The following is a 143,208-nucleotide window of genomic DNA, read 5'->3' as shown; positions in this document are numbered from 1 at the left end:
TATCCGGAGGACCAAAGTAACGCGTGCGTCCTACCTGTCCAGGTGCGCGCGGCTGGGGGATGCGCCGTGCTCGTCTTCCCACTGTGAGGTAACGCCACTACACTTTCAATTTAAAAAAGGATATGGGTTGCAGACCATTTTCAGACACCAACTCCTGGGCCGGGTGGTTTGTTTCAGGTAGAAAAACACGACGGGTGCCAGGGACGGGTAAGGTAAAGGGTCCCCGCCGGCCGCCGACGTCTCCTCCGCGGCGGCCGCGCTCTCCCTGCCCCCGGGGGTGGCCGCGTCCGCCTCGCCGCGCTCCCCGCTGCCAGACAGGTCGTTGAGTCGGATAAAGGTCCTGGGGAGGGAAGAGGTGCCCTCTGCCTCCCTCGCCATTCGGTCCTCAGACGGATTTCCTCCATCTTCGGCCATCATTCACCCCCTGCAAGAGCGCGGGCGTCAGCCAGAGAAGCGCGCGGCGGAGAGGGACCTGTCCCCTGTCAATGAGTGTGTGTCCGGGCCATGTCCCCATGCGCCCGAGCTCAGCCTGAAGTGACATAGATGTGCTAAGCACTGCCAGTCCCCACCAACTCTTAATGTGCTTCTCACAGACGCCTGTCCTAGTGATTCGCTACATGTACAGGACGCTATTCTTACTGTATCAGTTCAGGGTAAAGTACCTCCATCAAGGAACTAGCAGCAGCAGCAGCAGCAGCAGCAGCAGCGGGATTCGAACAATGAACCTTCAGGTTGCGAGAGAACAGCTGAAAGCACTACACTGCCTGCTGCCACATATCGCCGCACTGATGAGCTGCAGCAGCATGCCTGTGAACTCATGATTTGCCTAAAAAAATTACTCGAGACATTTTTTTCCTTAATTATTATTTTATACATAATATTTTGCATCATCCACCAGCATCGCAAGGTCCGCTATACTGAGGACTGGACCGAACTCATGATTATTTTACGCCTATATACTAGTCCACACAATGATTTACCCGGAGTACACATACTACTCGCATTAATAATGTGAAAATGAATAGTTATTGGTACTCACACACTCATTCAAATCCGTTTTCTGGGGGGGAAAATTATACTAAAAAAATGTATGCTTAAAAGAAGACCGTTCGGAGATGGGGTGATTATTTGAATCGCTGTCGTTATTACATGAATTCTACTGGAAATATTTCAATATATTGCAAACTTTACGGATATCTTTTTTGCAGTAGTGGGCACGATGTCTGTCAGTCACAAGAACTGATCGTAAGAAGTGTACAGGAAAAAATATGAACATGACATGGGCACGTACGATGTGTATTGTCCTACCTGTTATTGTCGCCGTGGATGTTCCCAGATCGATCTCGGTCATCGCATGGTCAGCTTTCGTGACCGAGTGGAGAGTCCGCGCACGAAAAGTCGGAGTGCGCGCGCGGGCGCGATACTTCCAGGTGGCGGCTCAGACAGCGAGCGGCTCCGCGGGCATCGTCGTGCGAGGCGGGCGCGTGTCGAGAGCCGGGGTTTTTGTCAAGCGCTTTTCACTCCCATCGTTTTCAAGTGTCCGAATCGCTTGTAAGCCGGAAAAAAATCCTTTACTGAGGCCGGCGGAATCCCCGTACAAAACAAATGGCGTGTGCGCTCCGTCCTTCTTCTGCTGCACTTTAAAACAACAGCGACAAAGAATGGTCTTAAATATGAATAAATATTTTAAATAATCAGTCACAATTGAGTTTTCCTTCTTTGTCCTTCCACTCGCGCATCCAATTCCCCTTCTCAGTGTTCAGAACCAAGATGGCATTTCGATGTGTGGGCTGTCTATAAATTAAACAAATAATTGTTTTAAGTAATAATTGTTGTGCGGGAGCCAATCATCAGACATCCAGGGCTGGAGGGTTGATGTTGTAACAAATCAAACGTTTAGCTGTACAGCCACACAAGTGAGTTGGATGCTCGTTTGGGTGTCTCTAGGTGTGCTCAGCTTTTGTCGATTATTATGGAATTATTAAAGTCTTTCCAGAACCTCTCGGTGGACGAAGCTCACTGTGGCAAGAATCCTCTCATACGAACGGCTGCACAGCTGGATTGAGAATCAACTTCGTATCCCCGCCCCATTTACATCCCCTTTACCAATCAAAAGCCGCGCAAGTGCCGTTTCTTGTGCTGATTGGCTAAGACGAATGTCAGTCGCCATTCAGTAAGAGGCGGGTGAACAGCTGGAATCTTATTGTCAACTGTGAACCAATAAGGAGCTGGGAAAGACGGACCCCGCAGCGCGATTGGATAAAATGTTTATTATAAGGTTTGTTTTTTTTTTTTTTTTTTCTTTTTTTTTTTTTCAAAGGATGAAGCGAAAAACACCACCACATGTGCGGGTGACTGTAGTTGTGAGGGTCCATCAGTCTTTCGCTTTTTGAAGCCTATATTGTGTGGTAAGGGATTTGCAGGTTTTTTGCAAACCACATCTGCTACGATTACAGCACAGTATTTGAAAATCACGACATCTAAATTTCATGTTGTGCAAGTCTGCTCTAAAACGAGATAAGATTTGTGTACTTTTTTACAATCCTGATTTTTTACATTTTTATTCAAACATGTCAAACCAGTTATTTGTAAACATAAGTATACTTTTGCTTTTAAACATTTATATCAGTATGTTTGGCCCTCTGATTTCGGTTTGTTCCTAATTATATGATTCTGTAGTAATTAACCAAAGCAACCATTAAATTTATTATGATTTATTATTGTCCCTTTGTTAACATGGAAGTTCCATTTACTACTGATTTATCAAGTCAGAGCTGGACTAAATAACTGCGGTCAATTACAAAATGAATACAAATATGTAATGATCAGGTATTGAGTTCTTGTTTAAACCTTTGACAAATTCAATAAGAGGAAATAATACAAGGTCCTGCTGAAAATGGTTATGTAAATACGTGGGGGGAAATATTTAATCGTTGGCATTTTTTTGTGTTCCCAGAGGAAATGACAACAAATCAGTCAAAATTGTGTGAGGTCATAACCTGCATCAAGAAATTTGTTTTTTGGTGTTTATCCACATTTTTGATCGCAAAGAATGTAATGAATCAAAGCAGAACAACTGTGTAAACAACGGTTTAAATGTTTTTCCAATAAAAACATACGACAAAAATTATATGAGCATTGAAGAGAACAGTTTGGAAAATGGAGGCTTTTGTGTGCTTCTGTAAATTTTCTGTGCAGGGGTGTGTGTTTTTGTGGTGTGAGTGCGGCAGACGATGTACCAGGGTGGTATAGACAGAGAACTGGACAATCAGATCATCTACAGCATGGCTGAAATGATCAGTAGGTTACTCTTGGACTGCTTTGACGTAGCCACTAAAAAGTTGTGTGATCTTAAGGTCTTAAAGAAGCCTTTCATACCAGTCGGATCCAAATACTGATGTGATGCCTGCAAAGGTGGCCACCAGGGGAAGTTGTTTCTCTCCAAAGCCCTCTGTTATCTTGTGATCTCTTCTAGGCTCCTCTGGGGCAGTGAACACATCTAGATTGTTCAAGGAATGAGATCCGCTCCTGGGCACATCCGGTTTGAATTGCTGTTTGGCTGGTAAAAACTACCAGCATTAACAGCTGTTAATGAATGTGTGCTCTAAATTCTTGGGCAATTAGTAATTCTGTTGGTTCTTCCCTGCTTGGGGGCTAAATACCCAAAGTGAATCTTAAAGGAAGCTAGCCAAGTAAAATCACCAATACAACCCAGTATAGAAGATGAAACACTCTGGTTATCCATTTTTCCATATGGATGAAATTAATGATATATGAACAACCATACCAAAAAAATTGCTCATGAAAAGATGTGTCATATTGACACACAGCTAAAAATAAGTACTGCAACACATTCATTATATCTTCCATAGAAAAACCTGGTCCATTGCAGGGAAGCCAGACTTTTGCTGAACAAACCTGAAAACTACTAGGGGTAAAAAAGGGAAAGATTGAGTCTCTCAGATCAAGGACATTCAGCTTTACCACACTTGCACAAGATGCTGAGAAGTTGCAATCCTAGGTGCAGCTTTACCCTTCTCTCAGTACAATGATATTTCCCATTTATTCAGCACATTTTCAGTCTTCTCAAATCTCTCTTTATTTATGTGCCTCACAGAACTCATTGTCATAAGCCACCAATTTCTTTTCAGGAATCATTTTGCAACGTAAAGTGAAAAGTGGGGGACAGTTTTGGATCTCATGCCAACTGCTTGATTTTGAGTGATTTGAGGAGTGCTCTGAACCTTCACCTCAATAAAAAACACTTCATCAAACCTTTTGGATATTGGTGAAGTCATACCAAAATTGTAATGTTTTCCAGATATGAAGAAGACATTATCGAGTTTTCAGCTTTCCCACTTACCTTTTATTTAGAATTTGAACAAAAGGAAGGACAAGGGTTTTAATGTCTTTATTGTTTGTCAGGCCAATGTGGATAAATGACGCAATAAAACACAAGCTGAAATATGACTCAGATTTTCGCAGAGATGTGTGCGTACATCAGCCACAATCAAGTGAAATTACAGGCTGAAGGAGAGAACTGGAATGTTGTGTTTTGATGTAAACCGTGAGATCAGCAAATTACAGGGATGCGGCAAGAAAATGTGAGAATGAAACTGACTGGGATGTAACATTTGTTAAACATTTACCATGTGGTAACTTGCTTATATTTCAGAAACACATCAGCATTTCCTTATGGAATTAAATATTAATATTTGTCCTCATCCTAAGCACAAGATGCAGGCTGCTATTTTTGTTTAATTATTGAGTCAATACATCTATAAAAATTCAGCAGTTCTTAAACCCTACCGGCTGCTGCTGTGCCCAGAGTCCAAAGGACACAAGTGTGTAGGCTGAGTATTGTGCATGGCTGTGCAGAATATCTATATATTAATGATATATATTCATAGAGCACAGGTACATTATATAAGTAATTGAGGACACAGTCTTGTAACCAGAAAGTTGCTAATTCCAGGAGAGCCCCTGCTGCTGTACCCTTAAGCAAAGTGCTTAACTTCAGTAGCTGCTGTAAATTATCCAGCTGTTGCTTTAGGAAAATCAGCTTAGCAACAAGAAAAGTTGTTTTTAATGTCTATATGGAAGGGATTTAAAATATATATATATATATATATAAAGAAAACAAATATTAGAAAATGAGATTATTCTAATGAGCATACATCCCATGCAGAAACAGAGTGCTCAGGTTGAGAACTCTTTCTTCCTCAGATTTACTCATGTTTGTTTCATCTCTTGCGTCGCTCATCAAGCCCTTTCCTCATGACAAAAATAACAAAACAGAATGTATATGTACTGTCAGCCATCCTCACTCTCTCACTCCATCGCATATTCAAACTTACTTGCAGGTAGTGCCTGTGGCAGGAATCTTCAAAAAATCCATTTGATAAATCCTCTCATTAATGTTAAGCCTACCACCCTACCATGAATATTGTGATTTTCATCAAAGTGACCCATTTCTTTTCATAAGTTAAGTGTTACGAGGTACGGAACCGAAAGCCTAACGAATGGAGGAGTCAAAATAACTCTTGCTCCGTCTCTGTCTTATGCCTCAGTTTTAATTGAAAAAGATGGGATGCGGATTCCGATGAGCATTTTGCAGGCTCATTTGCCAGCTTTGGTCAGACTGCTAATTAGCTCCAGCAAAACTGCAACAGGGGTTTCACAAGCTGACATGCATTTCAGCTGATGGTATCTTGTACCAGCTTAAATATTTAGCAAAGCACATTCTGATGTACACAAGCGATTAAACAAGTCAAAATGGGACCAAACAGCACTGCAGCATCACTTCGTGAAAAGTAGAGGAGAGGATGGCATTTGCTTCAGGCAGCTGACTGACCCCAGTGAACGCTGCCCGTCCCCGTTACGATTCAAACATGGAACATTACAAGAAAAACAAGATTTATCTGTTCATATGATGCAGTGTTTGGCCTTTACTTTCTTCCCAGCTATGTAGAAGTGTTAAAACAAGGCTTCTCTGTAGAGTTTAGGTAACATGCAGACAACACTTGGTGGAAAAGGGAAAGGATTCATGTATCCAAGCAGTAAATGAAAAGCCCAAAAAGCTGGAACCGTTTCACAAACACGATGATGTACAGTCTAGCTGGTTCTCTTGTTTCCGTCTCATTCGAGACTTCCCTTGTTTTTGCAAGGCTCCCGTGCTGCCCGTCATCCTAGCAGCTGTCTCTCAGTAGCAGATGGGTAGGAACGATCCAGATGTTCCTTATCACCACTCCCAACCTTCCTGCCGGAACCTCTTTTTTTTTTTTTACATCTGATGCCTACATCATTCAGCACCCAGGAATCACACTGCCAGTTTATGCACAACATTGCTCATTTACATTTACATTTATTCACTTAGTAGACGCTTTTCTCCAAAACAACTTCCAATGAACTCTATGTAGTGCTATCAGCCCCCACACCTTGTTCACCAAGGTGACTTATACTGCTTGATGCACAACTTACGATGGGTCACTCCTCCATACATCAGTGGAACACACTCTCTCTGTGTCAAACTTGGCATCAAAGCTATTAAAATGACAAGAGGGTTGCTGATCAAGGATGTTATTAGCAAGGGTGACGTTAACTGTTTTGCCACAGTGAGGCTGATTCAACACAGAAAACCCAGTGGGAAAAAAATCAGCTCGCTAAGTTCAATGCTTGTCTCAAAGTCTAGAGTCTTGCCTCAGCTGAGATGACAGAAATTTGTTACGTTGAACTTCGGTTGGCATGGGGGCATGGTGGCACAGTGGCACAGCGAGTAGTGCTGCTGTTTCACAGTGCCTGGGTGGTGTGAGAGAATGTGGGTTCAATCACCACTCAGTCTGTGTTGAGTTTGCATGTTCTCCCTGTGTCTGTGTGACTTTCCTACCACAGTCCAAAGAGATGCTGTTCAGGTTCCCCCATAGTGTATGAATGACACAGAGAAAGTGTGTTTCACTGATGAATGGATGAGTGACCCATTGTAAGTAGTGCATCTAGCAGTGTAAGGTGTGGTGTGCAGGCTGATAACACTACATAGAGTTCATTGGAAGTTGTTTTGGAGAAAAGCATCTTCCAAGAGAATAAATGAATGGTAGGACAAATGCTGTTAAAAGACCTCAGGAATAGCATTGCAGACCGCAAGCTGAAATTAGATGGATCTTGTTGTTGCCGACGCTGCAATAAAGGAACACGGCATTGCAAATTTAACGTCTGACACTTATAGAAATATAATGAATACCTTTCTTTATATTTAGCCAACTTCAAGAATATTGTCCTTTGAATGATGAAGAAAAAAACGTATATACATTCAAACAACATATTTATATGAAGATCAAAAAGCCTCTTTAATCAGCCTTCCATAACTGAAGATACCCAACATGAGGATGAATTCTAACCTAAGACCTGTTTTTGCAGCAAGCAGTCGATTTTGTCACCATAATATTGCAGGTTGCCAGGTATATCATGTGCATCTGCGTCATGCCATGATTTAATGCTGGTTTTCTATGCTTTCCCTCATGGTTGCATATGTCCTCCATCTCAGAACTATTTTTTATTAATGCTGTCACAGTTTACTCTATAGAGGTTACTCTATATTCTTCTCTGCCATTTTTGATGCTTTACCCAGTCTACTGAAAAATAAAAATTTAAAAATTCTTTGTCTTTTTTGCTTCCTTCTCACACAGTCCCGAGGTCAAAGTTTACCTAAGAAACCCCAATTTCTAGCTTAAGGCAGTTTGTCTGATTTTACATCTAACTTTAACATCTGTTTAGCACCCCTCCACCTTGACTGGTACTACATTAATCCAGCAACTAACCACATCAGCCTGTGCCTAAGCATCATTGTCTGTGATCAACAGATGTTGCCATTTTGGGTTTTTCTTTTTTAAATTGCTGACATGCTGACACAACGAGTAGTGTTGCTGTCTTCCAGGGCCTGGGTGATGAGAGAGGTTGTGGGTTCAAGCCCTGCTCAGTCTGTGTAGAGTTTGCATGTTCTCCCTGTATGGCTGTATGGCTTTCCTCTGGGTGCTCTGGTTTCCTTCCACAGTCCAAAGACATGCTGTTCAGGTTCACCCATAGTGTGTGAGTGTCACAGAGAGAGTGTGTTCCACTGATGTATGGATGAGTGACCCATTGTAAGTAGTGTATCTAGCAGTGTAAGTCACCTTGATGAAAAAGGTGTGTGGGCTGGAAACACGGGGGGGGGGTGCGGTGGTGCAGTGGGTTGAACCGGGTCCTGCTCTCCAGTGGGTCTGGGGTTCAAATTCTGCTTGGGGTGCCTTGCGACGGACTGGCGTCTGGTCCTGGGTGTGTCCCTTTCCGCCCTGTGTTGCGGGGTTAGGCTCTGGTTCCCCGCGACCCTGTATGGGATGAGTGGTTCAGATTGCGTGTGTGTGTGTCTGGTAACACTACACAGAGTTCATTGGAAGTTTCTTTGGAGGAAAGCATCTCCTAAATAAATAAATATTCAATCTCAAACATGTACTTAAAGCCATTTGAACAACTACTTCCACAAACACAGAATGAAAGTTGATTAACTGAAATCAGAAAGCCCCTGTATCTATCGTGCTTTCACTTGTATAATATTGAAAAGATAAATCCTTTTGAATTAAAAACACATTATTAACTATTTATGAGTGCACATGATATATTATACCCCCACACTGGAACAAAAACTGTTTACATTTTAACCACTTGAAATCCTAAATTATTTACATTCAGAATAGTGCAGTTGTATAAAAATGTAAATAAGGAATAGAAAATAGTTGATCCATTGCTACAGTGGATCCAAAAATGTTTATTGGCCAGAAGTCAAAAGTTTTGAGTTATTAGTACCCAATGCCACCAATGATGCCATGTAAACTTAACAAAAATGTAAACATTTTAAGATTTTGTCATATATTGCTTAAAAAAGGGGGTACCAATGAACAGGAGTTTTCTGGACAAACACAAGTGTAGGTTTTTTTTTTTTTTTTTTTTTTGCTTTGAACACAAAAAACAAGATCTTGATGATAAGGTTACATTTGTGCTTAAGATTTCTTTTAAGCACACACATACACATCATCTGAAACTGCTAGTCCCATACAGGGTCACAGGGAGCCAAAGCCTAAGCTGGCAAAACAGGGTGAGAGGCTGGAGGGGCAGGGGACACACCCAGGACGGGACGCCAGTCTATCGCAAGACACCCCAAGCAGGACGCAAACCCCAGACCCACTGGAGAGCAGGACCCAGTGCAACCCATCGCACCGCTGCACCACCACATCCCCCCCCCACATCCTTTTAGCATTAAACCAACATTGTGTCATCCACCTGCACTCCATATCCCAGAAGCCCACAGCACAGACACAGACACTTGATCCAACATCTTGACCTTATTTAGGTTGGAGAACAAATGTCAGGAAGTTTGCTGTGGGGCTGTGTGACATGCAGACACTCAAGGGCTTTTACTATTGTTAGGCTGAATTCCTTAAGTCTTCGCAAACACAAACATCAGTTTCAGTATTCTGCTCCCTCTGAAAGAGTGGAGTGGTGGTGCAGTGGGTTTGGTTGGGTCCTGCTTGCGAGTGCATCTGGGATTTGAGCCTCAGTGGTCGTGCCTCGTGATGGACTGGTGTCCTGTCCTGGGTGTGTTCCCCCCCTCCCCTCCCTCCAGCCTTGCACCCTGTGTTGCTGGGTTAGGCTCTGGCTTGCTGTAACCCCACTTAGGACAGGCTTTTCTGCTAGTGTGTGTGTGTGCTCCTTCTGAACATTAGCAATAATAATAAAAGTTGGAGTGGTCCTCAGTTTTGTACTGAAGGACTGGGAACCTCAGAGCTGATTATACTCCTCTTCTCAGACTCTTGATATATGTAACTGACCCTAGACATTCCCTAGTAACTACATGTAGCAACTGTTGAGCACTGGATTTTTAGCTCGGGCAACAATTCTGGACAAACTATTACATTTTCTGCTGTATTTGGTGTTGTAAAATTGGTCTGAAACAAACAATGGCAATTTCCTCATGGGTGGAAATTTTCTGTCAGCTTTGTTGTGAAGCCGAAACACAGATTTCCAGTCCCACATGCGAACAGACCCTGACAGGTACATACTGAGTTTGGATATTGTGCCAGATTTTTGTTTTTTTTTTTTTTTTTAATCTGTTGCTGACAGAAACATTGCCATATAGGCCTACTTTACAGATTTTTGCACAGTTGAAAACCCTTGATTTGTTTCTGTTCAGCCAGTCTGTCATGACCCCTAGGAGGAATTCCCCCGCTGACCACCAGGGACCTTCTAACGGATTGATTTATAACGCATTCCAGCATCCCTGTTCCCACTCCGTCAATCAATCCTTTAGTTTCGCAGGTCTTTAAAAGAGAGGACTGTTGCTAGGTTGTGGACCATCACATAGTGCAATGAAATTGTCTGTCTTGTTGACTGACTGTTTAACAAGAGACCTTTCTCCATCACTCCTGTTCCCTGCCCTTCTCTGGTCCCGTGCTGTTACCTCTTAAGTCCTGATGTCTTCACTTCGTCTTGTTTTGCAAGCCTTCCCAGCTCCAAGTCTCCGCATCTTCAGAGAGCCAGGCTTCCATGCCTCCAGATATACAGCCACCACTTGCACTACTCACCTGCAAATAAACTCTGCACTTGAGTTCATCAATTTATTTATTTTTAACAAATATGGAGAATCCCAGTCTTCAATATGCACACCTTTGGCTTAGACTTGAAATCCTGATGGGGGGTCTAAAACAACAGCTAGGCTCAGTTGTCTTCTGTTTAGACTACTAGTAGCTGATCTGAAATCATCCTATGGTGAGAATATGTAAATATTTTCTGTGTAACGTTCCCCCCACATTGCTGCACAAAACAATGGCACTGAGTTATAGTGCAGTGTGAATGTATTTCAGATAATGACAATTGTTTATGATGTTTGTGCAACAATAGTTGTTTCTGGAGGAATAGATGCAGATTATCAGTTAAAGCTGGTGTCAGATGAGCATGTAATGGGATATTCCTTTTGAAACTCGGTGAAAGGAGGTAAAATCTCTGAATTTCTTTTGCTCTTCTCTGCTTCTGCGAATACGTTAATCCCCTTATTCTACATTATGGAATGCACGATGTTAGTAAAGGTTAAAGGCTTCAGCACGGCTTCCCATTCCTGTGGCCATTTTATATTGTGTTTGAAAAGTGTTTCTCCATTGTTGTCTAAGGAAAGTACTCTGAGTGTCTGAGTAATTAATGAGGTATTAAAGAGGTCACTGTCTGCAGATGATTCTAATAAGGAAACTTCTTTTTAACAGAGCATTGGACCTAAATAGATCTAAAAGCATCCTTCGGCCTGCATAGAGAAATACTTCATGAAGAATAAAATATGCCCACTTTGGCCAGGAATGTCCTCTGTTTGAACGGAGGCTCTATTTAAAGCTCTCCTATCTGTTTAAAAAGAAAGCAAACAATACAGAGGGACAATTAAACATCCCAGAAGCACTGGTCTCCTTCCAAGACAGTTTTTTTGTCCTGTTCTAGTCTGAAGTGGATAAGAACAGGCTGCTGCCAGCAACTGATCAGACCTGTTATGTTGGCCTACCTCACAGAGCTGTGGGTGTCAAAAAAAAAAATGCATGGAATGGAGGAACAGCGACATTTGGACTGCAACTAATAACCCTCTCCATCTTTTTTTTCATCGGGACTGGCAAATTGAACAACTTACTGTGTAATTAGATGTGATCCAGCGTTTAAAAAGTGTAAAAATGCAATAAAATGCTATTTTTCCCCATTACAATTTTAAGACTAATTATGTGTTAGTGGTGTTTCTTCCTCTTAACTGCCTATTTTATGCTATATGGGCCAGAAGACAAAAGAACTTACCGAACATGGCGTACAACATAGAGTAGTTTCTCTTTTTGTAGTACTGTTCTGCTTTGAGTCATGTGGCCTTTATAGCTGCTTTGAGCCATTCTATTGAATTCTACCCTATGGAAGTAATTACCTTATTGATTAGCTGACCACCAGCTGGAGTTACAGCATCCCTCTCCTATTAATTAAGCAATTACAATCAAGCAAATCTGTGATCTCTGTTTTTGTGTGGGTGCATCGCCCCCTCAAATTCCACATTTTTCCGTATTTTTTTAATTATGTATGACGTTACAATCAAGCCTCAGGGTATTCTCATTTCTCATATTGATGCTGAGCAGCAGTTCCAGGAAGTTTGGACTTCCTTTGGGCAATATTTCCCATTTCCGTTTGCATTCTCAATCTCATTCTTTCCTCGACCTTACACCTCTCGCCTGAGGTGAGTTAAATCCATGTCCAAAACAGAGATGGTGTTTGTTTTCACAAATTATTGGGAGTGATGGTGGTGGGGAGTGAGGCATAATGAGAACTTAAATTTTTTTTGCAAGGAACAATAAAGAGTTACAGTATAGTCAGAGTCCAATGGAAGTACAAAAGGCACAAAACTGAGATATTTGAGGTATGAAATTGATTCAGATCAGGTACTGAATCACATATTACTGTTACTCTCAGTGACGCAGCGAGCAGAGCTCATTGGACCTTCGTACTTGTTGCTGAAAGAAAAACCAGTCTGAATTCTTGCCTAATGATGGAACAATATGAGGAATGCAAAGGAAACAGGAGCATTGGGGGTGTCAAGCTATAGCAGACCCCAGATAACCATGTCCTGCTGGTGACATTTCGGCAAAGGGTGTCACATGCTGAGGGACAGTGTGCATCTTCTGGTGGGGAATGTCTGACCAATACCATGTTTTAGCACATCCAAAAGACTAACTGCAAATATTTTATAGACATCAAGAGCCACAAGGTCTTTAGCCAGCCAGTAACGTAGTCAAAATTTAGCGCAAGATTCCAAGTTGTCTGCTGGCTGAAACTGACTCTAAATTCCAACTGAACACTGTTTTGGTTTGCATGCAACACAGGAGGATGCAAATGTTGGCAATATGGTGACCAAATGGTTCCTCTGGAGGTCTTCAAATCTCCTTGGCCACTCAAGACCAGAGATACGGTTTATTGTGTGTCCCCAGTTGGCATTGCGTCTCGCCAGACATGATTTTGCATTTGCACTGACATGAGTCAAATTAGTAAAAATCCAATGAGCTGATCATTTAATAAATTGAGTTGGCTGTAACAAAAAACCGCATACACACAGGGGCCCAAGAAGACGGATGAATAGCACTAACACTGATAAATTAACAGTTTGATGAATAAATCAGTGCCCATGAGAATTTTACAAGTTTATTTATTTATCTAGTTAAGAAAAAAGCGCATCTGACAATGAATTATCTATTCTATTAAGTCCCTATATCCTTGCAAATGCAATCCATTTTGTAGGTGATAACTCTTATGAGACAGTATTTGTAAAGACAATTTTTTTTCAAATGGATTTAGTTCTTGTTTTTCATTTCTACTGTGATGGACCGGCATCCTCCTAAAGGTGTAACCTGACTAGCCTGGTGTCATAGTGTCAGTGATTTCGGATTAGGCTCTCGATCAGCATGACTGATGGAAAACCGGAAAACTATAGTGAGTGAATGATTTTTCATAATGGAAATTGGAGCTTCTTATGAATAGAATCCATCCACTGTTGTTAGAAGAGAGTGCTATACATGCACTTGGTAAACAGTTGAATGACTGCTCAAGAAGTAAAGACATTTTTGCCTGGCACCCAAGGAAATGTTGGAAAAACAAGAGAACACCATGTGCTTTGGGGAGGTGTTGAGATTTTCTTAAGATGCCAAGTAAGTGCAGCTTGAATCTGTAACAATCAGTTTACCACTTTTTCTCATCTGATACTAAATCTCAAGATAAATATTAAATTATGCTTGACAAGGACAAGTCCACACCAGTTAACCTTTTTAAATTATGACTATACCTCATGTACAATATCCTTAAGTTAAAAGATTGAACGCGATAGTCATTGCAATTACCAATCATTTTTATTATCATGTAATATTTTACCTAGTACATCTTATTTATCATGATGTTGGATGCGTTTATGGACCTTGCTAGCAATCTGCTATTCCAGTTGAAATTGATATATGCAGAAAAAAATACTCAACCCATAGATACAGCTTTGAAACTACACAGGAGAGAGTTCAGAAAGCTGAAAGACCTTACATTTACTGGACACGACAATGGACATACAGTATTAAGCTACTTACAGTTATTTTCCCATTTATACAGCTGGGAAATTTTACCGGCACAATTTAGGGAAAGTACCTTCCTTGCTCAACGGTACTGCAGCTGGAGGTGGGATTCAAACCTGCAACCTTTGAGTCCAATGGTAGCACCTTTAATCACTACAGTAAGTTTGTCGGCACTTGTCACAGGTCTGTACTGCGTCTACCCAAAAATACTAGTTTTGTTCTCCTAATGAGGAAGAAAAGGAGGCCAAATGTGTGGTCCAGTTTCAAGATTCCAGCAAACGTGTTGAACCCAACATCAAGTGATCACAAAATGTTGCGTCTTTAGGCTTTTGTTCAGTCTGTATGGTCTGATTGCTGTATTCTTGTATGTTCACTAAATAAATATAAGTGTTTGGAATCATTTGTCCCAAAACTGAATATTAATATACTGGGAAGGCCAAACTGCAATTCAAAAATAAAATTAAAAGCTTAGCTAGTGCTAAAAGAAACTCTTTAATTTGCGAGAATGCTTCATTTCAACAACAGCAATGTTTTATTATGCAGTGAACAACCCCCCACCACACACACACACACACACACACACACACACACACACACACACACACACACACACACACACACGCGCGCGCTGAGAACAAAATGAAAGATGGAACACTTCCTATGACTGATAGTGGACTGTGGATGTTGAAGAGAAGTGAGAAATTGTAGAAATGTAAAATTCAATAAAAGTAATATCCTCTGTGGCTGTGATCCTTGTCATTTGCCTAATGGCATGTTCTCTAATGAAGCATAATGCATTTTTTAGTCCATGCAGCAGCATAATTAATATTTAGCTATTATTGGGTTCCTCTGGCAGTGCTCAGGCAGTGTTGTTCGTTAATTACTGCTCTCTCTCTCTCTCTCTCTCTCTCTCTCTCTCTCTCTCTCACTCCCTCATTCGCACACATTACAGGTTAATACAGTGTGTTACTACAGAACTGACTGTGCTTATAACACATGGAGTGTACAGGAAAGTAGAGTTAAAGATGTGCCGTTTGAATTTATCTGCCTATTTGTCTTTCTGTCTGTCTCCCTCTATTTATGTATTTCTATCTTCTATCCATTTATTTTTAGTGTAACAATTATACTTTGAAGACCCAATGGTACAAAAAATGAAAGTCATTGTCACAGAAATTAAAGAGGAATTAAGAGGAAGGAAATTGCAATGGTATGACATTGTGGCCACACTAAGAGTAATCCAAAAAAAACAACAAACACAAGGACTGAAATAAAACTGAGTCAAATATTCAGAGGGCAGTAGTTAAAAATTTAAAACTGGAAGACCTAGTAAGTGATACTGTGTGGACATTTTATCCATAGACACACACACACACTTCCCTGTGATATTCAGAACGCAGCTCAGTTCAGGGAATGTGCTGCACGGCATAAGGCACAGAAGGTGTGACACTCAACGGAAGGAGTGCCACCAGTACGGCTCGCCTCCTCCTCCACCATCTCTTCTGACGCAGACGTAGTTGCCTCCTCCCAATGAGGGCAGAAAAAGCAGAGTTCTGCCCCATCCCCAGTGACAGCTTCTGCTTTCCTGACACGTGTACAGAAAACAGAGGACAAAAGACAACAGGGGGAAGTGCAAAGGAGCTTTTGAAACTAGCGGCCCTAACCCTGCAGTATTACCAATCATTGCTGACAATACTGAGAAAATATAGATAAAATATGTGTGATATGTCAATAATATTTATTTGTTACATGCTGTTTTGAGCTTGTAGGGGGTGCGGTGGTGCAGTGGGTTTGGCCAGGTCTTACTCTCTGGTGGTTTGGGTTTGAGGCCTGCTTGGGGTGTCTTGGGGTGGACTGGTGTCCCGTCCTGGGTGTCTCCCCTCCCCCTCCAGCCTTGTTCCCTGAGTTTTCGGGTTAGGCTCTGGTTCACCATGACCCTGCTTGGGACAAGCAGTTTTGGACTGTGTGTGTTTTGAGCTTTACTTGTTCCATATCTCAGTGATGCAGAATATCTGAACTTATGCATATCAGTGAACTGTTTCCGGTGTATATTTACTTTGCTTTTCATCTCATTAACAAGAAGATACATATTTAACTTTACTGACAATTAATTTTATTGCACGCTATTATTTTCGCCTGGGTTTAATATAGAGAGGCCAGGGCTTGTCTCGACACAAACTAATTGAATCCTCTCATAGCCAATCCAAGAACAGATAATGGTGTGTAGTAAATCCATTTCCAGTCTGGCGTGCAGGGTTTTGCTACTGGGAAAACAAAAGCCCAACGATTACATAGGTTATTCACAGCAGATCACTCAGATTTCTAAATAGGCACAGTATGCTATTCATACTCCTAATACATAATTTTTTTATGTAGTGATTTATGTATTTATTTAGCTGATGATTTTCTCCAAGGTGACTCATAATGTTAATCCACTTATAATTATTTACCCGTTTATGCAGCCTTTTTCTTTACTGAAACAGTTTAGAATAAGCTCCTTGCTCAAGGGATGGAGGCAGGATTCAAACATGAATCCTTCACGAAGAAAGCAGCTGCTCTAACCTCTACTCCACCTGCCGCTCTATAGCTAAGAAAACACTGATTTAATGTAAGAATTCGATAACGTGTCAGAATAAGTTCCCTGTCACGAGTCTTTCAGGACCCAGTTCGACCCATGTTTACAACGAGAATCCAAACCTCGCTGCACTCAAGTGGGACAAGAACGCCCTGCTTTCAGGGGAAGACGGAGAAAACCTGCGGAACACCCATGGAAGCAGAACGTGGACTTCATCCGTTTCAGCTGTGAGCTTCAGAAGAGGCAGCTGCTTCTCGTAAGTTACACTCACAGCAGGAGGGCAGAAGGACTGCTTTTGTCAAGGAGATTTCATATTACTGTCAAATAACATGTAGATTGAAAGTCCTCTTGAATGAATTCCCTGTCAAACTTTGCCACAATGGCTAAACAACTTCTGCAAGTTTTGATCATCTCAAAAGTAGAAGCATTGTCTGTTTTGATGAACAAATTACCATGGAGAAGCAGTACACAGTATGTTGCAGAAGAGTACAATGAAAGTTTAACAATAATGAACCAATTGCTATTTGCAGGCTGTAAAGAAATGGGAAAAAAAAAAAAAAACACTGTATAAAGTTACACTACTTTTACCATGCTCACAGTCTCTGGAAAAACAGTTATTTTCTAGCTCTGTTTCTTCAGGGGGGAAAAACCCAGAGAATACAGAAACTTGAGGAAAAATGTCTGCTTTAAACATTTTCTACAAATAATCTAATAGTTTTCAGTGGATGACTTAGAAAAGTCTGGCAAAAGGAGCAGCAACCACATCAGGGCAAGAGGAATGATACCTGAAACTGTGGAGCCCTGGGAGCCTCAGGACTCCTGGCCCTGTGAGGTATTAAAGAATCTGTGACATTCTATCGCCTGTCTGCCCCACACTCAGCTCACTTTTTCAAACCTCCTTTCCCTTACAGCGCACTGTGCGAGGAAGGTCTGGATTCTGCATTCTCTAAGGTAACAGCGATACAAATTCCTTGATGAAATGGCGAAAAATCAGGCAAACTGTTTAAAAATTTTTAATTAAAATCTTAATTTTAATTAATTAAAATTAAAAACAATTTAAAAGCTTAATTTTTTTATATTTAAAAAATCTGTTGCATATTACGTGTAAATACATACAGTTTTTCGACATTATATAATTGCTTAGCTTATAATACTGTACATAGAGCATTTGCCAAAAGAATTGGTGCTCATCTTGCTCAAGGGTACAACAACACGCACTTGTGGCCAGGGTTATATTGACAAGCCATTGTGTGACCCATTGCTTTGTTACGATGAGTCTGTGGACAGTGCACGCAGTGCAGGAGTGAAGGCTCATGCGGCATTCCTCATAAATGTGCATGTCTGCTTGGCATTATTCCTTGTTAATAGACGTTTTCCGCTTGTTACTGCGCCTCAGTCCCTCTCCAGTCCTCCCGATAATGCTTTTCTCTTCTTGTGCTCTGCACACTCCGAATCTGGGCTGGACCCAGTGAATTTGCGTGACTTTGCAGTACAGAAAGTGGGCCTGCGTCCATGTAAATTACTCCCTCCATTTCATCAAAGCACTTTGATAAAAATCACCAGGGATGAATGCAAATGGGAAGCAGATCAGATAGTGCAGGGTTGGGAGTGCTGGCACTGGTGCCGGCGGAGGGGTACTGGAAGTTTGTGGGGAAATGAGGCAGATGTGCTCCGAAAGGTGCAGTGATGCAATTATGGTCTAATGAAATAGCAAGTACTAAAATATAAGACCAGTGTGTGCATTGCTTAGAATATATTGCTCTTATTTTATTGATATGAGTTCCTGTTAACACAGTGGGGTCTTTTTTCTCAAGCAGAACTTATATGAAGAATGTGCTTCAAATATTACATCACATCATGTCCTGGGATTCAGATGACCGAGGTCCTCCTTTAACGGTTTTGGGATGTGCGAACGGAACATGGCCGTGCTGGCATTATTGCCCAGGACAATAGTACAGTAGGTACTGCACACACTTATGGAGTGTGTGAAGACATGAATCATTGCCATCATTTGGTACGCAGCGGTGCAGAGGATCCATCCAATACCATTTACCCACAGGCCTGTGCAGGACTTTCAAGAACAATAATATACTCTCTATTTGATCTGTCAGCTTTGATTTAACAGACACATGTATCTTCAGTTCTCCATCAGACAGAAAGACAAGTGTTGCAGCATCACAGTTCACACATGCATGTATTGATTCTGTCTCCGGGGGAGAGACAGCTACTGACTGCTGTTTTGTCTTTGTGAACAAAATCAAAAAAGAATTTGGTGCCTATAGGAAGTATTCAGACCCTCCCCTCCGATTTCTGCATATTCCATTGTTGCACGTTATAAAACTTGGAGGCATTTCATTTTGTCATTGTGAGCTACATAACAATTTTCTCGTCCAATGTGGGCAGCAAAACTGAATGAAATAACAGTATAAATCCGAAATGTCCTGAAAGTCACATGTTTCGGTACAACACTCCAACTAAATAACCACAGAATACAGAAGTTGTGTATAAGACGTCTATACGCAGAAGAAACAGCTACTATTAATTGGCATTAAATATGCTTCTTTCTATATGGTGCCAACGATAAATAGTGTATTTGAGAGGAAGGTACAGTTTTACTATGAAGAACTGTAGGCTTTCAAAACAACTTTTTGGGAAAGTGGAAAAATGTGGATCAAGGGAGAGAAATGAAAAGGTTTTGAAAGGCACTGATTTTAGTTGGAGCTCCGTCTTCACTGGGAGGTGGAAAGTGTAAAGCACTTTCCTTAGAGCGTGCAGTCTTCTAAAACTGAGCAGCCAAGAGGAAGGGCAGCTGGCCAGAAAATACAAGAAGAAGCCAACAACAAGTCTGAAAGACCTTTACAGCTCCCCTGTCGTGGTGAGACAAACTGTCCAAACTGTCCATGTGTCAACAGCAGGCCAAGAGCTCATATCAGGTACTAAAAAACAGGTTCACCTTCCAGCAGGACAAGGGCCCAGAGAAGACAAGTTAAACAAGGCTGTAGACGCTTAAAAACCAGAACCAGAATGGCTAGAGTGGCCAAGTCGAAGTTGAGATTTAAATGTGACTGAGAGTTTATGGGAAAATTTGAGGATTTCTGTGCACCAGTGACTCCCTTCCAATATGACAGAACTTGAACAATGCTGGCAAGAGAAATTAGTGAATATTACTCTATTCAAACATGCAAAGCTGGTGTAGACATATCCAAAAAGATTCACAGCCTCAGTTTCTGCCAAAACTGCTTCTAACAAATATTGACTTTTTGAAGGAGGTGAATACTTATCGAAGCAAGAAATGTGCTTTTTTTTTTCAAAATTTCATTACGTGCCGTTTCACAATAAAACATGCTTTTCAAAGTGTTTTGAAGACTGTAATTTGACAGAAAAAAAAAAGTTTAAATGCATCATTACAGAATACAGCACAAAAAAATATGAAAACAATCTCAGAGGAGCAAAACAATGGAAAGTATAGCTAAATGTGTTTGTTGCCTTGGATTTAAACTCTCCCTGTAAGACTCTTTGGTCAAAAGTATGAGCTAAATAAAGAATAATCCTCATAATTTGTTGTCAGGAGAGGAGTTTCAATGAAAACAGTTGGGTGTACAAGCTTCAAACAGGTCATGGAACAGCAAATTATTTACCATTAATGAATGGAAAAGCAAAACCCAATAAGACAGAATATCAAAAAGTAAATCATCAGAGAAAGACAAAGTCCACTGAGAAGACAACACCTAAATCATTACATATTTTTATTTATGTTCATTCTTCTATGAATCACGATGGTTCTATTTAAATGACAGATTGCCTCTTTCCTTGAAGTGGATGGATGAAAATAGTGAGAAATGTCATCACAATAAAACTATCAATTATGCTCATGTGAGCAGGGAACTTGCTCATATATTATCCGACACAGTTTGTGCACTAGGAAAAGAGAAAATGAAATAATACTCCGAAGATTCTGAAACTGAGCTAGCAATCAGGTGAGCCCTCTTTCAAGCATCGTTACTCCCTGACAGAGAAAAAGCAAACGAAAGAATAAAATAACATGTACATTTTACCTGTGCCCTGGGTGGCAATTTAAATTATTACTGATGCGGGCAGATAAGCACAAACATGCATGCAATTACATTAGGTCTCAACATGCATGGGTTTAAATCGACGCATAACATACAGTCTCTTGACAAGGAATTTAAATATGTATAATTAATTGAAGAGGAAAGGAGGAAAAGCAGCTACAGTTTGTTCAGGGGTGGTGAGTATGTGTGTATGTGTGGGTGGCCTATGAAGATGCCAGCTCTGAGCTGATATTTATCAAGTGTTAGCTGGGGCTACAGAAAGAAATCTGGCCCTGTAGGCTGTCTTGCACACAGCGCTGTGCAAGACCAGTCCCGAAGGAAAGCATTCAAGTGCTAAGTGGAGGATGTGGGTGCTGCCCTCCAGGGATGCGGAGGTTGTCCTTGAGGACATTGCGGCCAGACAGGAGAAGGAGTCGTGTGTGTTCTCCTATACTTTGTTGTTGATATTTTGGAGACAAGGCGAAGGATGACAGAGCAATTTCAATGAACAACCAGTAAAATGCTGTCAGGATCATTTTCTTCCCTTAAAATTAACTGATGAAAAGTACCACAGAATTTTTTCCTTTTAACCATTGCCTTCAAAACTGCCAAAAGCAGTTTCTATATATTTCTATGATCCAAACTTTCAGTCATGTCCTTGCATGTGAGTTCTTCTTTGTCAAATGAGTGACAGCTCATAAAATACATTACAACTTGGTGGACACGTTAGAAACACACTCCATAACTGTGATCCCTGAACAGCAAGACTGATTATGTGCCAATTTTTTGACTTCTACAGCCATCGATGAAAAGAATGTAGTAGAACCCATTCCTGCACGGAGCTGGTATATGACATAAATCATTCCAAAGCCCGAGAATATGTGACTACTCCTATTAATAGCATGACAAAATGCTATAGTCCGGTTTAGCAGAAGTTTGAGTCACTGAGACAGCGGGTTGATCTATGGCCGGGCCCACATCCCAGTCTGGGTTATTGATGGAGGCTGCACACATAGGCTTAAGGTGACATGATGGTGAGGTGGGCGAGGCAGCATTTGGGTCAGTGAACATCTGTGATCAGATGAAACATTGTCCAGCAAAGATCACCATGGTTGCATGCAGTTAATGAAAGTGCATTGCAACTGCTTTCTTATTTCCCACTGTGCTGTTGTATTTCATACCATACAGTGACTCTGAACTGGACACATGGCAGATGTTGCTTACTCTTGACATTTGTGCATAACAATTTTATTTATTTATTTATTCATTATTTCCTTATTATTTACATTTTTTTGATCAATTTGAAATTTCTCTTGTTTACATGTGGGCAGAAATGTCAACAAATGTCAGGCAAATGTCAAGGGCCAGTACTGCCGGCCTACACTTGTTCCCTCCGTGTGCCACCAGACTGTGTTTCTTCTTACTGTGTCATCTTCTCTATGGCCAAAAGCACAACACCAGGCCTGGCAGACGTGTGCCACAGACGTGCACAGCCAGACTGCGTTGTCCTCAGTTTCCATTTTCACAGTTTCATAATGGCTTCTGGAGTCCAATTTGTGCCGTACTGTAAATCTGCTAAAACAAAATATGCACTGAATATGTAAAATATATCCTTATTATTATAAGAAAAAATCAACTCCATGTCAAACAACAATGTCACTATTTAGAGGGTTCCCTTGCATTACACATGGTAACAAAAAACATCAAGTGTACAACATTCACCAAAACAATAGATTAATAAAGCAGAATCAAACATTTGCTTGGAACGATCACCCTTTCATTATTATAATGAATTCGCAGTATAGCTGCTGCCCAATTGTTCTTGAGCAAAAATATTGAGGATGCAATTACAGAGACCAAGACACAAGATAACAGCCAAATACCTGGATGGCGTATTTCAAAATATTAACGTCATTCCAAGAGTTGTAGCACGCTAGACAAAGATGTCAGCCAGCACAGTTAGTGTGATTGGCAGTATCTTCGAATAATTACCTGTTTATTTCTGCGTGTTTGTGTGTGGACTGCTATGTAAACATAGTGTGGAAGCGGTATATTTGGTACATATTCCATCAAGTTATCAGACCTCTGTTTTGCATATGAAGATAGCAAAGTGGGTTCTCTGCTGGGTGGTGTGTATGATGTAAAGTGTGTGTGGCCTTGTCGGCTCCTCCCTTCCGAAAAGTGGGCTAACGTGATAAACTAGTACCACAGTATCCCTCAGTAACCCCCAACTTTCAAGAGCTCAGCAATCTAGCATGCCGAATCTCTCCAGGAACATCTAATAAATCCTGACGTGGAATCATGGAGTGGCCTATCACTACACTCTTACAGTACACACACACACACACACACACACACTATCTGAAACCCAAAGTGGGGTCTCGGTGAACTGGAGCCTAACCCGGCAACGCAGGGCGCAAGGCCGAGGGGAGGGGACGCACCCAGGACAGGACGCCAGTCCGTCGCAGGGCACCCCAAGACTCGAACCCCAGACCTGCCAGAGAGCAGGCTCCACTCTTACAGTACCTTAGATTAATTTTTTTTCTTGTTTCTCCTGTTTTCCATTCGCCCATTCCCTTGTTTCCCTTACAGGGAAAACTGCTGTTTCTCTGAGCCGGTAAAGAGGATTCCCTTGCTTGCTTTGCCGATGCTTTTATCTGGAGTGACTTAAGTAACACACAATTTAATTTATTCATACAGCTCAATTTTTGATGAGCAGCTCCAGCAAGTACCTCGATAGTACAACAGCAGGTTTCCTCCTGGTATTTCAGTTGTAGACCTTTTGGTCACAGGTCCATGTCCTTACTTGACCCTGTAACGGGTTGCAGCCCGGAAGGAAAAGACATTAAAAGCTTTGCTTTCGACAGATGTTATTTGCTGTCTTCGAGGATCAGAGCTCAAGCTGAAGTATGTCTACTGTAAGTGGCTTCTGTAAGTTTGACAGGTTAGGGTTCCCCTGGAAAACAAGGTCAACCGATGTGTCGCACACCATTATAATAAATACAGAACATTGTTAATAAATTACACTAGAGACCATAGGGCATATGTCTTCTGTAGCATACCAGGATCTCCGTGCCATGGATTACATTGCAGAGGTCCTTTGTCTACTGGGAAGCCTTATCTGTCTTAAGTGCTTAACTGGAAGATTAACATACAAAACATTATTTCCATATTATTGACCCCGAGGAATCAAAATTACAAGTAGTCAGAACCGAAATGGTTCCCAAGGGTGAGAAAACAAAATTCATGTTCTTGCACTCCAAGGCATAGTGTGACTTGTTAAGTACCGTAAGACATATGGATATATTATACAGCAAAGCGAAAAACTTTAATATTTTAAAAACTATTTTCGCTTCTACACAAGGTATTCCTGCTCCTTTTAATGCATACAATAAAAAGCACCCCCTGTCCACCCACACTGGCCTTGGAGATCAAGGCTCAGCCTTGAGCAAATTCTTCTGCTGCTGAACGATTGCTCCCACAAAGCCCCCCAGAGAGGTCTCATCCATGCCCATAAAGCTACGTCTATGGGCATCTCCCACATTGGCAAGCCCACGGCCTGCCGCTCTCCTCCCTCTTCATAGCCCTGGGCAACCGGTTGACTGTCATCTTCTGGCTTTGCGTTTCTTGGTTTAAAGACCATGTGACCCGAACGTCACTGAAGAATCTGTGCGCCTGCCTGATAATCCCCCCTGTGACTGCATCTCCCAGCAAAGCCTCAGGCAGAGCAGGAAGTACCTGAAATTTTCACCCCTGCAAAAAAAAAAAAAAACAGTGCGTCATCTCCCTCCCTCACCACAAAGTGCCATAGAGAATGAAAAGAAAATTCAATGAGCCCTCTTAAAATCTTCGGAACACTGATTTTCATGTGACAGCTCATTGTACTTAACATTAAATAATGTGCCTCTTTCTCTCTAACTGCTTTAGCAAACTGAAGCCTGTCGCACTGAGGGTTTTCCTTACGCTTTATTACTAAAGAAGTGCTAACCTCGGGTACCTTAGAGATCTTATAATGTATCCCAGTGCAGAAACAACTGGACCAGGAGTTTTTCACGTTCTTTCTCTTGTTTTCCAAATTACTTATTACAGAGTAGTATATTAGCAAACTGGCTTTTCATTTTTTCTTTGCCTTTTCTTTATTTTCAGTACTGTGTGTGATATGTGTCTGTGCTTCTCGTCACCTTGTTGAGAAGAGCGTTATACAAAACTGAATTGACTTCCGTGCTACATAAATCTTGTCTTAATTGTGACACAATATCTCACAACAGACTGTTATAAACTTGTTGGTACCTTGAAACCTTGTATGTTTTCCCTTGTATTACTCTGCTCCTGTAAGATAGATAGATAGATATGACCAAGACAGCATGCAGCTACTTATTAATAGGATTGTAATAATTAATAGGATTAACTGTCATCTTCTGACTTTGCATTTCTTGGTACACCCCAACCAGACCCCTTTGCTCGTCTACTTCTGCTCGCTTGGTGGTCTCGCGCACGAAAGGTAAAGCACGGAGGTTCTCGGTTCTGGCTCCGTTGTGGTGGAACGACCTTCCCCTCTCACTCAGAACTGCTGAAACTCTGTCTACATTCAAGAGGGGTCTGAAAACTCACCTTTTCCAGACCCATTTTGCCCAAGATCTCTCCAGTTCATGTACGGTGTAAATGTTCATGCACTGTAACTTCACGAGCATCACCAGATAAGCCTTTATTCAGCTGCTACTCTGGCATTGTATGTGACTGTTTGTTAATCTTATAATTTAAAAAAAATAAAGAAATTTAAAAAAAAATTGGTAGGGGGGTATCAGGATTTGTCTATCCTGTGTTTTATGCACCTACGTGAACAATGAACATCGGTGCAGCAAGCGGTAGGGAACAAACTAGGTTTTCTTGAGTCACATGTCTGAAACTATGTCTCTTTCTCTTAATGTAATGCATAAATTGTACTTTTGCAGAGATGTACATCACTTTGGACAAAAGCGTCTGCTAAATGAATAAATGCAAATGTAAATGTAGTAGAGAAGCTTTGACTTAGTTCATCTGGTGAGCATTAAATGACCCATCGCTGGACCACATGATCTACAGACTTCCATTACAGAGAGCTGGTATGCTGAAACGTATCTTGGCCTGGACTTCACACTTTTGAGACTACACTTCTGAGAGTCCGTTCATTGCTGGTCGCTCTATTTTCCCCAAGTGCTGACAGTCCATTTTTGGATGTTTCTTTATAACAGCATTTCAGCTGCTATTGAAACCTTGTACCGGAACTGAACAGTGTTGCGACATCTATTCACTCTGTCCCCTTCAGATGTTGAGGGTTTTTACAAAACCAGTTACATATTCACAATGAAAGATGCACGTGCTTTGAATGGGCTGGCTGTATATCCTATGTACGTATTTCATTTTTTGCTAATTGGTGATTTATACCAAGTGTAACCTGAGAAACACAAATTGTGATTATTTCTAAAGCAATATAGCCTGAATAATGAGATTCCACAAATACTGAATAACTATTCTGAATTTCACTATAAATAAACAGCAGTGGCTTCTTCACTGGCCATCATTTGACCTGGATGACAAGTTGAGGTAACACCAGGTAGCCTCACATATAAGGGATCAGAAGCCCATAGCGCTGAAGATACATAACAAGTACAAATAAAGATATTTCCATCACTCTGCGTTTCCCTTTTTCACTCTTTATTTGCCAGCACCTTTCTTTGGAAAATTTTCCTGTGACTCAATTAAAGATCAATTGGACTGATGCAAGACCATCGGTTTCAGTCAGTCAGAAGAAGAGCAGCTCTCCTCTGCTTTCACCATGGGGAAAAGTCTGACATGAAGACACATGCGACCACTCCTTGCTCCCGGTTGTCATTCTCAGTGCAAACCACTCTCTCGTTCCCTGTCGATCTTAAACACTAAGCCAGCCTTCATGAGAGAAGGTTTTTACAGATCAAAACAGGTAATGACCTCAAATTCTAAGAGACTGTGGCCAAAAATGGCAAAAAAAGGCCCAATACAGCTATAAACAAGGTAGGCGCTATAAACAAGTTAGGGAAGCCTGGTTCTGCAGACCAGATTCAATCAGCCAGCATATATACTTGGGTGCTGTATAGAAGACAATAGGAAGTAAGCAGCTGGCACAGCGAGGTCTCGACAAGAGCAGATGTCACCAAAGCATCTGGCAACTCGAAAAAAGGTTAACAGTAAAGGGTCAAGGCCAGTGGCAAACCAATCATCCAATCACAACCACCCACTTATCGGGAGTCACCTGATAGCGTATACAGAGTTTATACTACCTTGCCTTTTCCACTTTCACCCCGCTTTTGATGCGCTGATGATGCCACCTCAACTGGTGGTGAAATGTCTCATGTCTCTCTCATCAGACTAATCCTCCACAACGACTAATGTTCTCCCTTACCTCTAATGGAAAGAACACACACACACACACACACATCTAAATGTGCTATTCAGATATAACACTTCATTTTTCTGTAACACATGAATATGAAAGTAAAGTTAAGAGAGAAGGTGGGGGTGTCACATCGATGGTCATGCGTGCCTTTAAGCTGGGCCCGTGTGACAAGGTAAGCGCAAGTTGACCCAACACTTTAAAGCTCAGCGCACGTGGCATCTGGAGGCGATAGGGTGTCTCGCATCACAACGCAGAATCAGATGCGAAAGCACCAGCAGTACAGTTGGTTCTCGTGCCACACTCAGCAAAATGTCACATCCATGGCGGTGGCCCGGCACACTGAAGTGAATGTAGTGCCACAGCGCAGCTTGTATTTGTGTTCCGCCTCCTTGACCTTCTACGCCCATGAATATGTATAGATAGGTCCCTCTCCCGTCCTTCCCAGCACACGAGGCAGAGAATACAAAAATCAGATCAATCGTGCTTCCAGCGAACACCGGAAACGCCCCAGCAGACTTACGTTTCCGCTTCGAACATCACTGGAAATAAACCAGCATACTGGCGCAATTAAACGCAGTTGTTTTGATTGTAAAAACTGCTGATAATAAATGATTAAAATATGGCTGTGGGCAGTAACAATTTTCTTATTTAAGGCAGGAAGTTGGCATGTTATTGCGAATCTCATGGTGGCAAATAATCGGATACTAGACACTGAGAAAGGAAATTATTATGGAAACTATTTTTTCCATTCAATGATTTTTTTTTTCTTTAATAGAAATTTAAACAGAAGTGCAGATAATATAACAGAATGGGAATGAATATATAGGTGTTGCTGTTTCTATCTGTCAACTTCCACTTCACTTATCAGAGAGTAATAGGGAAAGTCCAGGTATTTTTCAGCCTCCCCAAACCAGGCGATCAATAAATTTGAATCCATAACAACCCTACCGCGAATCCCGGCCCTCGCTGTGCCATGCAGGGCAGGTAGTCCACCAGTCATCTGCCAGTCAAACTCCACAGTGAAGAAAATTGATTTTTTCAGTCGTGAGCTCTCATAAATCTTCATGAGATGTTTGCAGATGTGAGGAGTGATGACGATTCCCTTTGGTCATTTAGAAACCCTTGCTTTGAAGGGGGATTGTGTAGCTTCTCCGTGCAGCCATTTTCAACATCGTTGCTAATTCTGATCTCAGTCTCAGCGAATAATAGGTAACCAGGTTATGGACATGTTTGGGTGTTTCCTGCATACCTTCTCCGATGCATGATGTCACAAAGGAAGGACTGTGATGAGGAGAAACATTTAACAGCCACAACACAGACCAATATTTAAATAAAGATGTGTCTAAGTTCTTTCTTTTGGTTACCCTTGGTGGTTATGAAATACCTGTTTTCTCTTCTTCCTCTCTCCTAGTTCCCTCTCCTCCCAGTCTGCTCTCATGGGTTCTTCCATTCTCTCAGTTTTATGCTGTTTTTTTCCCTCCTACCCTCACCTCATCCCCTCTGCCCACAATGCCTCCCTTTCCCCCAGCTGTTTCACGGCACATCTCTCTATCTCCCTCTTGCTTGTGGCTGGCATTTCCCCGGGTATCTGGGGCCTCCTGTGGTCTCATTAGCAGCCTGGCAGGATGAGGAAGAGGGCCTAGCAATACAGACACTCACTCACATGTGCACACACATACATATAACGTAATGATCTCTCTGGGCACCATTGTTCCATTGTCCCTCTGCCCAGCCATCCGAGAGGAAAAGAGACACAGGGGTATTATGGTGGAGAAGACTGAGAGTTGCCACCCCAATGCCAATGTCCGTCTATAAGCCTATTGTGCTATGCGTAGGCGTCCGCCACGCAGACCCTCGGTCGAGGACCGGCTCCAGCTCTGAAAAATCGGACCAGGTGCTGGTTCTTCTGGACAATGTGAACCTGGAGAGGGGATTACAAGGCTTAGCATTCATTCAAATCATATGATCAGAAGCTGTTTGGGTACCACGGGGTCCTTTGTCAACATGCTGTGTGCTTGTCAAAAAAAGCCAACAAGCCCCTCGGGTGGAGCGATCCTCAGAGCGCCCAGGTCGACGGCTCGAGCAAATTCTGGCCTCAGTACAGCTCAGCACATCCGATGGGTCTGGATCTGATGGGCACGACTCCTAACGGAAGAATTAAACGTGGTGAATGGTAGTCACCTTTCTGTGCCTGAAAATTTCAAAAACAATATTCAGAAAAGCAGCACTTAACCACACGTTGCTACATCATGCTAGAGAAGCGCACGCACACCATCTGAACCGCTTGTCCCATACGGGGTTGCGGGGAGCCAGAGCCTAACCTGGCAACACAGGGCGTGGGGGACACACCCAGGATGGGACGCCAGTCTGCCGCAAGGCACCCCAAACAGGACTCAAACCCCAGACCCACTGGAGAGCAGGACCGGGTTCATCCCACTGCGCTACCGCGCCCCCCTGCTAGAGAAGCATACTCAGATTATTATTCTCCGAGAAAATGTGATATAGCTTGGAGATTTTAAAAAAAAAAAAAAAAAACTGAGTTTTAAAAAACTTAAAAGCTCATCAACCTCTTGAAACAGCTGTATATCAAGCCAAACAGTATGTTCAGAAGGAACACGATGAAAGGCAAACGCTGCCATGCTGATAAAAACAGTTTACGACTATTTTCGCTCAACAAAGACCAGTGAAACTACGGGTGAAAGAGAAACCAAAGTTTAAATGATGAGCAGGTTCCAAAGTTAGGAAACGCCGATATTTCCGAATGCGAAAAAGCCAGCTAGCTAGGTAAAATTACGAAACACCCGTCAGCTGGGTAGTCACTTTAGTTGGTTTGGTGAACAGCTCGTTTGTGTTGGATGAACGTAGCACTGCTGGTGGATGATGTACAGGATATGTGCTCCTGGGCATTTAGCCACCATTCATGAGAAATGGTCATCGTAGTGCTACGGTATTTATGAGAAAATACAGATCTGCGTTTGGGAGGAGTTGGGAGGAGTTAAAGAAGCACCAAAACCCTAACGGCGCGTCCATTCCAGAGCTGACCCGGGACTAATGTCGCACCCCATTTATGTGGCTACCAGCAGTACCCCTTTTGGGTATCAAAGTGCCAGTGCTTCATGGACAGTTCTTTGACAGATTTCAAAGTGCTCTTATACTCCTTGGGATGTTGCGTGCATTTATCCGTTTAGTCTAGAGACCTGCGTGTCTGGCTATCAAACCTCACCCCGTGTGTGTGTGTGTGTGTGTACGTGTGTGTGGGGGGGAGGGGGGTGACAAGAGTGACTTTACAGAATGTGACAAGTAACAAGGAAAGTCAGGGAGCGACAGAACTAGAACAAACCCCTCTTCCTTTCCTCTACAAAAATACCTTCTCGCCAACACACGTTCGCAGAGAAACATGGCCCGCGGCGGGTCTGCCAGGAAGGGAGTTGGCAGCCGAGAGAAGCTTCTAAGAGCGGCAAATCTGTCTGGATCGTGCGGCTTTGCCGCTTTGCGTATGGCAGGGAGACGCGCGTCCCTCCTGCCGTCCGCGGGGATGCGGGGAGCACGGCTGCGGCCCAACCCCCAACCCTCCCCGAACACACTGCGTTTGCTTTCTTTTCATTCGCTTCCACAGCCATGAGCACAGCTCGTGCGCTGCTCCTGCCAGACGTGGCTGCCCTCGCTCTGACAGACCCCGCTGGAACCGCTCGCGGGATCAAAGGCGTGGGCTTAAGACAGTATAATACAGTGGTAAGCATGGGGAAATAAAGGGCACCCACATATTCGTGTCTTTACTGTGGTTTTTATTACAGCTCCATCCATATTGTGGAAGCCATGGCAGGGCAGGAAGGGGGGCATGCACAGGAATTTTCCCTAGAACAGCAGAATTACAACTAAAGATTTTACATCACCTCGAGGTGCGTCCATCAGATTAAGCAACAAAACGAGAGAGGACTGGCTGTCCCTTTGGAGACTGTGGAGTGTGCAGGCATGACAGCTTGCTGCACCGGACAGCTCTGTTTACTCGTGGGCAGCTGGGGGGGGGCTACGGCGGCTTTGACAATTGGGTCACTGGCATGGTGGCACAACATGTAGCGCTGCTGTCTCACAGCACCTGGGTGGTGCGAGAGGACGTGGGTTCGATCCCTGCTCAGTCTGTGTGGACTTTGCGTGTTCTCCTTCTGTCTGTGTGGGTTTCCTCTGGGTGCTCTGGTTTCCTCCCACAGTCCAAAAACATGCTGTTCAGGTTCATCCATAGTGTGTGAGTGACAGAGAGAGAGTGTGTTCCACTGATGTATGGATGAGTGACCCCTTGTAAGTAGTGTATCTAGCAGTGTAAGTTACCTTGTGTGTGGGCTGATAACACTACATAGAGTTCATTGGAAGCTTTGGAGAAAAGCATCTGCTAAGTAAATAAATGGAAATACTGGGAGCATGGAAGTGCTCTGAAGCAAAGGGAATTCCCTTACTCTTCTCACAGCAGGGCTCAGGTCCTCACACAGTACCTGGTGGCCCATTCACAGTGCTACAAGCAGCAGGGCTATGATGAGTCTCTCAAAGCTGCAATGACAGGTGGTGCCAGCGAGTTCCCCCTACTCTGGCACAGACAAGGCTGCCCAACCCTCATCCTCTTTGTTTGTTTTTCTGGACAGTGAGAAGAGAACATGCAAGGACACCACATTTCCAGTGCCACTGGGGTTTATGCGAGTGACAGCTCCCATGGGAGGAGGATCCACAGCATCAGGAGGTTAGCTGCGAAAGGAAGACGTCTAATCCTAATCCTATGCTGCAGTGCATCGAAAGGGCGGTCTAAGAAGGCGTTTCCTCGTCTGGGTGTCGAACCCTTCATGGAGTGAACTAGGCTCAAGTTTTATTTGCTGGGTAGACTGCATTTCTAAGAGGGGCAGCTGGCTGCTGCATAACCCCTTCTTCTGCACCTGTGGAGACTTGTGATTGAGAAGGGAGGCTCCTCACTCCAGCAGCAACCGACGCAACTCCTCAGGGCAGGTAACGGGGAGGGCGCAGGTGAAGTTCTGGCATACGTAGGCTGTCGCACTGCCCTCCAGCGGCCTCAGGGTGGCGAGGACAGGCAAGCGCTGGTATAAGAAGCCGTCTGTATCCCCATCCGCTAGCATCAAAACCTGAGAGAAGCGTATAGAGACGGCGAGGGGAGGAGAAAGAGAGGACAATCATAAAATGAAGACTGAGAGAAACTGAAGGGGAAGAGCAGCACAAAAAGGGTAAAGTCGTTGCATAACTGCGATGTTCACACACGGACAATATTCCAACTCACAAGCTCTTTGTTAAATTTACGGATATGTCAGCTAGATGAAAAATGCCACGGTACGTTTCGAAGAGCTCTGAACCCTAATTCCTTTCAGCGTCTGGAGTGTCTAATTAAATGAAAACCATAGAGCATCCAACAAAACACTTCAAGCAACTGATATCACTTATATGAAGTGCAAACACTCGCACAGACTTCTTAAAATCCAAACTGGTCAATGGCGGCCATTGACCAGAGAACTGTGCTCAGGAAAACTGGACGGTAATCTTCCTGCTCCCTGGCTCGTATTGATCTCCACTGGTCAAGAACCACCCCCTCATCCCCCAAACACTTCACAGAAGCAACGATATCAGGAAGGGCTCCAGCTGGGGGCGCCGGTCGATGGCATCTGTGGAACTCCTGTGGACTGGGCTGCTGCAGCAGCAAAGGAGAGGGCAAGGGCTATGCGCTGGGCTCTGCTCCTGTTGCGGGAGCTAAGGGAAAAATTAAAGTAAAATGCAATATGTAGGGCTTTCACCTGCCCACAATGCAGCAGCAGGGGGTTTCATCTGCAGTCCGGGGAGGAGGGGGTCAGTGGAGGCAGGGCTTGGAGAATCGTGACCAACTTCTGCACACGGTGCTGCCTGAAAGTCACCGGCTGGCATAGAAGAAGTGGGAGGGGAGGTGCGTGTCTCGGGGAAGGGGGGGGGGTCATTCGCAATTCCCTGTATTGGTCACGCAATGGAGTGGCCAAAGACGTTCCTACAGCAGCCATCCAGAAAGAGCATGTGCTTAGCACCACACGTTGACTCACGCACAAAGACGGCGACTCAGTGTAGCACACGCCTAGCGAAACAACGGCCAGGATTATTTCACTTTGTCGTCAAGGAGGTTCCACCTTCAGCGGGATTCTGCGACAGCTGGGAGCTCCCTTTAGTTACACATGCAGCAATCACTGCGGGTGTCACTGCCTTGGCTGACATTCCACGACAGTCAACGAAATAAAATGAAAGAGTCACGGCAGACAAAGCAAGTTCCAGGTTCTGCAGATTGAGGTAACTTCTTCCTCGGACCAGTGTAAGACTGTGATGAGAATTCCCTGTAGCGAATGTGCCCGCCTCCTTAGCTGACAGGGAGAATGACGTCATGTCATCTACCCAGTTCTTCGAAAGGGGGACTGGGGGGAGGTGCGGCTGGCGACTGAATAAAACCAGACAATTACGGCAGAGATATGGTTCAGCTTCCAAGCCCATGAAGGGGAAGCTGTGTAAGCTTCAGCATGCCTCACTTGCACTAAATGTCTCCATCAGCTTCCCTTGATATATGAATGCAGACACACTCTGTGGCAAGAAATATCTTGCATTTTAGATGTGGTCTGGCTAGGACTCAGAAAGGTTTCAGTAGGTTACTTGGCAGCCCAGCCATATTCTTCACTGTAAATGCAGTGCTAAGGAAACGAGTGGATTGCTGGCATGGAAAGTATTCCCAACAATCAATTTTGACCAATGGCACATGATTCAAGACAGTGTCCTCCCAGGCTGTCAGGTTTATATCAGTGGCTCAGGTCACACTCTGTCCCACCCCACCAGGCCCCCTGAGGGGCTTGTTACTGTCAGTGCAAATGTGCGGACCATGTAAGCATTACTTATTCATTTATCCACACTGAGTTTGCCATGGAATGGAATGTGAGGAATGGAGGAGGTGTCTTCCTCATCTGAAGTGAATACATCACTTCCTCTTGGCCCTTGATTGCAGGAATGTTAATGCACTGTTGCAAGGGTCTCAAGTGAAATATGGCAGCTGCCCGATTAGGAAGCAGCTTTGCTTCCTCTCATTTTCCATCTCACCTCCTCAAGAGTATTTTCCCTCATGACTCAGAGTCTGAAAGCCCTTTCTGTGGCCCGTGGAGTTTTTAATTGACTGTGGAAAAGCTTGGTGTTCTCTCAAGAGATGAGATGGAGCTCCACTCGGGACACAGCACGATGGCCTAGTTGTAGAGGTGGTGTGCGGATCTCCACTGAACTTTGTGTTGACCTCCAGGTTCCACAAGCACACAGACAGAAGAGATTTCAGAGAAATGAGACCTGGCCAGTTTCCAACAACTGACTGCACTAGCAGGCAAAAGAAACTCAGAACTCTCTACCCTACGCTGCTTGTACATACTCATTAAAAGCAGATACCAATCCATGGTATAACATTTCTCGAAAGGTCTTCCTACTACTTCAGCTGCCAGAACAAATGTACTGTAAGGGAAAGCTGCCTGGTGTCAACCTCAAGGTAACATTCAGCTCCAAGTCCAAGTTTAATAATCTGATGAGGTGTCAAAGGTAGCGGTACCTGAACATCATGAAGTGGGGCAATTGTGATGTGATTAGTCATGCCTTGTGAAAAGGAAGCTGGATTATGCAATCTTCGAGTGAGAACAGGGCTTTCATTTGGTCTATCATTTCTCCTGGGAAATAACATGACCGGTAGTTTTCAATAAACCCATGAAGAAAATGTTTTTCATGACGCAAAAGCAGTAACTCCTTCCTTTTTCCTGGCTCACAACAGCAAGCACTGTCTTTCAGACCAGTTGAATTCATGCAGATCTTCTAAATACTGGTGGTCCTAGCTCAAAAGCAAAAATCTGGAGCTCAGGCATTATTATACAGAGTTGAGTGCCATCACAGACAGATGGTCCTCAGTAAATACATCAATGATGAAAAACAGTGGAAGTAACGTGCGTGCATGGGTTCAATGAAAATAAATGAACCAAGACACACAATCCTTCAGAAGTGACAGATGCTGGTGTAAAGATGACACGCAAAGAGGCAACACTGCAGGACTTCATAACAACACTTCATGAGCTGTATTCCACATTCCAGGGAGGTGAGCGCTCAAGCACTCATACACTCAAAGAAAGGTTGAGACTTGGTTAAAACTAACAACCTGAAATCTGAGAGAGACGACAGTGGATACAAAGTAATCTCTGTGGTATGTACAGCACTTACTCTTATTAACTTTTCAAAAAGCATGCCAACCACGGTTCAGTCATTGTCATTTTGAGGCCACAGGTTGGACACAGACAGCTAAGACAGATAAGCAGTAACAGAGAAACAAATGTAAACACTTTCCTCATTTCACTTTTTATTTTATGCATTACCTGAAACATGTAGAATGGAACATGTTTCCTCTATATTATATGTTTATTTTATGAAGTCAGATATCTGACAAAGTTGCTCTGAACAGACGGACGTCAAACCAATCCTACATGTTTCAGGAAACACATAGTTCAGCGGTTCTTTGTCTTCTACTGTGAGTGCCTGGAACCTGGGAGACCACCAGCTCAGACAATGCTGTCTTTTAGAATCTTCTTGAACACATGACCATACCTCATACCCCAGGTTTGTCACAGCCATGCCCCTGGAAGGAACTGGCATGAAAGTATGGTATCATTTAAAAGTACTGTATTCACAGCTGTCATTTTATAGTTATGTTCGGAAACCATTTGTAATATTTTGACCGAAGAGAGACGATGCAAGTCAATCAATCAGTGTTGTGGAAAGGCAACCTAGGAGAAGTCTTAGTGTTATCCTCTAAAATGTAGAACTTATTTGCATATTTTCTTGTCTAAACATACGGAGATATAAATTACGACACAGGTACATTAATGAGGACAGCTGCTATTGCAGCTCTTATGTGATAATACTTATTACCATACTCATAAAACATTTCCTCTGAGAGCAGATACGGTTCTGATTAAAAGACCGATAAAGCTGATGCAAGACACAGCAGCCGACTTTCACATATGTATTCCCAATTCAGTGGGTTGCACAACGTCTTTTCTGTCCTATCACTGTATACACCCAACACCCACAAACTACCCTTCGCTCTCCTGTGGATTAAAAAAAAAATGTAAATGTACATTCACCAAATTGAACTGTACAAATATGCAAGCAAGAAAACAGGTAAAACTTCCAAAGTGTTCAAAGCTACACTATGTAATTTCGTTTTCTGAACCAGAGGTTTGCACTCTTAAGGTAAATCTTGCTGACAAAACTTGCAACCAAGTACGTAATCAGAAGTCAGAACTAAGAACTCTTTATTGCCAGTATACAGCATGTAATGGGTTGTTGTTCGGCACCCAACATGAAACACAATATAGCAATATAGAAGAGAGTGAAGGACAAGACGATAACTATACAAAACAGTCACGTGTAAGTCATAAGTAAACAACATGGTTGCAGACACAAGGAGTGGTGTAAATATAGAACAGTGCAGTCGACAGCAGTCTGGAAATGACTACAGTGTATAACGAGGAGTGCATTCAAGAGATTTGGAGCAAATACGGAGATATGGAGGACATGACGAGAAGTGGCTGGGGGGTGCACCTAGTTCATTTCATTGAAGGCATGGATGGTTACAGGAAAGAAGCAGTGGAAATGACGTGAAGTCCAAATAGTGATGAACTTGAACTGGCTCTGAGATGGCAGGTCTTTTATTGGTGGTAGCTGACAGCTAATGATCTCCTTAGCAGAGGAGACCACTTGCTGCGGCCTGGTGGAGAAGGTGGAGGCAGAGGGGAACCAGATGGTGATGGAGGTGGTCAAAACACTCCATCACACTATGATGGTCGTGTAAAAGTTTATCAGGATGCATTGTGAGATATGAAGCTTCCTGAGTTGGTTTCACTATTCATCAGATAGTCATCACCATTTTCAGAACATCGAGAGCCTAAGTAAGCATAAAGCTCAAAGTACAAGACTGCAACATGATCTTTAATTACAAATTGAATTAAATCAATTATTAGAGCCTGAAAAGGTTCTCCCTCATTTATCTTGATGCCATGAAAGACCCATGTGGGGTTTACAGGCTGCTTCCCAACACATTTCTCGATTTTCAATAAAATATTTGATTGGCCTTACCTCAGAGTATGTGTATTTGCTCAAAGGACAAATTGACCTTTTTATTTCAAAAGAAAACAAATCTATTCCCATGCATTGGGGAATAAATTGTGTTATCAGACAGGGGTGGAGATGGCTGGAAAACAAATGCTGAAAGGAAAAACCTCGAGAATATGCATAAGCAACGAGTTGAAAAGTGCAAATTACAACCTGACCCAGAGTCCTCTTACTTATGCAAAACAAATGGACCTGCTGCAGTATGCAAGCCCCTGCCTCCCTCCAATTAAAAAAAAAAAAAATTAAAAAAAAAAAACCCAAAATAATACACCAAACAAGTATCCAGGGGCATGGAAAGTACAGTTGTCCACAGTGACTGCATGTAACACTAGCATGATGAGAGAACACACAAAAAAGTGTTATGGGTCATGTGATGCTATATTATCGGGGTTATTTTGAGCATTGAATATTGTGAGTCTCAAAAAACTTTCAATGACTTAAATGCAAAAAGCCACAAAGGAAGTATATTTAAGCAAACAATTCACCAGTTCATATTGTCCAATAATGACAATTCATCTGAAATAACAGAGTCCTGAGGACTCTGTGATGTGCCTCAATGTCACATTTTAATAATAAAATTAGCAGGCCATCTCCCACAATGACAATGATGTAATTCACAGGGCTTATAGCGCCACCAGGATGTTGACATTGTTATCCGTTTTCTGTTCTGCTTCCATTCACCCAAAAGATCATTTATCAGAGCCCAAAGAAGAACCTGCTACAGTGGTTTACATCTCTGTCAAATGAACACCCACTTCTACTAGCAAAGGAAACATGGCTACCATTGTTGTTAACTGCCTTCCATTAGGGGGCGCGGTGGCGCAGTGGGTTGGACCGGGTTCTGCTCCCGGGTGGGTCTGGGGTTCAAGTCCCGCTTGGGGTGCCTTGCAGTGGACTGGCGTCCCGTCCTGGGTGTGTCCCCTCCGGCCTTGTGCCCTGTATTGCCGGGTAGGCTCCAGTTCCCCGCGACCCAGTATGGGACAAGCGGTTCCGAAAATGTGTGTGTGTGTGTGCGTCTTCCATTATAGGTTTTTTAAGAATATCTAGAAATGCTTGAACAGGTCTTGAAACATCCTGATTTGGACAGTGTAACTGGCAATCACTGCTATGGATTATTATAAACCATGCACACTAGGGTTGATCACTACCATGGTGGGCCAAAGATGCACTGCCCAGTCATGGTCACTACGTTAACACTGCACGCCATAGGTAACTGAAAAGCATGTCAATTTTAAATATTCTCAACAGTTAATCACTTTTTCCAGGGAGGAAAAGAGAGCTTTTAACAAACTTGAATTTTAAAGCCCAGTTGCTATTTACGTGAGCTAATCAGGTGTGGCGTACCGCAGGTGTCAGACACCCTTTTCAGGTGCAGCAGATAACAACACGGAGTTAATGGCGAGGTTGCAGCACTCAGAACAGACGCCAGATGGACATCCTCACAGGTCCAAGGTTTGTCATTATATAAGCCGCAGTGGAGGCGTGGACACTGATATTTTAACATCAGACAAGAACAAAGACAGATAACTGAGAGGCTGAAAGGAAGACAATAATGCAAACATTTCACTTTGCCATCTGCAGCTTGTAAGATAAACAGTGCTTCAATAATAATGTTCTATTACATAATCACAGTTCAGTTTATGCAGTGGTTGAAATTTGTTAATGGATTCTAATATTAATATTTCACTTATTCACTTTTGATAACTGTTTATCCGGGTCAGGGCTGCAGTAGTCCGGACACAAGGAAGCCGTGTACACACACTCACCCTTTCACACACTACCTACAATTTAGTGGCGCCAATTCACCTGTACTGCATGTCTTTGGACTGTGGGAGGGAACCGGAGCACCTAAAGGAAACCCATGCAGACGAAGGAAGAAAATGCGACTTCAGCATTCAGACTGAGCCAAATTCAAACCTACACCTGAACAACCCAAGTGCTGTGAACCACCATGTCAACCAAGATGGATATTTGATATGTGGAATCTATTTTTATGTCACATTTTCATATAAATCGAAATTCATCGCTTGCCTGCTCTGTCACGGTTTTAAACAAAGTAGCTGATCAGTCTGAAGTTTACCTTTAAACACACTATTAACTGTGGCACAAATGCAGTGGGCAACTGCTCTGTTGAAAAAAGGAAGCTGACAACTAGCTCCAAAGCGAACAAATGAATTCTACCAGAGATCAGGAACTGAATCAGTATAGAGCCTTAGTAGAACTGTAAAGTCCACTATTTACCATAGACAAGTGCACAACTAATTAGAAGGAAGTACAAGATGCTATTAGGGAACCAAAGGCAATCTCAGCCCCAAGCCCAAACGGAGGACCCTACAAAGTCTATAAGCATTGTCAAAAGCTGTTATATAGGCTCTGGTGGATCCTAAAGGTGGTCTGAAGAAGGAGTAGACCTGCATGGCAGCGAAGGTGTGTTGAAGGGATGTGAATTCTCAAACACTCTGCTCAGTGTAGCAAGCAAGTTGTTCTACAGCATTGTTACTCATCATTTAACAGCATCCCTCCTCAGGAACCCATATACTGACATAGAAAGGAGGAATTCTTGGGGTGTAAGGGTGCTTAGCACATACTAGTGTGGTAATGTAATTGTTTAGAGAATCTTGTTAAAGGGAGGAGGTCAGTTGTCACAAACACCTATGACCCAATTCCACAGAAGCTGGTGAAGACAGCATTAGAATGGTACCATGTCCCAAGATCAAAGACCTCATTGTGGATTCATACAGTGAGTCCATTTTGTAGGTCACACTGGGAGTAGAACATCCAACTGGTACAGGTAGGAGTATGGGAAAATTATAGGTTGCACTATCTCCCTGATCCTATTTTGGCAAAATTTGGGAAAAGTTTAGTGTAGGGTTAGTACACAGTAGGACTGCCCGAAACCAGCTTGGTAGTGGGTACAGTGTCTTCTTGATGAGCAAGTTTGGGCAATGTTTCATCATGGCAATACAAGGTCTTGGGAGATGATGAATGATGAGTGAATGGCCAGAATTCCAGGAATGCAGCAGCAGAAAACACGGATTTGGTGGAAGCAAACATATTGTAAAGTCTTGGGGCAGAGCTCTGGAAAGCAGGATCCCCATATTATGTCTTTCACCCAAGAAGTTTATGATGGGCTGCTTAGTCCATCCAACCTGTATAGCTGAGGAAAAGGTGTTCTCTAAAGCTTACAAGGAAGTTATCTTTTCAGAGCTTACAGTTGAACCTTGCCTTGGGAAGAACAGATTGAAGAGGCTAATGAAAGAAAGATGTTGAGGTACTAGGAACTGATGGAGTAGTGTCGCTCAAAAGGCTGGAGGACCAGGTGTGTGCCCATTAAAGCAGGTTGCAGGGGATTTGTAGGGAAGCCTATATATAGGGCCTGTAATATAATGGGTATCAGAGGCAGCCAGAGGACGAAGACCATGAGTTTTTACTGAGCCATAGGCTCAAGGTAGCACTACCTGAATACAGACCAGGGCCTGATCAACCCTGGCTGACCCACCTTGGTGAGGATGTGTGATGTTGGAAGACTGAATTAACTTTTGAAATATATTCAATAAAACATATTTTGCACTGACAAGAAATGTCAAAGAGGTTAAGACTCGTATTTGTGCAAGGAAAACAGGTACTGTATGTTTGCAAAACTGACATGTACAGTACATATCTAGATTTTATATGGGGCAGCAGGTAGATTAGTGGTTATTCATTACTTTATATTCAAAGGAGCTAGATTTGAATCCCACTCCATGCTGTAGTGTCTCTGAACTAGATATTTACATAGTATTTACTATACTATTTAGTATATAGTAAAAATTACCCAACTATATAATTAAGTAATAAATAAATAATTAAATAATTTTAAGCATATTAGTTCAAAAACCTTTGTAAGTCATTTTGGAGAAAAGCATCAGATGAATGAATACATATAATATTACGACAGGAACGTGATTTTAGAAGAGGCAGGTTCAGACAAGTCATGGAATAGCTGAAATATTGCTCCAGATTTTAGGATTAGCAGAATGCTAACAACTGGTGCAATGTGCTTTCAGATTAGTGCCAAAATTCACACTTGGTTTCCTTAGTTTCAGTTAAGAAGATGGAAGGATAAAATTCTGTTAGTTTAGCATTCCAATAAGAGGTAAATCCCTGAATCTGGCCTTCGACAGATGTTATCCGAATCAGCAAAAAGAGGTTATTTAGAACTTCTGTCAGCTGATCAAGTGGCCGCTTTAGAAACTGGGAATCAGTGTTTAAAATCAGACTAACAATTAATCCACATTGTTCACCTGATTCACCTAGAATGTAGTTAATACTTCCAAAACACAGTTTGAAAAAAGAATCCTTTGCAGCATCATAGTCTTTTGCCATTTACCATTGTTGCAAAAGCTTCAGGTAGGATAAATGCCTTCCAGGAGTGACACTTCATAAGATACCATTTTAAGCCTCTCAACAATTTAATTTCCATTTAAAATCTCGTATTTACTTTGATTTTACAATCACACAGTTAAATTAACATCAACTTTTTTAATCTTCTGGAAGACTAATTCTGTCAAAGAAATACAGCAATAATGACAAAACGAAATTCAGGAAACATGCAAGATAGCAGATAAGTGTCACAGCCCCAACCACCAGCCCGACTGACCGCACCTGCAGTTGATCAGGAGGCAAAGGATAAAGCGGCAGCTCGGACGTTCCTGCGTGTGGAATCTCGTTGGAGCAAACCGAAGCGCTCCATGATCACCCAGTGTTCCTTACCTTGCTCTTGTGTTTCTCCTGCCCGGCTACTTGACCTTCTGCTTCTGTCCTCCTAGTTGTTGCCTGTGCCTGTCCCTTGGAATGACGTCTGTAGATCGACTGATTCCCCCCCCCCCCGTCCCTGACCATTCACTTTCCTGCCCCTTCAAATAAAACAGCACTCGAGTCCATCTGTTGGAGTTCTGTGTACACCATGACAATAAGTACGTGGACTTGTAAACCAGTAGTTGAAGATTTATGTGCCAGATGGGCTGCGTTGAACCCTTTGAAAATGTGCTTTATCTGAACTGCTTCAGTAAAAATCTAGCTGAAGAAATGGGTAAAAATGCAAGATGTATACACAGCTCTGGGTAAAAACAACTATTTTTTTTTAATTACTCTTTCCAGTAGATGTACTATGATAGGAAGCACATGTGAAAGGCCACTCCAGACTGTGATCCTGGGTGAAGAAGCTCCATGGGGAATGATGAGCGAGGACTACTGTGAACACATTGGCCAAAGCTCCTCTAATCTCCAGCAGCATCTAGGGTTTCGTTACTACTGCTCTGAACTCCTGCTACTCAATCTCCCCCTGCCCTCTTCCTTTAGGTCTTTGGTGCTCTTCTCTAGTCCCAATGGTCTTGTTAGGGAATCGGACCTATTCATCTCCCCCGGTAATCAGTTTAAAGTTTAAAACTTACTATTCTCTGAAAGGGTGAGCTCTCTTCATCGGCTTAACTCTCCACAAAGCTTACAGGAACATCAGCACTCAAGGGCCCCTGCCTCACAATTCTTTAACACATATCTCCACAGTCATATAGTGTGGTTAATATCCCCTTTCATTCAATGCAATTACATCCAATACCCCATGTATGATCATGATTTTCAGCTACTTTATGTTTCAAACTGTATGGTGGGATCAGGTTTGGTTCATCTGGAATGGTTTCCTCAATAGTTAGCCTGAGAACAGTAACACATCAAGCTGGTCCTCTTGACTAGCTAAAGACTGAATATAAAGTCACATGCTAGATGAATTTCACTGAACTGCCACTACTGATGTAGATAATCATAGAACCTCACATTGTCTAGTTAACCATAGCCTTGAAAGTGAAGAACTAACTTCTATTATATTGAGTAGAACATATATAAATTAAATTTGTACCTGTCCTAAATTACAAGCTTTCCTCAAGAGAGTAACCATATGAATGTTGGATGCAGCTGACAAAGGAAGTTTATATGCAACACTGAAAAGCCAGAAGCAGAACCAAATAAATGAAGAAATGGCTGGTTCGTTTTTTGCTGAGGAGCCTAATCCAAACCCATCCCTGCATACACACTCAGGACTTTCTCCTTAACATTGTCAAAATTGTCTCTGCACAAATACTGCACATATATCTCCCCTACTAAAATACCTACAGGCATTATCCCAATGTGCCCCATCAGAAAGCACTCTACCAGCATTTTGATTAGTTTAAATCACAAACCATCCCATGTTTTTTTTTTTTTTTTTTTTTGCAGTTAGCATGGCTGTTGATCCCAGAGGTCACTGCTGACTGCTCCCAATAAGTTGTGGACTGTCATACCTTCCCATTCTTCTAAAGGGCATCTCACCTCGTTCTGCAGATTAGCAGTATCCCAGCCCAACTGTATGAGCAAGCACTGAGCAGAGATGAACAACAGAAAGGTTCTGTCTCCAATTATGGTACTTCACCTAGTTCACTTTAGTGCCAGTGATAGCGTTGAGCTAGATATCCTTAATAGTAGTTGTACAGTGCTTACTCCATTATGATTTACTACGTGAAATTAATGTAACTGGCACAGGAACAAACGAAGTGACGGTGAAAACACAGAAGTCGTTGACAACTTCTATCTCTTGGCATCAGTGATTAGCAGTCAAGAGAAATGCCAAAGACTAGCACTCAGAGGAGGTGCAATAAAAGATCTAAAAAAGGTCCTCAAAACTGCTGATGTAGCCACAGGAACAAGGGTTAGAATTTTTCAAGCAATGATAATTTGTACAATATTATGCAGATGTGAAAGATGGACACCGCAGAAAAAAAAAATACAAGAGACTCATTTGAATTGTGGCACTGGAGAGAAATTTAAGGATACTATGGATGGCCAGGAAAATAAAGAGATCTCTCTTGGCTCAAATCAAGCTAGAACTGTCATGGGACAAACAGATGATGAGACTACGGTTATTATACTTCGAACACTTCATGCAAAGACTAGATGAAAAAGCTGAATAGTAAAATGAACAGGACATCCAGAGGATGGGGGATCAATCAAAGTGACAACAGACACACCTCCCTTTAGGCTAAGGCCACAAATGGAAGAATGAACATACACCAGGTAATGTATTTATGTGGTCTCTGAGAGTCAACAACAGAATTTTAGGCTGTATATGTGCTATACTGTACAGCTTTAATGATGGACAATCTGGAAAGACTATTTAGAAACCAGATTTGGCAGTCATAGAAAGCTGCATGTTGTACTTCAAAAAAGAAGGCTGTTCGAAAAGGAGCTACTCAGAATTGCTTGAGTAAACACAAGTCTACTTAAGTCTGGGTAAAATAGTACAATTCTAATTCTCTGCTAGGCAACTCATAACAAGTAAGTTAAATATGCAACATATATACATTTTATGGATATTTCAAAACTAATGTCTGAGATGAGTAAAAAAAAACCTTCACATTTGGTTCACTGCACAGAAAAACACTAAGGGTTGGTGACACAATTTTAACAGTGATATCATATGAAGCAGTAATCAAGTATATGGATCACATGTGATTCTTTTCTGCTGAAGGCAGCACTGAAATTACACAAAGCAGCTCTGAGGGGTATAAACCCTGAAGTATATTGGGCCCCTCTGGATGGATAACCCCTGTGAACTCCACCATTCATTGCATGAAATGGAAAATATCACCCAACAATAAAAATGTTTACACACATAAGCCAATTTCACATTCTCCACAGTTAAACATAATTCCCAGGCTTTGCATGTCCGATCAGACCACAGCACGTGTGCAAATATATGTGAGAGTAACTGTGACTTTGTGTGTGCATGCATGGATCTGAATCACTTTTGATGTGCTGTATAAAAAGCAGAGGGTGACTACAAAACGCCCACATTGTACACACTCACAGCACAAGGAATCACACGCTGCTTAGGCTGCAGCTGGGCTACCCTGACTAAAAGAACCCCAAATCACTGAAACACTTGCAGCCAGTTACCATGGAGGCAGAATTGAGGGTGAGAGAGTGATGGGGATGCACAGGGGTACTGTTAGATGTGCCATCTCCACAACTATCAAGCCAAAATGACACAGTAGGTAGAAATTATGAATTTCAGTAGGGATCACTAATTAAAACACTAGTTATGTAGCTGAAAAATAGTGAGTTCTTTCATTGCAAGATGACACAGAAGGGAAAAATAGAAAGTCTGGAATAAAGTCAATAGAAAAGCAGTAAGCAACAGTAGTTAAAGACCTGGACCTGACACCCAAAGGTTGTAGGGTCATATCCTATAAAGGGAGTTGTTCTTATGTGCTTGGGAGACGTTCCTAAACAGTAATAGTTGTTGTTATGGAATAGTTATGGAAATGTCCATCCCTATAAATGACAAGGAAAATGGATTGTTGTATCATTATAAGTTGCCTTGGATAAAAATGTGTGCTTAGTAAATAAATAATGCAGGCCAATATTAGAGACTTTTTTTGTCTGTGAGCTTTAAGGGCTTAGTTTCAGAGCCTTCAATTATTTATGATGGACACACATACATATGAATGTATACAGAGTGTTCAGGTAGATACCTAAAGGCCAAATTGTGTTCCTCTCTCCCAATCTCCAAGAATAGATATTTACACTGGGGATTTCAGGCAGGGAAAACTTTATCATGGGTCCATCCCTGTAAAAATAAAGAATCATTTATTTTTCAGCAGGCAACCTGACTTTGTAATCATCACTCAGGCCTGGTTTACTTTTTTGGTCATGTCCGAGTCAATTAAGCAAACAATTTACCCAGATCCCATTCGAAGCTGAGTGGCAGACAAGCCTGGATAATCACAGGCCTCTGCTTCCTCATCGTATTCTGCCCTGATGAGATCCTCTGCTATTCATTTTACAACCTTTTAGTAGCTCACCACCAACATGCCTGCCTGCTCATTTCCCTGCTCTTGCCTTTGTCTATCTGAAGTCTGTGTTGATTTTGTGATGCCTCTCTGCCTATGATTACTGAATGGCCCTTCCGTGTACCCTAGCTGAAAGCACAAATTCAGAATTAAAATATTTTAAAACATTATATTTAACAATCTGTGAGGTTTAAACAAAGGGAGACACGCTAATTCAGCACCATGCATTATATTGTGGTTGTTCATTTTTTAGTTTGTTGGCTGACAGCAGCATAGAGCCAGAGTTGCTCAAACTGAATGAACTCACTGTACTCAATCAAATAATCAATCACAACACCCAATTAAAGATCTTAGCATTTTCTGCAGCCCCACCTTAAGGAAGCTCCTTTTGTTTCACGAAGAAAAATGCCTGCCTCCCATGAGGGATAGGTTTGTTACCGTCTATAATAATGCTAGAGTGTAATGGGCTCATTTTTCCTCCTCAGATACGTCACAGCTCTGTATGCAAGAGCCTTCATCATTTTACCCTAGGAGCCATAGTTTTTCCACCTCCTCCCTGTCTTCCACAGGTTTGGCTGATGCTGTTTGTGTGATCTGACATCACCATCATAGCCCAAAAGATGGTCACTCTCAAAGTGCACTGCATCTACAGAGAAAATAATCAGCCCAAACAATACACCTAAAGAATGTACCAGGGTCCCTCAAAAGTTTGTCTTGAAACCAGAGATCTGGACAAACATAAAAATACTTTGAGTATAAACAAGGACAAAAAAATCTACCAATTTGTCCCAGCTTGCTGTTACCAGTTTTGTTGCCAATTAGCATAAACATAATAAGAGAGAAAAGGCAACAGATACTGCCAAGATCCTGATACATGATTATGAATCCCAGAGTCCAAACAAAATGTACTGTTGAAGCATATAAAGCACTTTTCTTGAGTAAGTTAATTACTTCAGCAAGTATGTTGTCACACTCAAGAAATGCTTCTTCTAAACAAATAATAGAAGATAATTTATTTACATATTCTCAACAACAAAAGAAACCAAACCAGACCATGTAATGAGACTACAATGAATTCTTTATAATGTAAACATTATAAGATCTAAACTGTGACAAACTATAAAGACTTCTTAATTATTGCAGAAGCTGAGTCTTGGATGCCCAAAAGCAATATTTTCAATTAAAATATACAGTGTATATTGTGCTTTAGACCACACTCCATTTTTTTTTTTACTATCACAGGAGTTGTCTTCAGAGAGGCTGCTGGCCTAAATGAATGACAGACTATTTAAATTAATAATTAAATAAGTAAGTAAGTAAGTAAATAAATAAATAAATAAATAAATTTAACAAAACCAAAAAAAGGCCTTCAGTGAGTATAATGGACCCCATCTGAAAACATACTCTGGCCTGAGAGCAAAACGAAGAAATAATAAACTATAAAACATTCCATATACAGTTGCTTTGTTTAATTTGGACAATTAGCCAAGAGCTACAGAGCGCCAAGTATACTCAGGGTGACAAGCTGAGTGAGATAATCAAGCAGACATTTAGGCCTAAGCTTCGGGAGGAACATGGACACATGCCTCGCTTCCTGGTCATTAGGTGAACGAAGGGCAGCAGCGACAGGTTCCACAGACAGATTGCCACAGGAACTTAAAGGGTTCAACGCAAGGGCCAGACATTCACAAACACAGAATGAAAACAGGCTTCATCAACAGTCATTAGGCAGCATTTCCCCGCTTCGGCACTATCACAACAAATTGGACAAGGTAGGCATCAAAAGGCAGCACTGGGTTCTAATTTGTGTCAAAAGGCAAAATGTAATTCTGAGAAATACTCAGAGGCCTTCAGCAGCATTAACTGAGTTCATTAAAAATAATCTATTTCCAGGTATTAAGGGATTTAAAAATGTTTGGTTTTAAAATGAATGAAAATAAAATCTTAATTTCCACATTTGCTCTAAAAAGAGCTGAAAAGCTTATGATACACAATAGTGTGGCAATTCCGTAACGTTTGCTTGGAAATTAGGTTCAGTCTTATAAGCATATTCCCAAGGAAGCCATTTCAGCAGTGCTTTCTTAAGATATGGTGAGATGTGCATACTGAGAAGCAGCACTGACACGGGCGCTTTTATACATGACCAGCCACCTCCTCAGTTCAACCACAAGCTGCTCACTCTCTGTCTTGACATTGAGACGGATGAGAGCTGGCTATTAAGGAGGGGAGGAGCACACCTTGCAGCCCCCAACCCAGCCACTGACAGCGGTCTTCATTTATCAGCAACCACTGCACCACAGCGTAGCATGCGTTTCTCCCCAGGGATTTTGTCCATGCGGCTTCAATGTCAGAAGCTCTGGTCCATTCCCATGGGAAAACCCAAGCATACAGCTCACAAACAAGACACATGTAAGTGCGGCAGAAAGCGCCCGCTGGGATTCTGTGATGTCGTGTTACGCAACTAGCTCGCTGCATGACATTCTGTACGTGTTCCGGCTCTTCCACACCTGGAAAAAGGCATGTCTTGAGAAATGCCTTGAAAACCTAACAAGGAGATAAAATCTGTCCCAAAGCCATAACCTTTTGTCAGAAAATATGTTCTAAATTTTTAAGTAACGCTTCCTAAACTATGCACACATTGTTTACTGCGTAGCTACTTGTATACACTTTTAAGGGCTCAGATTTCAACTTGTAAACATTATTTACACAATGGTCATTAAGAACAATTGATAAAATTACTTTTTTTTTTTCAGGGGGGGGAACCCATTACTAAAATTATAAAAACTAAAAATTGGTTAGGCAAATGTATTACATGTAACTGTGACATGTCCAAAAATGCTATTATTTTCAGCCAAGTTTAAAGTGGAAGGTTATTTTATTCACTCAAATGCTGTTTTTTTTTTTTTTTTTTTTGACAGTTTTGATCATTTCTTTCTGGGGTGAAACAACTTTCAGTAAATAATGCTATTTTAAAATGATCACTTGACCTTTTCTTTCTCTATTTTCCATTAGTCGTCTTCTAATTAGAAATGTCCAAATGTTTCAAATCATTTAAAAACATTTGGGTGCTTACTAGGTTTCCATGCCACGCGGCAACTGGTATAAGATCAGGTCGGAAGGTGGAAATGATACAGGGACAAATTATTCTGTAGCACTGGATACCCCTAGAATATGTTTCATTAGTTTCTTAATCCTCTGTAGCCAAGACTTGTGACTGTGGCAGGTCTAATGTGTGGTTCGATCTACAAGGCTTTGTGGAGGGTTAATTAGAAGGGTGTACTTAACATTTTCATTGTTTTTATTAATCCATATTACAAAGCCCTATGAACACAGCTCTGCTGATTTTTATTATGTTGCAGCTTTAACTACAAGTTTTTGTCAGGAATCAGAGACTTCCATTTGCCATTCCAGTGCGTACATGCAATGTCGGAGCCCTGCAAACACACATTACGTGCTACCAACCACAGCCACAAAAACAATCCATGCAAAACCAAGAGATGAACTGCGTACTGTACAGTGTTTTCTTTTGGGTACGGTTATAACGCTCTGATTAACGAGCTATCAAATGTTACCACACTGCTCCCAGTAGGTGATACTAGAGTTGTAACAAAATGAGACATAAAATACAGCAGGCATGGCTAAAGGCTACCTGTGTGTCCCTCCCTCATCTTTACCAGCATAGAGGGTGTTCTTGGCCATCAGTTTGACTGTGAACCGGCTTGGCAACCCACACAGCTCTTCACTGCAGTTGGGTGTGCGAATTCTGTGACAGGCCTAATTCCGGCAGAGTCTTTGTTTCAGGGAAAACCCATATTGTTTCAGCTAAAGCTTTTCAATACCCTGTGCAGGCCTGGTAGGTTATTTTTGAAAGCATGTAATTGTTATAAATAAATGAAGCTGTGTAATGCAGGAACGTATTAGCATATTTATACTGTTGTAAAATTGTTTGTATAAATGCTCTATCTTGTGGTCTTTTTCTTTACAGTCTCAATGATACAATTATATCTTATTGTTCTCAAAAGGTTAAAAAAGTAAAAATAAATACAAAATATTCAGCAAATAAATGGCAGCCACTATGAGTAGACACTAAATATTTGACTGCGGGAAACCTTATGGACAATGGTACAAAACTGACTTTGGAGCATGCTGACGTTTACTTCTTAATCAGAACTTATAGGAAAGTTCTCCGCATTTTTGCATAAATATAAATTAAAATTAGGCTAATGGGCAAGAAAGAATATTCAGAAACTAATTCTTTTATTTTTCCCGTAAACATTACTAAACATTTTGTTTTGCCGAGAGTTTAATGATATGGGCAGGCAATCTAATTTGTCTAATTTGAAATGGCATTTTAATAAATGCCTCTCTATTTAATGAAATGTAATGTTACGCACACATTTCAAGTTGTGGGTTCTTGAAGAGAAGTGGTTTATGATGTTGCTTTTTGGGTATGGCTAATTAATTATAAAGTAACATCCGTCACTGCTGGCATCACGGAGTAGCTCCAATGGGTAGCCCTCACACAGGAAGCATATGGGAAGGCAACTCACCTTGTGGGGCAGGAACAAACCATTGACACAGGCAACCAGGGAAGCAGTGTCTTCTGCACTGGGTTGGCCACGGATAATGACCTGTTGGGGCAGGCGTGGAGCCGGGGGGGGGGTCAGAGCTGCTGCTGTGCACCAGTAATGAGGCAGTCTAGTGTCTGACCTGTTTGCCTGGCCTTTGCTCAACCTTCAGCTTGTTATTCCCTTTTCCTGGGCTTGCTTCTTTAGACATTCTCTCACAAGTCAGGCAGTGATAGACATGATTTCCATGTCAACTCACATGAACAAATATTACTTACACAGGCTATAAACTCTCAAAAAAAGAGGTCTAAAAATACTGGTGACAATGGAATTAATGGCATTATGATTCTCATCTGAGTGTTTCTCAAAATCTGTGTTTCTACACAAACTTGGACATACTGTAGATTTGAATGTTCAGCACAAGAGCTTAGGCAGTAACTGAGTTACACTGGACCTCAAGTTACATATATTGTTCTGGTATGTTACTTTATTTGTGTGCGTGTGAGTGTGAGTGTGTTTAAGAGTGAGTGTATGCAGCTCACCTGTTTGAGTGTATAGTGTTGTGCCATTAGGCTGCGGACCATTTCTGGCAGGGCGATGGGCACCTTAACCAGACGGTCAGAGAAGGCAGCCAAGAGCTGCTCAGAGCGCCGGGCCCACTCCTGCCGGCCAGTGTACTGGGACAGGCGCAGCAGGTTCATGGCGGAGACAGAGTTTGCACTGGGCTCTGCCCCATCCTGGTCTGAAAGGAAACAGACACTGCAGATCTGGAACATGTTACAATGCATAAACCATATGTGTAAACAACATTACCTCATACAAAACAAAAAAGTCCCCTCTAACTTGAAAACTCAAGCTTCTGGTCAGATGAAATCCTTGCACATTGGCTCCTCAACTTATGAACACAATTTGAACTGGGATGCTTGTTGAAGTGTTAACATCTTCATTCTATCATTTTTATTAACGTAAACCTACATTAAAATTGAAATTAATTAAAACTACTGAAAACATTCCTGGCAGTTTTTACAACTCCCAACCGAATTTAGATTGCTGGCTGATTTGTCACATAAGAATGTCCAGAGTTTTTTGGCTTCTGGCACCATTTAGCATCCCTTTATATATATATTATGTAACAATCAATAAAAGTTTAATGCAGATGTCTTGCAATTTATTTATGGATAAGGTTCTGTAAAAATCTTTGACATAGCTACACTAAAAACGCTTTACATTTCAACAAATGTACTGACTTTTGAACTACATTAAAATTAAAACTAATTTAAGACAACAGAATCTAAATGGGCTGTAAACTGCAGAAACAGGCAGATACAAGCTGTTCCCACACTCTTATCCTGTTACGGTACGTTGTACTGCCAACTAATGGCTGGATGCAGAAATGTAAGTGGCATTTCCTCCACAGCAGTGATACTTCAGAAACTTCAACGGGCAAATAATTCTAAGCACCTTAATACTATAAAGGCGTCAGCTAAATGAATACATGGAAATGTTTTCTTCCACCACCTTGAACTGCTCTTAAAACATAGCCCAGGTTTACTTTCTGTTTATAGTTAGACATTTTCCCTAGAGTACAAATCTGGTTACCCTTTAGAGGGGAGCAAGACTGCAGATAAAGCCACTTAAGGCTGTTAACTTACTGCACTTCACCTTGTCTGAACAGACCTGTTGTTTTCACCCTGTGACCTCATCTCACACAAGTACCCTTCAGCAGCAAGAACTGTGGAGGTTGCTGTGGCACTATAATATGAGTGAAATGAACACATTCGCAAAATAAAAGTTCTGGATTGTTACTTTCTTTGGACAAAAATACAAATAAACACACAACAAAATAATATCATATATGAAGACTTGCGTTGAGATGGCTGCACAGTGGTTAAAAGTCTAGATTTACATGACCAAACCCTTGGCATGTTTTCAGCCAAGTACCATAGCTGCTCTAATAAACATCTAACTGTGTAAAACTGCAAAGACTGCAAGTAACTCAGCATAAAAATGTCTACAAATAATTTACATTCAACAACGACAACAACAACAATAATAATAATAATAATAATAATAATAATAATATCTTTTGATTCATCCATTCATTTTCAGAACCATTTATCCTGCTTAAGGTTGTGGTGACAACAGTGACAACTTCCACAAACGCAGCAAAAATCTTTGTCTCCTCCTGGGTATTCCCCAAGTGCTCCCAGGTGAGTTAGGAAATTATTTCATTATTATTATTATTATTATTATTATTATTATATCCCCAATCAGTCTGTGTGGAGTTTGCATATTCTCCTCGTGTCAGCTTGGGTTTCCTTCTACAGTCCAAAGACATACAGTTCAGGTGTATTGGTGATGCAAACTTGCCTGAAGACTATTAATGGATGAGTGACTGTTTGTGTCTGGCTACTCTGCAATGGACTAGTGTCCCATACAGGGTGTACCTCCCCTCAGCTTTGCACCAAGTGCTTTTGCGACAGGCTACAGCACAACCCTGCTCAGGACAAGCAGTTATAGAAATTGAAAAGATTTTTATTATTATTTCCATATATTATTATTATTCACAATGGAGAGATTGCAGTAATAATACATAGAAACACAAATATTCACCCACAGAAGTCGGTGTGCTCAAGCAAGGAGATAATTTATTATTATTTTCATTGAAAGCCATTTAACAAATGTGAGAAGAAACGAGGTTAAGTGCTGCAGGGTTCTTGGCAGGGTGTAAAATTGAGACTGACATAGGGTTTGGGAGGTAATCTGTCTTCTGTTGTGACAGCAGCGGCAGGCCTACGCTCAGATACAGAAGTGGGTTGTTACAGTGAACTCTTGGTTCTTTTCCCCACAAGCAAACGTGGAACCAAGCCCTTCAGGATGTCTGAGGCTTGGTCATTTAATCCTCCCAAAACGCATATTTTTTTTCATAGATTCTTAAAAAAAAGTCAGCTCAAGTCCTGATGTGGCTTGACCCCTTTCAACATAGCATACTGCCGATGCAGGAGGTTATGAAGGGAAATTAAAATAATTATTTAGTAGGGGGGGCGCGGTGGCGCAGTGGGTTGGACTGGGTCCTGCTCTCCAGTGGGTCTGGGGTTCGAGTCCCGCTTGGGGTGCCTTGTGACGGACTGGCATCCCGTCCTGGGTGTGTCCCCTCCCCCTTTGGCCTTACGCCCTGTGTTGCCGGGTAGGCTCCAGTTCCCCGCAACCCCGTATGGGACAAACGGTTCATAAAATGTGTGTGTGTGTGTGTGTGTGTGTGTATTTAGTATAGGGAAATTCAAATATAACAGTGAATAATCCTGACTTCAATAACCCATTTCGGGTAAACACAGAACATAACCAAAGGGCAATGGTGAAAATTATATAAAGAGACATTTAACACTAAGACAGTGATGCTGCAAATGCCCAAAACTATCAAAAAAAGAGGTAAAGGAATCAAAGGCACTATAATCCTTTTAGGCCAAAGCTTTGCTCTGCACAGTAAGCAAATGATGAGCCAAGTTTGGCTTAATGGCTTGTTCCTGACATTGACTTTCTCATGCTCTTACATGGGAAATCTACCATTTGGCTGCAGTGAAAGGGGTGAATCCAATTTAAGAGGAACTCTCTATGCAGGAAACTATCTTCCAAAGTTAACTTTCCTAGATTAATTTATTTAGAATATAGACTTGTTGTTAATAAAGCTTTTCCTGGGATGAGGGAGGTGAGTAGGTACCCTAGAGTGACAAGTGATGAAGTGGCACTGGTTCCAGATCGCCCATATCAGCAACAGGAAGATCTGACACCGGTGCACTGAGAAAGGTGCTGAGTGTCAAGTGACAGTCAGAGATGCTCTTACCCAAACCATGACTCACATACCAGAGGCTTATTCTAAATAATTTTCCCAAGTCCTGATCATTAGTCCATCCACCAGTCTGCCCGTCTACAAAGCTGCCCATCTATAAATCCACCCACAACATCACCTGCCAATCCAGCCACTTACTAACAAATATACCCAACCACCAATTTACCAAGCTCCAGCAACAATTACACACCCTGCCCACTTCACACCCACCAGCCAATTGGAGCGCTCACCTTGCTTGAGGACCAGCAGCAGGGTTGGGTCTGTGGGATCGCTGCAGAAATAGCCTCCACCCTGACTGTCCCAGAAGAACTGGTCCTGCTTGAGCTGCAGCTCCTCAGCCCAGCTGAGCCAACGAGTGTCCAACGTGGCCTCATACAGGTCGAGCAAGCCACACACCACAAACGCGTAGTCGTCCAGGAAACCTGCGATGGGAGATGCACTGAGACATAGATAGAGAAAAAACAAAATAAGTGAGATCATTTACTATAATCACTATGAACAACAAAGTACTTTAGTGAAGGAATCAAAACGGTGAAAAAACCTGAAAGACACTCTAGCCCTTCACCAATGCAACAATTAATAAAAATTATATCAATTTGGCATGCAAAGTGAAAAAAACACATGGTGACAAAACCATTCACTGAATCCCAACATGACAGGATCCCATTGGCGCTGAATTCCTGAACCTGCGTTCACTGTGGCACCTCAAGCAGCTGAGGGCTGGTGGCCAGATGGCAGATATGGTTGCAGACAGGCCGGCGCTGGGAAGAACATGTGCGACGAGTTGACAGCTAGACTGACTGGAGTGCAGTGTGGCAGATTCGGTAAATACTCTCAAGCAAAGGAATAAGGTAGCAGGGTGTCTGGCCCTTGATGGCATTTGGTTACCTCGTATCACCAAGTGGCTGGGATCATTGTTTTGCTGACCTGTTGTTGAGATGTCCTACACAAATCCAAATATCATTCAGTCAGTGGGTTGCAGACGCAGGGTACTCAGACTCAAGAATGAACGCTCAGCCAGTGACCTCACACATTTTAGTGAGAGCGATGACAGCCGCAAATCACAACTATTCAAACGCAAGAGTGTTCATGTTGACAGCAAACTTCTACGAAATCTCAAAAAATCAGGACTGTAACAGCTGAAAAAAGTATGAAAAACAGCTGAAAAAGTATTTAAGATGAAAGAACAAGGCCTGTAGTAAGAACACTTGGACAATTTTGCTGCCAAAAAAGAAAAGATAATAACAGGACAAATTGAATAATTTTTTTGGTAAATAATCATATCCAGGGGGGCGCGGGGGCGCGGGGGCGCAGTGGGTTGGGCCGGGTCCTGCTCTTCAGTGGGTCTGCGGTTCGAGTCCCGCTTGGGGTGCCTTGCGACGGACTGGCGTCCCGTCCTGGGTGTGTCCCCTCCCTCTCCGGCCTTACGCCCTGTGTTACCGGGTAGACTCCGGTTCCCCGTGACCCCGTATGGGACAAGCGGTTCTGAAAATGTGTGTGTGTGTAATCATATCCAGTTAATTTTTACAGTCACTTTTACCCATTTAAAAATAGTTCTATTATGTTTCAATAATCAGTCCTGTTTTATCCTGTATCACAAACTGACCCAAAAAGGAACATTAAATTCCATTACAGTATATTTTAAGAATTTTAAAAGAGGACAGAAGATTATTATTAAAAATGTAAAACAGGACATGAAAGAAATTTCTAGGTTATTCAAATTTTAAAATACAAAGGGGTGTGTTTTTTGTTACAAAACTGTTTTTTTTTTTTTTTAAAGAAAAAAGGATACTTTGCCCACTTCTTTAACTAATCTATCAAAGTGACCTGGTTCATGCCTTATTTTAAACATGGGCAGGACAACATGGTACATCCTTTATAAAGAAACACTAAATACAAAATGAACTAGATCTCCTTCAATGGGAAGAATGGGACTCATACAGTAGAATTCAAATAATAATGTTGAGATTCATATTTATTGAAATAGTGATTTCAGATAAATAATGCTGAGATTGAATATGATTTTAGTGCTTTAATAATGCTGAGATTTTATATGGTATTATTAAGATGCAAGTTATTCACAATATGCCACATCTGTGCTGTATTTACATCTTTTTACTTGTCCCTTGTCTACGCCAACTAATTTACCACACCTTTAAAAAGTGAAAAAATCTATACATGACTATACATGATTCAAAGCAACTTTTTAAAATGACTTTATCAAGGCTTGCAATCACAGCAAGTGTTTTTTAAATAACAGACCCCATTAAAAACTGACCCTTAACACTTTACAAAACTGGTTTGATACTAAAATATTTATTTACATCAATTATCTTTACCATTAAACTTGTTTCTCAAACTCTACTGCTGTGAGCAAACCTAAAGAACTTCATAAGAAGGAAGTGCTTAATTCCTGGACATATTAGAACATATCCAGACTCAGCTTTTTTCCCCCTTTCAAGCATAGTCATCCTGCAAAGTTATCCTGCAAAGTTGGGCATGAAAAGCTGCAGCATCTCTCTAAATTCCCGTTTAAACTCAAAGTGTGACTGCAGGAAGACTAACACTTCAGCACTTCTGTCCTCCTTCATGCTCACTTCTTTGCAGCACTGCATGGTTTTATGATATTTACACATTTGTAAAAGTTTGCATTCTTGTTTTATTTGTTCCATTGTTTTTTTGCATACAAAACTCGTATATGGCTGTCACAGAACGACTGAAATATTCCATTACAGCTATACCACTTAACCATAGAAGCCCTGTGGCTCATGGCTAAATCCAGGCGCAATGCAGCATCTAATTTCTTCATTTGTTTTTATTGTTTGTTTGCCGATGTCTATGTAAACTATGGTAACTGTGTAGATATAGTGCCTCCAGAATGTTGTCATCCGTTTGTGTTACTGTTGAAAGGGCTGCGTCCATTGTCTGTAAGGTTGAGTCCATCCATCCCTTAGCTGCTTGTTCTCTTTGTTTTTATTTTACTTTTCCAAGCATTTCTACTCTTTGCATGATGTACACACACACACACACACACACACACATTTTCAGAACCGCTCATCCCATACGGGGTCACGGGGGAACCGGAGCCTACCCGGTAACACAGGGCGTAAGGCCAGAGGGGCAGGGGACACACCCAGGACGGGACGCCAGTCCGTCGCAAGGCACCCCAAGCGGGATTCGAACCCCAGACCCACCGGAGAGCAGGACTGCGGTCCAACCCACTGCGCCACCGCACCCCCTTGCATGATGTATTTAAAGCATAACTTCAGTGTCATTGTTTGTGCTTCTAACGAGAGGTCTGACTTCATTTGATCGATACCCATCTGTGTGTTTTCCTAGCACCACAGTTCATAGTAGTCCATGTTTTCCCATCTTGTTTATTAAAGTCCAGCTTTCACACCCAAATATAGTATATTTAAACAGAATTTCACTGACTGAACAATTCTAATCTTTATTCTGCTGACCACAAGAGCACATCTGAGGATCTTCTGCCGAACTTTCATTGCAGCTATGCCAAGTGTTAATCTTTGCCATGCCTTTTGACTGCTAGGTCCCTCATTGATGATTACTGGCCTCAGCCAGGAAAACAAACACTAAAGTTCGCTTCTTTTCCATGTGTTATGACTATAGTTTTCTTAAAATTTCATTACAGTTCCATTTTTTTCCCTATAATCACTTTTTATTAGGGTTTTAAAGTCTTCATCATCCTCTCACATTAGTATGGCACCATCCACATGTCAAGGAATATGGATGTTTCTTCATAAGGTTTCTTCCTTCACAACAGATGCTTATCAGTGATTCATTTAGCTTCTGACGTTAACACTTCTGACCACTGATAACTATTTTATATACAGCTATTAAAATGCCTATTTGTTTTGGCCAAAAGCCAAGAGCTTCAAAACAATACTATTAACAATAATAATGAGGAAATTAACCATGGGAAAAGGTTGCATTAAAGGGTCTCTTCCCTCCACACAGTCAGTTCTGCTACGTATTGCCATAGTGCATATTGGCTTATAGATCTTAAGCCCTTCCCAGGCACCAGCAGAAAACACAATAACTAAGCAGCTGATATACAGGACGCTCTTCCACAGCCACCCATTTCAGTCCTCCTTCAGCACCTCAGTAATCCAGCTCAGCATGGTACCACCTCTCTGTCCCACTCTCCATCAGTAATGCTGCCAATTACACTGACTTTCTTCTAACTCACCATGTTACATGTGTCAAATACATATGAGTGCAGGCTCAGGTGAAAGATGCTACTCTGATCCAGGACATTTTCCATACAATAGTTACCTAGGCAACAGTGATGCCTTATATGGGACAATGCATATCCCAAATGGTTAATGTGCAGGGTGGTCTCTCAACTAACCTGCCAACCCTGAGAGAATATGCTGGACAGTGTCTCCACAGGTCACCACTGATTGTACAGAGCCCTTCATCCAGGACAGAGCTGAACATTCTCCATTATGCTGGTCCACTCATTGCTAAATTTTAGTGACCGTACTTGATACTTGTCAGTTATATAGATCTTGCAATGCATTAAAACAACAGTTAGATATTTATGAAAATAAACTTTGTTTGTTTATGGTCTTGCATGTTTGTATTGCTTTACTGGGAGCATAATGGGAATGTGGCTGAATGGGAAATGTGAAATTTCAGAAGGGGGGTATAGGGGGACTGGGAGAGCAGAACAGCAATGCAATCAGCAGAAAACAGCAGACTTTCCTATAAATTAATCATCTTCAATCTGGCACTGTTCTGGCGCCTCGGAATTATTAAATTCTGAAAAGGGAATCCTCCAGCGGCAGATGGAAGCAAATTAAAAGCGCTCTGACACATTTCAGCTCTCTGAACACGCGGCCGACAGCGAGGCGGCCTTGGATCCTGTGAAGAAGTTTTTTTAAAGGAACGCTAGAAGCGAGAACTTCCTCTTTGTTCTCCCAGGGAGCGCGGAGTGGCGGGCGGGTGGAGTATGACAGAAAACCACAGAGAATTCTGCCTTTTCAGAGCATCTTGAATTCCCTTGGATTGTCATGAAGTGTCCACACCAGCTTCGATGGGCCATATTACAGATGGTGACAACGTGCAGAAGACCCCCAGAGCACGCAAGCTGCAGACATGCTGGTTTTTGTGCCCCTGCGTCCACACTTTTGGATGGGAAAAGGACAACCCAAGCATACACTGCTGCCAGGACATTCAGCCATCCCCCAGATGAGCATCACAGCAAGTAGTTCCTAAGATGAGATTAATGGACCTCCCCATACAAATGCAACGAGGAATGTGACACCTCATCAGTGGTTACATAACAGACATATTGAGGAACAATATTTCAACCAATGACAAATATCACTGATGAAACAGGGAGAAATGTACCTCATCCTGAAAATGACCAAATGGAAAAGGTTGAGAAATGTTGATGGACAATAATGTACATGGACTATTCCAGCAAGAAGGCAGACAAACTGTATTGATGAATGGGTTTCTGGGAATCCCTGCTGTCACTATTCTGGAATCTCCTCCCAGGGGAAGTGTGCTGAGCATGCAGTTCAGTATGAGCCCAATCTGTGCACCAAAGAACACTTTTAAACAGAGAGCACAAGCCAAGGAAGAAGGGCAAACTGTGTTCAGAGGTCTGGGGTCTGGGCTGGTGCTGAAACTTATGCTATTTCCCAGGACAAGGAAGCAAGGGGAAGAGGACTCACATCTGTTCTACCTCCATCTCGTCACCACGGTAGCAGGAGTGCAGAATCACTTGCTTGGCTTCGTCCCACAGGTGGTCCTGGAGGAACTTAGCAGCCTGTTCTGCTCGCTCCACCAGCGCCTGGTCCCCCAGCACGGCACCCACACGTGCAAACCCAGACAGCATCAGTCCTACGGACAGAAAAACTAGGTCAGCTACACCTTTGACCTACCCTAACACTCTTCACACAACAAGGGGCACACTGATGACTCGGTTTATTAAGCACATTGTTGAAAGAATTACATCAAGTCGTTTGCACCACGGCAGTAATTACAGAGAAGACGGAAACAAAAGTGGCATGCAAAGCACAGAGGTATTGGTCCTTACTTTTTGTATTTGAAGATCATATCTAGAAGCAGAGACAATATCAAAGTGCTTCAGTAAGGGACTAATCCCTAAGGAGGAGAACACCTCAAAAAAACAAAGGAAATCTCCATTTAAAAAAGCAACTTGTCAGTACTTTTGAAGGCACCTCACTTCATATCCCAGCCCTCATGACTGCACACACAATAAAAGTGTGTGCACTCCCTCATTACAACCCAAAGGCAAGAAGGACAACCCTGGAACCCCCGGGAGATCCAGAAGCTGCAGACGGTGGCTCTGCTCAAGTAGCAAAGACAGGACTTTTACCTTTGATGAATGGGCCGAATCAGCAGAAGAAACTTTGTGTGTTGAAACCCTGAACTGAAGTAAATTAGCAAAGTAATGGGGCTTGTCGGAGTAAGGAACACTTCAATTAAGGCACGTCTCAGTCTACCCTTAATTAAGAAATCAGTTCATTAATCAACTGCCCAGTGTGTGCTACTCAAATACTATTTAAGGCATAAGTCTCCTGATAGGCCTGAAAATTACACACGGCAACAAAAAGGAAAAAAATGGATCTGCTCCAAAATTTCTCATTTTAGTTCGGTACATGACAATATGAACAACATGATATTCCAAAATCATGGCTACAAAAGTTACTGCGTATAGGAAACGATTATTTATTTTGAGGTAAATTCTCCCTTTGCAATAACTCATGAAGCAATGGACCCTGTTTGAATGCTACAATCTAGGAAGGCAAGATTTCAGTTAATTTTGGATGGTCGGCTTGACACCCCTCACCATTCCAGGAGGAAATCATCTTTGTGTCCAGGTGAGGAGACGGCCGGCCCCGCCGGACCTCAGCCAGCCTCTCCCTGGCTGCAGCCAACTCCTCTTTGGTCTTTTCCACGCTTAAGCCGAAACGAGTAGCCGTCAGCTCTGCCGAGTAACGCACAATAAGCACATTCTGGCCCTGCAGCTCGCCATGAGGGTCCTGCCCAGGTACAGTTGGTGGGCGATAGACAGGATAACATCCAAGGGAGAGACAGGAAGATGAAAAGAGGTATAGTGACAGGCTGATGTTTTTCATAGGCCCCTTCTGTACACATAAAACACCTCCTGCTGTTATACAACTACAGATGAACACCACATGCATGTACAGTCTTCCAAACACATGAAAATAAATACATTTTTAAGACACCCAATGCGTGCAATGACAGGGGTGGGAAAATATTCAAATCCATAAGCTCCAACTCAAGAGTGAAACCTGCAGAGATACCATTCCATCCAATGTACTGACATTTGATTTTTTTCTTGCTGTTCAATACTATCCGTTGCTGTATTGCGCCAAGGGAACTGAGATCGGTTTTACATGTCTACTGAAGCAATGCAGGTTAAGCACCTTCCATTCAAAGGACAAAGCAGCGTCTTTCTGTGTTCTTGCATCTCATACCTTTTTTGCTGTGAGTCCTGTTCCAAAAAATTGCTATGCCACCTGCTGCCAGGTACTGAGTCTCTCCCTCTACTACCTTTCACTCCACCACACACCTGCTCAGGCTCCACATTTCCCTGCTCCTTGACGCCATAGTGGTGCATGAAGATGTCTGCTCGGGTGGCCCCCCCTGTGGCCCCCTCCACAGGCTCTGGCAGCAGGTCCCTGATCTCCCCGGCAGTCCACACACAAAAGGCCCCCTCCTTCTTCTCGGTGGATGCCATGGTGGGGAGGGAGTCTGCATCCTCTGCACTGTAGAAGCCCCCAGACTGTGGGGCAGAAGGGAGGAGGTAAGCAGCCCACCACTCTCCATGGCAACAGAGCACAGAGCCCCCATTACATATACGACAGAAAGTTAGAGCTGCTGGGCAACTTTAGACAAAATGGGGTCTGCAGAACACATGCATGCACATAAATAGCATTGGAGAAATATTACTCAGTGAATATCAAAAACAAATTAACTAGTTATATTATAGAAATTCTTTGTTGCATAATAACTCCATAAATCTTGGGAAAGACACTGATCTGAACGGAAATAACTTTATTAGCGTGTGCCGTTCAGTGTTGTTGACCCATTCATCACACAGGTAGCCATTCTGCCCTAATCGCACAAACGAGGGACATCATGACCTCGTTGGCCTAGTTCAGGAGATACTTCCCAACCCACACCCCATTACATATGAAAACTGGCACAGCTGTGTCAGCAAAGCATGTGAATAGGTGACTACAATGCAGAGGCAGGGGGTGTGTGGTGCAGATTGTTCACCTTGTCACTAAGGTCCCGCGAGACATACAGCAACACGTCCCGGGCCACGTCTGCAAAGAGCTGCTCCCCGGACACCTGTGTGGGACAAACACAGTGAATTGCTTGCACAGAGTACCCTCTCTCCTACATCACTAAGCCAGGTGCAAAAAGGCACAACTCCCCCCATAGCCATTTACGCTCTCTATACTCTGAAAAAAGGTTACCCCGCCCTAAAGCGGAAAATGCACAGAAGGGAATGCTATATACATCTTCTGGGCAGAGAAAGGACATCAAATCGGAAGTAGTCTAGCAATTAAAAACTTGGTTTGCTAACCTGTAAGTTACTGGTTCAAATGTGAGAAAGTAACTGCTAAAGTACCCTTGAGTAAGTACTAAATGCTAAACTGTTCCCATAACAGCTACTGCAAACTACCTTCTGAACAATGAGATAAAACCTTTGGCTCTGCAATATAACAACAGCAATAATAAGCAGGACATATACGCTGAGTTGCAATACAACAAGGGTGTGCAATGTGTACTGTGGTGTTAATGTGTGAGTGTGTTGGTATGACATTTTACGTTCACTGGAAATTTACTCCTTGCATTTTTTTCTGTTTTTGGTATTCATGTGTAATATGCCATTGGCTTTAATGGACATCTCTGCTGAAACAAATAAGAGACATCTAACAATAAAGTTATATCATTGTAAAAACCTACAACATGCACAAAAATGAGACAAGAAAATACTAAAAAAAAAAAAAAAAAAAATACAAATGAGGGCATGTGGGCCATGCAACATTAATAGCATGTGCAAGGACTGCTGACTGCTACATGTGACTGATGTGTGAAATATGCACATCTCAGCTCACCCCAGCATTCATTCCTCTGCACTACCGTGATTAAAAGTTTAAAGTGGGACATGGAACATTCTGCATCAACAGAAACAGGACAGGACACTATTACGGGTTTTCTGTGCACAAAGCAACCATAAGAGGTGTCAGGGGCCTATTTCCAGGTCTTGTGGAGCGGAAAACAGACGTCATGTATTTCTAAGCAGAGTCCAAAGAAGTGTGAAGTCGGATCCAATAAGCACATACCCTTGGGTATCTCGTTTTGTGGACTAAATGTTCAGTGCTGATTCTGGTAGTTCAATCACGATCTGGGAAATCTTACTTCATCAAATAGCCAAGATAACAAAGCATGCTACATTACATCTCATGTGATCATCTGCACTAATTTTCCTTCCCTGTTGGCGGGAGTTAAGAGATGAATTCAGAAGCATGATGACACCCTCTACAACTTTCCAAGTCTACAGTATTCAAACCAACTCAGCATCTGCTCAAACAGAGAAACATCTAAAATGGTGGTTTTCACCTCCAATAATCCATCACGGGATTTCATCTGGAGCAGTAATGCCAGGTTGCTACAGAACAGTCCCAGAACTTTGTGCCCACATTGTACCAACATCAACCTGTCTGAAGGGTGGTCAAAGAGCCTACTGACTACCATGTTAGCGCTTTTATTAATTTATTCATTAACTGTAGAGAGCTCAACATATTGCAATGCAAATAACTATAACTTCATGGTAAGCATGACTTTCTGAGTTCTGTGAATTCAAGGTAGCAGAGATTATAAAATCCGATTCTATATCTTAGGAGAACCAACCTGAGTGAGTGAAAAATTATATACATATTTTGTTCAAATTTATTGTCAATAGCAAACGCAATGAGGCAGATTTCCAAACAGCCACTTGTAAACACACACACAAACCTGGTAGGCGGTGATGTAGGCCACCGCCAGCTGTGCCTGATCATAGAGCATCTTTTCAAAGTGAGGCACGTGCCATGAGGAGTCCGTGGAGTAGCGGTGGAAACCCTGCGAGAGAACAATGAAGACGAAGCAAAGAACAAAAAGGGGGGGGGGGGGAGTGTACACGTGAGTATCTGGGGAAAAAAAACATTCAGCTCAAAATGTAGAAATAAAAGTTAAATGTAAGAAGTAGTGGAAGAAAATCAGAAAAAGACAGAGAAAAAAAATATATATATATATTGTTGAATGTTTGGAACAGGTAAGAAAGGTTGGCTGTGGGAGGAAACCAAAAGCCTTCAGTGTATAGATGATGAGAATGGCTGTGCTATGAAACGAAAGCGGCCCTTCTCTAAAAGATAAGTGAAAATATAAATCTTAGACCACGAGACTTTTGGGCGATAGCAGAATGGGCACTTCTGAGTAACCCTATTACCCTTTACTATATCTGCCTTTGCACAATTTGATCTAAGTAAAACATAAAAATACAAAATCCAGTGGGGAACATAGAAGGACTACAAATTCCTCTAAAAGGCCATCCATTTTTAAGCAAAACATTTTTGATAGATTGTGCTACCTGAGCCACATGGTCGTGGATGCCACCAAGCGCCATCATGCGCATGGTGTGCAGAGCCATTCGCAGGGCCTCCGCACCCTCCGACGTTGACCGGTTTGTAGCCCAGAATGATATGAGGAAGATCAGGTTCACTGAGGAGGACAATATGCAAATCAGCATCTGACATGAGTCATGGCACCATGGACTTCTCTCTATAGAGAATAAAGACCTTTCCCAAGCATTACAAAAAAAAGGGAAAAAAACTGTATGCTCTTCATATCCACAATATAACAGCATGTTACTGCTGAAGCCAAGAAGTATGGTAGTACAAAAAGTTTCAGAAGAACTGGAAAAGATGGTAATCAGTGGTATATTCAAAAATTTTAGACTCAATCTGCCATATAGTGCTGATCTTATTTAACTGACCATATCGATGTACTTAATGAAATACTTGGTGCAGCTTACCTGGTGTGGGGAATTTGGGAGCATCCCTGAAGCCTCCATACTCTTCTTCATAGGAATGTGCCAGCTGCTGGAAGCACCTGTGGGCAACTTCAGGGGCAAGTGGGGGACCAACCCCGGGGCTGGCTGCAATAGCGGTGCCCTTCTTCAGGGCCTCAATGACCCGCTGACCGCTGGACTCCAGGGATGCTCTATTATTCTGCCACTAAGAAATAGGTGGGGAACAGAGAGAGGTATGAAGAGACATTAAGTGCTGTATGGAAATGCATTCAAGACTAAATGAAACCACTGTAAATACAGACAGTACCAACTGCATATTTGTACTGCAAGGAACTACAGTATAATACAGCAGTTATTCTTTCTGCAGCACGAGCAGAAGAGAGGTGTACCTGCTCTATGATTCGCAACAGTATGGTTTTCAGCCCAGGTCTGTGTCCAGTGTCCCTTGGTGGGAAGTATGTACCCCCAATAAAAGGCTGAAGGTCAGGGGTCAGCCACACACTCATTGGCCAGCCTCCACCCCCACTTGTAGCCTGAAAAAAAGGTAAACAAAGGCACTTAGCATAAATAGCTTGATTTTAGTAACCACCTAACTAGACCTTTCATTTATGCCAAAAACATGTTTTTTTTTTTCCACAGGAATAAAGGCACTTATTGATTATTTATTAGGTAAATCATTTACTGACTTTGCTGACCAACAGCTTAATTCAGTCATAGGTCTTACAGTAGGTAAAACTGAATATTCCAAAAAACAACAAAAAGTCCTTTTGTGTTCTCCTCAAGCAACCAGTGACTTTAGGTGGAACATAAGACCAGCTGGAATAAAAATTTCCAGAACAAGCACTTGGAGACGTTCCTCTGAAACAATACATTCTACACACTGTGCTGGTGTCCTACACTGACTGGACTGTTTCCACAGATAAGGTAAATGAAGGCTTTTTTCTAGTTAAACAATTTAACAATGGATTCTGAGTGTCTGTTTCGACTCAGACTGTTAACTTTCAGTATAGAATTCCAAAAGATTTGATTTGATTCTTTTGGAATCAGTGTAATTTATATAGTGATACAATGTATTAACTCTGCAATTTGACAGCATTCTTGGGTCGTAACACAAGGGCACAGAGCACTCATGACACTCATGTCTTAGGCCGATGAAAACCTGCACAAAGGTCATATAGACTTTGTCCACATCCGGTCGCTCCTCCCTGTCCACTTTGATGCAAACAAAGTTGTCACTAAGGATCCTGCCAATTTCGATGTCTTCAAAAGACTCTCTCTCCATAACATGACACCAATGACAGGTGGAGTAGCCCACTATGACAGAGAAAACAGAACATGAAAATACAAGAACACATATATTGGGGAGCAAATTACAATATTATTGACCTTTATCGGACACCAATATGACTGACAGTGTTAAGCAATCAACGTGACAATATTTTTTCCCATTTATACAGCAGAGTTTTCTTACTCTATCAATTCAGGCTATTTGTCTTCATTAAGGGTACAACAATCGGCGTGGGATTCAAATAAGGGACCTCAAGATTACAAGGACATATCCATAACCACAATACCAGCTGCTGCTCCCAGTATTATACTGGGAAATACTAGAAAAATATATAGAGTGAATACAATAGTAAATTTAAAAATACCATTAAAATGTGTTACCTGCACAGCAGTACACTGGCTTTCATATAGATGTGCATCATGCCACAAAACAGAAATAATCACCTGACAGAAATATAGGCTTATCTTCTTTCTTTGCCTTGTTGAAAGCCTCCTGTCCCCATGGAAACCTGAGGGTCAGGATATATGAGAAAATCTTAATAATGTCTTAACACTAAGGAAGACAGGAGAGTGCAGGAGGTGCTCTCACCAGTCCACAGGGTTATGTGCATGCTGTAGCAGGTAAGGTGATCGCTCCATGCTCAAGCGGTTGGTGTTTTGGTGGGCAGATCCCGGAGGTCCATCCAGTCCCTGGCCCCCAGATGCCATGCTGAAAGTGGCTCTACAACTGGTCCTATCAATGCAAATAAATGAAATTTACTCATTTTAAAGTTTACTGAAATAGTGCCTGTTAGAGGACTACAGGACTGCATTTTAGTGTGCGCATATTTGTGTACAAAAAAAAACTGTATCTGCACTGTACCTACATGAAATGCAAACATATATGGTAATATGCATTTACCTTATTTTTCTACCTGTGGTTAACTACTACTTATTAACTAACAGACTAAAAATTAAGCAGCCAGTGCATATCACTCAAAAATTTAAATGGCATTTGCTTTTAATAATAATTACATTTATTCATTTGGCATATTTCCTCCAAAGAGATGTACAAGTCATAGTACACAAAAGTGCATTTCACCAACAGATGGTGAGACAGATACACAACTCTTACACCCAAGTCCAATACTGCTGTTTTTGTGTGTTTACACTACATGAATAGCTGTAAATACAATTCACAGGAAGATAACTAACTGAACAAAGTATGACAGCACAGTGGTGGCACGGTGGCACAGCGAGTAGCATTGCTGTCTCACAGAGCCTGTGTGGTGTGAGAGGACGTAGGTTTGATCCCAGCTCAGTCTGTATGGAGTCTGCATGTTCTCCCCGTGCCTGTGTGGGTTTCCTCAGGGTGTTCTGGTTTCCTCCCATTGACATGCTGTTCAGGTTTCCCCCATAGTGTGTGAGTGACAGAGAGAGTGTGTTTCACCGCTGTATGGATGAGTGACCCTTTGCAAGTAGTGTATCTAGCAGTGTAAGTCACCTTGGTAAATAAGGTGTGTGGGCTGATAACACTACATTGAGTTCATTGGAAGTCATTTTGGAGAAAAGTGACAGGTAAATGAATCAATAATGATGACTATCAAAATAATAGTACCATTCTCACCTCTGAAAATTTACATCCCAGTTTCCTTCTGGCTTTTTTCCACACTTGTTTATAATTGCTGGTAGTTGATAAAACAAATACGCAGCTGTTAATACTATTACCAGTCACTCACCAGCCATAACTATTTATCCTAAGACAGGGTTGCAGTGGTTCGGAGCCCATTCCAGAAGCGTAAGATGCTAGACACCCAGATAGGAGCCTAGTCCATTGCAAGGCAAACACACACTTGGGGCAATTTAGAGTCATAAATTCACCAGAAGCAGATCTCTCTGGGTGGAACCCATATTATTATCATCATTATTATTATTATTGTTGTTATTATTATTATTATTATTATTAATAATAATAATAATAATAATAATAATAATAATAATAAATAGCATAGGACTGATAGTAATAGAGAGTGTGTTCCACTGATGAGTGATCCATTGTAAGTAGGATACAGCAAGCACTGTAAATCTCTTTGGTGAATAAGGTGTAGGTTAATAACACTGCATAAACAAAGTTTGTTGGAAGTAACGTTGGAGAAAAGCATCTGTTAATGTATAAAAGGAAATGTAATGATAATAATAAAGGAAAAATACTGTAATTTTTGTATGTCTCTGCACTAAGTGTTTCGATTCCTCGTAAGAAGCAATCCGCTGGAAAGGTCACAATACAAAAATAAACGTTACTGAACCGCATCTTAAATTGCATAATGGAAAGTGCTTATGCACAGTAACAATGAATAACTGAAAGTACAAGAAGGGGGGGGAGTGTGTGATGAGCCGCCCATGGCAACCGACCGGAACTCGCGGCTTCCAGAAAGCCACGACACCGGAAGTAAAACAATAAAAACAAACATCCGCAGCGACTAATTTGACCACTTTTACCCCTGTCGGGGTAATTTTCTCCTTCCCACGAATGTCTCTGGCCACCTTTGTACGAACGTGTCCGCGTCCTTTTATGCAACAGCTTAATAAATTCATACAGCCCGCTGTGGACACTTGAAATTCCGACTTCAATCCAACACAGCCGAAGCGAAGTTAAGACACTTGAATTGGCCAGTCTGCATTCTGCCAGCTGCTAGCCCGCTACTCTACTCGCCGTCGCCGTAACCCGGCCCACGGAAAATAACGTTTCACTGCGAACGTAGCGTCTTAAAGATGGCTGTGAAGGCTGATATTTTAATTAAATCTTCAAGATGGCCTCTTTGAGGAGGACTCACACAAGCCCAGAATTAAACCATGGCTGCACTGACTAACGCACGACGATCTCCCCAGAAGTCCAAAAAAAGTACAAACTTGGTTAGTGCACTGAGTGTGTGCTGCCACTGCTGTGACTGTCAGTGTCACATGTCGATTCCCCTCTTTTCGCCGCAACGACTGCTATTTCATGCCAGGTCCCAGTTTGCAGTCAAGCCTGGTCGCTTCGCCAGGCAGGCTTAGTAGTAGTGTGAACGCATTAAACTTAAAGCCAGAGTGTCCCCGCCTTGACGAACACGTCGAACCGGCTTGAACGCGGCAGCTCCTGTGCGTACGCACGGGCTCCTCACACACACACACACACCGCTGTCACAAAACTGTTCGCAGACACGTCGGTCCGGCGTTCAGTCAATAAAGGTGTCACGCACGGTGAGGCGGTTCCCGAAGCAGCTTCACAAACATCATGTTTAACATGTTCTGACGCAGTGGAGGTCGAGCCCGCAGCGCCGCTCGCCGCGACCGTTACCTGAGAACGTCCTGGGGGGTCCCCGCCGCGCTCGCGCCTCTGCTCGTCCGCGGGTGGGGCGCGCGACGCGCGGATCGCAGGCTCCGCTGTGGACCCGGGGCGCAGAGCCGGGAAAGGAAGCGGATCCAGGGCACTCGGATCATGCTGCGCGCGCTGCCTGCCGCCTGCGTAACGCGCACTCGCGCGCGCGAGCCGTTACCACACGATGGTACTGTGGGGTGCAGTCACGCGCGCTTGCCTCAACTGGACAAAGTTGGGACATTTGGACACCGCAGACATTTCCAGTCGCTTTTATTTCCTGCCCCATTCGCCCAAGGCCCCTTACAGTGTTAAATAAACCCTTGCTTGTAAAATAATTATAATCGACCCTTAGTGCAGAGCAAGGTATTCTAATTCTTATCAATCAACTCGATTTGAACCAATAACTTTCACATTACAAAGGAATGGTCTCCAACGCAGTGCTGCCCTCCGCCTAGCTCAGTTTGCATTTTCAACCTCGTCGTGTGTCCACATTTCTGATATTTTATCAGCTGGGTGTATTAATTCTTCTCCGAGTCTTTATTGAGAAGGCACTGCTATATAACGACGCAAGAATAACAGCCGATTATGAAGACGGGAGCAGCCAGACGTATCATAGTTCTTTTTGACCCGTCTTTACGTTACAGAGTACAATCTGATTTTTACCGCAGCTGAATGGGACAGAATGCTGAATTTAAAATATTTCACCCATACATTCACTTATTGTTGTCATTTGCTGCGATGGCACAGTGAGTTTAGCCGGGTCCTGGTCTCTGGTGGGTCTGGGGTTCGAGTCCCGCTTGGGGTGTCTTGTGACGGACTGACATCCCATCCTGGTTGTGTCCCTTCCCCCTGGCCTTGCGCCCAGTGCTGCCAGGTTAGGCTTCAGCTTGTCGTGACCCCCCCCCCTTGGGACAAGCGGTTTCAGACAATGTGTGTGTGTAAGACGGCTGGTACCTTAGTAGTTACTGCTGTTGTTTTTTGACCCAGAGGTGGCAGGTTTGATTCCCAACTCCAGTTGAAGTGCCCTTCCTTGAACAAAGTACTTACCCTAAATTGCCTGGCTTTATAAATGGGTAAACCGTTATCAGCATCTTAACATCCTTTCCACCTGGTGCGTCAGACATCTCCGCACGCGTAGCTGCCTGCCTGTCGGACATCTCTTCGTGGATATATGATCGCCACCGCCAACTCAACCTCTCCAGAACAGAGATTCTTTACCTCCCAGCTGGTCTGTCCTCCTGTCATGACCTCTCGATCAAACTGGACAACTCACTCTTTTCGCCTAGCTCCTTTCTCTGCACTGGCTTCCTACAGCTGCCCGAATCAAATTCAAAACCCTGGTTACTGCATACAAACGCATCAATAGAACTGCTCCCAGCTACAAGACTTAATCAACCGCTACGCCCCAGCCAGGCCCCTTCGCTCATCTACTTCTGCTCCCTTGGTGGTCCCGCCCACGAAAGGCAAAGCTCGGAGGTTCTCGGTTCTGGGTCCGTTGTGGTGAAATGACCTTCCCCTGTCACTCAGAACTGCAGAAACTCTGTCTGTTTTCAAGAAGGGTCTGAAAACCCACCTTTTCCAGATCCACTTCGCCCAAGATCTCTTCAGACCATCTATGGAGTAACTGTTCACGCATCGTAACTCCAGAAGCATCCCCAGATACAACCTTTATTTCAGCCATTACTCTGGTATTGTACTGCTCATTTGTGTATCTTATAATACTTAATAAAAAGAAAAAATTTAAAAAAAAAATTGGTGTGGGTATCGGGATTTGTCTGTGTTTTATGCACCTATTTGAACGATGAACCTCGGTGCAACAAGCGGTTGGGAACAAATTAGGTTTGCTTGAGACTGTCGTGTCTGCGACTATGTCTCTTTCTCTCAATGTAATGCATAAATTGTACTTTTGCTGAGATGTACGTCGCATTGGACAAAAGCGTCTGCTAAATGATTAAATGTAAATATAAATGTAAACATTGTAAGATGCTTTTGATCAAAGTGTCAGTTAAATGAATAAATGTAATGACACCTGTGAAAATCCCCCCCGTTTTCAGGAAGCGCTTGTCCAGTACAGGGTCACAATGGTGCAAAGTGTAGGGTGTGAGACAGAACAGCAGTCCATCACAAGGCACACAGAGACACACACATGGAAAGGGCAATTTATAGTGACATATTAACCTGGAGCAAATATTTGTGAAGTATAAATGCAATAATGTTTTTGTTGTACCACTTTCGGGATATGAGAAGCAACTGAAAACAGCACACACTAAATGCACAGAGACCACATCGCAGTGCAGATCACATCCAAGATCTACACTATGATGTGGTGTGAAATAATATTTGCCCCTTTGGAAATTATATCTATTTCTGCCTTTTTTTGCATTCAATTTTATGATTTTGTCATTTGTAAGAGTTTATGAATGGAGCCTGGGCAGCACTGCTGCCTCCCAGCACTGTATTGTTCACGTGTGGGTTTCAACAGTCAGTGCGGAGTTTGCGTGATCCTTGTGTGTGTTTCTTCGGATGCTCTGGTTTCCTCCCACGGTCCAAAGACGTGCAGATTAGGTGAACTGGCAGTGCTAAATTGCCCATAGTGTGTGAGTATGTTCATGAGTGTGTGTGTTTGGCTACCTTGGGATGGACTGACGTCCAGTCTAGGGTGCACCCCCCTCTGCCTTGTACCCAGTGATTCCAGGATAGGCTCCAGACAAGATGGATGGAAAATATGATTTTATTATATGTAGTTTTCTATACCTCAGAAGAAATTATTTTCCCTAAAACTTGTACAATCTTTACTTATTTTCTTAGAAAGTACTACAGAGTGGGGGGGTGTGGTGGTACAGTGGGTTGGACCAGGTCCTACTTTCTGGTGGGTCTGGGGTTCAAGTCCTGGTTGGGGTGCCTTGCAGTGGACTAATGTCCCGTCCTGGGTGTGTCCTCTCCCCCTCTAGCCTTACGCCCTGTGTTGCCAGGTTAGGCTCCAGCTCCCTGTGACCCCCCATATGGGACAAGTGGTTGTGTGTGTGTGTGTGTACACACACTACAGAGTTGTTTCCATTAATATAACTAGGTATAGCAAAAGGATAATGAAATCATGTAACTTTCTCTCCACTGGTTTGGATGCTTAAATAAAATGGAAATTATTTTTTCAGCGAAGGGGGGTGCTGTGGTGCAGTGGGTTGGACCGGGTCCTGCTCTTCTGTGGGTCTGCGGTTCGAGTCCCGCTTGGGGTGCCTTGCGACGGACTGGCGTCCTGTCCTGGGTGTGTCCCCTCCCCCTCCGGCCTTATGCCCTGTGTTGCCGGGTAGGCTCCGGTTCCCTGTGACCCTGTATGGGACGTGTGTGTGTGTGTGTGTGTGTGTGTGTGTATTTTTTCAGCCTCTTTTGTAAGTCTGCTAAGTTTTTTATTTAAATATCAACACTGAGTGCAAAACTCACTTTGCATCATCATTCTCCAAGTGGACCAAGTAAGATTTCATGTTATTTTACCATTATTAATGTTTAATATTTTAAACATTACAATGAGTAAAGTGAATTAGATGTGACTGTATTGCGACCAGGAATGACAACAGATAACATGTTAGATTATTTATGATGCTTTATTGGTTTCACTGGTACATCCCAATACAGACATATGTTACATTTCAAATTTCAGCATGATTAGGCAGACTTGGCCAGACCCACCATGCGATTGGATCTGTCAAAGATAGAATAGTACTCTCTGATGAAGACGTCACCCAGGATCCACAGATTGGAGTCGCTGCCACTAAAACCAGTGCGGCAGCCATAATATGTAGACTGTAAAAACAGATCATTTAAAGGTAGTCATATGTTGACAGTAAAAATGAGACATTTAAACAGACAAGCAAAAATAAGTGCTTTTTTCCTCTTTGTTGATGAATAAGTTTGTCATACGCTGGTGATGTCCATGCTATAGGCTTCAATTAAATAAATTTGGCTAGGTAATCCATGGCATACGCAGGTTTGATCTAAATGGTAACGCTCACCTGACGGACGTAGGTAGAGGCTGGAATGGTGAAGGAGTATCCATTAATGTTGAAGCTGATGTCTGGCATGCTCTGGATGTTGTTACAGTTGACCACAGCCTGAGAAAATAAAAAGGATCCTTCAAGTTAAAAAAAGCTTCTGCCATGACAAGTAACAACATATGATACCACTGAGCCATTTACAATATTGTCATGTAAGTTGTATGACAAATTATTGTGTAGAAGAATTTTTACTGATCAGTTCTTAGGACCTGTCTTTCAAATTTAATTGCTCATGATAGAAATATGTAGACAAAAGTCCAGTGACTCAAGCAAATAGGTTTTTTCTTTGCATCTTGCCATGAGTGTGACACTTCCCAATTTCCATCTCTGACAACACTTAGTGTTTTATTACTAAATCAATGCATAATTCGACTTACATCTCCATTATTTACTGTGGCTCCGACCCACTGATTCATGTTGTTAATATCTGCAGCTGGGCCAACGAGAAGGGAAGTACCAGTGTCCACGATAGCCTGGCAACCGCCATTGCAAGCAATGACGTTTCCATTGATGGTAACACTGAAAGGGAAACCGCAGTTAGATCGAAGCCGTGCAAAAACATAGCTGTTGTCATAGCTATCATTATATTATGTAGCTATCATTATCACTTTATGATCATAGCTTCCAGTAGGATGGATGCAGTTCTAGTGGCATTTTAATCCATGTACTTTTCTTACGTTTGTCAGCTCATGAAGAATGTCACTAATCAGAGCTGTGATCACTTCTTTCTGAACAAGTACACCTATTTCCAAATGAAAATATTTGTAACAGGTGAAATTAAGGGGCGAATATACAGTACAGACTTCTTAGAGGCTATTGTGATTCGTATGGCGTGGTGGTGTTTGAAGAAGGAAGGGATCCGTGTAGTTGAAGGCAGAAATGGGTGGGGGGAGTGGAATACACATGCCTCTCCATGGTGATTTGCCAGTAGGTCTCAGAGGACAGGGGAATCCAGGCAATCTGCCCAGTGTAATAAGAGGAGTCAATTCCACCCAAGGTCAGCATACTGCCACTCTGGGAATTGCTTGGGAAGGAAGATAAACAAATATTGATATGCTGTCCTATTTCATGTCCACATGGCAATTATTGAACGTTAACACTGGAGACCTTTGCCTTCTGGATAAAGAGCTATCAGATTTTCTCGGCATTATATTATTATGCATTTGTACCCTGCTAATTCAAGGTTAAATTCAACTACTTTCTGTTATTAGATGTTTAGATCTCGCTGTTGACTGGAATAGTGTGGCTTACCACTTGGCCATAGTCTGAAATCAAAAGTATTTACCTGGTCAGGTAGACTGAGAACAAATCTTGAGACAACAGACCCTCTGCTATCATGTTGTCAAAGACGGGGGTGGCACCAGAGCTAGAGATGCTGGCAAAAGCCAGACCCAGAATGCCATCAGCAACCATATGGGCCATGAAAGGGGCCTCAGTCTGGCTCAACCCAAACATCTGGTTGGTGTCAACGATACTAGCAACCTGGGAGGAAGTGCACCATTAGCGTACAATGCAGGGCTCGTTGCTCCTTTAAATCGCCCGCTCTAAAATCTGATTCAGCCGTACTGACATGATATTCAAAATGTACATTTAATGTGAATGGACGGTTCAGGTAAATTGCCTAGTATTATCATCATTACACTGAGCACCTTTTATGAAGTACATGGTCATGAGGATGCTGCAGAACAACTGATTACTGACTCTTAAAACTTTCATCACTTTTTAAAATCACATACTGTAAAAAAGTAAGTGTTTATTTCACTGTAGAATTATCGCATAGGATAAAGATTTTATCGGCCAAATGTTTTCACTCCCGGGTTCTCACCCGAACGGTGTCGTATGCCAGGGAGCCGGTCATGCTGCCAGTTCCGTACTGGATGGAGAGGCTTTTCCCTGCCCACTTGAAGGTGGAGGACTGTCTAGGGTCGAACTTCTGGTGGTTCTCTGAAAATCAGTAGCGTACGAAGAAGTCATTTTCATTTAATGTGCGTTTTACGTAGAGCTGTGTGCGCCTTGTCCCCCACAACAGTAAGACTCACTACAGGTACATATTCACGAAGAGCACACATTATCACAGCAACGAAACACTTTTTGCCTCCTGGATGGTAATCTGCCATACGTACGGCACGCCTGGCTGGAGCAGTAGACAGAAGGTACCCACAGATTGGAGGACCCAGTGTCAAAGATGACTTTGAAAGACTGGGGAGGAGTGCCGATGGAAATGACGCCGTAGTAGGACAGCTGCATGATGGGAGAGAAAAAATGTGGTCACTATTCAACCTGAGTGTATATATAGGAGTTGTTCTGCATTGAGGTCCGCAATGGATATTTACTAAAAGTCTCTTGACATACTAGTTTTGGTGGCAACTAAGCTGTAATGGTACTAGTTGGAATTTTAAAATGCCATATTTTCCTTGTTGCAACCAGGTTTTAGTGTAACACTGGGTGTTTTCAATCGTTTTCCAGTGAGTTGTCATGAGAATAATGCACACACACACACACACACACACACACACACACACACACACACACACGCAGCTTGTCTCAAGCAGGGTCGAGGCGAGCCAGAACCTAACCCAGCAACACAAGGGCAGAAGGCTGGAGGGGGAGGGGACACACCCAGGATGGGACGCCAGTCCATCACAAGGCACCCTAACCAGGATTCGCCCTCCAGAGCCCAACAGAGAGCAGGCCCTGACCAAACCATCTGCGCCACTGCACCCCTCATGACAATAATGTGTTTTGTGAAATCCATGTAAAACCAAGAATTTTGAATTGAATTCAGTGTAATGTCTCAGATACCACTGGTTATGCCTTTTGAATGATATGTTATTCATACATTTCTGAAATACTAGCGAAATGGAGAGTTTGACAGTAGTGTGTTTAGGCTCACATCGGCATCATTGGTCATGGGCTCGTCGGCAGCAGCAAAGCTGGAATCAAACTTGGCCATGGGGTTGTAGGGGTATTTTTGCCTGAAGTCCTCCCACAGGCCTTTCTCCTCCATAGTCTCCCTGACAGTCTTGCCCTTGATCAGAGGGACCCTGAGATGCACAGATTAAACAGCAGGTCACACAGGTCTGCGAAAGGTTGATGGGGTAATCCAGAGTTAGCAATCACAACAGAGGAAATTAAAACCAGTGCCTTTGACTTTGCCAAGAGTTCAGCATAAATGGCTTTGAATATATTTATGACAGTGTTCATCAGTGGGATCCAAGTGAGAAGACTACGGCTGTGGGTTTGCCTGTTTCAGAATTGATGGTACATGTTTTTAATGTGCTGTTCACTTTTTAAAATGTCTGTGTGGAGTTTGCATGTTCTCCCCATGTCTGCGTGGGTTTCCTCCGGGTGCTCTGGTTTCCTCCCACAATCCAAAGACATGCTGTTCAGGTTCACCCCTAGTGTGTGAGTGACAGAGAGAGTGTGTTCCACTGATGTATGGATGAGTGACCCATGTAAGTAGTGTATCTAGCAGTGTAAGTTACCTTGGTGAATAAGGTGTGTGGGCTGAAAACACTACATAGTATCCATTGTAAGTCAGTTTGGAGAAAAGCATTTGCTAAGTAAATAAATGTAAGTTTAAATGTAAATGTAAAAAGTCAGTATGCAATTAGCAGTGCTGCAGTAACATGAAAAATATATTTAATTACAAAATTGTGCAAACCCACCTCCGCCCCCCCCCACAAAATAATTTTATTATTTAATGAATGGAATAAAAATGGATGAAACCAGCTGCGTAACAACTTGCCAGGTACTAGCACTCCTTGTTATCCCATTAAGTGCACCTCCGTCGTGCATAGTCCGTTTTCGTGTGTGTGTAGTCTGTGTACCTTCTGCTCTTATTTGTGATGTTTAGTGTTCTGGGAGAAACCGTGTAAGATTGTGTAAAGAGTCTTGATCCCGATTTTGATTTATTACGATCTGTACATTAAGTATGTATAGCTACTCTCGAACACTGTGCTTGTTGGTGTTTTGGAAAGTAATCAGAGGTTCACCTACTTGTGCTGGCACTCGGACAGTGCCACCATGGCAAGGAGGACGACGGCCCACTTCATCCTGTCTGCTTTGCTCGTCTCACGGCCGCTTCTTTTCGGTGGTTGAAGGAAAGCATGCAGCTGTAACAGGACGGGGCCCTTTTATACAGATGGACCACCAGCTCTACCCCCTCTTTTTTATCTTGGAGATAAGGAAACACATGGAAACTTAAAGATATGTGTCGATAAGTAATGGAATAATAATGACACGTACTTTTCAACAATGTCATTGAGATAATTCAACCGAACTTGCAGTGGCTTTTGAGGAAGAAAGCGAGTGAATGCTTCACTTTTTTAATTAACCGCTCGGTTGGGTTAAATCAGGTATATCTGAGGTCCTCGTAAAATGGAAAATTAGACAAACTCCCGTTCGCATCAGATTTAATTTCGCCGTCCTGCTGTAGAGGCAGCCAACTTTCATGACAGCATTTTAACAGCAGTGTGTTTCCTTCAATATGTAGGCAGCTGCGAAACAAGTTTTTAAAGTCTGAGACAGGCCCCTCAAGATATTCAGAGTTATTTATGAATTTTCGTTTTATCTCGGTATCCTACCGGCGTTGGCTTACGTGATTACATGAAAGTATTTTCATGGATTTTGGATACTGTATTTAAAAACATATCAGAAGAAACAGGGCTTAACATGGATCTTTGCAGTACCGTCATTGTACCAAGCTAAGGAACAGTAAAGCCTAGCATTGCTGTTTTTATTTTTTTAAATTAGACCCGGACCCCAGTGATTCGCTGTAACAATATTGCCACTCTGTTAGGTAGTGAAAAGAGGACAATCAGCTGCCAGGACTGACACTTACCATATGGTCAGTAGATTGATACCATAGAGTCCTTTATTTTTAATTAAGAATTGTAATATGTAATAATTATATGCAATTTGCTTTAATAATCCTGAGTGAAAAATGGCCAATAATATCTGCAATCTTCAGTGAACACTGGAAATGTTTTATTCATCACATCTCTTTTTATCAAACGTTATGAATCATACAAGCTCTCATATAAAGTTTTCTGCTAGTGACAGCCTGCTTTTTTATTCTGCGGTGCTGTGGTCCCATACTCACAGTTTTTAATTTATTTTTTATTTCATCATACATTTCTAAATTTGCACGTCATTGGACATTTCCCTGTAAAGTATGTATGCCTACATGTTCTTTTGTTATTGCTCGATAAAAACATTTTATCAGGCCACAGCTAATCTTAATTGTCCGTTCAAACGTTAACATTAAACGTACCTGTTTGTTTGCTAAAACAACTGAGTCCTTGTTATCAGGGTTAACTTTGCTTTAGCTTTATCTTAAATGAATTAAAACTTTGCAGAAGTTCCTTCAAGTGGCGGTCAGAAGGTTCGTTCCACACTCTTTCACCGACCGCACATTTGTTTATGTACGGAAACATGCAAGTAGCACTAAATATTTCAGTGAACGCAGAGATCGGAAGTATATCAGAGACTGGATCACATTAAAATTAAAATATCAATTTAAGACAGCATTTTGACAGCTGTTTAAATTACTTTAAAACCGTAGTCTTTTTTTTTTTTCAGGATTCAACTTTTATTCTCCACTCAGAGGATAAATTATTTTGGAGCTGAACACAGATGACTTTACACAAATACTAGTTTTTGAATATTGTAAAATTGTCGCTTAGCTGAAGAAATGAAACTCGTTAAGCAAAAAACTGAGAATGAAAATGTCAGCTTTTTTATTGAGAAAATATGTTTAGGAAGTGTGCTACATTGTAATACATGTGAAAAGAAAGGCACCGACTAAAGTATAAACATTGTCTACACGTACTCTGATCTTACGTATTCAACTTGGTGAAATAACTTCAAGTTTTGTCCCACATTTTCAAATGTTCACAATTTCACAAGCTTCTCACGCATTCTAGAAATTTTAAAAAGTTTAGGAGGATTAGATTTTTCACCTTTTTCTCGTTAATTCCTAGCATTAGTGAAAAGTCCCTTCTACAACCGTACACAACCTGAACTGTATAAAGCAATTATTTTCTGTATTTTTTTTTTTTTTGTTTTGTTTATGGTCAACTATTTTATTAATGAAAGCTACATTTTGAACAAGTGTTTGGTTACTTTAAGCGCAGGCATCAAATTATGCGGCGGTCACACTGATGTTGGTTTTGGCACCGTTTTCCACCACTGCCAGGCCGAGGCAAAACAACGGTGCCTGTCTGGGATTTCCCTTTGTCTTGCTCGCAAAGTCGCTGGCAGTTGCCATGGAAACTTCGCCTGTACGTTCAGTCCTTCCCCGTCTCCCCCTCGGGATGCCAGGCTCTCCTCTTCACGGGGACGTGCTCGCAGACCGGCCTCCTATTGCCCTCCTCGCTCCTGGGACGCGCCCGCGGGCTGCTGCCAGTGGCCTGGGCAGTTCTCTGGGCTACGTCTGCCGAGTGGGAGGTGCTTGAGTGCCAGGCTCGGCGCACCGGGACCGGTCCGACCCCGGCGTCTGTGCCGGAGACCCTGCGTACCGGCCCGTTGCTGCTCTCCGGGGCACTGTTCACTGCTTTTACGAGATGTGGGTACTGCCAAGGGAAAGGCACCTCCAGTGGGGAAGTGGGTGTGCGAGGGAGGGCTGGAACACGAGCAAAGGAGCATGGGAGAGGAGATTTTCGAACTGAGGAAGACCGAGGGGGGAAGGCTTGCGGAGATGCTGATGGTAACGATCTCCTCCACGCATCGCTCACTCTGACTCCCTGCTGCCGCTGTCTTTGGGAAATCCTGATTTGTGCCCTCAGCAACTCCTGCTCCAGGTGGCACAGGTTATCTGTCACCTGGTTCACCCGATCAAACTGCGACAGTAGGGCATTGACAGCGGGAAGCAGTCGGTCAAGGTAGGACTGAATGTCGTAGTTCTCAGACAAGCCCGAGTCCTCAGATCCCAGAGATGTCGCGGAAGCCAGCCTAAGACTGGACGGGCTGTGGTCCTCTGAGAACCCGGAGAACTCGGAGCCCTGGGAGGACCTGGATGGTGGGGACACCATCCCCTCAAATTTTACTTTGTGTCTGAACTGGAAACAAAGGACAGGAAGAATCAGAAGAAAACTTCAATACCGCAATAGGGGTCATCAAAAATATATAAATCTATAGAAGAGAACATCAGATAGATTTAGTACCTCTTTAGTCTTACTGAGACCCATCCAGAGCTTGAGTCTCTTAATGAAGAACTCCACCATCTGGTAATCTTGGGTCTCAATAGTGGGCCAGTACATCTCTGCCTGTACTGTCCTGTAGGAGTGCAGCAGCACAGCCCCGCAGAGCCGGCCCAGCAGCCAGAGGCTTGCACCCAGCAGAGAAAGCCAATATAGCACCCCCAGCACTGGGTGGCGCTCACAGAGCTGCCTCATGCCTCCTCGCCCACGCAGAGCTGACATCAGGGTGAGGAAGACTTGGCCTGCTGTCCTGAAACCCCCCACTGAGCTGGAGAACAGCTGAAAGAGACCAGACAGAAGGGCCCGTTTTAGTCGCTTCTGTTGAAGGCAACTAGGACAGATTAACATCTCATACTGAGACACTATATACATACAAAATAAACAGCTGCATATTTAAGATTGTGCTGAAAATGGACAGATTTATTAGGCAAAAGGCAAAAAATTTGTTTTGACATTTAACTAATGGAACGTAAAAATGACAGGATCAAACGCAAGGAAGAGTGACTCTTCCAGATGGCTTCCGCTCCTTCTGGCGCCTAAGCTTCAGTGCCTCCCTACCAGGCAGCCGATGTGTGTGAAGAACAACAAGAGGAGCACCAGGAGAACGGCAGCCCAGCACAAGTCTCTCCAGGTCGCCTGCAGGACCCGGCCAAACACGACCCAGCGGCGCACAAACCGCAGCGCACCCGCCATCTGAAATGAGAGTCAGTGCAGACAGTCACTACTATTGCTGCCTATGATGCTGACATGGGGTTTTGTGGCATACAAATGATGCACCAGCCTGGCGGTTCGGGACTCTGAGGTTCCCCAACAGTACACCAGGACTCAATGATTCCTTTTCCGCTCAGGAGATGGTACAAGACTTTAGGAATGAAGAACGTAGATCATTCCCTGAAGGCTGCTGATGTAAGCTTAACCTGATGGGGTTTTTTTTTTAAAGCAGAGCTGTGTCAAAGGATAAATCACAGTGTTTATGATCATAGTTTAGAGGCAAAAGTCCTCATTTCCTCTAACAGCTATAACCCGAATAACAGTTTTATAGCAAATGGTGGGATGTGTGCAAGTGTTTACAGTGGCTACCATGGCCATGCACTACTTTACCTTCAGAATCAACAGTGTGAGCAGCAGGGCAGAGAGCTGAGCGCTCGCCTGGCCCAGCAGGGCAGAGCTGCGGAAGCTGACGAAGGTCTGCGGCGCAGAGCGGAGGCGGGATAGACTGGAGGACGTTGCAGACAAGAAGGAGAGTCGTAGCGCCGCGCTTGCCAGGGACAGCAGGGACACTAGGAGATGGAGGGAGCACCAGCCTTGTCCCTGACCCCTGACCACCGCCCAGAGCTCACTGCCCAAGAAGGACAGAGCAAAACACAGCAGGAGCACCTGGGGGTAGGAGACAGGCCCAAAACGTGCTCTTCTGAGCATCAGCCAGCCAGTATTTGTACCCATCATGGGCTAAACACTCAGCCACAGCCCAGATGTTTCCTGGTCCTTACCAGCAGGGCCACCTGTAAGTCGGGGCCTGAGGAGGACGGTGGAACAAGAAAAGGATGGACTGAGATGGAGGGCTTGGTGTCCATCCACGAACACTCGAGTACCACGGTAACGGAGATGAAGACAGAGGTTTCTCTGTGGTACTGTGTGAACTCTACAGACAATGACCGAGTCCTTGGAAAAAATAAGCATTTCTCAGTCAAACTGTGTATATATATTAATGTAAAAATATGGTAAATTCATTACATATACCTTTTAATTTGAAACTTGGTAGTCATCCTTTGTTGATCTTTGTGAAATACATAAGATACATTTAAAAAAAAACTCAAACACACACACACACGCACACAAACCACTTGTCCCAAGCGGAGGTCATGGCAAACCAGAGCTTAAGCTGGCAACACAGGGCGGAGGGCTGGAGGGGGAGGGGACACACCCAGGATGGGATGCCAGTCCATCACAAGACACCCCAAGCGGGATTCAAACCCCAGACCTACCAGCGAGCAGGACCCAGGCAAACCCGCTGCGCCACCACACCCCCATAGCACAAACATGTAGGTTAAAATACACGAGAAAATGAAAAAAAGGAGAAAAAAAAAAAAAATGCACGGTCACCTTTGTTTTTATTGTGTTACGTTTCTTCATTTGGCCGACACTTTTGTCCAAGACGACTTAAAGGTTATTTATAGCACTTGTAATTGCAATGTTAATTTATCTAGCTGGGTTTTTCTTACTCTCTGTTCGGGGTAAGTACCTTAATGAGGGCTACTACAGCAGGAGGTAGGATTCATACCCTGGTCCTTCATTTGCAAGGCAATGGGTCTAACTACTACCCACCTGCACCGGAATAGCGTGACTTACGTGGCGGAGAGCCAGTGTGCCGACTGCGCGTCGGTCAGGATCTGGCGTGTGGCATCACTGCTGTTCCCCAGATCCACAATGTCCTCTGATCCACCCTCATTCCTACAAAACCACGGTGGCCACACCCTGCACCACGGACGACACGGAGTCAGGACTCAGGGGGAATGTTAGCATCCAGCGGTGTAGAAGAAGAAAGAGTCGGGCAGAATGTGGCAAGTTCTAGTCTTGTTTACAAGGACCTGAACTGATCCAGAAAATGTACCTGCTGAATTGGGTGCCAAGTTACGTAACTTAACATTAAACTGTCTGCTAAGCAAATACATAATGCATGGAGCTCGGTGGGGAATTCGTACGCTCCTTTTATCTCGGGCGAAGCCACAGGAAATCGCAAAACCCTTCAGCCAGAGGTTTCTCACCAGGAAAGGAGGCGGTGTTTAGAGCTGGTGTAAAGGGCTGAAGCACTCGGGTGCACAGGTGGGGTTTGTGAGGAAGCAGAGACGGGCGGCATTAGCGAGGCGCTGCGAGATCCTCCGTAGGGCCCGGCCTCAGCACAGCAGCCTAGGCACGCAGACGAGATGATCGGATGGTGAAATATGAAATACTCAAGTGAGCTCGAACCCGTTGTGCAATGCCCCTCGCAGGGAGTGCAATAATGCCTCTTAGCAGCAACCTTTAGTCGGGAAAATGGAGACAAATGATTGCAGGCCTTACTGTCCTGAGACTGTATTCTCTGTAGCCGTGGCAACCCCACAAGGCAGAGCATGGGGCTCTGGTGGAGGTGCGGTACAAGAGTCCTGTCCATCCACTGCCAGACCTCAGTCCACCTGTGCGCAACGAGAGAGAAAAATCAATTTTGTCACTTTTCTCTGATTAGTTTAAAGGACCACTTTGGCTAAAGGGCATCTTGTCAAATAAACAGGGAGCGATGGAACGTATAGAACTGCTGAGCAAGGATGCCCTGTACCGCACATGTGTCCCTTTGCTTTAGGATAATGAGTATAACAGAGGAGGTGAAGGGATTCAACACTGGCTCATACGTCCTAAGGTAATGCACAAATTGTATTTTCTACGAGATTTACGTACGTCGCTTTGGAGAAAAGCGTCTGCTAAATGAGCAGATGTAAATATGTGGGTGAGATACAGGTGTTAGAAATAGACATTGCGTTTAAGAATGCTATTGGTGGAATAGTGCGGCAAACAAGTTCTGTACCGTGGCTATGAACTTTTGTCACGAAGCGTGCGGGTGACTTGCAAAGTATAAAAGCACGAGAGAAAGTGCTGTTTTCAGACCTCTCTGTAGGCTCCTGCGCGTGTGCAGACGGAGTCTCCGGCATTGTGAAACAAAGCTGTCTGAGTGTTACTCTCTCCCTCCGCTGTGACTCTTTGATTTTGCAGTTAGAACACCACACACCCATCCACACACACACAAACACACAGAACCATCCCGAACAAAACCGCACTTCACCTATGTCTGATGTCACGTTTACAGTCAAAGTGGCGCAATCAGTGTCTTGGACTAGAAGGAAGAGTCCAGGTGGAAGCGGAAGAGTTACCCTGCCAGACTTCTGAGGCTTTGGGTCCCGGGCGAAGCTGAAAGCAGAGAGCGCGTGACAGCAGAGCGCAACAGCCTGACCTGAGTGTCCTGGACAGTGTTCTGGTAGTTTACCAGCAGAATAGCCAACAGGAAGAGCATGTGCACCATGCAGCTCTGGTCATGGAAAAGGACAAGAGAAGGATGGATCACTGAAACTTTTGCAAAGTTAAAAAAGACTTTACCTTGAGCTACGTTATTAGAAACTGCTCTCTTAAGAAATTCAAACTTATTTATATCGTGAGAGCGTGTGACATATATCCATATCTTGTGCAGATGAGGGGCTGAAGGTAGCACAGTAGTTAAGGACACAGACTTGTAACATGAAGAGTTCCAGTTCAGGTAGTTAAACGGAGCTGCTAAAGAGAAATACCCTACTGTTCAAATGGGATTAAAAAAAAAAAACAACCATTCTCTACAGACAAAAGCAACAGTTGAATATGAGTTCTCATACTGTTGGCTCTACCTTCATCAGTGACTTCAAGGCCCGGACCTTGTGGGCTTCCTCCTTGGCATGAAGTAGGCCATATCCACATGGGGGGCGCACTTTGTCCCCTTGCTCCAAAGGCCCTCTCTTCACCGCTGGCTCCTGGCTCAGCCGTTCCTCCACCTCTGGATCCACTGGCCTCACAACTGCAGCCAGGAAGAGTGCCTGGACACACACCTTGCAAGATAACACCATCGTTTCAGGCAACGCATTGTCACAGCAAGCTTGACAAATACACGGTTACAGTGCTAAGACAGCTTGTGTTGGAACGGGGAGATCATATGTTTGGTATTAGTGTCAGTCATCCAAAACATTACATGACACTCCATTTTATTCACCGTTATCCAGAAAGACGTATGGTAAACGCACATACGGAAGCAGCAGAAAAACAATGTATTTAGTCCTTCAACAACCGACATCAGTGAAACCACACTGAGTCTTGGCAATGACATAGGATTTTAGTTATTAGCCCTTGTGCTAGAGTTACCAAAAAAGCGATCAAGGGTTGTAACTTTTAATGGAAGGGTTTAGTCTTAGTTTTCATCAGATCGTGGCATTGATTCTACAGCTAGGGGCTGTGAACTCATTCTGCTACTGGGAAGGGACACTGGGCACCTTGAGAGGCTCCAGGAGCAAAGCGGAGGTCAGGAAAGCTGAGACAGCTGAGATGAGCCACATTAGCAGGATGGAATTAGAGAAACTGCTGCCATAAAGTGTTATGAGGGCCAGGCAGCCCCCCAGCACGAGCCCAGCCAGCAGGTATGTCACCATTAGCATCCAGGGTGGGAATCGCCAGCTGGGGGCACTGCGGGCAACACCTGATAGAGGGTGGGGAAAGCATTTATCAGTTAGGTCCTCATCGCAACATTCACAACACTCAAGAACTATCAACCATCACTCAAAAAGTTATTCCGCATAGTGTACCAGGCTTTAAATAAATCATACTAGTCAATGGGAATGAGTTAACAGGGAAGTGATGGGTAAGCAGCTCACCAATGCGCGTAACAGAGGCGGACCCCACAGAGTCCGGGGATGGGCTGGGCAGGAAGGTGCTGGCTGTGCTGAACATGGAGAGGGAAGAGACCGGCCTGTGGAGCCTGGACCCATACGGAGGTCTGTCCTGGTCAGGTTCCGACAAGCCGCTGCAGGAGCTCCATCGCCTGGGAAAAGCCGAAGCATTACATCCCTCTCTAGGCTGAGGATACCGAAAGTGTACTTGCTTTTTACGTGGGAGATTCGGTGTAAGTACATTTCTCAAGGGTTTGACATTGTCCACCTTCCCCCCCAAGGGACTTGGTCACTGGTCTGCTGCCCCTGTGACTATCCTATATGACATGTTGGACATGCTTTAGACTGCTTTTTAAGGATGATCATACATTACTCACTGTTCTGATTACTCAAATTACTCACATGCATCTTATAAGAAAGGAGCTTTTGGCGAAGAAGTGGTCTAGTAAAAATATGTGGGACAGTTATACTAACAAATTACTCTTTAAGTGAAAACAGAGGGGGCTGCGGTGGTGCAGTGGGTTTGACTGGGTCCTGCTCTCCGGTGGGTCTGGGGCTCGAGTCCCGCTTGGGGTGCCTTGCGACGGACTGGCGTCCCGTCCTGAGTGTGTCCCCTCCCCCTCCAGCCTTACGCCCTGTGTTGCCGGGTTAGGCTCTAGCTCCCTGCGACCCCGCATGAGACAAGCGGTTTCAGGTGGTGCATGTGAAAACAGGAAAATTTTCAAAAAAATGTAATTCTGCTTGGTCAGTGTCCAGGTAAGACTGCTCAGTGCACATTGTCTTGGTTTGAATTTGGACGTGTCGAAGGCAGCCGGATCTGCTGAGGCTGCCAGGTGCGGTGCGGTTTTCAACCCACTATGAACCAGTGTGGACAGCAGTAAATGGAGTATGAACCATAGAATCGCTGATCTAACAGTAGCGTTGTTCACTCACGTGTCGGACAGCACAGTCCTGCAGGGGGAGCGGCGGCTACTGTCCGACGTCACTCTGTCTGAAGGTGTGCTGCTGCTCAGCTCTGGAGCTACAGACTCGATCGGATCCTCCTCTGGGTTTAAAGGAAAGAAAGCTCATCGCCTGCCTCATTGGCCAAGCACTGGCGACGCCTAACAGCAACACATGGTAGTTAAGTGAGGTTGTTTTCTCCTCTTGTTCCCAGTGATTCAATGAGAGTCAGCCCTTTCACTTTATTTGAAACAAGCAGCTATACTAGCGTCCTGCGATGGCAGAGTGGACGCAGCCGCGCTGGTGAGCCACCTCTGTGTCGAACCTCACCGAAGAGTGTGAGATGGTTCTCCCATAGGCTGTGTGCGAAAGCTTGGTCAGATTGGACCTGTCCTGAGAAGCCAGCTGGGGAGCCCAGGTACAGCTGCAGCTGGGCCTTCTTCCTCTTCAGCAATCGTGTCTGAGCCAGGGGTGGGGCCGCCAGCAGCTCTGGGACGTCGAAGATACTGTCGGAGGACATCCACAAGTCCGTTCTGCAGCGGAAACAGTTCGTCGGTGAGATAGAGATGAAGATCTGTACGGTATATGAGAAACATAGCTGTGATTGCGATTTACAGAGCAATTGGACATTATCTGAGCCATAAAACTGACACAAGTATGATTAAAACAAACATCAGTACATGGTCAGTCTAGTAATATTGGGCCGGTGTCAGGAAAGCGATTACCAATTTTTTCATCTTCTGTTTATATGAAAGCAGTTCCGTACAAAGTTGAACAAGTTTGTACCTTTTCGTCTGTTTAATTACCTTTCATTCCTCTGTTCTGCGGTATTCCAACAGGCGTATTCTACATTCTTACTTTCCAGTGACTCCTGAGATAAAGGAGACATATTTTGTAGGCGGGGGGCGTGGTGGTGCAGTGGGTTGGACCGGGTCCTGCTCTTCCGTGGGTCTGGGGTTCGAGTCCCGCTTGGGGTGCCTTGCGATGGACTGGCGTCCCGTCCTGGGTGTGTCCCCTCCCCCTCCGGCCTTACGCCCTGTGTTGCCGGGTAGGCTCCGGTTCCCCGTGACCCCGTATGGGACAAGCAGTTCTGAAAATGTGTGTGTGTGTGTGTATTTTGTAGGCATGAAACGATAAAACACACTTTAACTGTAATATTTTCACATGATGTGGAAAATCTGGAAGAGGTAAGGTGATATTTCCAGGGCATTGCTCATATGCGGCATCCCAGGTGCGGAGAGGGACAAGACTGACTAGAGCCGCTCACTTACTGTGGACGGGAATCCTGCATCCGAAACGGAGTCCAGTCCTCTGGGCAAGGACAGGAAGGAGGAGCTAGTCATCTTCAGGTGGTCCAGGTGCACATCCATCTCAACGGTGTGACACACGGGACTTGGTGGTGCCGACTCCTCGACCGTTACCTGGGAAACAGTCCCGGTGGTGGTAATCAAGCCATGTGCGCTTTATCCATATGAAAGAAGGAAACGTTTGCGCCGCGTTATCGTGTCGATTGCGCGTCTTGATATGTTGCCAGCAAACTCCCTGTAAAAACAATACACTGAACCTGATAGTGGTGTGTTAACGGTGTGGCTTTTGACGGGAGGTCGAGAAGGGAAAAGGTCAGTTTGCCGAGCACCTTGCTGCACGTGTTCCGAAACAGGAAGCAGAACAGCTGCTGAAGGGGAAATATCAGGACGGCCACCGTCATGCCAGTCGCCAGAGCTTCTGCGTTCACCAGCAGCCGGGCTGAAACGGGACCGCTGCCACACAGAGAGAGACAGGCAGACTACTAAAAATCCGTACATCCAATTTCAGTAACCGCTTGTCCTGACCAGGGTCGCGGTGAGCCGGAGCCTATCCCGGAATCATTGGACGTAAGGCTTCCATATCAGCCTTAGAGATTTTCTCTTTCATTGCAATCTTACTTTTCCACACTTTTTAAAATGATACAACATTAATTGATCTTGTGTGTGCTATTTTGCTTCATGAGCATCACAGAAGCACAGCAGGCAGCACTGGTCCCTCACAGCTGCTGGGCTGTGATTTAAGACATCAACTTTGAATGTTCTACTTGTATTTGCATGGGTTTCCTCTGGGTGGTCTGATTTCCTCCCACGGTTTTCTGGGTGAACTTGTAATTTTAAATTTCCCTTAGCATAAGTGAGTTAGTGAATGAGGGTGTTTGTTGCCTGCTACCGAGTGATGGACTGGTGCCAGGGGTAGCAGGTAATGTAATTGAGACAATGGAAGGTATAGTGATTTAAGCTGCCGACTTGCAGTCAAAGAACCAAGATTGATTCCTCCGGTAAAAAAATGACCAAGCAACATGAATAGGTGAACAGTTATAAGTATCTTGAAACTCTCACACACACACACACCCTGCTTGTCCCATACGGGATCGCGGGGAGCCAGAGCCTAACCCAGCAACACAGGGCGTGGGGCTGGAGGGGGAGGGGACACACCCAGGACGGGACACCAGTGCTTCGTAAGGCACCCCAAGTGGGACTTGAACCCCAGACTCACCGGAGAGCAGGACCTGCTCCAACCCGCTCCAACCCACTGCGCCACTGCACCCCCCTCCTATCTTAAAACATTAATTCATTTTTGGAAAAAAAGTGTCCGCTAGAAGAATACATGTAAAAGTCCTGTCCAGGGTGTTCCCTGCCTCACACTCTATGCTTCCAAGATAGGGACTAGACTACCCCGACCCTGCTTTGGATGAGCAGGTATTGATAATGGATGGAAAATATTTCACTTTCATTTGTTTGATGCCCAGCTAATCTTGTTAGAACATTTTGAGCAACAGCGCTGCCAAGTGCAGCATACAGAACTGAATGGTAAAAGGTGAATTGGACCGAACTGAATAGAAATGAACTGAAAAGACCTCTTATCTAGCGATTTCCATGAGGGTACCTGCTGGCTGTGCTCCCGACAGCACCGTACCAGACGGCAGACGCAGCCAGGTAGAGGTGCAGTACGAGTGCGCAACACGTCACCCTCTGAGTGCGCGTGAAGCCACTGTGGGCCGGGCGCTCCCACAGCGACACCCAAATATGCCGTTCAAACATCCCATGAGTCAACTGAGCTCGCAGGATCCGTCGGAATTGCCGCAGGTCCTGTGGGCCTACGGGAAAAGGAAGGGAATGAAGACACACGTACGCTCACATACTGTACGTACACAAGTCCATATAAACGTACATCAGGAATATGAGAACAGTTGTACTTACAGGATGCTAGTACCTCCTTCTCCACCATGCCGTCGTTCTTCTCGTTCTCCACAGACAGCCAGTCCTCCACGAGGAAAAAGAACATGTTGTCCGTCTGCAGGTCCCACACAACCACATGCTGCAGGTACCAGGATGGGTCCAGTCCTGCAATGAAGAACCACATGCACAAGGTATAATTCTACACCGAAATCAATCCTTCTCGGAGAAAGAGTAGGGGTCAGACACGGCAGAAAATAACTATGCACGTTTATTCAGTATTACTCTGTTTTAAAGAACTCTATTGGAGTTTGATTCACAGAAGTCCGCTTTTGAATAGCGAAGTGTTGACTTACTTATCATGCCATTTTGTTCAAAACGGACTACACATTTCATACTCAAAATCTGGCCCCAATAGCCGTGTTTCACAGCTGTCAAGAGTACAATTTCAAACCATATCCGTAATATTTCAGCCACAAATGTGTCTTCTAATCCACTACGCTACTTGCTCGCGCTGTATCACTTTGCTCTAGTGCTGTATGTCAGACTGAGCAAAAACCCTCTCCATTAAAACCCGAATACAGCGCCCCCCCCCGAACAGCTGCAGATGTTAGAAGTACGCATGAAAAATGTAACAGGTAGAGTGCTTCAAAAATTCCACTGAAAGGGCACCTGTATTGTCGTGCCAAATGCGAATCTTCCAGATCTCCCCGAGGTTGGCGTCGGTCTCCAGCTGAAAGTCGTCCAGACCGTTCCTCTGAAAGGCTCCATCCTGCCGCAGGTGGCGCGAGCCACTCCGATTCAGGCCGTAGAGGCTTAGACCCACGTGGGCTGTGGTGCCTGAAGAGGAGCTCATTAATCACACAGAGTGTGTGTCTGCCATGACAAAAGTTATTTTTCGGCTTACCAGATGTTTGGGTATTGGCTTGAGCAGCTAGGAGTAACTGCCATGTTCGGAGTAGATTCTCACCCGATCCCTTGACCCAGCCAGTCTTGACCAAAACTCTATATTGGTAGCGACCCGGGTGTCCGCAGAGCGGGACGCAGCTCAGTCGAGCGCCGTCCAGGTGGTCCAGTTTGTGAGCGATCAGAGCGATGAGCAGGTGTAGCAGCAGGAGAAACCCGCACACAAGTCCTACAGCCACATTCCTGGACGGCTTAGCTGGCTGTTGCACAAAAAAAAATTCATCTTTATCAGCCAACTTGCACTAACTGCAGCTTTTACACACACACACACACATTTTCTGAACCGCTTGTCCCATACGGGGTCACGGGAACCGGAGCCTACCCGGTAACACAGGGCGTAAGGCCGGAGGGGGAGGGGACACACCCAGGACGGGACGCCAGTCCGCCGCAAGGCACCCCACGTGGGACTCGAACCCCGGACCCACCCGAGAGCAAGACGCGGTCGAACCCACTGCGTCACCGCACCCCCACTCAGCTTTTACACATTTGAGTCAATTAGAATGTGGGGTACGGTGATGTAAAAGTGGCAGAGCGAAGTCAGTGTAGAAGAGCCATTCGGTCACTCTCTATACCACTGTGTTATGGCCACATCATCACAATCTATAGCTGAGGGAGTCAAACCAAGCACCCAGGTTGTCTGAGTAACCGAAGGCAAAGGTGTAGATGGGGGGCACACCGTGGGGACCCACCGGCGGGAGCAGCACGACGGCGTCCGGGTGAACGAAGATGCTGGCCCCGAACGCGGTGAGGTGCCGGGTGAGGCAGTGTGCCTCACGACGGCTGCTTCCGCTCAGTGGCCGGAGCCCCTCGCTGCTCCAGCGCCGCTCTGCCGTGCTGAAGTAGCGGCACAGGGAGCCGAACACACGCACGGAGAGCTGAGCGGAGCGCCCATTCAGGGAGCTGTTGAGGCTCACATAGAGCTCCTGTCCAGAGCGGTTCCGCCTAGAAACACACGGAGAAGCACGCACCACTGAGCAGGTCAACACATCATCATCATACGTCGTTACAGCTCTGCAGCAGCATTAAAGTGTGAAAAAATCATTGTGATGCCATGTGTGTAAAGCTTGATCCCTTTGAAACGTTTGTAATCTCCAGTATGGCACACTGGCTAAGGGTCTCCTCTGATGGACTTACAGTGGGGTGAGGAAGATGGTTTCCTCCAGCGCCGGAGAGGCAGTGCTGAGCAAGATGGGCAGCTCATGCTTGTAGGCATGCTGGGAGTGAGAGGGGAATGGTTGCGTGCCCACCACGATGGTCACCTGGCCACTGACCTCGAAACCACTCCCTGCTCAATGACGCATAGACGCAAAGGTTTTAGTGAAAAATGACGGGAATAAAAGATCTTTTATTGCTTGTGTTTATGAAAAGAACACATTTTTACAAAGTGAACGCAAGACCACTTGTGTTACCTGGAAGCAGACTGAAATTAAAGGCGATGAAGAGACCGCCATCGGGCTCTGTCTCCACAGCTCTCACGGAAAAGTTGAGGGATCCTTCAGGTTGAAGCACGAGGTCCAGAGTAGTGGCCTCCTTGCTCAGCTGGTCTCGCCCTCGAGCGGGGAGACGGTTCTGCAGCAAAACATGGATGGCCTGGTCCGGAGGGAGGTTCTCGACAGGAATAGGCCTTCCCTGAGGTGTGAGGAACTCCATGGCGGCCAGCGTGGTGGAGATGGGCGGCTGGACATCCGACAAGAGGGCACCACCGCTATCGAGGTCCACGAGGATCTGCACCACCTCTTCCCTCTCGGCCCGCAGTCGGTCGCCCAGACTCGGCGGGACGTAGAAGGGGCACGTGTCCGAGGGCTCGGAACACAGGAGGCCTGCCGGGTCGCTGCGCCTGCCCGTGGCGCTGATCCGTGGACCACGCAGGGCCAGAGCCTCCTCGCCTCGCATCCGAGAGCGCATAAGTGAACGCATCAGCTCCCCCACCTGACTGTAGGCGGTCACTGCGGTATCCGTGGCGACTGGGAGCTCAGATCGATTGTGCTGTACAGAGGTGGTCGAGGGCTCTACGCCCAGAGCTATCATGCTGCCTGAAAACAAGAATGTTCTTTCAGTCTGCTTTGCTCAGGCTTGCGGTTTTTTTTACATATGGTTTCACAGCTTTTTACCTTAAAATCATCAAGAAGCATAAAACAGGATGGTCTCCAGGGAAGAAAAAAAACAGCCTAGTTAGTAACACACTGCTTTATTTTGGGTGAGAGACTGGGTAAATAATTTATTAATTTGCGGTAAACGATTATTAATCTGTCAAAATTATAATGGACTCTCTGCAGATGGATAGATTTACCGTTTCAAATTTTCATAATTGTTACCCTTTCATTTAATTTTGTTCATTTCATAGACATGCTTTGTTCTAAAATGACATACAAAACAGGTGCTTAGTCACTAGATATTTTTAAAAAGTACAAACTTTAAATGTTAAAGACTCCTCAGGACTCTGGATGCAGTAAGTCCAAATTCAAAGAAAATCTGTAACTTTACCCTAAACTTGTACACCAGGTAGAATAAAAATCAAGTACTTTTAGGGTTAATTTGTGTGAAGACTGCAACGGTTTGGCCTCTACCCAGCACTTGTAGAATACTCCCGCCAGCCTCGATGGGTGTAATCTCGCCCGGTTCAGCCTGCTCCCCAATCACGGTGATCATCTTCGCCGTAGCTTCCAGAACCTTCTCCTGACAACCTTCACATGCCAGCTTACTCGGATAGGGCTGCAGAAAGTGTAGTAAAGGGTTCGCGGCCTAGCTAGCCAATAAGAAGCCATTTCAACAAAACAGAAACCCTTTATTCAGAGTAACTTGCACAGCTGACCGTTTTCCACGTCACTGATTTTTGCAGCTGGACATAAAATGCCGGAGCAATTCAGATTATGCGCCACAGTCAAATATCAGTAGATTCCTATCTGAAGCTGGAACCGGTCACTTTCCAAATGCAAGTAGGGGTGTTGCTAAGAATTCTGGTCTTTCTGAAAGATTATTGCCCCTCCCCCAGATGTGGGTCCCTAAATTGTGATGGCTTTAATGCAAGTCATGTTCTTTAACCACGTACAACCTGCTGAGCTGCATGTACTGTGGATAGTAACAGTATTTTATTCCAGTTCTAAAGATGCCATTACAGCGGGCTTTAGGCCGTCTGTCCCCAATAATTTTTCCTGCTTTTTATCAGGTAAGATTATCAATTTCCTCTGGCGGGAGTCTCGGGAGCCTGCGCTAGCATGCTTGCATTAGCGCAATCATGCCTCTAGGTGCCGCAGCAACTCACGCTGCACCGTGCCAGAGCGGAGCTGATCCGTGCGGCATCCTGCAGCGATGACACAGGCAGTGAGGCCAGCGTCTCTGTCATATTCCTGAGAATGGCCATCCTGTTCTCTTGGTCCTGCTCGCTGATATCTTCCACCTGTGGAGTCACGGGAGCACAAGGTTCGAGTTTGACGGACCTGTCGATGAACGGAGACGATAAGCAGACGGCAAGAAGAGACCCACCTGGCTGAGCTGGCTGCTTAGAGCAATGGAGTAGGATATGACTTCCTGGGGCTTTCCTTGCTGAATGAGAGTCCAAAGCTCTGACTGACTCTTGTTCCTCAACCAACCAGTAGTCATGTGCTCTGCTTTGGGTTGAAGGATGGTCAATGTCCTATAAAGGTAAAATAAGAATGAGTAAAAAGCATAAGCATGAAATGACCAATGAAGGTTTAATGTTTCCTCTGTCATAAACTGCAAGTTGCATTCCGCTACAACTACTTCACCTGTTCAGTGCAGTGACAGTGGAACCCAGGTTGTCTTCTAACTGCACCAGTACGGTAATGACAGACCGAATGCTTCTGTGGACAGAGTGGCCCAGAGGGACAAAAGTCCCATGGTTTTGTTGGGTGCCCCTGTACAAGGTGTGGCGATTACAAGACCGCCTGTATTCCTCGCACACCTCCACCTTCAAGGCATAAATCAACTGGGCTGCGTCACCATCATCATCCTTCCACCCTATCAGTGCGAAACAGGGGAATAATTGTCAGTGGAACCTTATGAGATTGTCAGAGCAGACTTAGAGACTCATTAGGGAAAGATGCCATGTTACCTGAGCAATTGTAAATCACCATGGTCTCCAGGAGATGAACGGCTGCTTCTGGAGTTAACGTGCACACCCCCCCATGGGGAGGGCGGTTGGGTAGCAGAGTGAGGCTGGCTGAACCGCAGATGCCAAGGCCACGTTCAGACACATTGAGAGTGAAGGTGTAGCTGAGCTCACCCAGCAGAATGCCTGGTCTTACCACCAGGTCTGGAGAGATGTCCCCTGTGGTGGTTGTGACCTCACTGAGCTTCAACACATCGCCGTTCCAGCTCTTAGCTGACCACTTGTACTACAGCCATAACATACAACACGCAAGATGAACAAAAATCAAAAGCAGTTTAAAGGCGTAACATGAAAAGTATCTTAAAAAATCAACCGTGGTATGCAAGCATTTCACTTAAAATATGCAACCATGGCAGAATGAGTCGCATAAGGTACGTGACAAAGTCCAGAACTGTACATTTGTCCTTGTTCTCTGCGAATTCTGTACCTGCAAGCTGCCATTGCAGGAGGGGCACGATCCAGAGAGAGCAACAGGACGGCCGTAGTTGAACCGCAAAGAGGAGAGAGAACCGCAAGAGACACAAGCCACGCTCACAGACAGCGTCCGGTCGGCCTGCACCACCACCTTGGCGGAATAGGAGTCAGAATCGCAGGAGAGATAATGGCCATCAAAGAGAAGTGGTAATTACACAAGATTTATAATTCCATGCTTGCAAGTTCAAGTCCCCAGATCTCCTTAATGCAAGGAGAGCTAATCCAATCTGCTTCCATAAATGCCCACCTCTATAAAGCTGTTTCTCTTGATAAGACCATTTATTAAGCAGCTACTAACAGCAGAACTGTGTAATATGAAAATATAAATTCCTCTATGATTTTTTGTTACCAGTATTTAATTTTAAGGGTTATTCGTTTGAAGAAGTTGTAATGTTTGCTCATCAGTAATGATTAAGACACGTCACGATTAATCGCTAATACACGTATTGTAAAAGTGCCAGAGAAAAAGAATGAGTCGGAAGAGGCGTCCAATTTTCACATTAACACTCACAGACTGACTTGTGGACGCAGGTTGTCTCCCTGTTTTTTTAACAGTGAGAGTGAACAGGTGCATACTGCCAGGGTGCATCAGCTCACGGGGGACCAGGAAGGTGCTGCAATTTCTCGGAGTCTGGGACTGGAGGGATGTCGGAGTCACCGTGTTCTAGGCAGGGGAATGAGTCAGTGGCAAGAGAAAAGAAAGAAGTTACTGAAAGAAAAAATCTTCATGTACGTCAGCCTGCTGTGGATTCTCTTTGTAAATGCTGAAATAATTTCTGTGTTCAAATTCTGGATGACAGTTGCTCTCATGCTGTTTCCTTTTAGCTCTTTTAGTGAAGGAATGGAGTTGTACCTGAGCTGAGTAATCCCAAAAGAACTGCAGGGGCTCTCCATTTCCAGGTTCGCTATCGGGATCATGTGACTCAGTGCCGTCTAGAAGCAAGTCTGTATGGTTTGACCAGAGCCTGTGTGACCCTCCCTTGATGAGGGGCACCAGCTCGCTGTGCACTACGTTGACTGTGATGGTGCGCTCCTGTAGCAAAGGAGTCCCCAGAAGAACTGCAGTGAACCTTAGACAGTAGGAGCCTACAGTCAGGGCGTGCTTAGGGAGGGTGAGCATTGGTGCATTCACACCTGACACACCCACCAATGGAACACTGTCCCGTTCCTTGCATCCTGGAGCCAGGAAGACTTCCCACAGGTGGCTTGCCTTGTATGCAACGCACCCTTGGAGGTCCACAATGGCCTCGAAGTGGCTAGGCCTGGATTTGATGATCACTGATTGTTTCTGAATCAGGGAGACTCGAGGAACGATGCATTCCAGTTTCTTGGCCTCAATGGAAAGTTGTGCTACAACTTGGCTGATGTTATTGAACACTGTAACCTGCACAACATAGCTACCAGGAAGATTAAACCTGTGACTCATTGTATGAAAATCAGTAATTAATGTTGCCTCAGCTGTGTCTCCAAATTCCCATTTATACCTTAGATTGCTTCCATGATCTGTTATGGCAGAAAAGGCAATTGTATCACCAGTGAACACTACAGTTGAGTTTGATACTAGCCGGACAGTGCGAACAGGCCACCTTACGCTTAGTGTTTTGTTTAAGGATAGTGAGCAAAATCCATTGCTGACTTCTACATGTATAACCAGCGATCCATTGCTTGGAGGGGAATACAGGACCTTTGGTCCCACAGATCGCCAAGGCTGGAATCCCATTAAACCGAACGTCCAGTGGTACATTGTTGGCGTTCCATTAAGAACTTCAGCTTCAAAGCTGATCTCCTTCCGGGACTCCAGAGCTTCAGTGCAACAGTTGACCAGTTTCAGCCCCAAGATCTTCTCCACCACTGTGACAGTCACGTTCACAGCACAGGTGCTCACATGGTTCCAGGCTCTAGCTGTAACTGTGTGGCTTCCCACAGATAAGTTCTTTGTTATAAAGTCCTTTTGGTCTAGATTAACCGGTAGGTTTGAGTTGTCAAATTGTAGAGAAAAAACTACATCACTTCCTGTTAAGGTAGTCAACCTAATGATGATAGGGTCGCCCGAACAGACCGTATAGCTATTTATACTTAAAGACAAACCACGGATTGCTTCCTGGACGATAATTTCATGAGAAACTACTTGCCAGCTGATGTCATTCGAGGCATTGAGTAGCAACTTGTAAACTCCTGGATCTGAGAAGGAGTACAGAACTGATTGTTTGTTTCCGAGAACAGTAAATCCTGTGTTGTTTGAGAAACTTTTCCATGCCCAATTTAGATAGTTACCCTTCTTAACGGAACCCAAGAGAACCAGCTCAGAATCTGATGTGACAAAGAATGGACATTCTTTGCCATTGATTTTGAAGTTAACCTCTTGAACTTCCTCCTGTACTGTGAGCAGTTTCATAGCTTCACTGGATCCAAGTGCATTGCTTACTGATACTTTGATGACAGAAGATCCAATATCCTGAAAAATGTGTAGAAGAAAAGGAAGCGCTGATTGCATGGGAAGTACACTTGTGCCCACGTACCAGAGATACTGGAGGTTACTTCCAGTTCTCACACTTACTGAGATCTCCACGGGTTTGCCTACTGCCACTGCATCTCCTGTTGCGTGAACTGTTACTCCTGAAATGCGCTCCTCCGCTCTGAGCGAAACAGTGGTGTTAACTTCCCCTAGCTTGTTGAAGACCGTCAGCTCCACCCAAATATCTCCAGGAGCTTCCGCGAACAGTTGGAAATTTTCTCCATCATGCACAGACCTGTTTTTTCCGCTGTGGTAGACGAGCCAGGAATATGTCAAGTCGGAGCCAGATGTTACTGATGCAGTCAAAAGCACGTTCTCCTGAGTTGGTAAATACTTCATTGAAATTAGACTCTCACTTGTAATCTGAACGCCTTTTATATGCTCCAAGACATCAATTGTAGCTGTAGCCACCTGTTTGCTGACAGTATTCTCTGCAGTTACATGTACGTGGTAGATACCTGCTCTGGGAAAGGCATAAGTGAAATTAGATGTTCCCAACTTGGCTGGGATAGAAGGCTCTACGGACCAGTAGAAACTAACATTTTTCATGACATCAGTCACTGCAGTTATTAGTATCTCCTCTCCTACTCCTGCAATTGGCTTTGTGACTTGCAGTCTTAAGTTTGACAAAGGAACCATTACAGTCACCTCCAATTTCAGAGAAAGTCGACTCACTGCATTCAAAGCAGTGACAAAGACTTCGAACTGTCCTGCCGATGTGAAAACATGAGAAACGTTTTCACCTTGCGTCCTAGATGATCCATCTCCGAAGTCCCAGAGAAAAGTTACATTTGTACCAGAGGAAGTTTCTACCCAAAATAAATAAGACCTGTTAGCCACCACTGCACCATGGTGAGTTGCATTTTTCACACTCAGGCTCAGTACCGGCTTTTGGACAACGACAGAAGCTTTGGCTCTCTTGGTGCTGACATTGTTTCTTGCCTCCACTGTGATCTGGTAATTCCCGTCTTCTTTAAACACGAAACAATTATTTGAAGGTCCTCTGACAAATGAATTGTTATCAAAGCCGTTCCACAGGAACTGGTACCTGTGCAACTTGTCCAACTGTGGATGAAGAAAAGTGTTGAAACAAACTTCCTCACCCACTGCAACTGCTTCTTTAGAAGAATGTAGATTTACAGCTGTAATGGGGGCCTCAGTGCATATATACTTTCTATAAAAAGCAAACCCCACAGAACTAAAAACCTTCACAGTGGTTTCATAGCTCCCTGGAAGGGAATACATGTGAGAAGCAGTGGAATTCCCTCGGATTTCAGTCTCTGGAGTTCCATCTCCAAAATTCCAGCAAAACGTCAATTTGGCCTCGATCGCTGACACTATTGCTCTAAAATAAATCTCACGGCCACTTTCTAAACAACCACATGGTAGGATCTCACTGATTGTCAGCTCGTAGATCTCAACGATGATTGATTGGGCCACCTGACTTACCGCATTTTTCACCGTTATTCTGACAGAGTAATTCCTTGGAGACTTGTAGGTGTAGGATATAGAGCTCTCACTGATGTTTTCAAACAAACTCCCATCACCCATGTCATATGTCCAATGGAGACTAGTGCCAGATAATACATTGCCTCTTATGACAGTGCTGGAACCCAACTCATTTGGCCCATTGTAACTCAACTGGAAACCAGAGATTTTCTCCACTATTTCCAAAGCCATCCAGGTAGTCAGCACTGACACTGTGTTGTTGGCCCTGACTGTCACATTGTATACGCCAGCTGCTCGCTCTGCATAGCTGACTGTGCGATTCACTCCTGTCACTTCCTGGATACTTCCTCCAAAGTTCCACGTGTAGAGGATTCCGCATGAGGAAGGCCATGGAAGAACTTCTAGGTGAAAGGTCTGGTTGACAATAGGAACAGGAGGCGTAGAAGAAATTAGCAGCTTGGTCAGTGGACTTCGCACTTTCACCAATGTGTCCTTCCCGGTCTTGTCGTAAATGTTGAAGACTTGGACCCTCAATACATAATCACCTTGAAGAGGCAAGAAAATATACAAATAAGAATGCCAGTATAGTTGGTTAATTTCATAAATGCTAAGACACATGGATTCCAACTATATGATCACTCCTGTCACGCCCACGACATCGGACGGGACAAACGCACCCGCAGCGGATCAGGGTGACGAAGCGTAACAGGAAGGCTCAGCCACACCGGATCACAGAACCTCACTTGAGCAACCGCTACCACCGCGACTACTCATCGTGCTCCGCGTCTCCTTGTTCCCCATTGCCCTCTGTCCTGTTCCCTTGTTCCTCCCTTGCCCCTACGGATTGTTTCTTCTGGCTTCCTGACCTTTGTTACTGTTTCTTGGATTCTATTCTGGTTTGCCCTAGTTATGATGTTTGCTCCTTGGATTACCTTTGCCTGTCCCCAAACCTCACCCCTGCCTGCCCCTTTGGTTATTATCATTGCAATAAACACCTGCTTCTGGGTCCGACGACTATGTTCCAGGTGTTCCATCATGGCAACTCCAACTGAATAAAAACAAACAAACACACACACACACACACACACACACACACACACACACACACACAGTCTAAAAGCACTTCTCCCAAGCGGGTCATGGTGAACAGGAACCTAACCTGGGAACACACGGCGCAAGGCTGGAAGGGAAGGGGACACACCCAAGATGGGACGCCAGGCTGTCGCAAGGCACCCCAAGCAGGACTCAAACCCCAGACCTACCAGAGAGTGCGACCTGGCCAAGCCTGCTGCACCACCGCGCCCCCACTGAATAAAACCGCTTAATGTTTCAAAAGCTGCTATATAATCACCTCTTTATACCTAAATATGTGAACATTTGAATAATTCATTTGAATTTTTAAAAATATGTATTTTGTTGAATTTCTTGCTTACCTGGCTGTAGGTAGGTGTGGCTCACGGAATCCTGCAGGTAGATCTGTTTCTCTGCAGGCTCCAGTTGTCGATCTCTGGACTCATCAGCAGACGGAAAAGAATGATTCATACCTGGACTGCCATCACCAAAATCCCACCTGCAGGAGTGATGTTGTATGGATTTTTCAGAGCTATCCTCCAAAACATTCAGTACAATTATAATCTGTTATTATTGATTTAGCAAGTGCTCCCATTAACACAAAAGCATAAAATATCACGCAACACTGTTTCCAGGGCAACTTTACAACAGAGTGCAAACCGACCAGAATGTGACCCCGACAGAGACGTCCACTTTGACCCGAAAGGTGAAAAGCTGTGGAGTTTCGACTGGCATGATTTCTCTGATTGACAGGAAGGTGGGTTCAGCCAACGGGATCATGTTGTCCGCTGTGAGCTTCACCTCCAGAGACTGTGAGCTCACGGGGTTCTGTGCTGTCACCTGGTACAGGACAGTCATGCAATGGCTATTTTGCCAATGATGCCTTCTGGAGAGACGGTGTATTTTTGAATACTTTATGAATGCGTCTCACAATGTTTTGTAAAATACATTCCGTTACATACTGTTACATTTGTAGTTCTGTCATATCATCTTTATCACTCTGTTATTTTTTGAATTCCTAAATACTCTTGTCAAATGTCCCAAAACGTCAGAACTTACCACAAGCTTGTACTCGGCTGGCTTATTAAAGACCACACTGTAAATTTGTCCTTTGTAAGCAAACTGGGTGAGGTTGTCAATGACCCAGGTGTATTCCACTGGAGTGCCGCTGCGCACCATTGCGGTGAACACCTGCATCCAAAACCCAAGAGAAATGCACATTATTACATTTATTCATTAAGCTGATGCTTTTCTCCAAAGCAACTTAGTGAGAAGCTACTTACATGAATTTATTCATTTGTACAGCTGGGTAATTTTTACTGCTGCAATTTTAGGGTAAGCGCCTTGATCACGAGTACTACGGTACGAACCACTGTGCCATCTGCTACCCCATCATATGTTGAAAGAAGGATATGCAATATACAAAATATGAAAGTCACATATTCAAAAGTGAAGGTGAAACAGAGTGGACGATGTAGGCATCGATCCCACTACCTATCACATGCTAAGCGAGCACATTACCCCTCCATATTAACAATACAGACAGTAAACTTAATAAAATGTATATGTAGCGCATATACAGGACGATCAAGCTCACTAAAGAAGGTATGTTTGAAATATTGCGGAACTAACGAAGGCAGCCTGCACTTGCGAAAAGCACACTGATGGTTGAAGTCCTTTGCTACGCCTCTTAATACGGGACTCGGGTTTAGTTAGGCGAGTCAGGAAGCACCAGGCTGCGTGAGCCGAAACAATGTAAAAAATAGGCAACGTCAGTGTTGGACGACTGACTAACGGTAACTCGAAGAGGGAACGGCTTGGGCGATGCGGTACCTGAGGAATGTTCACCAGCATCCTCTGGTCCCCACGTGGCAGCACGCTGAGCCCCAGGACCGACCGGTGCGCCCGCAGCTGGACGGACACGCTCCGGGAGCCCGTTTGGCTCAACACGCTGATGTTGAGTATGCGGGACCCCGGGTGAGACAACACCACCCAGGTGTGAGAAAACAAGGTGTCTGGGGTCTCTCTGTTGCAGGCAAGGCTGAACTCTGCCAGCGGAAGAGGGCAGGATGGCAGGAAGGGCACTCCTGTCTGGGACACTGGGTCAGACCAGAAACTGGTAGCGTTGGCCCCAGACCGAATTTTGATTACAATGATGGTGGGTGTATTGACTGGGATGTGGATTTGGCCCTCCCTGTTTGGCGCAGGGTGTACGAAGGCAACTTCCATAACCGTGTTCGGCAACCCCCCGGGCTCAGCGGATCTTGAGGGACTCACGGTCCCCATGCGGGTGTGGACTTGGTGTCCGGCCTCACTCTGCCCTGAGGAGACAGCGTAGCCGTGTACTGTGTCGGCGTAGAGGACACGCAGGTCACACACCACCCCGTCCAGCCACTGTGCCCCAGCTGGCACAACCGTGAGACCGCCTTCCAGCCAGCCTCCCCACTCCGGCCCTGGGACGGACAAGTAGCTCTGGCGCCAGGGTGACGTGGAGCTTTGAGGACAATGCAGGAAGCCTTCCTCCTGCCCGGTGTGCTGGACAGCCAAGATGTCGTCTGGATACACATTTATCTCCTTCTCTGAGAGCATCATCTGGACAAAACCATGTGCGCAATGAAGATAAGAACCGCTCGACTACTAAAGCACGTCACAGATCGAGTGAAGTATTTAATAATATAACCGTAACGTGACCGCTATGATCATTAATACAACCATTTAGGCATAATTTCAAAATATTTACGAAAAAAGGACCATTGAAATACTTCAAAACAGCATCTTAGAAAGATAAACACTACAATATATAAAATTACATGTTGACTTTTTTTTAATGAAAAACGCATAAATTTAATATTAATCACATATTTTCATACTCTCATATGGGGGTCATATTTTCAACACCAGAATTTATAAAGACCTCAAGAGCAGGAGGCACTGACATTTACGTGGACGTGCTCCGAACTTGGAGGCAAGTGGAGCGGCAAGTCTGCCACCAGGTGGTAGAAGGGGGTGGCGGCAGGGTAGCGTGGCGGCAAGGAGAAGGCCTGACCCGAGGTCTCGGAGGCATAGGGGCTGCAGGGGCTGGAAACGGGGACACAGATCTCCAGCAAGTGGCACCAGTAGTACCCGCTGGCACAGCCGCCCGTGGTGTTGCACAGTGGCTCAGCTGAGCAGCAGCTGAACGGGTTGTGGAAGGAGCTGCAGCCTGGACAGGACGCAGGGGGAGGCAGGAGCAAAAGGAGTGACCAGGCTGCCACATGGTGGAGAGGATCAGCTGGAGCACATGTATCAATGTATGGTGTATCAGTTCAGAGAAAGTACCGTGCTCAAGGCTATTACAGCACGTGCAGGGATTTGAACCCAGCTCCTTCGCAAGGGGGCTGCGCCACATTCTGTCCCTCATAAACACGCAACACGAGCACATCCAATAAGAGAAACATAACCCGATATTCTTCGTTAAAAGCCAATTACAGGCTGTATACAGGAGAATTATCAGATATAATCTATTTAAGATTAAATATTCTGCTAAGCAAAATAAATGAAATGATTCACAAACCCACCTGGAGGACACACATACACATAGTCTGAACCGCTTGTCCCATACGGGGTCACAGGGAGCCGGAGCCTAACCCGGCAACACAGGGCGCAAGGCCGGAGGGGGAGGGACGCACCCAGGACGGGACGCCAGTCCGTCGCAAGACACCCCAAGCGGGACTCGAACCCCAGACCCACCGGAGAGCAGGACCCGGTCCAACCCACTGCGCCCCCCCCTCACCCGGAGGACATTTACAGTCCAAAGACGTGTTTGGGTGGCTCTAAATTACCTGCAGTTTGAATGTGAGTGACTGACTCTGCAGCGTACCCTGACACACCTCGTGCCCTGTGCTTCCGGGATAGACTCTAGACTGCCACGGCTTGGATGTGCAGTTAGTGGAAGTGAGTTAGTGGCTCACAAGCCCGCATCTGGTCAAAACCACGAGGTGCGACTCGCACTATACAGTTACTGCCGTACTTTGGAAAGTATATTTTTATATGTATTGCTGTAATGAATTGTGCGCAGTCTGAGAAAGCGTGATGGGAGATTTGCAGTCGGGAATTAGTGCTGCTTTCTGACTACTCACCGGGGGGTACCAGGTGTTGGTTGGGACTGCAGTAGGGGCGCAGGATCTGCACTTTTGCATACGAGCGGCGATCGCTCCGCTGTGCCACTAGCTCCACGGAGAGCACACGGCCCGTGTGGCTGAACCAGAGGCCCGGGAAGAGCATCATCTGAGGAGCACATGAGCTAGTATAGTCTGCACAGTCCATATCCCAGTGTGCACAGCATCACAGCATGAATGTATGACTTCACAAAGCAGATAACCTCACTTGGATTTCGGCTGGAAATATGTGCTTCAGGTGATATGTGAAACAAGTAGGATATGGGGAAGGGGTGTAATAGCACTTTCTCACACACACACACACACACACACTGTCTGAAACTGCTTGTCCTATGTGGGGTCGCGGTGAGCAGGAGCCTAACCAGGTAACACAGGACGCAAGTCTGGAGGGGGAGGGGACACACCCAGGACGGGACGCCAGTCCATCACAAGACCCCCAAGCACGACTTGAACCCCAGACCCACCAGAGAGCAGGTCTGGGCACTTTCATGAATTTCCATTTGTTACTATGTGCCATTATTTTTACAGAAATGTCAAAAACATCCTCGTTTAATAAATTCATGTTTGAGCCCCACAGCTTAAAGACGGAGGCTCACCTCCACTTTCTTTTGTCCTGTGTCCGGAGACTCGGCCAGGACTGGTAGCTGGACGGTACTGTAGGTCCCTGACATCAGGGGGACCCCAACGATGAAGGTGTCGGGTGAGGGCAGGGAAACTATGGGGACAGCACCGGGGTCCTCAGGGCATTCACGCCACGCAAGAAAAGCCTGATGTTTTTAGAATAATGTGCTAAACGTGCCGGCCGCACCTGACACCTCCCTCTCGCAGAGGAAGGGATGCTCCTCGCCGCAAGCGGCCGTCCTCCGCAGCCCCGAAGAGCCGAGGGCCACCTGAGCACATCCCCCCTGCAGTTTGCTGCCTCCCTCCCAGGTCTGACCACGGTCAGCTCCAGCAGTACGTGTCGGGTGCAGCGCTGAGATCCTTCCATCTCTAACCCAGGTCCACAAATACCCCTCCCTGTACGACAAACACAAACCGGCACACGGACTCACTTACCCTCCATGTGCGCAAAGAGAAAAAGGTTCTGCACTCATTGTAAGTTTTATATTTGCTCATATTCCCTTTGTAAAAACGTGCAGAGTCTTCAGCAGTTACAAAACAGTGTAATACCACGCACTGGGGAAAACCGCTTGAGACTCGGATCTTTAGCCGCTGTGCGTGTAATTTAAATATTAAATGTGTCATTTTTGTTGCATTCCTCTGAGGATTTCACCCCAGCAGTTGTTTCCCTGTTATTATAGAGAGTAAACATCTGAGAGTCACTCACGAGGGAAAGGAGTTGAGAACGAGGTCCTGATCTTCGGCGCTGTCGACCCTGGCCAGGTCACCCCCAGCTTTCTGAGAGCAAGCAGTCCGTGCCTCCGGCCACGGGGAGGGCGACGCGCTCAGCCAGAAGCAGCGCTTACTGACCAGAGAGATCTGGGACCCCTTTGGACAGGAGTATTCGCCTGCTGGAGCACATGTCCCAGAAAACATCACTAACTCCTGTGAAGCAGCCAGGTGCTACTATTATCCCAACCTACTCTGAAAACTCACTCACACACACACACACACACACACACGCTTGTCCCATACAGGGTTACGGGGAGTCAGAGTCTAACCCGGCAACACAGGGCGTAAGGCCGGAGGGGGAGGGGACACACCCAGGACGGGACGCCAGTCCATCGCAAGGCATGCTAAGCGGGACTCGAACCCCAGACCTGCCGGAGAGCAGGACCCGGTCCAACCCACTGCACCACCGCTCCCCCCTCGACCCTGAAAACTGAATAATTTAAAAAAACCAGGTACTCAGGAATCTGAACCTTGAAAAAGCTTGCGGTAAATCCCTTGACATTTTGTGAAATTTGTCCTTTTTTTTTTACAGGATTACAACAACAGAACTGAACTTTACTGTATTGTTTCTGTGGATATTATTACATAGGATTCCAAGGACTTTTCTTATCATCCAGCCTGTCCTTTAAGTTCCCGTGACCTTTACAGAAAACTGACACAAACACAGCGTTGCCTCCTATCGTCATGTACGGAATGGTTGAAAATGATTAAGAAAAGATTGAAGATGCAATTGCAAATTCATTATTTATTGATCAGTATTTTACAGTGCGCAGAGAACGATTTCTTTAGAAATAATTGTTTTTATTCCAGTAAAGAATGGCTAGATATTATTAATTCATTATGTTGCTGCTTTCTATAAACTGAAATAGAACGCTTGGTTTACGCGCTCAGCTTAAAACTTTGTTCCGCTTTATACAGCTGAGTAAACGTTACCCTATCAATTCGGAGTAGGAGCCGTGACCAACGGAACAACAGTAATAGCGGGGAAACCGAACCCGAGTCCTTTCAGTACAAGTGTACGTTGCATTTTGTGGTCGCCTGGTAATATTTCACTTTTTGACATGACACTAGTAGAGACACAGTTTTACAGTATCTCATGCGCTGCATTTCAAAAATGGATCAGAAAAATGTACAAATGCAATTAAAAATATGAGCGAGGTACAGTTAAGACACCGCTGATGTGTCTTGGGGTGTACAGATCCTTTCGGAACAATATTACTGCTAAAAATCATCCATTCATCGTTGACCCTGCGCCGTTCGCAAAGCCGATTATAAAAAAGACTCTTTTTTTAAAGATTCGGGATTAAAAGGAATTACTGTATACGGTATATGGTAATGTCATTTCACGAGTGAGTAAGAACCGGGTCGTAACATTTTAGCGCTGACTATTATCCTTCCCTTAACGCCACTAACTGAAGCCCTCTAAAGACAAATGCGTGCAGGGATCAGTACCAGTAAAGCTAATACTTCCTAGGCAGAGCTCCCAGAATTTCCAGCGGAACCGTTTGTCATAATTTTTGCCTCCTTTCGGGCCGTCATCGGGTTCGAAGATCATACGTAACATGCCAAACCGGCCCTATTCGGGTCGGCCGGCGCCGAGCCCGGCTCCGAGAAGCGACCGGTCAGCGGGAAGAGCCCCGGCAAGTACAGCGATCATGGAGACGAGCTCTCACCACAGGCACCGCCTGCCACCGCAGAGAAGATCCAGGCGAGCTGAAGGCGCTTTGCCACGCTCATCATTTTCAACACCCCGGAGAGCAGCAGGAGCACACGGCCATACGAGGCGCTCTGGGACCGCACTGCAGAACCTCACAGCTGGTCCTCTGGCCACGGAGCGTGAAGCGCATCCGCTGCATCATCCGCCCTCTCCTCTTTCCCAGCATCTTTATTCTTCCACGGTCCTTCTATCGTCTTCGCTTCCGTTCGGACATCCTCTCCGCTTTTCCGCGACCCTCGCAGATTCCGCCGCCGTCCGCTCGCACGACTCGACTCACCTCGGCCCGTTTCCCGTTTCCCCTTCCTCTCCTTTCCGTTCGCCGTGCCCCCGAACGCCCAGCTCTGCCCTCTACCTCCCGATGACCTTTCAGCACCAGGGGCCCTGTGCTTCGCAACCCTTCTCTTCTTCTCCTGGAAACATTTTGGCACTTTGACGACCTTTATTCTCACAGCAGCAAACACGAGAGAGCAGCGGCTGCTCCCTCATTTACATGTTAAAAATGGTCCCCATCTCCACCCCCTCCACAAACACCTCGCCCTCACCCTCCGTTAAGTGACGCCTTCCTTTAAAGGCACGAAAAAGTCAAAAGTACTTCAAATAAAGGACATCGTTTGTGCCCGGCCAGGAAACTATGGCAGCGCACCCTTTGTTGTGTAAATTTTGGCACAACACAGTGCAGAGGGATGAGTATGTACATAAAACGCTTTTGTCCTCAGGTGAAGGTCCCGCGTCACTTCGGCATCCGTTCCGATGCAAACACACTTTGGGTCGTGCACACTGGAAAAGTTATTCCCGCACTAAGCACTTCAGATCTGAAAAGCCTTCAAAACATGCCGTTGGAATGCAGAAACTGTAAAAGTCCTAAAAGTGGCTCCCTAAGACATTATTGCCTTTTCTGAGGAAGGTGAAGAGTAGAGCAGTGGTCCTAAGACGAGAGTTCCCTTTGGTCAGCTGTGAATTTTATTTTACCTTCATCAAAGGACTGGGAGGTAGTATAGCAGTTTGGGGTACGGCTGTAGAGGTCAAAGATCCTTCGAAGGGCTCGGGTTCAAACCTCACCTGCTGCGGGGGTACCCTTGACCTATGTGTTCACCCTAAATTCGTGCAGTGGCTTGTTTTGTGTCCTACACTCATTCACACAATGATATTGTAAGTTGTTGGGGGTGCGGTGGTGCAGCAGGTTTGGCTGGGTCTGGGGTTCGAGTCCCGCTTGGGGTGCCTTGCGGCGGACTGGCGTCCCGTCCTGGGTGCGTCCCCTCCCCCTCCGGCCTTGCGCCCTGTGTTGCCGGGTTAGGCTCCGGTTTGCCGCGACCCCACTCGGGACGAGTGGTTTCTGACAATGTGTGTGTGTGTGCATTGTAAGTTGTTCGGCAGACGGCTGTTGCTATGTTAATAATTCAAAACTGATGAAAGACAGAACTTACGAAGACAGGAAGTGCATAAAGGAGCAATCGGTGCGTTTCTGGCTTTAATCGGGCCGCAGCAGTGTCCATCATGCCAAACAGTCAGCAACAGAGGCTTGCCTTGCGCACACACCGCCATCAGAGTGTGTTAAACCCTCGGTGACTCACACGTTCGAGTTCACAGCAAGACTAGAGCTCCACGGAGGAGGTGCCGTACCGTCGTACCCGCTTCATCTGACCTGTGGTGAACGGGTCAAACTGTAGTAAAACTGCAGTAATGTGAACTGATATTTAGCTGTGTAAGAGTATTGCTGTAAGTCCCAGACACCGGAGGTTCGAGAAAGTACTGCAGCGCTCCATTCCTGAACAGATCCTTCCGCTAAATATCAGCCTATTGTCTGCTGCTACTGCTGCTGCTGTCATTGTGTCTGCTGTCACTGAGCACAATGCAGGGATGGAGCTTCAGAGGCCTGGACTCCTCGAGTTTATCTTCCGCGTACGGTACAGTGCGAAAATGATCTCTTCACGCTGACGGGCAGGTGACTCCCCGCCTGTAACAAAGCTGTCGCTGTGATTTTTTCAAATTTCAAATTTCTAAAGACTCTGATTATTTGGTTTCTTTGGTTTCTCTGGACTATATTTTGAACGCGTGAGTACGTTCGCAGGTCAAACCTGTTTCAGATGCTGAAGATGAGTCTTGCTTCAACTGTTTAAAACAAGTGTAAAGGTTTTTTCTGAGTGGGGAGGGCTTAAAAATACCAGAAAGCACAGCAATGGTGAAACTGGTCTCCATGGTGATGAGGCCTAATTAAAAAGCCTCCACCTCCTCCATGCATTCTTATTCTCCAGCAGGCCTGAATGGAAAGGACCTCAATAGGAGCACTGACATACTGCCTCGCAAACAGTGCCTAGACGGGAATGGATGAGGGACAAAAGTGCAATTAGTTCCCGTGCCAATACCCGGGAGTCTTCACTTCCAACAATGCGCTCATAATTTTTACTGCTTACGCTGGAGTTAAAACGCCCGTTGCCCTAAAAAAAAAAAACTGCAAACGGTGGTGTAATCATATAGCATTCTACCATCCGATTTGGCGAACACATCAGTACTCCTTAGTTTTTTTCAGGAATTATTGCAATTATTACCATTTATAACAAATTTATTACGTGTAAATATGTCCACGGCACGAGGTCCCCTGCAAGTGCTGCTGCTAGAAAATATCCCCTTTGTTAATTGGCCACAAATACATCCAGTACATGCGCTCTGTTAATAAATTGACGTCCATTGGCGGGTTCTGTTAATTGCTGGCAGTGAGAAAGCTACTGGATGCGTAAGCTACCCACATATAGAGGTTTACATCACTTTATTAATTCTCTGAAACACTTGCTCCTTCCATTAACAGCGCTAGTATTAAGTTATAGTTCACTGTATGCATAATTAATACGGCTTATAAATGGAGAGTTTGAGAAATCGATGTTCAAGTTAAAAATAGACCGCTGGAATTCAGACTTAGGTAAAATTGCATGATTAAAAAGTAAACCGTGGAAGGAGCGGAGAGGCGGTGACCGGGCTTCCCTCTGCGGAGGGTTTTCTCCTGTCCCACCAGGCTGGAGCTCATCGCTCGCTCTGGGACCACCTGTCTGGTGTAGAGGGGTCTCACAGCAGCCCATGAGCCTCTGTGGAGCAGATCGGCTCTGGATCACTGGCGCCCCCCAGTGGACAGGCAGATATATGTGTTATGTAAGGGCACATCATGCATTTAAGAACACAGCTACTCGTAAGTACAGTATGTGGTGTGCGGGGTGTGCGGTCTGTGCGGGCTGTGCGCGCTGTTCGGAAGCGCTGTGGCGCCCCTGCCGCACAGCACCCCCTGCTGGTCCAGAGGCGGAACAACGACCCTTTAGTGTGTCGTTGAGCCTCGGTCTTACGAAACTGTTCCGAACGTTTCATAATTGGTAGAGCAAGAAAGTATTAAGATGGTGAGGTGGAGGTTTAAACAGAAGTCAAAATGAAGCTGATGCTGAAGTACGAAAAGTTGAAAATGCAGCATTGTTTCAGTAGGTACAGGATCATGCATAGGTCATATCCCGCATCATGTCCAATCCAATGAATGAATTACTTTGGAGTTTCGCCAAATACATGTAAATCGTATTAATTCAGCGAATATTCTCATATTATATATTGCTGCTCATAAGTAGATCCACGTTTTATACAGTATATGTCCTCTGTTACTTAAATTAATGAACCATTTTTCTCGTTTGGATTCAAACCTGAGGCTGAGGTGAAGCGACGTTATAGTCACACATGCTGCAACAGAATGCAGTTCTGCAGACTGCAAATGAAACAGAGCGCAGTTTAATTGTTCTAAATTTATATTACTAATTGGAGGAAGTTTGCAAGAACACAAAAAAGACGGATATGAAATACAACAGACTCACCGTCTTAGAGAATTAAAAGTAATTCTGGAGGATGCGGGCATCGATCCCGCTACCTCTCGCATGCTAAGCGAGCGCTCTACCATTTGAGCTAATCCCCCTTTCGGCGTAAGGCTTTAGACATATTTTATATATATATTTCAATTTCTGTCTGTTGGTAGTTCATTGTTAAGGATTCTTCGATATCTTTTTCGCTTTTTAAAGTGTTATCACAATTAGAAAAAAGCTGCAATGAAAATAAACCTTTCTGAAGAAGCTATATATGCTAATAAGGTCATTGTATAAGCCAATGAGAGTCCGCTATTTATAAAACAACGCCCCTTCCTACGTAAATACAGGAAGCGAGTAGTGTCACGAGGAGGATCGTAATATCGGCGGACTTTTCAGTCATTTCACTACGTGTTTCTGAAAGTTTTGTCGGTGTGTCTTTAGACGGACTGTGAGCTACGTGACATTTTTCGCAGCGTTTTTAAATTTATATCAAGTAACGACAGAGTGGAAAAAAAAATCCTGCGAGACAGCTTGCAGCTGAGTTGCTTGCTTAGGAAAACTAACTAGTCTAGCTAGAACTAACTAAGCTACTAACACACACAGCCATGGCCGCAAGCAGCAGTAGCCGTAACCCTGTGCCCAGTGTGGGCGACCTCGTCCAGCAGGCTCGGCGGGCCTTCCAGCACACGTTCGGAGGAGAGGAGCCCCGGGTATCCGTGTGCGCCCCCGGCAGGGTGAACCTCATAGGGGAGCACACCGATTACAACCAGGGATTCGTTCTACCCATGGTAACTACCACCTTTTTTACTGCTTTTATTAAATCCCGCTGCTCCGTAAACTGCAAATCATGCAAAGTGTCAGTGACTGGGGGCTAAAAGAGCAGTAAATCCTTCCAGTACGGAAGGAAGGGTGCGCTAAGCGGCAGTCAGTCAGTGCCCCCGCGTCGGAGTCGAGCGAGTGTTGGTGAACATCCGAGTGCGTCTCGCGCCAGGCAGGATACGGAAGTGCTCTGTCGTCACCTTCTTCCACGCCCATCTTAGTTCATGTGGGAGGAAAGCCAAGCGAACACGGAGGACACGTGACAGCCCCGTACGTACTGAGCTGGGTTAGAATCCTGAGGCTAGGAGACGGCAGCACTGCCTGCTGCGCCACTGTGCTACAGCTCTACCACAGTTTAGCAAGCATGTGTTTTCCCCCTAAGTAACGTAAGGTAACAGTATGGTGTTATGGTACATTCTTTCTCCCAGAATTAATAATACATGAATGAATTTCCCCAGGGTATAGAACTTTTTGTGGTGCGATTCAAAGCTTAACCCACAGGTGTTATTTAAAAAGAAAAAAGACAGCACAGTTTTGTCAGCATACAATATTTTGATTACATTTACAGGCGTTGCCCCTTGTGACTGTAATGGTGGGCAGTAAAAACCCCGACCAGAATGTTTCCATCGTCACGCTGACAGAAAGTGTGGAAGAGCCCAGGCGAGTGGACTTTGTTCTGCCACAAAACAAAGAGACTATATCTCCTGGGCAACCTGGCTGGGCTAATTACATAAAAGGAGTGTTGCGCCACTATAGAGGTAATGCAGCTCCCATTTTCTCCTGGATGCAAAGTTTTCATGTGTAAGAATGCTGTGTGGTAATGCTGATCTTCCCTTCGCAGCTGGACCCCTTCCAGGTTTCCGAGCTGTAGTGACTAGCGCCGTGCCCCTTGGCGGGGGGCTCTCTAGTTCGGCCTCGCTGGAAGTTGCGACGTACACGTTCCTGCAGCAGCTTTGCCCAGGTGAGAATGAAGCGAGAGCCCGGTGTTTGCTCGCCACTGTCAGATGCGGGCAGGAAACAGACCACTCCCTGCTCTGCCCACAGATGACGGAGACAAGGTGGCGAAGGCAGTGGCTTGTCAGCAGGCTGAGCATACCCATGCTGGAGTGCCCTGTGGAATCATGGACCAGTTTGTGTCTGTACTGGGCAAGGAGGGCCATGCCCTCCTAATCGACTGCAGGTGCAGGCCGGCCCACAAGCATGCGATCAAATCTGAAACTATGCATTTGCGTTTTAAACACATCGCTTTCGTTAATTGTTTTGTCACATTCTTTCTCGCTCCTCCAGATCGCTAGAGAGCACATTGGTGCCACTGAAGGATCCCAACCTGGTGATCCTCATTACCAATTCGAACGTGCGGCATTCGCTTACAGGCAGCGAGTATCCCACTCGGAGAAGGCAGTGTGAAGAGGCCGCTTCTATCCTGGGGAAGGACAGCCTGAGGGAGGCTACACTGCAGGACCTACAGAGTGAGGAATTGAAAGTTAAAGGACAATACTGGGGGACCTCAGCATAATGGAGAGATGTGGCTTAAATTATGAAGGGAAATTAAAATATAGTCGGCACCTAGAATAAGTTTCTCGTAAAAGCATTAGTATAGTAATTATTGATACTAATTTTTCCTTATTCTTTCTGGAGATACTTGAAATTTAATTCCTTTTCTGTGGCTGCAGATGCCAAAGATCAACTGGAAAGTGTGACTTTCCGCCGAGCACGTCATGTAATTGAGGAAATTGAGCGCACCGTACAAGCGGCAGAAGCACTGAAGCGTGGAGATTACCGGGAATTTGGCAAACTGATGATTGCTAGCCACAACTCACTCAGGTGACAGTACAAGACAGTTTATATTACATGAGATATTACTGGCTCAAAGAAATGAATGGAGAACAAAGAAAATTTGCTGTGTCCCATCATTCATAAATATGTTTTGAGTTTACTCATTTGTACAGCTTAGTTGTTTATAAAGTTACATGTCGTATGCTACATATTTTGCTCAGAATGTTATATTTCCTGGTCATAGGCCGACTCGGGTGTAATATACGGAATTCTCAAGAATGAAAACGTGGAATTACCCAGAGTGATGTGTATGGTTTGTGATTCAGTCTTTTGTACCGTTTGAACATTTCCAGGGACTATTATGAAGTGAGCTGCAAAGAACTAGATGAACTTGTTTCTGCAGCTTTGGAAGTGGAGGGGGTGTACGGAAGTCGCATGACGGGAGGGGGATTCGGTGGCTGTACAGTCACCTTGCTGGAGGCTGATGCAGTAAACGGAGCTATCCAGCACATCACGGTGAGTGCGAATCGTGTGGCGCTTTGGTTCAGTCTCCCAGTTTGTGAATTTGATGTCATTGTAAAACTAAATGGATTAAGCTTTGTTTTTGCCTTGGCAGGAGCAGTACAGTGGATCCCCCACCTTCTACATCACTACTCCATCCGATGGAGCACGGGTCCTTTGACAATCAAACGTACTCATGCAGTGTTTTCCCACAATATTTTTTGTTCTATTTCAGAATCTTAAATATGTCCACATGTGTAATGTGCTCATGTTAATCTTGTGCTGTTAAATCAATATGGGTACAATTAAAGTTGTATTTCAGTGTTCAGATGTAGCGTTCTTTAGAAAATGCCATGAAAAGAGCTAATTAAAATAGATTTTTTTTTTTTCTTCCTTTTCGCTTTTCTGTGAGCAAGTGTGGTTTCCAGCAGACACGATATTGCTTTGTAAATAAACTACCCCCCTGCCTATTGAACACGTCAGCTTCGGACGAGATACAATTAACCCCGCCTCATGCATAATTAATGAGGTCCTCCCCAACTTGTAAACAAAGTAATCCCGGAAGTGGGCCGTGGAGGAGGAGCCGAGCGAGGCGAGGCGAATCGAATCGAGTCTGGAGCCGAGAGCGGGCGGCGGAGCGGCAGGAAACGCCGAGGCTGCTGTCCAGGAGCGAAAGAGGAACGGTTAGAGAGAACTAGGTTAACCGCGTTTCCAGAGAAACGAGGAGCGGGCCGGTAGAGGGAGAAATTACCTACTCCCTCCAGAAAAGGAGCGGGGGGGAAAGGAGAAAAAGTGGACGGAGCTGGGACGACCTCAGAGTCAGGTGAGGCGGCTACCGCACCGGCGGCGGGGGCCCCACGGGAGAAGCGTCGCCTCCACAGGTGGATTCCGCGTTTCCGGCGCGGGGAGCTCGCCGTGTGCACGCGGGGGTCGAAGGAGTCGGGGAGGTCGAAGCTCTCTGTGAACCCGAGATCTTCGTAGGCTGCGCGGGGTTTGTGAAAGAAATGCTGAACGCCGCGCGCGGGATAATAACTCGTCTGCTTGATTATCAAGTTAATAATAAAGTCTCGACGACTGAAAACAGTTTGGAGTAGTCGGTGGGTGCTGAAGAGCGGTCTGACACGCACCCCGCGGTCTCTCTTTTTGTTGAACGGGTGAGGAAGGGCGCTCCAGGCAGCGGGGCTAGCTGCCGTCTCCTAGCGTAGCTAGGTATCTCTGATTAAAAAAAAAAGTGGTAAGAGGAGGCGCCCGAAAAGTTACATGGCATGCCGGACTAGTCATCGTTCATGCCTCAGGGTGTATGTAAAATCGTGTAACAGAGTGGGACGTGGTGGAGGAAACTGAGCGGCCGGTGTGTCCCCGAGAAGAGAGGGCTATCGTGTCGGTGTGTGATTAGGCTAGCTTAGCCGTGCCGTGCAGCAGCAGCAGGGTCATTAGTCCCGCGGTGAGGAGGTGCCGAGGGGGCTTCTTCAGCTGCGCGCGCCTACTGCTGCTGTCCGGGAGCGGGACCGGCGGCGGGAACTCTCCACCCACCCACCGCGTGGGAATTTCATAATCCTGAAAGCGTGAAATGTATTAGTGTGAAGGAGGGGAGTGGGGGGTGAATTGGGAAAGCGAAACGAGCAGGACGAGGCGTGCCGCAGCGCAGGGGGGGGGGACAGGTGAGGTAACGGGAAAGGGAAGGGAAAAGAAGGGCAGTTTCGCTGGGAGCGCGAGAGGGGGGAGGGGCTCCCGTCTCCGTCCAGTTTGCCCAGTCAGCCCAGTCGGTCCAGGCGCTGGTCTCCAGGTGGACTGGATGCACCTGTGACAGCTGCATTGTTGCTTCCAGAAATGACTGCTGTTAATGTACATCACTAAAGCGCTTTCTTTCAGGGGAAAAATATAATATATATAAAGGTTATGGATCTTGTGTCGCAGATTATGTGCTTACCTTCTGCCCTGTTTAACTTGTCCACTCCGACAAGGTGACGGAAACCCTCTGGACGGGCCCTTCTAGACACCTCTGAGTTGTGTTGTAAATCTGACATCCCAATGGCAATTTAACACAAGAGACATTCCTTTCAATGGGAAGTACAGTTGCTGTTGAAAGCCAGTCCGTCCGGAATTTTTATTTTCCCCAGCTGCTCGAGTGGGATCTCTTTACGATGAGCCTGCTTTCATTTTGAAATTTTAATTTTATTTTTTTTTTTTTTCCTTTCTATGTAGATTGCAGGAAGGGTTTAGTTTGAGGACTAACATCCTGTGAGCCACACCCAGCACATTAACAACGTTTCGGCGTGGCGGCGAGACGTTCGCCACAGCTGCTTCAGGTTGGGGTTGTCGGTTTATCCGTTTGTGTCCGTCGCCTGCGTCCCGGGGGGAAATGCGTTTGGCCTTCGTTCGGTAATTCTCTCTAAGTTGCGGTGGCTGCTTTCTGGTTTGGTTAAAAAGTCAGGTTTGTCTTGGGAAGCCCTTCAAGCCCGAGGGAAACTCACTGGAAAGAGAGTGGAGAGTCTCAAATATATAATCTAGACTCTCGAGCTAAAATCAACACTGTGTTGTTGCATCTGTGTAATTGTTTCTTTTTTTTTTTTTGCTTGCAGTTGAAAAACCTTGAACGTGTTTTGGACACGCGAGTCGGTTTATATAACTAGCAACAGGCCGATCTGTGCTGGCTTAGATCATTCAAATAAAAAAAGACAGTTTAAATGAGGGCAGAGTGAAAGGCGAGTTTTAGATATTTCCATGATAACAAACACAGTTTGCCAGCACAGCATACTTTGTAACAGTGCTGTCTTCATTGTAGTGGTCTGACTGGTTTTCTGTTTATGTGTATGACTAAACGGGAGTTTAACTCCTTATATACGGCATTCTAGTATTCGAGAGCCACGGTTTCTTTAGATAAACACTTTTGGGAGGCTGTACTTTTGTTTCTCTTGTTTTCCCTATGGATAACCTAGGCTCATATTTGAAATATTTCAGATGCCATGCCCTTTTGGGATGTTCTGCAAAATGCATCCTGGCATTTTTTTTTTTCCTTCTTTCAGTTCCTGTTTTTTCCAGCCTTCTTCCCATTTATACCTAATTTAGCATTTGTTTCGCCATTCTTGGTTGAGATTGTGTTCAGAATTTGATGGAAAGTTTGTATGCATAAGATGACTTTACAGACTTAACAGAAAGAATGGTTTAGTGCACAAGGTACCCTTTAGAAAGGTGTTTAATCTCAATAATTGTAGTGAAGTTTCTTTTTTAATAAATGTAGTTCTATAAAGTACAAGCTCTTACGTACAGGACTTTCATGTTGTAATGGAGGGGATGGTGTGACATACTTTAAAGGGTTTAGAAAAGGTGTTCTTGGTCTAAAGTGAAATGTTTCACTGTAGCTTCTGATTTTATTAGCTAATTGTTGGGTTGCATGCTGTGTTTCTGTGTTTATAAGGGTTGTGAAAAGCGCTTGATTCCACCGTAGAACCCTTTAGAGCACTGTATAGCATTTTGGTCAATATCATATGTACTTTCGAGAAGGCAGATGGGATTCTGACCTTTTCTCCCTTTTGTTTTGTGCAGTATAGGAAGCATTCTGCATTGTAACCTGTTTTGTGCTGAAATTGAGAAGAATTTATTGATTCTGCAAACCATTTGCCTCTAATCACATTTGCAAGAGTTCAGTGAAATGGTGGCAGAGGTATGTGCCCTTAATTTTCATTGCAAAGACAATGGTCCTGCTTTTCTGAAGTTCCCTTGGAAACTTGGGAGTCTTTATTTAGTTTTTTTTCTCCCCAAAAAATCCACAATGATTAAGAAAAGTCATGCTGTTCCATATTTTTTTTCCCCCAACTTTGATAAATATGTGACAGATGTTTTGTCCCTGTCATTAATAGGTTACTCATTTACAGTAGCTCTGTTTGGTAGCATGAAAAAGCTGTAAAAATGTGGCTGAATGAAGTGTTTAAATTTCTCTCCATTGGGAAAACTTAACGCTTCATTTGCATGACAACTCTAAGGAATTCTGGAATCTTTGAGCACCCTTCTGTAAGTTATATATTACATAATCGCACTTGTGGTATATCATAACCTTTTGACCTTGAGCTGTACTTCTATATGTGAACATATTTAAAATCTGTGTGCTATCTGTATGTAGTTGTGATCCAATGCTGTTTATAAATTAAAAACAAAGAACTTTATTTTCTATAAGATACTACAGGAATTAGAAAAAAATGTGTAGCATCTTATAGAAAATAAGTGTATGAATTCCCTGCATAGATTTATTTTTTGTCTGTGTGTGTACCTGACTATGTTTTTAAAAGGGCTTGCTTAAGAACCTAATTTCCAGAGTTAAAATAAGTATAAACGATGAGCAAAAAGACAACGGTTAATGCTAACAGAATAGTAACGTAAATAGAATGTGAACTACATTATAGCACTCGATTTCATTAACCGCTAGTCTTGTCAGGGCACATAGCTGTCTGTAGCCTATCCTAGAATCACTGGGTGCAAGTGAAGGAAGGTATATCCTGTGCAGGACACGAGTCCACTGCAGGGTCATCCATACTGCATGTCTTTGGACTGTGGGAGGAAACCCTCACAGAAATGGGGCAGACAAGCAAAATCCACTCAGAGTAAGCTGAATTTGAACCTGCAACCAAGAAGGTTCTGTGAGGCAGCAGCACTACGTACAGCACCACTGTGCCGCCCCTTTACTACAGCATTTAAGCTGAAGTAATATTTGGTGAGATATGGTTGTCGTAAGATTAAAACCCTTATAGGAAAAGATAAATGTTGACTTAGTTATGTATGATACTGATTCTAATTGATATTTATTACTAGTAACTATAGGATATATATCCTAATTCAGGCACCGGTTTGTATAGTGTTGGCTAAATAAATAGTCGTAGTAATAACAGTAATAGTGTGTACGGTATCCTTTAATTCAGTTTACCGTAAAGTACTGCTAGCGATAGCTCATTTTTCCTGACAGCGAGCGTATACCTCCGAAATCTTGTGGTCTGAGGCAGGTACTGGTTATGAAAGAAGGCCCCCCCACATGACAGCAGACAATGAGTAGAGAATACAGGAAGGAGAAAGTGTAGGCATCAGTGAAAATTGGAAGTTCAGAAAGGCACAGTGCTTACAGTGAAATATGAGAAATGCTTTAGTTGACAGTGTAAATTTGTGATGCTGAAGCTTTCAACTGCTAAGGGGGGGCATGGTAACTTATGTTGATTTTCTTAAAAAAGCATTTGTTTTTGTTTGTGTATTGTCGCAAATGTGTGGGCAGCATGGTGGCACAGCGAGTAGCGCTGCTGTCTCACAGCGCCTGGGTGATGCGAGAGGACATGGGTTCGAACTCCGCTCAGCCTGTGTGGAGTTTGCCTGTTCTTCCTGTGTGTCTGTGGGTTTTCTCCGGGTGCTCCGGTTTCCTCCCACACTCCAAAGACATGCTCTTCAGGTTCACCTGCAGTGTGTGAGTAACAAAGAGAGTGTGTTCCACTGATGTATGGATGAGTGACCCATTGTAAGTAGTGTATCTAGCAGTGTAAGTCACCTTGATGAATAAGTGTGTGGGCTGATACGCTACATAGAGTTCATTGGAAGTTGCTTTAAAGAAAAGCACCTGCTAAGCAAATAAATGTAATTGCTAATATTACCTTTGACCAAGTCTGTTTTTATGTGCTACGAAGCAACCAGGAAGGCTTAATAGAAGAAAGGATTGGTTTGATTTTAATGAATTTGAACAGCATTGGTCTATTCTAAGTTTCACACTGTCCAATAAGTTTGCTCACTTTGATTTTGTATCTTTTATTATGGAAAATTATTTCATGTTTATTTTGGGATGTGCTGTGTTTATGCCATTATTTATTTTGTCTAAGACAGCACATTGAGCAGCTTATAGAGAGATTTTCGCATCCTTGCACTGACAGACAGTGCAGTCTAGAGTAATTTTACCATGCAGGTGCTGTTTCCACACAGAGTGTGGGTGAGCACTAGTGTACACGATGGCTGCAGTTAGTACTAACAACACTGTGTAATAGCAGAAGAATGTGTGTATTGAGTTATGGAGCACTGTATTGGGAAAGCCTAGCCTGTTGAAGGGTGAGTCACACTAGACTGGTGGTGAGTCAGGTAATTCTCACACTGTCATACCCAAGGATAAATAAATAAACGGACATTGTCTGCCAGTGTGTGTCTGTGTATATGTTGTCTTTGGGGGATTTGGGACTGGACACAAAATTGTGAAATCTTTCACCATCACTTGATTTCATCTTAGATTATTTCCTTATACATTGCCTTAATCATGTCAATATCATTGACTTCTGAATGTTTTTATATCAAAGCAGCATCAATAACCTTTAACAACCTTTTCATTGCAGTGTGTGAAAGATCTATACCTGTTTAGCTTTGAGGGAGAATTCTAGCACAGTGAGTCTTTTCTTCCAGTGCAGTTGGATGTTGACTTTGGTGACCTGCATTGATTTGTTTATCACACCTTCCTGTAGTCTCTTTCTTGTGCAACTCTCATAGCATTCTCAATCATAGGACTTATTTCTGAGTTACTTTGAACATTTGTAATATTTTCGTTTTATTTACCAGTAAATGAATGTGTAACTTTGCTATACGGTATGAGAATTATGTAAGGACTATATCATCCTTGCCTAATACAAACCTGTCTTTCAGAAACAAGGGCTCATTAAAACAAGTTTAAACATCAGTTTGAGGTTCCCATCATCATCATGCCTAACACAGTCACATGGATTTGTCCCACCCTTCATGCTGCCATTTGTTAAGAGTTTTTAAAACTCCATGCAATCAAGCTTTAGCATCAATTGAGTTATTGTTGGCTCATGGCAGAACCTGTGTTCCAGGTACTCGCCACATGTAGCAAGCCCAGTAATTAGTTGTATTTCATAGGTAGCTTTAGAATTTTGACCGCTGTCTGCTGTAAGTCTCTGGCCCTCTCCCTTTGAACAGTTCAATCATTTGTGTTAGTGCAAACATGATGGGGTATTGATGGTGGAACAGATGACGTTAGACTGCAAACATGATGAGGGTATTGATGAAGGAACAGATTATATTGTTTTGAGATAAACTTCGTGGTATATATCAAGCTTAGATCCACACACAGAGGCACAAAATGTAAAAAGTACCTGCTACGGATTTTTCGTTAAACATTTTTGTTTGTGACAACAGAGTTGCAGATAACTGAAACCGAGTAAATTTGTGTCTAATCTTTGCCTTGTAGTTGTGCACTTCAGACAGGTGTGTTACTTTGAAGTGAGTCAACTCCCTGGCAGTTGGTTGGTTTTGCTCTTCATTCATGATCTTAACTCTTCTATTTGAAAATCCTGTTCTATAAATTATCTTTTTACTATTAGAAAGTAGAACATAACCATTGTCTTGGAGAGCTGGATAGCCGCTGGTGATTGCACTTCCCGAGGTTTGTTTTTCTCCCTCTGGTTGCGATTTAGTTATTTTGTTTTCCTCTCCACTGTTGCCAGCTGTCTTTACTGTATTGTTATTTGTGCTATAACTGTCATTTTGAATTGCTGTAACCTAGAATAGCATTCTGTCACTCTCGCAATAAGAGCACTCACACACACGCACACATTTTCAGAACCGCTCGTCCCATACGGGGTCACGGGGAACCGGAGCCAACCCGGTAACACAGGGCGTAAGGCCGGAGGGGGAGGGGACACACCATAAGAGCACTCTATAAAGAGTAAATTGAACTGAATTGCACTTGTACAAATGCACATTTCTGTTCTTGGTGCTGAAAATGAAAGTAGAGGCACAGACTCCTCTTTACCTGACGGCACTCTTGGGGCAGTTGCTGCCTTAACTGTTCAGAATGGACACAATTTGTGTTGACAGCTTTGCACAGGACAGAAAGGGGATTTATCATTTTGTTAAAAGGTGAGGAATTTGTGAATTACTAATATATCAGTATATATCAATGGACCACGATTACCAGTATACCAGTATAGACTGGGCACAACACCTCTAGGTCTCCCTTGTGCTTGCTCTTGGTTGAGGGAGGTTCAGATCTGAACAGGTAGTCTGGTCCTGGCATCCATAACCTAAACTTCTATTTCATTCTTCTTGACAGTTTAAAGTTGCATCATGTATACATTTATAATGGATCATCAATTGTGGTGACAGTCATTTGTATATAGGATAAAAATCAGAGGAGCAAGCTTAGTCTCACTGTACCTTTTTTATTTTAGGTTATATTGAATTAAACTGGCATAGATTTGTACATATGGGAGTATAACTATGTGCTTTACTAATATCTGGACATTAAAAACAGAGCTCACAGCAAGGTTGGTAAACCACATGCCAGATATTGGGTGAAGTGGTAATTTATATCAATGTACAGCTTTAACATTCAGTGGGTTTTTTTTAAACAGCTTTACTTCTCGACAGTCAGACATTTTCCAGATGGTTTTGATTGCTTGGCAGTATTTATTTGTCATAACATGATTCCTCCATCCATCACTTATATGACTCAGTAAGTGGTTTTCTTTTGAATGCTTCCTATTTTTGCTCCCAGTTTAGACGCACACACGCATTGTCTGAACCGCTTGTCCCATACGGGGTCGCGGGGAGCCGGAGCCTAACCCGGCAACTCGGGGCGTAAGGCTGGAGGGGGAGGGGGCACACCCAGGACAGGACGCCAGTCCGTCGCAAGGCACCCCAAGCGGGACTCGAACCCCAAACCCACCAGAGAGCAGGATCCGGTCCAACCCACTGTGCCACCGCACCCCCCCAGTTTAGACAGATACGCAAATTTCACCAGTAGTTCTATAGGTGCTTCACAGTAAAATTGATGATATTAAGTTATTGTTGATGGCCTATTGTATGCTGCTTGACTATATGGTGTACTGTATTATGTTAATGCACACACCTGCTTCCTATTTAAGGTGTATAAGCATTTACCACCATAAAAATATCCTAAAGCTGTATCTGTTAGTGCAGATGAAGAATTTAGCATTTATTGGGCAGAAAATATTTTGCAGAGTAGCATTCAGTAAATGCCCACTAATGAAATGCGTAGTCCCACAGACAGAAATCATGTTAGAGACATGACATTTTTATTGTTAAACAGCAATGTGTTCAGGGTGATTTATGAAACGTGCTCAAAAAGGATAAAATGGAAATTTTACTAATTCCAGTTACCAAGTTGTTACATTTTCATACTCCACTCAGCAAAGAGCAGACAGTCTTTTTCTTAAGAGTAAGTGCTTTCATGGATGCTCACATGTTGCATGGAGGCATACAATTCTTGTGCCTGCCCTTCAGAAATTTCCTGGGAAATATGGGTTTTGTAGTGACGGTTGCTGGTGTGTCTGTAAGACGACCACCTGCTGGAGCGTGTGTGAGTGTGTGAGAGAGAGAAAGAGAGAGGGAGAAAGACTGTATTAGTGTGAAGCAGATGGTTCCCTTTCCCGTGCTTTGTGTCTTGATACGATGGTTCCTAAGTGACTTCCTTCTCCAACAGGTGTTTTTCTCAGCTGCTGTTTGAACAGGAGGAGGAAAGAGGGGATGGGGTGTGTGACCCAGTCCAGCTGAGCTCACACATATGGAGAGAACAATAGACTCTTTGGCTAGGCTGCTCATGTCCTCTGGCTTCCTTGCTCTCACTTAAGTTGACAGAAGTGGCTGGGGGTGGATTAGGGGATTTTAGGGGTTGACACCATTCAGTTTTAGTAAAGAATTTTTTTTTTTTCTTCTTCTCCCTCATTCTTAAACAGCACAAAAATTTCAACCCACCACAGTTTCTTAATTTTTTTCTGCGTGTTTGTGTACACCAGTCTCATTTTATTCTCTTTATAATTACTTCACTAACCTTTTTGTATTTGTATTTTTTTCCATCTGAGTTTCTGTTGTGTCTGTCTCATTCTACTGTTTCCTTCCACCTTTAGGAAGTGCAGTGTGAAGGCACAGCAGGGGTAGACTCGCCGTGGGAGGATGAAGAGGTTCCGGCGACACGGGCAGGAGTCGCACAGGGACAAGCTCAAACAGGAGCTCTACCAGTTCAACAAGGTGCGGTCCCTGCTTCCTATTCAGGTTCCAGTCCTAGTACTGGCACTTTTCACTTACACGCAGGAGTGCATTGACAAGTTTTGGCATCTCTCTGTTGGCAGACTGTGGAGCATGGATTCCCCCACCAGCCCAGCGCTCTGGGGTACAGCCCCAGTCTGCAGCTTTTGGCCATTGGGACCCGGTCTGGTGCCATCAAGCTGTATCCTCCTCACCCTTCCTATGAGGCTGCCTGATTATTGTGGGCTTTCTGTGTGGCTGAAGTATTAGGTGCTTTTCTTGCAAGTCAGCGTCTCTTGTCAATTTGTGTGGAAATACTTCTTTGTCATATCACTTTGTAACACAGCTTAGCAAATTTGGATGTCTTTGCTGTGTGTGCATGTCCACATTCCCCCATGCTGCAGTGCAGTTTTGCTCTGTCACTGTGTAGTTAGCTAGAAGTGTCTCACAATTCTGGTTACTTGAAATGTAGTGGAACCTGTCTGAATACTTGTACCAGTAACATCGTGCTTTGTTAGCTCTTGCCTTTTAGGTTTATAAAAAAAAAAAAAAAAAACACTGCACCTGTGTAAATTGTTTTACAATTGAGGAGACATGAAAGGTTCACTTTTACGGACTGTTGACAAAAGTGAACCTTAAGCGTCTCAAAGGACTCAGCGTTTGCTCAGCAGCATTCAAAACAATAAACCAAATGCACTCAAGTGTTGTATGCATGAAATGAAAAATCAGGGTTTCCCTGACTGACCTATTATTGTGGCATGGACACCTTATTTCTGGTATCTTGGCTTTTCCTTAACTGTGGGGTTAGCTATGGAGCTCCAGGTGTTGAGTTCATGGGTCTCCATGAAGAGAATGCTGCTGTCACTAGAGTGTTCTTCCTCCCAAATCAGGTAAGGAACATATACCCATCAAACATATATCATTGCCCATAGTTTGAGTATTGAAAAAATAGTTTGTTTGCAATTTTCCATTTTAAAGCTGCAATCAGAGCCATTTGTTTGAAAATGTTAATTACTTGTTTGTGTTTTGTTAAATTGTCCTAGTGTTGTGAGTTTCTCAACTAAGTGGCATTTTTCATTTAGGCAATTAAGGAGGAAATTGCACACAGATGATTATAAATGGTTTCAGATTTCATAAGATTTCAGATGAATCTTAAGATTCCTTATGATTTGCAATGTTTTAGCCTCGGTCTGTGTGTCACTTGTCCATATGCTACAGTTAAACCCCTGTTGCAGTTTTTCATTTATCATTTTTATGTATGCAGGTTGAGCTGGTGACTCTCCTTGATGACAACAACTTGCACATGTGGACCCTTCAGGCACACCAAGGTCTCTCAGAGCTTCTGGAAATTGGACGATTCACGCTGACTGGGCCACCGGGGTGGGTCACAGGCGTACAACCACATTATAACTGACACCCAGACACAATATATGTCTGTGTTTCAGAAAATGGTTTTGTAACCAATAGGTCCTGTGTTCAAGTCCCAGGAGCCATTCTGGTGCTGTATCCTTGATAAGAAGCTAATCCTGAATTGCTTCTCTGTCACTGAGTTGAACCTTTACTGCTCAAAAGGTCTAAGTGAACAAAATAAACCATGACCTAGAGAGACACTTGCATATGGATTCACATGGATGGATACATTAACATGCTATCATACCCGCCAGTTCTGACACATCAATACAGACCAATTTTTTCCCGGGAGCCATTCTGCTTCTAGCTTCTGTACACCCATTTGGGGCACAGTCAAATGTCAGTTGTGCTGCACCAAAGGAGTGATTATCAGTCTTTTCTCCCTGTTCTTCAGTGCCCCTCCAAGTGTAACACGTATCACAGCTGTGCTTGCACATTCATCGGGTGAACTCCTGCTGCTTGGCACGGAAGGAGGCCACGTGTTTGTGGTGGAGGTTCCGGGCTTCCGGGAGCTAGAGGACAAGAACATCAGCCTGGAGGCTGTACAGAGCCGGTGGGTCTTGCTGGCTATTTGTTCCTGCCCTAGACTATTGATTGTTGCTAGAACTGCTGCGTTACCAACTCTCACATATGCAGTTGTAGTTCATCCTGTACTCTCATAGGAATATTAGAGTGCTCAGTATTGACTGAATGACATTTCTGCAGTGTTTGAATAACCTCAGGCATTTTAATGTAGCCATGAAGTTTAATGGTGATTTGACTAGTAGCTGCATTAACGAGTAGTGAATTACATTAATTCCTTTGTCTCTTATTGAATGGCATATAATGCTTAAAGGTTGCCTTCTCACTGTAATTTATTTGAAATGTGTGTCTGTAAAGGGTAGTTAAGGTAGTATTAATGGAAATACTTGTGTACTTCTAATTTTGCAGAAAGAATTCCCCACTTTTTTTTTCTTTGTATTGCAGCATTTGCAAAGCATTGAGATAAATATACTGCTCTTTATAAAATGTGAATTTTGTGTAGCTCTTCCCCTTAGATTCAAATAGTCCTTCTATGGATAGTTTTGTGTTGTGTGTTTTGTCACAAACACAGGGGGAATTATGCATTTGAAAATCCAGTTGAACTGGATTACTGTTTTTTTGTATCTTGTGTCCACTGCTACTTGTTCAGTATCCTGTTTCGTCCTTCCCAGAGCTCCAGAGGGGCGCAGAAACTTGGAGAGTGTGGAGGACCTTCAGGAGAACCCCCTGAACCCCCGACAAGTGCTGGTGGGGTATGGCCGTGGTCTCATGGTACTGTGGGATCTGGATGTCAAGTGTGCTGTCCAGCACTTCATGGGCTCTCAGGTAAGCTCTGGCTACACTAATGTTAATGCATTCATATTTTGGTTTGTTTGCCGTTCATGGCTGTGCGTTTTGTTTATGTGTGTGTGTTTGCTTTATATAGCAGCCTGGGTCAGTTCTGTGTTTTTAACTGTGGTCCCACAAGTTATTTGTAGGTATGGATTTTGAGTCAGAGGACTCATGCACTCAACTGAGCTAATTATTACCTGCATTGAACTAATTTAACCTTTTTGTTTAGTACTAAGGTTAAGTTTAGAGAGCTGGAAGACTTGCCCCTGTGTGGCTCATTGAGACCAGGGTGGAGAATTGTACAGCACTTAAATTTGTCCAGATCAGCAGAATGTGCCAAATTTTAAATATTTAGAAGCCTTGTATAGAGTAAATTTTTTTCTTTATATTCATGTTTGTACTTTAACTTTGTAATCGTTGAGGTAGCGCTTGTAACAATGTCAGGACTGCACAGGACTGCCTGGGGTCATGGTGAAAAAAGACCCAGGTTGAAATTTCATTTTCCACTGTAGTACCATTGATCAAGCTACTTACCCAGAATTGCTCCTGTGAAAATTACTTGATTGTGTAAATAGGTAAACAATTTTAAGTAGGTCAGTATTCAAACCTAAAATGGTAAATTACCTTGGATAAAAGTGGAGAAAAGTGAATGAACGAATGAACTGTATTTTCTCTGAGATGTACGTCACTTTGGAGAAAAACATCTGCTAAATGAATAAATGTAAATGAATCCATGAATAAAAATGTAAGTGTGCCGGTTTTATTGTTGCGGCAGTTGGAGAGTGTGTGGTGGATGCCAGATGGGGAACACATCCTTAGTTCCCATAGTGACGGGAGCTACTGCAGGTGGATGGTGAACGGCGAGGACACTCAAAATGAGCCTGAGAAGGAAGTGCCCTACGGTGAGGGTCCTGTCAACTTTGATGGAATAAAACATCACGACACTGAGCTCTTCACCCTTGTTTACATGTCTCCCTCCATTCGGTTAGGCAACTTCCCGTGTAAAGCCATTACTAAAATCATACAGCTGCCAACGACACGAGGGTGAGTATGTCAGAATTTAATTTCTTTAGTGTGGGGTAATGTGAGCCAGACCTTAGAGTTTGTGGACACATGAGTGTGTCCCAGGTTTTGCAGGTCTGTTTTGTTAGTAGGATTAACTGACTTTTTCTTTGCCTTTTTGTTCTCCTTTCCTCATGCTCCTTGTGATAATTTATTCTTTTCCTCTTTCTCCTTACCCTTTGCTATATTTACAGTTTTCCTCCCCACTACATTTCCTCTTTTCTGCTTCCCCAGTTGTGATATTCCTCCACCACTACTACTTTTCTGATGTTCCTCAATCTGTTCAATTTCATTGTGGTTTATTATATGTTGAACTGCTGAACCTACAATCGTTGCTTATTTGCAAGCCATGTTGTAGATGCACTGAAACCAGATGATGTGGTCACAACCATCCCTCCCCTACACAGGCCCCCATTTTTAATCTTCAGCGGCGGCATGCCTCGAGCCAGCTATGGAGATCGCCACTGTATATCAGTCATCAGTGGCAAGACTCACGTGGCACTGGACTTCACTTCCCGCATCATCGACTTCTTTGTCATTGGAGAAGGGGAACGGCAGAAAGGTGAGGTGGCAGTACGGAGGGTGGTGGTGGTGTGGTGGCTGCCACTTGATCTGCCCGCATTGTACAAGGCTGAAGGAGCCTTGCATAAATGTCTGGGGCAATGGTAACATGGTGATTTTAAGATTCTCATACTCTGAAGGCTCCTCTTGCTTTAAATCCCTGGAGGGTTCCTGCTGTAGTACCCTTCAGAAAGGCACTTGGACAATACCTGACTGTAAGAGTGGATAAATTTACAGATTGCTTTACAGCATCTGCTAACAACAAAGTAAGCTTCTCTTTTCAAGTGTTAGTTGGGTTGCCAATGAATAAATCCGTTTGCTAAGTGTGTTAATGTCAATTTTGGCACTTCAAAGCTGCTGGACTGTAAGTCCTGCTCAGTCTGTGTAGAGCTTACATGTTCTCCATGTTCACATGGCTTTCCTCCAGGTGTTCCCTTTTCCTTCCACAATCCAAAGACATGTTTCCGGTGAACTGGTGACTCTAAATTGCCGTGTGTGTGTGGGATTTCCCTGAAATGGACTGTTGTTCCACTGTTGCTGATATAAAGAATTTTCTGGTTTATTGAAAAGAAACTGAAGAGAAGGAAAAATCTCGCATTAGTGTTTTTTTTTTTTTTTTTGCATTTCATACATGGTACAGAAGCTGCCATGTACTTCAGAGCAAGCAGTATAATTAGCAGTGGTTTGTGGCTTCAGCTCATCGGAAAAGATGTGCTCTTAGTCTGCATGTCCGAACTGAAGGTGATCAGGAAGTATGACTTCCTATTTCTGTGTTGTTGGTCGTGCTGGCAAAGAGTCAAAGCTCAGTTTTAAAGTTACTTCTCCTTTCACTTCAAAACGATCAGTGTTTATGCATGGAGTACTTGGATTACGAAGCTCTCCGCTTGTAGAGGAGCTAATATGATGGGACTTTTCTCATCTGCTCATGGAATTTTCTGCCTGGCTTCACATGTCAGAAGTTTCTTAGCCATGTTTGTACCTGCTTTTACACAAACGCATACAATGAGTTACAGAATTTCTCATCTGCTTATGCTGTACATTGAACAGAAATACCGTTATACATTGGTTCTCAACGGGGGGCGCAAATTGTTTCCAAGAAAAAAGCACAGAGACAGGTCATCATTTGGTTACTCAGTGTATTTTATTGCTTTTCAATTATAATGTGTATAAAAATGAAAAACCTATAAAAATTTATGTAAAAATCTCTTCATTATTTAAAAAATATAATTTAAAAAATATTTTTAAATAATTATTTAAAATATTTTAAAAACGCGTTCCTTCTCCCTCTGCATTTCCTTTCTGAGTTGGAGAGGCAGAGCTTAAGCCCACCTTTTATGTATAGCTGGCAGTGTAGACACGAGTCCGAACGTCAGAGATACCAGTCGAACTAATCCATGGTGATAAGTTGGTATGGATAAGTTCATCACATGTGCTAAAAGGAGTTGTGGCGACGGCCCATCCTCAGCACCTCGAGCTAAAAAGTCTATAGCTCTTGCTCTCTGCCTTCGTTTTGGTTGACTGGGATGACTGAATATCCTCAGTTGTCTGACACCGCCATTAAATTGCTGCTTCCATTCGCCTCAACTTATTTGTGCGAGGCCGGGTTTTCAGAATTGACTGTATTGAAAACAAAATACCAAAATCGCCTACAGGTGGAGGATGACCTCAGGCTTGGGCCCCTATCCAATATTGAACCGCGCATTGTGCTTCTTTGTAAAAAGAAGCAAGCGCACGTTTCCCACTAATTTATAATGGCATGGCTAGCAAAACGCACCCTATGTCCCAGTTTGCATATCACATTACATTACACGTAATGTCACAAATTAGTTCTATACTGTTCAAAAACATTTTTGATAAATTAAGGGTGTGTTCCACTATTGTCCTTTATATAGTTTTAAAAGGGGGAAAAAAAAAAAAACATGAAAGTACAAAAAATCTTAAAATAGCTATCTATCTATCTAGTCATGGGGGAGGCGGGTGCCGCCACATAATAGGAGAGATTTTGGGGGGGGGGCTTTAGTTCCAAAAGTTTGAGAACCGCTGCCTTAACAGGTACAATGAATTAAGGCAGCTGTTTTCTAATTTACAATTAGTACATGTTTTATGATAAAATTGATCCTAATAGGGGTAGCTATGGTTTATGTGACTCTTCCCCCCCCACCCCCAAACTGTTGCTCTGGTTAATAGCAAATTCGCTCTGGACCAGATTCCAAAGTATGTTATCAACTAATGAACTGTACAGATTGATGTACAAGAATATACAGTGTGTGTATGTATACATATACTGTATACACACATATATATACTCTGTGTGTGTGTGTGTGTATGTATGTATATATATATATATGTATGTATGTATGTATATATGTATGTATATATTATGAGCTTACATATTTAGGCCCACATACTGACACACTTCCTTTGGATGTCCTCCCTCTTAGGAAACCCAAGTGCACTGGTGGTACTGGTGGAGGAGGAGCTGGTGGTAGTGGATTTGCAGACGGAGGGCTGGCCCATCATACAGACACCCTACTTGGTCCCTTTACACTCCTCGGCCATCACCTGCTCACACCATGTCTCCGGCATTCCCCTTAAGCTGTGGGAGCGGCTGCAGACTGCAGGAAAGCTTCAGAAAACACACTACTCGTCCAAGGTATACTGCTGGTGTGTGTGTGTGTGTGTGTGTGTGTGTGTGAGAGAGAGAGAGAGAGAGAGAGTGTAATATGCAGACAGATGCATCTGGAAGAATTTGCTCAAATTACACATACAGTCTTCAGTTTTTGCCATACCTCTATATGAAATTGAAGGTTTGGGGAATAGGAGAATTTTATTTCATGTTTTCACTGAACATTATCTAAACTTGTATGTGTCTTACCTATTTAATAATTTCAAAAAAAGCCTATTTGCAGCTACTCATGTATTGTATACTGCTTTGTACGGTGGTATAAAACACAAATTCTATTTTCTAATGCACAATTTGTATTTTCTGTGAGATGTATGTCCCTTTGGAGAAAAGCATCTGCTAAATGAATAAATGTAAATGTCTGCATCCCAATCGCTTCTGTTGATGCAGTGCACTTTTTTTGTACTTTTCTCAGAGATGTACATTGCGTTAGAGAAAAGCATCTGCTAAATGAATAACTGTAAATGTAAAGCCACATGCATGTCTTACATTTACAGTCAATATTTACAATAGCGGGTTTCATCTATTAACCACCTTTTGCTCGGTTAATCAATAAGATAACAGGTTTTTAACAAAAGTTTTTAACATGTTGATGTGAGAGCATGGAGTAATTAATATGTTCTTGTCCTTTCTAGCCATGGCCACTGATCGGAGGAAAAAACCTGTCCCCTGATCCCCCCCAGCGGGACCTGCTGCTTACAGGGTGCGTGATCTCTCAATGGATTTTGTATATATAGATTTTTTGTTTTTCATACTTGCAACGTGTTAATCTGTTTGCTAAAACCTTTGGAGATCTCAGAAAAACTGCAACTTTTTCTATGAAATCAGTCTACATAAACTATCTAATGCCAACCACTTCCACCATACAGACATGAAGATGGTACAGTTCGATTCTGGGACGCATCAGGCGTGTGCTTGTACCCCATGTACAAGCTGAGCACCGCTAGTGTGTTTCAGACAGATGCCGATCTCAATGACAACATGAACCAGGGTTTGGAGGGAGAGTGGCCGCCTTTCCGTAAGGTGGGAAGCGATAGTACACGCTGGTGCACCCCCAGGGGATGCAAATGTCATGCCAGCAACCATCTCTTGTTCTGTTTACTTCCTGTTCCCAAAACAAGCTTAAAGGTACTCTTGGACAGAGGTGTTTTGAAACACCATATGTAGAATGTACATTTTTTTTTTAAATTATATGTTTTTTAATTGTTTTATGTATTTTTACATTGCCTCTTGGGAAGTGATACGCCATAGTTTATCCATACCGACTTTATTTGACATCTGTAAATTGGTTAAAGATACCCTGTTTGTAAAATAAGCTGTGCTTCTCCAGGTGGGCTGCTTTGATCCCTACAGTGATGACCCTAGGTTGGGCATCCAGAAGATACACCTGTGCAAATATAGTGGGTACCTGGCTGTTGCAGGCACTGCGGGTCAGGTGAGTGCTCACATGACTGCGTGACTGTGTATTTAACACTGCCAAGTACATATTTAGTTACTTCCCCATACACAACACAGTGCACTCTCTGGTTAAAGTAGTGTTTGTGTTACATGACATAAGTTTATTGTCATGAAAATTTATTATTGGGTTAAAAATTCATCATTTAGTAACATTTATACTGGAATTTATTTTTCCATTTTATAACAAGGTAATATTAGTTTTATGTGCTAAGATATCAAGAACTGGGCTTACTGACTGAAATCCCTGGCAGTAATTTAGCCATTGATCTTTTGTATCCTGTGTTTAACTTATATTCTTCCTGCAGATTCTTGTGCTGGAGCTGAACGATGAATCACTGGAGCAGAGTGTGGAGGGGACTCTGGTGGATCTGCTGCAGGGCCAGGAGGGTTTCCGCTGGAAGGGCCATGCACGGCTGGAGGAGCGGGAAGAATCTGTGAACTTCCCACCTGGCTTCCAGCCCTTCGCCCTGATACAGTGCCAGCCACCAGCCGTGGTCACTGCCCTCACTCTGCACTCAGAGTGGAAGCTGGTGGCCTTTGGCACCAGCCATGGCTTTGGCCTCTTTGACTACCAGCAGAAGAACACAGTCCTGGTCAGGTGAGACCTTTGTATCACAAGCTGATGGCTATGGGATGCAGACTGGGGCCTGAACAGTGCAGGTTTTCTCGTCTGAAACATTGATGTACAATTGAAGGTGGTGCTTTTTTAATATAAAGTTGTCATCACTTGTGCTTGAAGTTCAATGTTTAAATCTATTACTAGTATTGTCAGCTGCTGAACAAGAACGCCTGTGCAAGAGCTTAACTCACCAAATAAAATCTGAGGAGCTCTGCAGTAAAGCTGCATCATCCTGCACAGCTGGTTGTGATCAGTGTAAAAGTATGTGTGTGTTGTAAGTGTATGTGCCTTCTTCCTGCCAGGTGCACACTGAACCCCAGTGATCAGCTGGCTATGGAGGGGCCGCTTTCCCGCGTCAAGTCCATCAAAAAGTCGCTACGGCAGTCTTTCCGTCGCATCCGCCGCAGCCGTGTGTCCATGCGCAAGCAGCACACCAACAATGCTGCCAAGGTAGAGGGAGGCTTCTCATGCAACCATGTCCTATCGTCTCACTGTTACCAAGCTGAGGGTGCCTTCCACATTCCTTCCTTGTGCTACATTTTAACTTTTTTCTTATAGCCCTCTGTCTTGTACCTGCTTGTACCTGAATGTATTTGTTGGTCATGTCCATTTCCATGTAAAATACCTTTATCATGAGATGCTGTGGCCAAATGAAGGGACCCACCACTTTTTGTCTCCGCAGCTCCAGGAGATCAACGCTCGGATGGAAGCAGAAGCTCTTCAGGAGATGGAGCTGGCCCCGGTGCAGAGAAAAATCGAGGCGCGCTCTTCTGATGACTCCTTCACTGGCCTTGTCCGCGCACTCTATTTTGCCGACTCGTTCCTCAGTGACAGTGAGTGCCCTTCACCTTGCTTCTCAAAGTTTCTCTTTTTGGCATGAGGCATACAGTATCGTCCACGTCACTGGTGACGCACACCACTGTGTATATTCCCGAAACATTTTGCTCTAACAGAACATCCAAAGTACAGAACTGGTTAAAAAGTTGTAAAATAACTGTACTTCATTATTCAATTACTATGTCAGATTTTCGTTCCTAAATATTAGAAAATTCTTGGTGACCACAAATGTTCAGGAAGAATCCCTCTAACATATTATTTGTATGTGTAGACTGATCAATATCTCCTGATGCATTTGAATTCCCCTAGTTTTTTTCCCGTCACTAAAGTCACCCGATTTATGGAATCGGTAATTTACCTGCAACATGTCAAGGAGGCTAACCAATTGGTAGATTACCACCAGCATAAATTGAGGCAATCTGCACATCACTTAGTCTAATATGAGTTGTCATAGCCACATGTTTAAAATTTATTTTTAAAGCTGTCTTAATAAACAATTTAAAGCAATACAGAATAAAATATTTAACCATAAATAGATGCTACAAAGTGCTGACAATGGGCATGTTTGTGATGCAGTGTACAAGAGGTGTGAAAACTGCCTGGAGATGCTTTTGTCTTTTTTTGGGTTTGTTTTTCTTTGTGCAATGCTTCACCTCTTCATTTCTCCCACACAAGGCACTCACAACACCCCCTCGCTGTGGGCAGGCACCAATGGTGGCTCCATTTTTGCCTACACCCTTCGCCTGCCACCTACTGAACGCCGAGCTGAGGAGCCCGTCACAGCCCACCCTGGTGAGGACACGCACAAAACTCATACATAGTGAAGTTCTTTTCAGTGATGATTTACATATTTTTGTCACATGTGATGTATGATATTGAACTACTGTCCTTACTTTCTAACACCAAAAGATTTTCTTGAACCTCTTGCTTCCTATTCTTTCTCCTCATGCTGTTGTAGCCAAAGAGATCCAATTGATGCACCGTGCCCCAGTGGTGGGCCTGTTGATCCTGGATGGGCGTGGTGCCCCTCTTCCAGAGCCCCTGGAGGTGGCCCATGACCTCGCCCGCAGCCCAGACATGCAGGGCTCTCACCACTTGCTGGTTGTCTCTGAGGAGCAGTTCAAGGTGAGCTAATAGCTTCCCAGTAGACCTCTCCATGTTGTTTTCTCTTTGTGGGTAGCTAAAACAATCCTCACTTTTAACCACATGTTCAGTTACCCAGAGAACGTCTGATGTCATGTACATGAGGGAGGAGCATATTATCGATTGCTTTTAAACATCCAAGTGAATGAACTGATGAAATGTACAATTAGTAGCTACCTACCAAAGTTGTATGTGGTGCTGTAACAAGAGTAAAAGATGATTATTTCTATGTAATTTCAGCTAGTGGTTGGTTAGCCAGAAGTTAAATGTTGTTCAGTATATTTGTTGGTATGTGAGATATTTAGATGGAACTGGAGTAGTACATAGTGTAGTGGTTAAGAAAATGGGCTTGTAACTTGAAGGTTGTTGGTTCAATCCCCACTTCTGCTGTAGTGCATTTATTTAAAGGATGCTTTTTCTGAAGAAATGTTGTGTTTGTGTACTAAGCTACTTAAAATTGACTATTTAGACTACTTGATGTCTCTTATTGGTGCATCTGAGTTAAGTACCTTACTCAAGGGTGTTGCAGTAGGAACAAGGAATTAAACTCAGGTTTTCAAATTACAAGGTGACGGCTCCAACTTCCCACTACCTCCTTTTTAGAATGGTAACTTTCCTTGAGTTAATTGTTCCAGTAAGAATATCTAGGCGTGTAAGTTACGTTGGAAGAGTGTGTCATTAATGAATTAATAACTGTTCATGTTCTATTTGGGTGCAGGTTTTCACACTGCCCAAGGTGAGCTCCAAGATGAAGCTAAAGCTGACAGCAGTTGAGGGTTCACGTGTGCGACGTGTGAGTGTGGCCTGGTTTGCCAGCAGCCGCACAGAAGAGTACGGCGAGAACGGTCTGGTGGTGCTCACCAACCTAGGTGATCTGCATGTGCTCTCACTACCCCACATCAAGATGCAGGTGCATTACCCTTGCATCCGTCGAGAAGACATCAGCGGCATCGCTTCATGCGTCTTCACCAAGCATGGGCAAGGTAGCACATGCTGTCAAACGCACAGCATTATGGGATAATAGCCTTGCATCAGGAAGCCAAACAGTGAGCCATTTCTGGCTGCATATTCCTGGTCCTTGCTGTAGTGTCCTCTAAATATTCTTTTTTTTTTTTTTTTTTGGAGACTTCTTAATTGCAGTCTTTTAGGGGCCTCAGAATAGCTTCCAGTTCCCCCATATTACATTTTGGATTTTTCTGTATGGTTGCTTTTGGGAATTGTACTCTAAGGCACTTTATGATGGCTAGCGTCTTTAAAAAAAAAAAATGAACTGCATGGCATACAATTTGACTGCTGGACTGAATGGGTGACAAATGCTGAATGTGAGTAAAAGATTGATCAGTTTTAATAATAATGTAATGTTGTCCCCTGCAGGATTCTACCTGATCTCTCCCTCTGAGTTTGAGCGCTTCTCCCTCTCTGCCCGGTGGGTGGTTGCACCCAAGTGCCTGGTTGAAGCCCCACACCAGGCTTCCACTTCCTCAGGCAAACACCACAAGTCCAGGGCACAGCCTGATGGTGTTGCTGTGGGGCACAGGTAACTGCCAGCTGTTTCACGGGTCTCAGACCTCATTTTGCCAGACTGAAGATGTTCCCATGTCAGCTCTGTGCATGCATATGCAGTTATTGTCACCACACTCCTGTAGTCATTGAATTATTTTGTGTTTCCTTTACAGAGGTGAAAGTGAAGATGGTGGTAAGATTAAAAAAAATTTATCTTCTCTGAAGTAACTTGTTTGTACTGAAAGCAGTTGCCTTTCTACCTGCTTTGTGATCACTTCAGTGACATTCAGCTTTTTTCCTAAAATCATCATTCATTGCTGTTTTTACTTGGTGCTTCCTGGGACTTGAAGGAAAATTACATCTTGACAGACAAGTTTAGTTGACTGAAATGTATAAAAATGTATAAAAATAAGTGTTGCGACAATTTTAAGCCCTGTCTGATGTTAAAGGGCTTGTGTGGTCCTGAGATACTGGTCTCCTCTGACAGTTCTCAGTATGTGAAGCATGGCATGCTTTTCTCTGTGAGAGAAGAGCCATGTGCATAAAATCCACTCTGTTTTAACAGTTTCGGATGACTCTTTGCAACATGAGCAAAAGCTGTAGCAATGCCTAGCTTTTTGGCAGTGTGCAAGTGGTTTTGTCTGCCTGTTCGTGCAACAAGGGTGTCTGTATGTTCCAGAGAGCTCTGCCAGGCGCGTCATGGAGCATGCTTTGCTGAATGATGAGCGTGAGTACTTCATTGGCTGCCTAACCCAATAACCGCTTCCCCGCATGTGTGCGTGAACAAAAGATCAGCTCACTGATTTGTGCTCTTTGTGAATGCACATCAGATAATAACCAGATTGCTTTAACTGTTGGAGCATTTGAGGGATTCATCATGAATGTCAAATTACCATCACACAGTGTTAAAGCAGCTCTTATTAAGGAAGGCAGATGTAGGCAAAAATAAGTCCTGTGTGTGGACATTGAGGTTGCCTAGTAGGTTTTCTGTTCTTTGAAGCTGCTTTTGCATAGCATTTTGCATTTGTTGAATTTTTTCTTTTTTTGAGCCTACACAAACTAGTTCGTCACTTAGTGGAAAGACAAATTTTCAGTCGAAATATTGAGGTACCATAATGAAATTTCAGACAAGAAGAGGGGACATGTGTAAACTCATGTACAAACAATGCGGTGTCCTGGCGTAATCACTGGAGGAAGTTTTTCTTATAAATTACTGACTCTGGAAACCAATTTAGCATAATTTTCTTTGGCTGTATCAGCAAATTCACTCACATATTCAATGCCTTCTTACAGAGGTGCTGAAGGAGATCCAGAAATCTCTAGAAGGAGATCAAACGTAAGTATTTTTCAGAAGTCTGGGGTGCTTCCACAGCTGGTGGTCAGGTAAATCCTGTGTCTCCTTGACGGCATTGTCTCTCTCACAGCACACACCTGGAAAACAACCTGAAAATAAAAGCAGCCAGTGGTGTGATGAGCAATGGAGGTGAGCTTCCACAGAATATAGGTAACTGCATACTTTTCAGCTGTAATGTCAGATAAATCTCAAAGCCTATCAGTAGTTAGTTATGAAAATGTTTTGCTCTTTCTGGACCTTTGGGTACAAGTGCCTGTCTTTTACCTTGTAGACTGAGCCCCACTTTGCTGTGCCTGAGGGACTTTGGAGTTGAGCAGCACTCTATCCTTGCCAATAACCACCACGACAACACTACTACTGCTAACATTACAACTACTGAACCCCAAGGCCAGCCAAGGAGGGAATCCCCCCACCTCCCCCAAACTCAACGCACTGATTCTGAACAGGGAGGATGGGCAAGGGAGTCTGCCATGTGTGCCTCAAATGACCACTGTATCTCCACCAGCCTTCCATACCCCCCACTGACCTTTAAACTTTTATGCCTCCGCACCTGCAAACCCTCTGCCTTTCCTTCCTTTCCAGAGGAAGAGGAAGGAATATAGGAATGTCTTCAAAGTGGCAAAGGGATATGAAAGGCTGGAGAAGGGCTGTTTTTTTGTTTTTAATACTTTTAATATGTTTTTATATTTAAGTAGACTTGTGATTTCTCTATTTAAAGTTAATCACGTTGATTCTAAACCTCTTATTTGTACACACAACAGCATTTACAAGGGAAAAGTAAAATTACCACTATTTTAGGAGGACTTGTGTAAGGCAGTTAGGTGCATATTAGAAGCTTGAGTTCAGTATTTCTTTTAATTCACTGTTAATAAACAGCAACATAAGAGTTTGTGCTAACACCTTGCGAGAGATTTATTAATGGTAGGTGTAATTTTTTTTAGGGACTTTAGTAATGTAACTTCTGCAGTGAACCACAAAGAGGTTTGTCCATTGTAGAGTTTGTGAGTGCTGGAAGAATCATGTTCATTTCAAAGAGAGTATAGAGTTCAGGCAGTGCTTTAAAGCATTAGCTCTAGCTCTGTGAAGTCTAAAACGTAATCACTTATAAGTTATGTGTTTGTTTTTCAGAGAGGTGGTTTAGAGAATTGATTGCAAAACTTGTGAAATTTTGTTGAAGAAATCAGTAATGGATTTCATATAGCAGCTAATGATTTTTTCTAAATGCTTAATTATGATCATAGTGTTAGTTGTTTGACAGCTGTGTGCTGATTAACACTTTTTCTGACATCTTTATTTACTTTTGAAAAATTGTAGAAGGCATTAATTTCGTCACTGTACACTTTTGAAGCAAACGAAATTGATTGCAGTGTGTTCTCCCTACGGTATGTCTGGTTATTTATAAATATGCGCATACTTACATGTGCAGTATGAGTCCCATACACTATTTACTTTTCTTTGACTTGTACCTTCTAATAAGCACCTAATTAGTCTGTCACAGTTGGTCTACTTAAGAGTGTCAAGCAACAGAATTGTAGTAAAGCAGTTTTGGCAGAAGATGCAAAGAAAGTGGAAATATACGCAAGACTTCAAGGGGTCATGGAGTGTGGAAGCATCTTGCAACGTGAACTAGACACAGGGATTGAAAATGGAAATGGGAAAGTACCCTTGAACTTGATGTGTTCAGGCCCTGGACAGTATTAATAATGAATTAGAGTGCCAATCTATGATGGCTTCTTGGCTGTCCTGGTGGTGCTGACATGTGGGCTTCAAGGTTACAGTCAAAAGAATTGTCATTAGGTACTTTTCCACTGCTGTGTAGCACATTTTGTACTTCTTAAGGGGAACAACTTTCTATGGGGTCTTTTTTAATGTAAACAATTGACAGTGTAATTTAGGAATGTAATTTTAAAATATTGTAGTGAAATGTTTAATATATATATACAGTATATGAAAATCTGTACCTGTTTTTATGGATGGTTGGGTTTGGGGTGGGTGGGGGGGGTTTGGCTGCTATATCTTACAAGGAAATATTTTGGTACCAACTCTTGAATGCTGGTTATTTTTTTAGATTAGTCTAGATTATATTTTTGTAGTGAATCAATGAGTATGAGAACCCTAATATGACTTGTAACTTCACACTACAATACGTCCTGCTGCAAGAGTAAATTGTTTTTCACAAGAGCTATGTTTGTCCTTCGTTGTCTTTTCTTACTCTCGCCATTTCCAGTAGAACATCTATATTTTAAGTTCTTTAAGAAAATACAGTACATTAACTTTTTGTGTCTTATGAGTTTAATAAGATGTCATGTATACTGTTAGCCTAACTCAGGTTATATATGTGTTATTCTGAATTGCAAAGATCAAATCTAACTAATATATTTTAAAACTCCATGTTTTGGAGATCAAGACAAGACTTTCTATGAGTAATATATAGCTGTAATTCAGAAGCACAGTGTGCCAGGTTAGGTAGAGTACACCATGAGTGGAATGCTGTTCCATAGCAGAGCAATCATATTCACTGACACGCTACAGCCAATTTAGTCACCGATCCACCATGAACACTTCTTTCAAAACTGGAGCACACAGCAGAAACCATGCAAACATGCCATAAATTTTGCCTTTTTTGTGCAGAACTGAAGGACCACTTCCTGCCCTCTTTTAAGGAAGGTGATCAGTAGCCCCAGAAAACTGTCAATTTATGAAATGAAGATAGTAATGTGCCTTCAGCCATTTATAGCTGCTATTTCACAGGGAGCACTGGGTGACTGGGATCGGTTGTCATACAAACATAGCCAAGAGTTTGGTCATTCATTATTAAGGGCCGCTTTGTTCGCTAATTGGCTATTTATAATGTTTCGGCCTGCTGAAATACAACCCATTTTGAAGGTCTCAGAAAGGCATCACTAATGTGTGTGTGGCATGTTGTCTGAGCTAGGAATGACGGACCACTTCCCACCCTTTGGTGGAGCCCTACCAAAGCCCGAGTGCCCTCCGTTTCCATTGTGCTTTCTAGCAAGGGCTTCTATCCAAAACCGTTTTGTCTTTACAAGGTTTTATCAAGGAGTTGAACCTGCAACCATGCAGCTGAAACAGAAATTGCTTGTGAGATTCTGTTGTGCAATGGATGAAATAATGAAATCCGGCTTTGAAATGCTTTAGTTATTCTTAAGTGCTACTCAGGTGAGTAATTTTGAGTAGAACATGAATTA

At 43.9% G+C, this 143,208-nt stretch overlaps 5 protein-coding genes and 1 non-coding gene across 11 annotated transcripts; 2 read left to right on the top strand and 4 right to left on the bottom strand.

The window, feature by feature from the left end:
* Positions 1 to 31,523: 31,523 nt before the first annotated feature.
* On the bottom strand, positions 31,524 to 70,537 carry spata20 (spermatogenesis associated 20). 2 transcript variants are annotated; one of them, XM_029246680.1, is made up of 16 exons: positions 70,355 to 70,537; positions 67,628 to 67,771; positions 67,483 to 67,547; positions 66,911 to 67,065; positions 66,141 to 66,284; positions 65,755 to 65,956; positions 65,311 to 65,441; positions 64,698 to 64,802; positions 62,949 to 63,023; positions 62,239 to 62,451; positions 61,492 to 61,684; positions 60,350 to 60,518; positions 54,875 to 55,083; positions 51,340 to 51,539; positions 50,780 to 50,860; positions 31,524 to 32,303 (listed from the first exon to the last, which is right to left on the bottom strand). In XM_029246680.1, the coding sequence occupies exons 1-16, from the start codon at positions 70,495 to 70,497 to the stop codon at positions 32,133 to 32,135; spliced, it is 2,400 nt and encodes a 799-aa protein (XP_029102513.1). In that variant the 5' UTR covers positions 70,498 to 70,537; the 3' UTR covers positions 31,524 to 32,132. The 2 variants fall into 2 exon arrangements, with proteins under 2 accessions (XP_029102513.1, XP_018617440.1); XM_018761924.2 differs by lacking the exon at positions 70,355 to 70,537 and adding an exon at positions 70,193 to 70,330.
* A 3,498-nt stretch (positions 70,538 to 74,035) lies between these two features.
* On the bottom strand, positions 74,036 to 78,479 carry LOC108939906 (pepsin A-like). Its single transcript, XM_018761569.1, has 9 exons — positions 78,424 to 78,479; positions 77,318 to 77,468; positions 76,548 to 76,665; positions 76,250 to 76,368; positions 75,710 to 75,906; positions 75,332 to 75,448; positions 74,802 to 74,943; positions 74,383 to 74,481; positions 74,036 to 74,173 (listed from the first exon to the last, which is right to left on the bottom strand). The coding sequence occupies exons 1-9, from the start codon at positions 78,477 to 78,479 to the stop codon at positions 74,036 to 74,038; spliced, it is 1,137 nt and encodes a 378-aa protein (XP_018617085.1).
* Positions 78,480 to 80,561: 2,082 nt separating this feature from the next.
* Positions 80,562 to 106,621, bottom strand: pkd1b (polycystic kidney disease 1b). Its single transcript, XM_029246989.1, has 39 exons — positions 106,564 to 106,621; positions 105,929 to 106,076; positions 104,747 to 105,012; positions 103,644 to 104,402; positions 102,870 to 103,001; positions 102,475 to 102,650; positions 102,173 to 102,309; positions 97,629 to 101,284; positions 97,287 to 97,439; positions 96,729 to 96,866; positions 96,245 to 96,527; positions 95,919 to 96,150; positions 95,656 to 95,806; positions 95,435 to 95,569; positions 94,740 to 94,884; positions 93,582 to 94,205; positions 93,307 to 93,457; positions 92,862 to 93,114; positions 92,177 to 92,372; positions 91,879 to 92,046; positions 91,231 to 91,374; positions 90,917 to 91,127; positions 89,640 to 89,763; positions 89,275 to 89,424; positions 88,810 to 88,874; positions 88,334 to 88,536; positions 87,995 to 88,106; positions 87,047 to 87,213; positions 86,669 to 86,871; positions 86,033 to 86,230; positions 85,529 to 85,683; positions 84,687 to 84,799; positions 84,392 to 84,533; positions 83,976 to 84,101; positions 83,117 to 83,288; positions 82,728 to 83,003; positions 82,185 to 82,319; positions 81,591 to 81,905; positions 80,562 to 81,485 (listed from the first exon to the last, which is right to left on the bottom strand). Exons 2-39 carry the CDS (start codon positions 106,074 to 106,076, stop codon positions 80,715 to 80,717), a joined length of 11,685 nt encoding a protein of 3,894 aa, XP_029102822.1. The 5' UTR covers positions 106,564 to 106,621; the 3' UTR covers positions 80,562 to 80,714.
* A 6,319-nt stretch (positions 106,622 to 112,940) lies between these two features.
* On the bottom strand, positions 112,941 to 113,013 carry trnaa-agc (transfer RNA alanine (anticodon AGC)). Its single transcript has one exon. It is a non-coding gene; the product is annotated as a tRNA-Ala (tRNA).
* A 257-nt stretch (positions 113,014 to 113,270) lies between these two features.
* Positions 113,271 to 116,325, top strand: galk1 (galactokinase 1). 3 transcript variants are annotated; one of them, XM_018761686.2, is made up of 8 exons: positions 113,271 to 113,691; positions 114,291 to 114,480; positions 114,564 to 114,683; positions 114,767 to 114,902; positions 115,010 to 115,191; positions 115,396 to 115,546; positions 115,902 to 116,014; positions 116,115 to 116,325. In XM_018761686.2, the coding sequence occupies exons 1-7, from the start codon at positions 113,509 to 113,511 to the stop codon at positions 115,981 to 115,983; spliced, it is 1,044 nt and encodes a 347-aa protein (XP_018617202.1). In that variant the 5' UTR covers positions 113,271 to 113,508; the 3' UTR covers positions 115,984 to 116,014; positions 116,115 to 116,325. The 3 variants fall into 3 exon arrangements, with proteins under 3 accessions (XP_018617202.1, XP_018617201.1, XP_018617203.1); XM_018761685.2 differs by having other exon boundaries at positions 115,852 to 116,014; XM_018761687.2 differs by lacking the exons at positions 115,902 to 116,014; positions 116,115 to 116,325 and adding an exon at positions 115,743 to 115,771.
* Positions 116,326 to 116,579: 254 nt separating this feature from the next.
* llgl2 (LLGL scribble cell polarity complex component 2) lies at positions 116,580 to 141,878 on the top strand. Of its 3 annotated transcripts, none has more exons than XM_018762109.2 (26): positions 116,580 to 116,822; positions 125,899 to 126,019; positions 126,121 to 126,218; positions 126,825 to 126,906; positions 127,281 to 127,396; positions 127,821 to 127,979; positions 128,620 to 128,773; positions 129,555 to 129,681; positions 129,769 to 129,823; positions 130,249 to 130,403; positions 132,844 to 133,055; positions 133,721 to 133,788; positions 133,955 to 134,108; positions 134,416 to 134,520; positions 134,849 to 135,141; positions 135,465 to 135,612; positions 135,845 to 135,995; positions 136,675 to 136,791; positions 136,958 to 137,124; positions 137,861 to 138,125; positions 138,517 to 138,679; positions 138,819 to 138,838; positions 139,325 to 139,372; positions 139,939 to 139,981; positions 140,070 to 140,128; positions 140,271 to 141,878. In XM_018762109.2, the coding sequence occupies exons 2-26, from the start codon at positions 125,945 to 125,947 to the stop codon at positions 140,273 to 140,275; spliced, it is 3,039 nt and encodes a 1,012-aa protein (XP_018617625.1). In that variant the 5' UTR covers positions 116,580 to 116,822; positions 125,899 to 125,944; the 3' UTR covers positions 140,276 to 141,878. The 3 variants fall into 3 exon arrangements, with proteins under 3 accessions (XP_018617625.1, XP_018617624.1, XP_018617626.1); XM_018762108.2 differs by having other exon boundaries at positions 140,070 to 140,149; XM_018762110.2 differs by lacking the exon at positions 139,325 to 139,372 and having other exon boundaries at positions 140,070 to 140,149.
* The last annotated feature ends 1,330 nt before the right edge of the window (positions 141,879 to 143,208 follow it).

This window comes from Scleropages formosus, chromosome 20, assembly GCF_900964775.1.
Source record: "Scleropages formosus chromosome 20, fSclFor1.1, whole genome shotgun sequence".
NCBI classification, from domain to species: Eukaryota; Metazoa; Chordata; class Actinopteri; order Osteoglossiformes; family Osteoglossidae; genus Scleropages; species Scleropages formosus.
Note: the sequence above shows the minus strand (reverse complement) of the source record. Positions and strands in the feature narration are given on the sequence as shown.

Coding starts and splice junctions, on each gene's coding strand:
- galk1 (XM_018761685.2), top strand. CDS start 113,509: ATGGCCGCAAGCAGCAGTAGCCGTAACCCTGTGCCCAGTGTGGGCGAC. Junction 113,692..114,290: donor AGGGATTCGTTCTACCCATG/GTAACTACCACC, acceptor TTACATTTACAG/GCGTTGCCCCTTGTGACTGT. Junction 114,903..115,009: donor GCCCTCCTAATCGACTGCAG/GTGCAGGCCGGC, acceptor TCGCTCCTCCAG/ATCGCTAGAGAGCACATTGG.
- spata20 (XM_029246680.1), bottom strand. CDS start 70,497: ATGATCCGAGTGCCCTGGATCCGCTTCCTTTCCCGGCTCTGCGCCCCG. Junction 64,803..65,310: donor TCCACGACCATGTGGCTCAG/GTAGCACAATCT, acceptor GTTCTCTCGCAG/GGTTTCCACCGCTACTCCAC. Junction 61,685..62,238: donor GAAATGTGGAGCCTGAGCAG/GTGTGTGGTGGA, acceptor GTACCTGGGCAG/GACCCTCATGGCGAGCTGCA.
- llgl2 (XM_018762108.2), top strand. CDS start 125,945: ATGAAGAGGTTCCGGCGACACGGGCAGGAGTCGCACAGGGACAAGCTC. Junction 133,056..133,720: donor AAACACACTACTCGTCCAAG/GTATACTGCTGG, acceptor TGTCCTTTCTAG/CCATGGCCACTGATCGGAGG. Junction 135,142..135,464: donor AAGAACACAGTCCTGGTCAG/GTGAGACCTTTG, acceptor TCTTCCTGCCAG/GTGCACACTGAACCCCAGTG.
- pkd1b (XM_029246989.1), bottom strand. CDS start 106,076: ATGATGCTCTTCCCGGGCCTCTGGTTCAGCCACACGGGCCGTGTGCTC. Junction 86,872..87,046: donor CGCCTCTGTTACGCGCATTG/GTGAGCTGCTTA, acceptor ACCCTCTATCAG/GTGTTGCCCGCAGTGCCCCC. Junction 81,486..81,590: donor GTCTCAGTAAGACTAAAGAG/GTACTAAATCTA, acceptor CTTTGTTTCCAG/TTCAGACACAAAGTAAAATT.
- LOC108939906 (XM_018761569.1), bottom strand. CDS start 78,479: ATGAAGTGGGCCGTCGTCCTCCTTGCCATGGTGGCACTGTCCGAGTGC. Junction 74,944..75,331: donor TGGCAAATCACCATGGAGAG/GCATGTGTATTC, acceptor TTTCCCTTTCAG/TGTTACCATCAATGGAAACG. Junction 74,482..74,801: donor CCACAGTAAATAATGGAGAT/GTAAGTCGAATT, acceptor TTATTTTCTCAG/GCTGTGGTCAACTGTAACAA.